This window comes from Erigeron canadensis, chromosome 9 (assembly GCF_010389155.1).
Source record: "Erigeron canadensis isolate Cc75 chromosome 9, C_canadensis_v1, whole genome shotgun sequence".
Classification (NCBI taxonomy): Eukaryota; Viridiplantae; Streptophyta; class Magnoliopsida; order Asterales; family Asteraceae; genus Erigeron; species Erigeron canadensis.
In genome coordinates this window covers 34,159,275-34,277,545 of record NC_057769.1, presented here as the reverse complement: position 1 = coordinate 34,277,545, position 118,271 = coordinate 34,159,275, and the positions used below count along the sequence as shown (strand labels likewise).

The 118,271-nt window shown below is 32.7% G+C and overlaps 12 protein-coding genes, 2 long non-coding RNA genes and 3 pseudogenes across 17 annotated transcripts; 10 read left to right on the top strand and 7 right to left on the bottom strand.

Annotated features, from left to right (window-relative positions):
* Positions 1-5,121: 5,121 nt before the first annotated feature.
* Positions 5,122-7,054, top strand: LOC122583660 (protein NUCLEAR FUSION DEFECTIVE 4-like). Its single transcript, XM_043756041.1, has one exon. The coding sequence runs from the start codon at positions 5,122-5,124 to the stop codon at positions 6,925-6,927; it is 1,806 nt and encodes a 601-aa protein (XP_043611976.1). The 3' UTR covers positions 6,928-7,054.
* A 1,250-nt stretch (positions 7,055-8,304) lies between these two features.
* LOC122583804 (ACT domain-containing protein ACR10-like) lies at positions 8,305-10,998 on the bottom strand. The gene is made up of 6 exons (XM_043756179.1): positions 10,690-10,998; positions 9,949-10,170; positions 9,741-9,846; positions 9,234-9,549; positions 8,873-9,157; positions 8,305-8,787 (listed from the first exon to the last, which is right to left on the bottom strand). Exons 1-6 carry the CDS (start codon positions 10,838-10,840, stop codon positions 8,644-8,646), a joined length of 1,224 nt encoding a protein of 407 aa, XP_043612114.1. The 5' UTR covers positions 10,841-10,998; the 3' UTR covers positions 8,305-8,643.
* Positions 10,999-29,677: 18,679 nt separating this feature from the next.
* LOC122581008 (FAD synthase-like) lies at positions 29,678-36,472 on the top strand. Of its 2 annotated transcripts, XM_043753149.1 has the most exons (17): positions 29,678-29,777; positions 29,890-29,995; positions 31,161-31,206; positions 31,293-31,462; positions 31,578-31,695; positions 32,159-32,241; positions 32,454-32,513; positions 32,666-32,899; positions 33,024-33,120; positions 33,206-33,256; positions 33,337-33,417; positions 33,539-33,610; positions 33,716-33,778; positions 35,578-35,727; positions 35,843-35,900; positions 35,988-36,040; positions 36,139-36,472. In XM_043753149.1, exons 2-17 carry the CDS (start codon positions 29,895-29,897, stop codon positions 36,196-36,198), a joined length of 1,497 nt encoding a protein of 498 aa, XP_043609084.1. In that variant the 5' UTR covers positions 29,678-29,777; positions 29,890-29,894; the 3' UTR covers positions 36,199-36,472. The 2 variants fall into 2 exon arrangements, with proteins under 2 accessions (XP_043609084.1, XP_043609085.1); XM_043753150.1 differs by lacking the exon at positions 35,578-35,727.
* A 1,021-nt stretch (positions 36,473-37,493) lies between these two features.
* On the top strand, positions 37,494-38,303 carry LOC122581010 (thioredoxin-like 3-3). The gene is made up of 3 exons (XM_043753153.1): positions 37,494-37,711; positions 37,808-37,833; positions 37,978-38,303. Exons 1-3 carry the CDS (start codon positions 37,586-37,588, stop codon positions 38,195-38,197), a joined length of 372 nt encoding a protein of 123 aa, XP_043609088.1. The 5' UTR covers positions 37,494-37,585; the 3' UTR covers positions 38,198-38,303.
* A 40-nt stretch (positions 38,304-38,343) lies between these two features.
* On the bottom strand, positions 38,344-40,739 carry LOC122581009 (S-adenosylmethionine synthase 3). Its single transcript, XM_043753151.1, has 2 exons — positions 40,637-40,739; positions 38,344-39,776 (listed from the first exon to the last, which is right to left on the bottom strand). The coding sequence occupies exon 2, from the start codon at positions 39,774-39,776 to the stop codon at positions 38,604-38,606; it is 1,173 nt and encodes a 390-aa protein (XP_043609086.1). The 5' UTR covers positions 40,637-40,739; the 3' UTR covers positions 38,344-38,603.
* A 4,552-nt stretch (positions 40,740-45,291) lies between these two features.
* Positions 45,292-47,853, top strand: LOC122581859 (transcription factor RAX2). The gene is made up of 4 exons (XM_043754168.1): positions 45,292-45,820; positions 46,696-46,840; positions 46,961-47,090; positions 47,338-47,853. Exons 1-4 carry the CDS (start codon positions 45,776-45,778, stop codon positions 47,819-47,821), a joined length of 804 nt encoding a protein of 267 aa, XP_043610103.1. The 5' UTR covers positions 45,292-45,775; the 3' UTR covers positions 47,822-47,853.
* Positions 47,854-50,039: 2,186 nt separating this feature from the next.
* LOC122582362 lies at positions 50,040-54,072 on the bottom strand. Of its 2 annotated transcripts, none has more exons than XM_043754740.1 (5): positions 53,760-54,072; positions 52,485-52,585; positions 50,966-51,082; positions 50,777-50,878; positions 50,040-50,334 (listed from the first exon to the last, which is right to left on the bottom strand). In XM_043754740.1, exons 1-5 carry the CDS (start codon positions 54,040-54,042, stop codon positions 50,164-50,166), a joined length of 774 nt encoding a protein of 257 aa, XP_043610675.1. In that variant the 5' UTR covers positions 54,043-54,072; the 3' UTR covers positions 50,040-50,163. The 2 variants fall into 2 exon arrangements, with proteins under 2 accessions (XP_043610675.1, XP_043610677.1); XM_043754742.1 differs by having other exon boundaries at positions 50,966-51,079.
* A 2,306-nt stretch (positions 54,073-56,378) lies between these two features.
* LOC122580947 (putative ubiquitin-conjugating enzyme E2 38) lies at positions 56,379-57,149 on the bottom strand. The gene is made up of 2 exons (XM_043753096.1): positions 56,899-57,149; positions 56,379-56,790 (listed from the first exon to the last, which is right to left on the bottom strand). The coding sequence occupies exons 1-2, from the start codon at positions 57,103-57,105 to the stop codon at positions 56,560-56,562; spliced, it is 438 nt and encodes a 145-aa protein (XP_043609031.1). The 5' UTR covers positions 57,106-57,149; the 3' UTR covers positions 56,379-56,559.
* Positions 57,150-57,374: 225 nt separating this feature from the next.
* Positions 57,375-57,819, bottom strand: LOC122581047. The gene is made up of 3 exons (XR_006320961.1): positions 57,718-57,819; positions 57,570-57,633; positions 57,375-57,446 (listed from the first exon to the last, which is right to left on the bottom strand). It is a non-coding gene; the product is annotated as an uncharacterized LOC122581047 (long non-coding RNA).
* A 27-nt stretch (positions 57,820-57,846) lies between these two features.
* Positions 57,847-60,776, bottom strand: LOC122583659 (annotated as a pseudogene).
* Positions 60,777-65,522: 4,746 nt separating this feature from the next.
* On the top strand, positions 65,523-66,228 carry LOC122580832. The gene has a single exon (XM_043752987.1). The coding sequence runs from the start codon at positions 65,532-65,534 to the stop codon at positions 66,114-66,116; it is 585 nt and encodes a 194-aa protein (XP_043608922.1). The 5' UTR covers positions 65,523-65,531; the 3' UTR covers positions 66,117-66,228.
* A 1,083-nt stretch (positions 66,229-67,311) lies between these two features.
* LOC122581846 (4-coumarate--CoA ligase-like 7) lies at positions 67,312-71,455 on the top strand. The gene is made up of 6 exons (XM_043754152.1): positions 67,312-68,394; positions 69,386-69,575; positions 69,667-69,812; positions 70,716-70,783; positions 70,926-71,028; positions 71,132-71,455. The coding sequence occupies exons 1-6, from the start codon at positions 67,399-67,401 to the stop codon at positions 71,243-71,245; spliced, it is 1,617 nt and encodes a 538-aa protein (XP_043610087.1). The 5' UTR covers positions 67,312-67,398; the 3' UTR covers positions 71,246-71,455.
* Positions 71,456-71,917: 462 nt separating this feature from the next.
* LOC122583658 lies at positions 71,918-73,505 on the top strand (annotated as a pseudogene).
* A 218-nt stretch (positions 73,506-73,723) lies between these two features.
* Positions 73,724-75,883, top strand: LOC122583657 (annotated as a pseudogene).
* A 1,309-nt stretch (positions 75,884-77,192) lies between these two features.
* On the top strand, positions 77,193-78,044 carry LOC122584026 (probable ubiquitin-conjugating enzyme E2 25). Its single transcript, XM_043756388.1, has 2 exons — positions 77,193-77,492; positions 77,579-78,044. The coding sequence occupies exons 1-2, from the start codon at positions 77,226-77,228 to the stop codon at positions 77,828-77,830; spliced, it is 519 nt and encodes a 172-aa protein (XP_043612323.1). The 5' UTR covers positions 77,193-77,225; the 3' UTR covers positions 77,831-78,044.
* Positions 78,045-79,290: 1,246 nt separating this feature from the next.
* On the top strand, positions 79,291-80,743 carry LOC122583215. 2 transcript variants are annotated; one of them, XR_006321313.1, is made up of 3 exons: positions 79,291-79,537; positions 79,984-80,081; positions 80,315-80,743. It is a non-coding gene; the product is annotated as an uncharacterized LOC122583215 (long non-coding RNA). The 2 variants fall into 2 exon arrangements; XR_006321312.1 differs by having other exon boundaries at positions 79,291-80,081.
* Positions 80,744-88,972: 8,229 nt separating this feature from the next.
* LOC122583656 (ena/VASP-like protein) lies at positions 88,973-89,350 on the bottom strand. Its single transcript, XM_043756040.1, has one exon. It carries the CDS (start codon positions 89,348-89,350, stop codon positions 88,973-88,975), a length of 378 nt encoding a protein of 125 aa, XP_043611975.1.
* Positions 89,351-118,271: the final 28,921 nt, after the last annotated feature.

Genomic DNA, 118,271 nt, shown 5'->3' with positions numbered 1-118,271 from the left:
AAGGACATACTATTTTACGACAAATTATATCTATAATATATCAAAGGATGGAAAATAAAATTACGCTTGTAAATCAAAAACACCCCCTTCACTCCTTCACATGCGATTCCTCTGGTTATATTAGATAGAAAAAAAAAAAACCCTAGAAAATTAATCGCATCCCAAAATCAAAAATGTCAGAATACATAGCTTTTGAAATCCAAGAACAAATCATGAAAAGGCTTCCTGTCAAAACATTGATTCAATTCAAGATGGTGTCAAAGCCATGGAAGGCCCTGATCGAAAGCTCCGAGTTTATGTCCAATTACAACCTCTCCCAAACCGGACCAAATCATCTATTCATAAGGTACGACAATCATTATAACCAATCCGAGGATGTAAAACATGTTTCAATTGTTGATGACGACACATTCCCGCAACAAAGGTTTGTTCCCACTGTTCCTGAATCCTTCAAACTACTTAACAGAAAACCATCTGTAGTAGGTACTTCTTTTGGGCTCTTTTGTCTTCATGGCGAATATACATGTGCTGAGCCATTAGGTGGTTCTTACCCTAACAATGTTAATATGCTGATTGTTATGTGGAATCCGTCGATTAATAAATCTGTTGTTCTTGATGAACTTGTGCACTGTGATATATTTCCTATCATTTTAGGGTTGGACTGTCCCAACTAGCAATCTGCCTCGTAAATCGACTCAGTTTACATTAGATAGTCACGTTGCTGTCAATGGATTTATGTATTGGTATGCTATTAATAAGGTTGTGCGTCTCATTGTTTCATTTGATATGAAAAGTGAAATGTTTGAGGAAGTAACCGTTCCCAAGTGTTTAGCATCTAAAGGTTTTCAAATTTCTAAGCTAAGGGAGTCTCTTGCTCTGCTTGAATACTATAAAGAAACGGAGTCCCAGAAACGAGTTTGTGTTGTATGGATGATGACGGAGGATGGTGGTCAAAAGTTGTTTACAAAGCTATACACCATTAGCACGCAAGATGCGTTATTGAACATAGTACCAGGGTTTAGGAATTGTGGGAAAACTGTCGTGGGAACCAGAACAATAGTGGTCGACCGAGACCATGACCATAAAGAACCAGTGTTATGTTCAGTTTATGAACCACACTTCAACAGCATCGATAGTCTTGGGATCTATGGAGCTCCTGGTTCATTGTTTGTGAGCTCTTACACGGAAATAGATCACCCGGATAATCATGGCAAGCCTGTTCAAACTCGACTCTTTCGTTGAGCTGTGGTTATTCAGTAATCCATCATGCTTTAGTTTTACTTTCCCGAATTTAGAATTTCCTCGAAATGCTTGGCCCATATGTTAATGTAATAAAAACTCAGAATTTTAGACATCAGTTTCTGTATTATGTTTGATGCTTTTTTCTTATCACCTGAGTTTTTAACTTTTTATATGGAACAATTTTGTCTATAGATTTTTTGCTTTGCAAAGTGTCCTTGAATTTTAAGGTAGGCTGCAAAGTTGAAACGATGACTTGAATTTATATTCATATGTTTGAAGTTGGTAAAATTGACTTCTAACTGGTGTGCCAAATCTAATTATACGCAACCCCTAATAATAACTAATCTCTGTTGAATTTGAATCTATTGAACCTATTACTCGTACTACTTTATATTATGTGCGCTTAGGTGAACATGGTTCTTGAGTTGAGTGATAAATACTTTAGCAACTATACATAAAACAACAAACATACAATCAGAATACACTACATGTATCATAAAATGGAATATTAAAAATAAGTATGTGAAACACAAACTACCAACAATAGGTAAGGGTCATAGATATTGAACCCTGCCACAATTATAATTAGAAGCATTATACCAAATGACTATTCCTTTATATATATAACGAGCTTGCAAACTATATAATGATCTTTAGATCTTCATTTTTCGAGTCATCACCACGTAGTTTATTAAGGAGTATTTTGGTGCAAGTAAGGAGAATTTCAGTGCAACTGCAGAATAGTTTTTGTAAACGACGCATTTTATTCTCGTGAAATCCAGTACAATTCGATATTGTCACTAGGGTGTAAGAAATGAACCGGAAAACCGAAAAACCGTTCCGAACCGCGTGATCTGAAACCGAAAAAACCGAAAACATGGTTCGGTTACGGTTTTCTATATTCATTACCCACGGTTAACCGAACCGAATCGAATTTTGATATATACCTACATAATCATATATATGTATATTTACGCAGGGTAACACTCCGGTGAGAACACTTTTAAAATAAGAACGGTGCGAACACTTAAAAACATCATTTTGATGCATTAAAAGTCCATAAATAACATAGTCCAGAACTAATTATCAATATTTAAGTGTTTAACAACACATTGAGCTGTCAAAATCGAAAAAATCAAGTTTTTTGTTAGATGCATCATTTATGCATCCAAGATGGATGCACACAAAAAAACATGATTTTTTTGATATTGACATGCCAATGTGGTGTTAAACACTTAAATAATGATAATTAGTTATATACTATGTTAGTTTATGGACTTTTAACGCATCAAAATATAGTTTTTAAGTGTTCTTATTTGTTCTTATCTTAATTTAGTTCTCATTTGATGATCACCCTATTTACTCATATATGTATTACATGAATAAATCATTTACATATTTATTTAGCTAAGTTTTTGTATTTGTTGCCTAAAATATTAACAATTTTACTAACTTTCTTTCACAATCTATGATTAGTTTTGGATATTGTAAGTAATTTTCTTATATATATCCTCTTTTTAATAAAAGTTGTTAACTTTGTAAAAAATATTTGTCAAAGTATTAGTAATATCATATAAAAGACATTTTAAGCAGTAAATCATGATATTCTTAAATAGAAATTTGCATTGCATAAATATAATGTTAGAAAAAATTAATTTACAATTATATGTAATGTATATTTATTTATAAAACAAAATATTAATATAGTTAAATAACTATTATACATAGAAAAATTAATTGATACAATGTAAATTGACTATTATAATTGAAAACTTAAACTTATATTGACATAACTTTAATAAATGGTTAACCGAAATTAACCGACTTTTTCAGGTAACCGATTTGCGGGTAACCGAAATTAACGGTTCAAAATTTCCAACGAACCGAACCGAAACCCGAAAAACGGTTCAAAATTTCTAGCTAACCGAATCGAACTGAACCGTTTACAACCCTAATTGTCACCACCACTAATAGTCGTCGCCATCAACAACCGTCGTCCTCACCACCATAGCATCATCACTACCAATACAATTGCATTGCACGGGTGTCATGCTAGTTTATCATAGAATCTATAAAAAGACTTTATGATATAAAATGTACATTATTTATGCAAGTTAACGAACTATATTTCATATTTTCTTTATTTTAAAATAATTTACTCTTGAAATGTGGATAGAATGCGATTGCATAAGTTTGTTTATTCTTATAATTACAAACACTATATACACTGATGACTCATAGACAGACTTAATAAACATAAAAAATGCACTAAAAGAGGTGTATTAGACTATGACTGTATACTTTGTATTTTTGTTTGACGTACATTGGCTTTCTAGATCAACGAGAGAATGTACCCCGCGCATTGTGGCGATGAGATAGTAGAGGTGATAGGTCATAGGAGGTGATAGGTGTGATAGGCAAATATCTTAGCCGTACGGGCTCCGCCTTCGGATTAAAAAAATCGTCGAAAGTATATCGAATGACATTTCTAATGAAAGAACATGAAATTTTAAGAACACTCATATAATTTTTATAATTTATGGGTGTACGGTTTTTGAGATAAAAGATTTTGAATGAATTAAAAAAATAAAATGATTTATAGAAGAGAAAAAAAAAATAGTTAAGATTGATATATGGTATACCATACATTTTCATGTATAAATGGTTAGAAATTGAAAAAACTGAAAACTTATTTGATTTAAAATATCTAGATCAATAAAATCATTGTAATTTGTCTCTTCTGTACGGCAAATGGCATACAGCTAAATGAAACCATAGTATATCACTAGATTGTGCTAGGTTGTCCTTTTCAATACTAGAAAAGGGATATTCCATGAACGAGGGTCGGCTTTGAAATAGGTCTAAGACGAGCCGTAAAAGAAATGCTTCTAGGCCCATAACAAATTAAACTATATAACTATTTTTTAAAAACAACAATAAATACTGTATCAATAACATATAGAAAATATAATATTATTATTATTATTATTATTATTATTATTTTTTGCAAAATCATGCTAAACTTACATATCATAATAACTAACAAACTATTCGTAAAATTTTCCAACTATTTTTCATAACAATTTAGTTAGACACACAATTAAAAATGAAGAATAAATAATAACATTAATATAACTTATTTTGTTTATTAAAGTAAATAAGTTTTTATGTTTATATTACAAATAACAATAGGTTGTAAAACATATATTACTACCAGAAAAATGATCAGTGATGTAAATTGATAAATATGATAACAATATATATAATAAAGTTTTTAATATAAGAGTTTTATCTATATTAGGTATCTGAAATATACATTAATTTGTTAAAATTTTTAGTTATTTATGTTATTAAAAGATAAGATTATTGAATATATATATATAAGAGGACACATATTGTTTTAATAAAAAGTGATGTGTACATAAAAAATAATTTAGTTGTGTCTTAATGTATTGTTGATAGATATGCATAATTTAAAATTTTGGGCCAAAATAATTTGAGCGTGGGCAGTCATCCACTTTTACAAGGCTACTGATTCTATTTTCGATGAAAAAGAACCCTCTCATTTCTTTAATAAAACTATTTCCAGTAGTCGTTATTGAAGTTGATATTTGGGAAAAGAAATTTTCTTGGAACAGCGGGAACGAGCGATGTCATCCACATTTTTTAAATTAAATAAACTTCTATATATAGCTGAGCTTTCTTACCTTACTAATTAAATGTGTAACACAACATGTAGTAAATATTATTGTAAGACTCCTTAACATAAACCATACATATACACATATATTATTATGTGTGTATAGATCATTACTTATCTCATACTCTAGATTCACAAACCTGAATTACTTGTAACTCATACGTACATACACAAATAACATGGTTGATGGTCAATCTAGTGATGTTGGTAAGAAAACTATTGGAAGCATAGGCCGCCATGTCATCACCGGGCCGTGGTTCATGGTTTTTGCCTGCCTCCTTATCATGTCAGTCGCCGGAGCGTCCTTCATGTTTGGTTCATACTCGGGGGACGTAAAAACCGCCCTCGGATATGACCAAACAACCCTTAACCTTCTTAGTACATTCAAAGACTTAGGTGGCAATATTGGGGTCATTTCAGGTTTAATAAATGAAATTAACCCACCATGGGTAGTCCTTCTTATAGGTGCCATTATGAACTTCACGGGTTACTTCATGATGTGGCTCGCGGTTACTGGAAAGATTAAAAAACCACGCGTGTGGCAAATGTGTCTGTATATATGTATAGGTGCAAATTCACAAACTTTTGCTAACACGGGTGCACTTGTTACTTGTGTCAAAAACTTTCCTGAAAGTAGAGGGGTTGTTTTAGGGATTTTAAAGGGTTTTGTGGGTTTAAGTGGCGCGATTATTACACAATTGTATCATGCGATTTATGGACATGATTCGAGGTCGTTGATCTTGTTTATAGGGTGGCTTCCTGCTGTGGTGTCTATTGTTTTCCTAAGGATTGTTCGGATTATGAAAGTGGTTCGACAAGTGAATGAGGTTAAGATGTTTTATAAGTTTCTTTTTATCTCACTTGGGTTAGCAGGGTTTCTTATGGTTATAATTATAATCCAAAATAGTTTCAAGTTTTCCAAATTTGGGTATGATGGAAGTGCATCTGTTGTTGTAATATTACTTTTTGCACCACTTTTGGTGGTGTTTAAAGAAGAGTTAAAGTTATGGAAAGCTAAGCAAGAAATGGGAAATAATGTCATGATTTCCCCTGTGAAAATAGTAACCGAGGGTCCAAATACGGTCCACACTGAACCACCGCCGTTACCACCATCAGAAAAGGCGTTTTCATGTTGGAAGACCGTGTTTAGGCCACCTAAGACAGGGGAGGACTTCACCATACTGCAAGCAATTTTCAGCCTTGACATGTTGCTTCTTTTCACCACCACCACATTTGGTTTAGGTGGAAGCTTAACTGCAATCGACAACCTTGGACAAATCGGGCGATCTCTTGGATACCCGAAAACTAGTATCACCACTTTTGTGTCGTTGGTGAGTATCTGGAACTATTTGGGCCGGGTTGGGTCGGGCTTTCTTTCGGAAATCTTACTAACCAAGTACAAGTTTCCTAGACCTTTGATGCTCACTGTTGTCCTTTTTATCTCATGTGTTAGCCATCTTCTAATAGCCTTTGGTGTGCCTAATTCCCTATACATTTCTTCAATTATAATGGGTTTTTGCTTTGGAGCACAATGGACATTACTTTTTACAATGGTATCTGAATTATTCGGGTTAAAATACTATTCCACTCTGTACAATGTGGGAGCAGGAGCAAGCCCGGTCGGGTCATACATCCTCAATGTGGTGGTAGCTGGCCGCCTATATGATAAAGAAGCGACACGGCAACTAAAGGCGCAAGGAATAACCCGAAAAGAAGGGGAGGATTTGACTTGTAGAGGCGTCGAGTGTTATAAAATGTCATTTCTTATAATCACAGGTACAACAATTTTTGCATCTTTAATTTCACTTATTTTGGTAATGCGAACAAAAAGCTTTTACCACGGTGATATCTACAAGAAGTTCCGAGGGGAAGTGGAGGTGGCGCCTAATGATAAAGAAATGTTGAGGCCGTATTCAATTGCCGCTCCACCATTGATGACGCCACCAGAAAGGAAAATGGGGGAAGAAAACAGTACCATAACTTAAGATATATACCTGGCACACAAGTCTTAAAATTGTTGTTACATATGGAAGATAGTCACTCATTTGAAATGGGCCAAATGTTAGATTCCTGATAAATGCAATAAACAGGATTATTAGACATCTTATAAAATAGTACTGTAATATACTTTCTGCTTTCGTGAGACTGAGGCATTTAACATAAGTAACATAAAATCTGTTTTTAGCTCCAACAACTAGTTCAATGGTTAGATTAAAAATTACTTTAATTTGTTCATCATAAAACTAGCATTAATATGTATGTGTATGTGTATGAAAATTCAATCAGAAGGATGCATGATGGTGACATACAGGCGGCGTATAAGGATACTTGTTTGGGAAAAACACATCAAAAAAGAAGAGACCATTCTGATAAGGAGTCCCTGCTCGTCCAACGATAACAGCTCTTAACAGATCCATCCTCCACTCATAAGCCCTCACAAATATATTCTCTATGCCAAATATATAAAAGAAAAGAAACTCGTAATATATGTGTACATGTATATATACATATCCAAAAAAAATCAAAGAATTGTTAATATACCGGGTAAGCATTGCTCAAGAACTTTCCACTCTTGCTTGATAGTGTTAGTCCAGGACGGCTGAAACATACTCGTATATAATTAAAAAATGTAATATGCATATGAAACGCATTATAAAGGTAACAGCAGCTAGCCTCAACAACAACAAAAGCATAATATATACAATTACTTGCATGCTTCATTTCACAAGTGTAGGCTGAAAAAAGATGATCATAATGGTCGCCGACAGTATCAAACTTCTTGAAAGTTTCGTATCTTTGCATAACGTCGTCAGGAATAGTTACCATTCTGTTGCTGCTGCTACCGCTGGTATCTTTAGCAGCAGCATTAGCTTCTAGTTGCTTGTCAACGAACAACGACGACTCTGGCATCAAATATGAATGGTCATCGAGAGCCTTCTTAATCTGTGACTTTTCGGATTCATCAGATAATGACACTGTGATGTAATTTGAAGGGGTTGGAGATATGCTTCGTTTCAACAATTTTGATATTTTAGGTTCATATTTATTATTTGACTCGGTAGGTTTAATTTATCCACCAACATTTTGATTTTTGATGTCATTAAGTAAAATTAGAAAAGAAAACTTAATCAATTACATTTGTTCTCAAATTGTTAAAAGATTTATAAAACATTTTTATTTTTATTTTTTTTGAAAAATATATCATTACTTTTTTTGAAAATTAAGGATGTTACTAATCTACCATTGTATTTAAGCCTACCTTAATCCAAAAGGGTACACAATGCGGTAGACTACTCTTGTTCACAGCTTGTGGAAAATATAGTGATAAGTAGTAACAGAACAATAATACAACAGCAAACGGGTTGTGAAAAATTGCTAATAGTCTCTAACATAAAACAGTAAGTAACAATGCCGTAATTTATAGTTATTTACAGATGTAAAATATGCACAAATAAGTGAATTTCTGTAATCAGTATCTTAAAAAACAGCGGCAGACAGATGTGCTATCCAACCCTGAACTTCCACTCTTTCATCCTCTCTTGTATGTACACTGAAGCTATTTACATTTGGGCTCGATCCTGACTTACTCTGTTGTATTTTTGACATCTAGTCGACGAAGGGAAAATGTTACGCAAAAAGTCAAACCTAATGACTTGCTGCAAATCAAGTATGCAGCACTACTGCATAATCTCTAAGAATCACTACTGTGATCTGTCCCAACCCATCAACATTTTGTGAACTGCTTCTTCAATCTTACCTTCTGGCAGAGAGAATTCTACATCATTCAGTAAAACCCTGTAAACTTCCCATTCCCGGCCTCCAATCAAATGCCGGCTAATTTCAGCCTGTGAAAATGTAAAGCAACATATGACAAAAAAGCACAAATCAGCATATGAAAAACAGGTTTTTGATGAATGAAACAGTAAGTACCGAGAAGATGTCCATATTGAGCAACTTGAGGGAAAGGGTGATATCATAAAACACAAGGGGGCGTCCCTTCCCACATAACTCCACAGGATTGGCAACAACCAACTCTGTATCAGGACCCCGGTTCACCAAAACTACTCTGAGAGGACGATATAACTCCATACGAATGCGAGAAAGGAGTGCCTTCTGTTTGCTAGGGTCTACAATTTTCTTTCCATCGGCTTGCACAATAAAAAAGTCAAGCTCACAAACGCGTTTCTCTTTTCTCATAAATCGCCCGTAAGAAATCTGTTACACAAAAACAATATTTACCAACTCATAAGGTGCTACTAAGATGCAGTGAAAAGTTTGATGACTGTTATACCTGAATATTGTAATCCTTTAAAGTTCTCATTATATCGTAGAGCATTCCTTTGTGATCACGGCAAACAATCTGAACAAGTGAATGAGCAGGACTGAGGGAGTTATCGATCATGACTGACACACCGTTAGAATGGGTGGACTCTAGATTAAACGTTTCCTCTGTAATTTCCGGAGGAATAAATGATGGCGGGCCTTGAGAACAGGCGGTAATTTCAGGTCCAACTTTTTTTATTTCACAACTTATCATAGCATCCCCCAAAACGGCTTTTAAATAATCCTGTGTATCGTCCTTTCTTTTGTCCGTGTGTAATAGTTCCCTGAAAACATAATGAAATAATTCTGATGAACTACACGATGCCATAAAAAAAAGGTTCCAAAATAACATCCTTTAGGATATATGGATTTTGCATATTGGAATTCTTTAAATAAGTTTGATTACATAAAATTTCAAACAACATAAAATCATCCCCAGAACAGAAAAGACACGTTTAAAAGGTACTTATGTAACCTGGTATCGGTAACGAAGAACAAGTCCATGACCGTCCCATCAGGGGTAGTCGATACTTTCACTCTTTGAATAACAAGCTCAAGCTCACAAAGCAGATGTGTAACATCTGAAAGATAAAACTATGGTCAATGACTATAATAACATGTACTCGTAATCAATATTGAATTACATCGATGAATCTAAAACATGAATTTGAATATGGTTGTACCGTGTAATAGTCCTTGTCGGTCATGACAACAGAACTCAAGGAGAAACACATCTGCAGCCTTGGGTGGTTGTGATTCGGGTCGGTAAAATATGAGGGTATTATTAGCTGAAGAAACAGAAGGACAAGCCTCTAATAGTCTCTTCTTCAATAAGCTCCATATTGTACCCGGCCGCCCGATTACCCAAAACACTATGTAACACCATTTTCCATCTGTAGATACATCTGCAAACACTTAAAAACTTCAATAATAAGTCATTTGGTCTAAACTGAAAAACACCTAAGTATCAAAATTTGAAAAAAAACACAAAGTTTGAAAAGGAATCTTCTGTTTTGATACTATTTGGTCTGCCTTAAATAAATCTTTTTTGGGCATATACTATCATCTAATTAATGGTCAACAGTCTACTTACTACACACTTTACATCATAAAATGGCTAATCATCAAACTAGATTTTGAGACCCAGCAGATAAGACATAATGTATAATTGTACGTACTCTAGTATATCAATAACATATATACATTTATCACTATGGATTCGATTTATAAATAATAAACTTTTTCCTCTAGTCGGGTTCATTGACAACAACAACAATAACATGACCCAATTCTTGCGTGTTGTCTTTTTACCCAGAGACTGTTTCCATAAGCAGTTGGGTTCATTGACAAAATAACACAAAATTTAACTGAATTCAAACTATGACATGAAATTTTTTATGACAAACAACTAGAAAAGTACCTACCGCCACGAATAATGGTTAAGCGAAAAAAGAGAATGGTGCGACAAAGATCACAACCAAGGCCTGTTTTATCAGGACAGTTTATAGTTATAACTGTTTCTTCGTCATCTTTTTCGGCTTCTTTTATTATGACAACGTCTTCTTCGAATAACATCTTCTTCTTTATTTCTATGTTTAATTGTGAAATCAATTCGACAAGGGGTACGTACTTATTGATTCCAGAATCTGTGTGGGATAAGTATAGTAGGTTAGTAGTAGTAGTGATTATCAGGAGGAGGATAAAATGTGAGAGTTTGTAATGTTACAAATTAAAACATGTCGCTAGCAACCAGTCTTTTATTTTTGTTTTAGATAATGGTCTTCTACGTCACTCATACAACCCACCTGGCTTTAATATTTTGTATCATTTTTCTTTTTCAATAAATAAAATTAAATTCAGCCTATCAAACAATAATTATATTTTTAAAAGGACTCATGAGTTATGAGAGAAAAAAATAAAATTAATGTGTACGTGTTTAGTTTACCTGTAAACTCTATCTATAAAATATCTTATATTTATATCATCTATCTATTAAATACCTAATATAATTAAAAATCTTATATTTTAAAGCATATTATATTCATTGTTACCATATGTATTAATTTACACTTATAATATATAAAAGTTAAATTTATTTATCTTAATCTATAAAATATGTTAAATAAACTATCTATGTTTTTAACTTATAAATTATTTATTCATATACTAGTATAACAAAACGTCGTTAAAAATTGTAAAGGATATGAATCATGTTTTAACACAATGACTTTGGATTATGCCATTACCAATATCAAGTGTAATATTAGATTTTGGTAAATACATTTATCATACTCCGTACATGTTTCTAATTAACTATTATGTTACTATTGGGATACCAAATGCATATAATAAGGGTATTTTAAAAAAAACTTCTTTATAAAAATTCAATTGAATAATATCTATAGTTAATCATAATATTATGTATATATAATCAATCCGTACATCGTACGAGTTTTATTATTAGTATGTATTTAAACCTAAATTTTCGACCTGTGACAAAAGCTAAAATGAGATTGTGTTGTATCGATATGCCAATACACTAACTCAAGATCCAACTTGTGTCTTGGGTTCTTAGCTAGACCCACAAGCCCGCATACATATTTAAGTGAGTTTGTTTCAAATCTATGCATACTAGATGGGTGTCCGTACATTGCAGCGGTATCATTTAAGAAACGATAGTTAAATGTGGTGATAATGGATACGAAAGGCGATGGTTGGGGTGTCGGTGATGATGGACACTATCACACTGGAAATTGATAGTATGAAAGAAAGAGAAACAAAGAAGTGGTGTGAAGTGAACGTCTGTTACTTTTATTTTAGAATTAGGAGTAATTTAGGGATATTGTAAAAAGTGCTTAAAATTTTAAATCTTATTCTCTTTATAAGGGTTTATAGATATGTCACAAACATTTGGTTAGTATACTCTTTAATTTATACAACTATGATATTATTGTAAATATGTACTTTATACAATCTATTTATATTAATACATTTTATAAACATATGTAGTTTATCACGAGATATAGCCCGTAAACCTACTTCACCAGAAACAAACTCATATGACCCGATCCCGATTCGCTAACCCACCAATTTGTTTAACTCATGCGTTAATCACGTCAGTCAAATTAGGTCCGGGTTAGTAAATCGGAAATTTCTAACCTAAAATCTTTAATAGGTCCAAATTGTGAAGTTTTTGTTCATTAAAAGGTGTAATTCGTTAACAGCCTTAGTTCTAATCGTATGTATGAACGCTTTCATTTTTAAATTAAAGTTGCCATGTCAATGTGGATAGGTATGGAAGATAGCATCAATAATGTACATTGTTTAATGCTAAAAGTTGTTTATGGATGTTGGAACCTTTTGGTATCTTCAGAATATTCAACCTCTAAAAAGTGGATCACCTTGTCCAAAGTTTTTTATTTTTTAAAACATCATTCATGCATATGACGATTAAATATCACGAGAGTAGGTACATGTGCGTTGTGACGGTAAGATGGTGGAGGTGATAGCTTGGTCAGAGAGTGTGATAGTCAAATGCCTACGGTTTCCGCCCTCCGCCCTCGGATTTAAAAATTCGTCGAAAGTATATCGAATGACATCTCTAATGAAAGAGCATGAAATTTTAATAACACCCGTACAATTTTTATAATTTATCGACGTATAATTTTTGAGATAAAAGATTTCGAATGAATTTGAGGAATAAATAATTTATAGAGGAGAGAGAAAAAAGATGATTGGTTAAGATTTGAGGAGAGAGAAAGGGTATTATGGTTACTTTAGATAAATATAGAATATATGATAGAGGTATTTTGGGGATGTACTTAAAATCAATATTGAAAATGAGTTAATTACAAAAATCGTCCCCGTCGTGGTACTCTACTTGCAGTTTTCGTCCTTAACTTTCAAAAATTACAGTTTTTTTAATTTTTTTGACTCCATCAACAGTTTTGGTCCTAACCCATAACGTCCGTTTAAAAAATATGCACGTGCCAAACACGTGATGGGTATTTTTGTCATTTCATTTCCTTTCTCAGATCTTTAATATCAGAGTTCATTCTTATCTTTTTCCCCGTAATAAACCTAGTACCCCACGTAGCCACTTTCTTCAAAATGAATACTAGATTGATTAATCATCAACATTAATAAACAATTAAAATAACAATAAGTCAATTACCAGATAATCAAAGTAAATTGATCAACAAAATCAATATCAGACCATCATTATCATATATCTGAACATCAGATCTGTAAAAAAAATCCCAAAGATTTACTATGTAATTTGATGGATAAGAAAATAAAATAAAAAAACAAGATGTATAGATACTTGTGATACATGGCCAGCAAAGAAAAAAACCGGAGTTTGATTTCCAATCTCATACTATTCTTCTATCTCAATTTATATTTCTTAATTTTTTCTTCAGTACCATTTATCCATTGAAAAGAATTAATAATATTCATTCATAAGAATTATATTTTATAAACAAAAATCAACCCCTAATTTTTATTACAAAATTTACATAAATATACTGTAAAAGAAAGGAAATACACATCACAAAATATATTTTTTATTTTCTAAAAATAATATTAAGAGAAAAAAATAACCACAACTAGAGTTAACCATTTTTAATTTTTTGATAGAAAAAATAAAATGGATTTGTGAAGAAGAAAAATAAGAGAGAGTGAGACAGTACAGATAAGGGAGAAAGAAAATGGGGAAGAAAAAGCCACCAAACTTCATCTATATATTCCTTCAATCGCAAATACAAAAAATTACACAACCGAAAGCTCAATCATATAAATCTTTGTTCGATTTCTGACCAGATGCTAACCAATCCATCGCAATCTATTTTTAGATCTGGCCACCACCCACACCTACTGGTATTTTTTTTTCTTCAACCCATTCAGCCACCACCGGATTAGTTGTCGGCAAAAGAATCTCTGAAGGGTGTATGTGTTGACTAGAGATAGAGTGTGTGGGTGGGGGGGGGGGGATGCTAGATCTGCACATTTTTATGTTACGTTTGGTAGGTTTATGAACATAAATATATCTAAAATCATAGATCTGGGTTGGGTCAAAAATATTGATAAATCTGGGTATTAAACGGTATGTAAGTATGTGACAAGTGAAATGACAAAAATACCCATCACGTGTTTGGCACATGCATACCTTTTAAACGGACGTTATGAGTTAGGTACAAAACTGTCGACGGAGTAAAAAAATTGGACCAACACTGTAATTTTTAAAAGTTAGGGACGAAAGCTGCAAGTAAAGTATCACGACGGGGACGATTTCTGTAATTAACTCTATGAAAATTTCAATTCAATGTTGAAAATCTAGAAAAAATCTGTTTTATAATATAGTATAGATATGGTGTGAATGTAGCATTATGACAAATATTTGCATATAAAAATCAAATGACGTTTAATATTTTGTTTATTTTGTCTGGAAGCAACCATATGTCCTTCTCCTTTCTTTTGTTATGTACCACTCCTTTAACAAAGTGCACAACAATGCAAAGTACTTGTCTTTGTTATAATTGTTTATATTTGATTATGAATCTGATTGGTGACTCATTCGTAACATTTTTGAGTTTGAGATAATAACATTTTTGAGTTTGAGATAATCTATTTGAATTCGAGTGTATTTCTCACATTTATAAATGTGGATTAATAAAGCATTTTTTTTAGAATTTTAAGTTTCATTCAAGACATTCGTATAATGCAAGATTAAGATTAGAATAATATGTCATTTTAAAAAAAAAATTTATATATTTAATTGTTTTTAACTCTCTTTAACATATGATTGGTTTAGTAAAATTCGTCATATGTATTTATTAAACTCATCAGCCTGACTTTTAAATCTGCTCGTTTCTTTGGTATCTACTATAACGAACCAATTAATCTCAATAGAACTAAAACTCATCAATTATCTTTATTTTACGGTAAATATTTATTTGAAAACTAAAATTTGTGTGGAAATTAAAAAATAGACCAAACAAACTGTGATTTGAAACTTAACACGTATAGCTGCCCACCACCACCATCATCTCTGACGATGTCATGGCAGTAAGGGTAGCACCTGTACTGTATCAAACCATCACACTATTTCTTGGATCGCGGCCTATCAAATCCACATCATTCACATATGCATCCGGCTTCCAACCCCTTTATAAAGCCTCCTGAACGGCGCAACTGTTCGATTAAGGGTTTCGCCCGTGAAAAAAAAATATTAGGTTGGAACTTGCTAATTATTTTGACGATCAAATGTAGAAGGGACTATGAAAGCTATATATGTGATCTGACATGGGCATTTTAGTTAGGCTTATATAGATGCCTTGTAAGTTAGTATAAGTCCAAATCAAACTAGATAATAAGCCCATTTAGATCCCGACTATATTTCTAACACGCTTTTTGAGCATTTAACTTTTTGTAGCTTTTGGGAGATGTATCTTTTGAGCAAAATACTACGAGTATATTTCTTCTTTCTCTTACTTTTCAACTTTCTTCCTAATAACAAGATATTGATGAACACTTGCTTTATCTGAGAGAGATTTGTTAGTGTGCGGGAATATATACCCATTGAGTGCTCACTATATATGCCCATCCGACAAACCAAAGAGAAAAAAATGATGAGAGTAAATTCAAAAAATAAAGGAAAACAAACAAACAAAAAGGTGAGAGTAATTTATTCATGTAGTCCTGTCAGCACGCACTCAGATGAATCTTGAATCAATTTCATTTCTTTTTGGAAAAAGATATATAAAAGTTGGTGACAAAAAGTGTTAATAGAAATGAAACATGTTAAACGTGTAATTGCATTTCTCGATGGAAACATCCTTTTTATTTTATCCGGCTCAAGCCTTGGCTAACTTTCCACTTAAATTCATAATGCGTTTTACTTTAATAAAGCATAAGTTATAAAATAAATTCGTTCCAAAATTGGTGCCATCAAGTCTTAATCATCTTTATAGGCTTGGATCACCTCCGAAGTAATATTTCTTTTAATCATGTGTTATCAGGTGGCTAACTTGTTATCGATCGGGACCACATCAATTGACCTCTTCAAAATCCTTTTTACTTGCTATTTCTTTATTTATATGGAGCTTTTTTTTTAATAATAATAATTATTATTATATTTACATGAAAATAGAAGGGAAACGGACAACCCGTTATATCGATTATACTTTTTGTATAGAACATCCAAGATTTCTAAAATCTGGATTGTAAATTATGAAGTTTAGAAGCAAAATATTATGATTTGTCTTTATATAAATAAAAAACGTGTAAATTTATGCATCTTCGACGTGAAGTCCTCACTCACCAAATCCCACTCAATCGAGTAAATCGACGATCAAGACTTATAGATGTGACGCAGTCGATGCCAACATTGCACCAACTTCATGAGTCATGCAAATAAAACATGTTTCATTATTTAAAAGTGATTAGTTTCCTGGAATGTAATTATCTTTGACCGAATGTCTATAGTAGGAAAAAAACTAAAGTTATGTGTATTGTATGTAAGCAACTTAAAAAAATGCTTATTGTATGTAAGAAAACATACGTGGCAACCATATGCAGGTGTCACTTGTCAGATTTTAATTGGTTGAAACGAAATTCTTACATACAATAAACATTATTTCAAAGTTGTTTACATACAATACACACAACTTTAGTTATTTCCTACTATAGACATTCGTTCAAAGTTTCTTACATTCGAGGAAACTAATCCCTATTTAATATTCTTGTATCATCATTATTACACATGTAGAATGAATCTAAAGTAAGGCCAAAAATAATACGAGTATAATGATGATCTAATTGGACTAATTAAACTCCAAATTTATATGTAGCCGGTAGTATGATCAAATATTCTACCATTGCTTCAGTGATCATATATACCATGGCCCATATACAAATGGCCCAGTAGACCAATAACACATGTAAATGTTGTGTATCATCTTAAATCTATAAAGCAAATTGGTCAATGGAGCATTATTTGGACATAACAATCGAATCATGTGAAGCAATAATTACAAGATGATATGGTTTTCATGATTTGTATGGACTTAATAAAATTCGAAGTAGCTTTGTAAAGTTTAGCCATGGTTAACTTAACCTTTTATTACATAGCCATTTGTTTTCTTGTAGTTATACTATGTAACTTGTAGTAGCCCCATTGTTAGTGTTTGGTGCTAATAAATCTCGCCATTGCTATTAAACAAAAAAAGAGCCAATCTATATGGGAAAACGATTTAAAAATAATTGCTAATCATAGCTTTTAAGGTTATTATTAAGCACAAGTAAAAAGTCATGTGTACGTGAGTATTACAAATTATTTTGTAGTGATGATTATTTTTACATATGTATTTATATCCCTTAATTTTATGAATAATAAAATATAAACAATACATTGTAAAGTTTCGTTTATGGTTTAAGTTCTTACTGATCTATCTTTAAATTTTAAAAAAAAAATAGAAAAAAAAAAGAGGTTGGAATGGTGGAGAAATTCTGACCATGTGGTCATTTGAACATTACTAACCATTCTTCAGTAAAAGTCGCATGTAAATCTTTAGGTAACAAATTTGAACTCATGACCAAGTGATCCTACAAAACCTTAATTTGTGGTAGAAAAATGATATCATTAGAGCCAAAGCTATGTAGTTTTCATTTGTTTTAATAAGGAAAAAAAAACATAAATTAAAATGCTTGTAAGGATCTAAACAAATTGAGGACATGTCTGGTAAAGGGTTGGTGGGAAATGGGTAACATAGTCATTGGTTATGCTTGTTTTAAAAAAAGGTAGTTAATGAATAATAAAACTGGGTAATGACCCATTATAAAGTAAATTGGGAGGTATGGTATTCATTACTCTATATTTTTCCCCATGTTCTCCTCTTTATATTTTTATCACTTATCCTCTTATAGTCTCATCTTCCCATCTACACCTCCTTTATCAGGAAAAACAAAAATAAAAGTAAAAATTATCACATATATGACAAATCTATCTTATAGACATATAAAACAGAGAACTGATGGAGTTAAAATTTAAACCTCATTGAAGGTATCTCAAATTATTATTGTATATTATCTCTACCATATTTATTTTTGATGATGTAGTTTTTTGTGGTTTCGCCATTTTTGTTATTTTTTTCTTTCCCTTAATTCATCATATGTCGTATCTTGAAAGGTGTTGTATATTGTTTTTTTAGGGCGTGTTTGGTTCGCGGAATGTTTTGGAAGGAGAGAATTGGAATCTGAAGGAATGGAATTTGACGGAATGTTTTTGATTTTTTAAAGATTTAAGTGAGGGACGGAATGAGATTCCTTCCCCCATCCCCAAGAAATGGAGATTCCATCAAATGAGGGAATGTTAACATTCCAACGGAATGTGATTCCTCCATCTTTAACCAACCAAACACACTAAGGAATGAAATTCAATTCCAATTCCATCAGATTCCATCAAATTCTGTGAACCAAACGCGACCTTAGTTGTTTTGCTTACGTTTTAGAACTCTTGAATAAGTATATTCTTTTATATAAACCAAGCAACACTAATGCAATATTAGTATTAATTAGTATTTCATTGCATTCCTATTCCCATTCTTTTTTCCATTCCTTACTTTGAACCAAGCACACCTGAGTTATTTATGAGCTACTCAATCTCGAGTCGTTAAAAGTTTGATTTGAGTCAAACTTATATGAGATCTGTCAAAGTTCAAAAATCCTAGTTTAGATCTTTAGATAACAAACTCACAAGCCTAAATGATCCTCTTATATCTATACTTGGGTTTAAGTAAGGTAAAAATTTGGATCATTGGAATTGGGTATATCTGATCTAATTGATAAGATGGATGTGTTTATAATTTCGTAAAAACGTTGAATTTTAATGGCATTGGACTTTTCTCTGTTTAAAAATTATGAAAGTCTCGAAAACCAAAAGAGCCCCTCTAGGAAGAAGACGACTTAATTGTTGTTACCATTCGGTGCCAAGGGAGACTAGTAAGTCTAGTATAGGAGAGTCCCATACTCTTTCAAGAAGATTGAAATAGGTGTCTCTAAACCTGCACCACTTAATCGTATCAGGGTTAAATACTCTGAAATGTTGCTAACTATTACCGAATGTTTATAGTGAGAACCAACTATCAGTTCGTTTATCATGTGTATCAACTTATGAAATCTTTAATTTTTGCCCATTTTGGTCCATATTATATCAAATCTTCAATTCTATACGTTTTAATCCACACTAGTTAAGATGCAATATTGAACTTGCCTAATATTTGGAAGTCCTTGCAATTTCGATAATAAGACAAAATCATATGCTACGATGAAGTCGAAACCAAAAGAAACTAAAATGCCTATGATATTCAAGTTAACATTATACATATCAAGCACAAAACCATTTAACATCATGAATATCAAGTACAAAAACCATTCAACGAAGAAACATGACTTACGATTCAACTGATATTTTTTTCGAAAAATAAGGATGCCATTAACTGAACATATGCTTGAGATACTATAACTATTAGACAAAGTTACCCAATGATAGATACGATAACGCACACTTAGTTAAGAACTTGGAATCATCTATACTATCTAATACTCAGTAAAACAAATTATCCTTTTTTCCTTTAAACCTTCAGCCTTTGAAAAACCAAAAATATCCCTCTCCTTTATTTATTAATTTATACATCTCCATCTAATATACCTATAATGCATTTAATGAAATAATTTGCATTATATATCACCTAACCCTTAAAATAACTACATTAATTATCATCTTTATCATCAATTACTTTTACATTCAATACCATCGCCGCCCCCGTTGCATGTCGCCCCCACCACCGTCACCACTACCGCTGCCGCCACCTCCGCCACCTCCGCCACCCATCGCCGTCATCATTATCCTCACTGTCGCCGCATTGTGCGGGCATAAATCTAGTTTATCACAATTCACAAAGTCAAGTTTGTGTTTTTCAAAAGCTTGTGTTTGATTATAGGATGTTAGGATGTCAAAACTAATTTAAAAAAAAAGCTTATATATGCCGTTTGGATAGCCTAATATAATGATAAATGTAAAATATGATGCGATGAAGAAGATTTAAGGAGAACGATCACTTACCAAAATTCCTCTAGAAATTATGGTAAAATTATTCTTTTTTTTCTCGTTAATTTGGAAAGGTTTAGTGAAAAAAGATTTTGATACAAACATTCTTTTCTTCATGTGCGGATCATCTCTCTATTAAGAGATGATAATTTTTTGATTATGTGACAATTATAAAAGAATATCATGTAGGATTTTTGCTTAGTTGTCATATTTACATTAATTTTCTAATTTTAAGCATACCTTTTAAAATTATTTTTTAGCCTAATCATTATTAAGTAATAATAAAAAAAATTAATAAAAAAATTAAAACAAGAAGGCTAAAGTTAACAAGTCATGTATATCTCTTAAAAACTTAATTAATTAATGGATGGAGCTAAAGTTAACAAATCATGTATATCTTAAAACTTATTTAATTTTCAATTTTTTAGTTTAGAATTTAACTACATTTATCAAGTTTTTACTTTACAATTAGAATTAGAATAGTTTTTTATAAAAAAAAAACTCTTTTATTACTCCATTTAAACACCTTTTTTTTTTTCTATAATAAAACTTAATGCTTAAATTTGCATATTCATAAGGCAATCAACATTTTTTATAAGAAACTAAACGTTTGATTTTTACATATTTAAAAATCAATTTCATTTGTTAACAGATGATAACAACAAAAGAATTAATTGATGGATACAAAATATTAAAAGATAAATTCCATTTGTTTCTGAATTATATCATCCAAAGAGTTTGTTAATTTTAAGAGACGGGGCTCTACGTAATGACAGTGATGCTAAAGCAAGAGAAGATATTAATAGATTTATGTGGCATCCTTATTTAGTTGATAAATAAGAATTTTGCTCATATATCAATGTTAGATAAATGATTTTTATTTAACTGTTATTTGTAAGTAAATTCCCCCCTTTTTTTACTTAAGACACTTTTAGATGACAAATTAAAATATTTAAATCTCAGAGAAAATTCTGTGATTTTATTTAGGCTGTAGGCTGTGTGCCAACACGCGTTTTGTATGATTCATACAATTAATGTATAGATGTACATAAGAATTGAATGAAAGATTTTTATGATTTATAAATGTTTATGTTTCATTAGTCATGTTTTTACATATTTGACGTATATTATATATTCATAAATTATAATTTTGTTATTTGTATCAGTCGTAATCTTACAACTAACAGTTTTTTACATTGTCATAAATTATAAATAATAATATAACTATCAAATATTATATTTTTATTTTTGTTCTCATTTATCCCACACAATGTGCGGGTTTAATCTAGTCTACCAATAAACTAAAACAAGATTGTAGCCTTCTTTAAGCAACACGTGGCGTCATATAAAGCGACATGTATCTTTTTAGTCATATTCATTAAATTAAAAACCTATTTAATAATTTATTAATATCTTTTGTTCATATTTAAACTAGGATTCTTACCTGTTAATAAATTTATTATTTAAACTAAATATCCATATTTGATTAAGTTTCCTAAAATTTCATAAGTTGTTAATGTTTCTGTTTGTATCTAGCCTACGTAAATAATTATCAAAGACTAGATTTTTCTATATTTATCTATATATTTTATTGTTGTTGTTATGTAGTAAGACCAGCTCTTTCGTTTTTTAAGAATTTTAGTTTTATGATTTTGTTCTAATCTACAAGGATAACCATGTTTATTACGAGAAAACCATGTTAGATACAAAAACCAACTCGATGGCGATTCAACAAGAGTTTTAACCTTCTATACATTGCAATACTTTTATGTAAATTAAATATAATAATCATAAGGTTTGGCTATTGTTACCATTATTTCAAATTACAATGTTGTCTTCTTAAGCAACATCTTCATCATTCGTTCAATCTTAGTATTATCATTGGCTTTTGTATACTTCAAATTATCACGTTGATAACGGAATAATCATCCGGTACGTTTTATATCTTATTTTTACTGTGTTATTATTAATTTATTTAATGTTTCTTCACTTGAACTAATAATTTTGTAGACATAAATTCGTGTGCATCATAACCATGAGGCTTCGGCGCAGTGGCCAGATGGGACCCCTTAGGGGGACTTGGCGAGATGGGATGTTGGCTTGGAGGTTATGGGATCGAGTCTTGGCTCCCCATTTACCTCGGACATTTACCTTTTGACGTGAAAAAATAGGATCTCTTTGGGATTTTCCAGTAGGTAGTGAGACGTCTCGAACCCTGAGCATACTGCCCGTTTGGATGTCACTGCTCAGCTTGATGGAACGATCTTTCCCACCCACCGTTCAAAAATAATAATTCGTGTGCATCATGTGTAAGTGATCATATATACTTATTTTTATTCAATCTATCAAAAGCCCTAATCATAACAAAAAAAAAAATTGAGTTTAGTTTTTTTTATATATAAAACTCTTTTTTTAGAATATACATAGTATATACATATTGTCAGTCCGTACATCGTACGGGTATTAGTACTAGTTTTTTTTATATAAGTGTATTATGAATATTTTGTATTTTTCATGTACATGATTCTCTTTCAAACTATAGGAGTATAAAATTTGATTTGATGTTATATTGTTTTTATAATAGTAGTTTGTATTTAATTTATTTTTAATTAATTTATAAATCTTGTCAAAAACCATGGAGATGACATGTAGACTAAAATGCCATATGGCAATGTTTGAAGATAGCTTTCAGTTGTAAAGAATTTTAAAAAGCTCGAATAACTACTGTTTCAATAAAAATATATATAGAAAGATAATCGAATAAGTTGTTAGTAAATATCCTGATCTTTGATATCAACAATAACAATGGTACCAACTATCAAGAACAATGATTATATTAATAGTAGATGATGATGAAGTCAGAGAGAAAAGGAAAGAAGTGAATGTCTGTATATTTCACAATTAATAGGGTTTAACCCTTATATATAGTACAGTAGCTCAAGAAGTAAGCTAGGGGTAATATAGTTTTTACACAATATATATTTGTATATGATATAAATAAATAAATATGATTATCTAATCTTTATATCTTTATCTTTACTCTCTTATAAAGGAAATGACACTTTTTATTTTAGGTAATTCTACCTTTCAATTACAAGAATTACCTTTGACTTATTATGTTTTGCCCTTAATTAATTATAATTTACACTTTAAAACTTTATTTTAATAATTACCATTTTAAGCCCTTATGTTCTAAACATTTTCACTATCACAATTACATCAACCTACACCTTGACACCGCCATCACCACCAATAGTATCATCCTCGACACCACTAGACCGCCTTCCCCATCACCGCCGCCGCATTGCGCGGGTACGATGCTCGTAAAATAAATTTGGTTTAATATGCCTAGTCAATATGCTGAGAGATATACTCGAGTTAAATGAGATTATGTAAGAAAATCTTTATAAAGGGTGATAACGAGTTTTTTTCAAAATTAGTGTAGTAGGAAAACTTATTTATCAAAAATTGGTATGGTTTCAAAAATATTTACCATTTTAGTATAAAACCTAATTAAACATTATATTTATAATATATAAAAACAAGATAAAGGATTAGTTATCATTTATTTTTCCATTATCATGTTCTTGTATTGAGCGAACAATGATAACGATAGAGTTAATCTCTAAATCTAATATACGACGTTAAATATGATGATGGGTTGATGGCACATAAAACTAAATTATAGCAGAAAAATCAAATCAAATTTATGGATTTTCAACTTAAGCATATTAACTCGTCTTTCGTTTATATAATGCCATATAAGAATGAATTTAAATAATAAATGTACTTGCTAAGCATAGTACTTGTACCACAAAGTGATGAAAAAATCTGAGCATGCAAAAAGTATTAAAGGTTAGTTTGGTTATATTGAGCAGATTCAAGATTTTATTTAAAAAAAAATAAATTTCATATAAATATATAGAGAAAAATAATTAATTTGTAATAACAATACATACCAAGAATCAAAACTATGACAACTTAAGAAAGTTAGTTTAAAAATACTTTTTACTTGATTAAAAATGATAGTCATCATTCAATGTTGTGATATATTAGTACTTTGATCTGATGATGTTTCAATATACTCTGTACTTGAAATCATATGAGGGAGATGAGGAATTTTATTAAGTTTTAAATATTAAATTGAAAAAAGGAACGTAAATGTTATTTAAAAAGAAAATATAGGTCAACAAAGTGATCCAATGATCATAATTTAATTTTCTTTTTCATGCAAAGGTTGTAACTTTTTAGAAATAAATTTAAGTGGTTGTTTAATAGTTATTGGGAGATATAATGTTTAATAATTAGGTTTATACTAAAATGGTAAATATTTTCAAAACCATACCAATTTGATAAATAAATTTTCCCATTACACCTATTTGGTAAAAATCTCGGGTGATAACAATATTTCTTCAAATTACATGATTTGCAAATCCCGAGTTCTTAGCCAAATTCTCGGACTAACTCTTTATATGTAATTATGTATACGGCTTTTCTCTTGCGCGCGATACACTCACATCTTTTAATTTCAACTTTTGAAACGACCTCTGGACCCCTTTCATCGTATTCAATCATCTATATATAAATATATAGTAGATCAACCATGAATAATATAGAATAGACGGGGATCTGAGTCCATCATTGAAGGTCATTTAGGTGGTATATATAGCATGATCGTCATTAGGTAGAAGGTTTCGAGTTTGATTCGAGATCCTTTGAGTTTGTGTGTCGAGTTCATCACAAATCATTGGAGGTATAATTTGATCAACTTTGTTCCATTAGGATTTAGTACACATATATTAATTTTAACCAGATCTGTCCAACGCCCAAAAACCCAAACAAGTAAAATATTGAAGCATATTACACTTTATTTGTTTTGGCCTGTTTAGATGATTGACATATATATATGTGTGTATATATATATAGAGTGAAAAGTTATTTTGAGAACCTAAAAAAAGCAAGAACTTTTAAGAACTCTTTAAATCAATTTTGACCATTAAATAATTTGATCAATGGCTAAAATACTCCATGGCATTATTGTAATTAAATAGAAGATTATTAATATAAAATGAAAAGAAAAAGGGCATTATTGGAAACTAATTATATTCTGTACAGGTGAAAAAAACCGTCCCTATTGTTTCTCTAACCTGCCTACAAATATGCAAGGAGGTTTTATTTGTTTTCATTTAAAGATTTTGGATCTTAGATGCTTTGACTCCATCAAAACTTATTTATCTAACAATTTTTCAACTCTTTTTTTCCAAACACAGTATTCCCAAACTTTTCACGTATCACCTTAAATTCACTTTCCTTTTCATTCCTATATATCATCATTTTATTCGCATTTATTTATTAGTTTTTTATTCAAACTTTAGTGGGTCATTGTGGTAATTAATTGTTCATCACGATTCTTTCGATTTCGCAATCGGGTCAGTGAGGTAAATAATATATGATTTAATTTTTTCATATCCGTTTTTTATATATAAATATAGCTCTTATCAGATTCATATATGCAAATTTATATATATTTTAATTATGTTATTTGTCTTATTTTAATGTTTTTTCATAGTTTTGAATCAGAATGGTAAAGGAGGCAATGGATATATTTTGTGAATAAAGACAGAGATGATGAAGATAATCAAGTATTTAACATTTGTAAACAATAGAATTACAACGATTTGTATTGTTTTTTATATGAGCATATGTATACAAGTATTTTATAGATTAATGTTTTATGCGATATTTTATGATCATATGTGCATGAACAACCATCTGAGCATATATATGCAATCCCCACATTATATAAATCTCACTTCAAAATTTGTTAGTTATTGCCTATGTGGCATGCTTAAAAACGCAAGAAAGCGCAAAAATCATTACAATATTGCTCCTTGAAAGGTCTACGGATTAGTTACTTTTATAAGAAGTAAATTTTCGAAAACGGATTAGTTATGCTTTCAAGAAGTTCAAATTTTCGAAAATTTGAATATGTAACCGTTCGTGTATTGCTTGTGGCGGTTACTTCCTTGCATGTCTATGTCTATATAAGGCCACTTCCATTCAGTTTTAAGGCATTTCAAAACGTAAACACATAACAGATCAATTTTAGCATGGCTTCACTAAACCATGTTTCAATTAGAAATTTGCGTCCAAATAATAAGTCATGTACGATAACGGTTAGAATTTGCGGCTATGAAAGCAACCTCTATATGGAGATTTTAATAACATAGGTAGTATTGAGATGATCCTGATGGACGAACATGTAAGTATTCATTGTTTGTGAATTTTTCTTTTTTGATTATATTACTTTTTAACATAACTTTCTTTCGAATTTATAACTAGCTTTTTAACATTCTAATGTATAAACATTTTCATTTTGACAGTTTGATAAAATGGTTGTTGTTGCAACAATCAGTTTTATTCCAACCGACCAGTTATGGTATTCAATGGAATGTGTGAACTGTTTTCAAGAAGTTAAGTTGACCGATCTTTACATGGATGCAGTCGACATTATTGATGCTTTAAGGGACAACAAAATGTGGATTTGTTATTCATGTAACAAGGAAGGAGTTCTCATCAATCCTAGGTATATATTTATATTTCATATTAAAACTCTATAATCATTAAGTTGTGTGGTAAAATTGTATCTCTGTTTTTTTTTTTGGTAGGTTTAATGTGCAAGTTAGGATTGTAGATGTCACTGGTGCTATTGGAGTTAAAATGAATGATCAACAAATTTCAAATCTTATACAAAGAATAGCCTATCAAATTTGTGATGAAAATTATGAGGTATACTTGGTTTATTTTAGTGCTAAATAAGACTTTTCTATGCATTTTAAGTCATTAATTTTTTTTTAAAATGGTCATTAGTTGTAATAGGAGTACATTTACTTCGCTACATGCATGCTTGAACTGGTGTTAAAGAAATTATTTAAGGTTATAGCGCATCAAAGTGGGTCTATATATCAAAGTGGGGGAAAATTCATAATACTTATCACATCCAGGTAACCAACATAATTCTTCTTATATGCGCCTACTATGGGCAATCAATTTTATAATTTCTCTCTGGCGTGCAATGTACGCGTTTTAAGCCCTTGTGTATCATTAATAAATCCCAAAGTATATCTAACATTCTTCTTCTTTAAATTAATCAACTCATAAGAATATTTTTATTATGTTCAACTCAGTTATATTTATTCATTGATACAATCTTAAAATAAAGTTTAAAAAAAATTATTTAGGGTTGTCCGTGCATCGCACGGGGTCTAAGCACTAGTTATATTATAAATGAACACATGCATGCTACTATAATATAAACAATATTTCATAAAATTAGTTGGTGATCACATGTGCATAAACAATCATATTGGTGATCACATGTATGTTAGTATATTATATATGAGGATATGTGCATGAATAGCCATATGAGCACATGTATGCTTGTATATTATAAACAATGTTTCATAAAATTAGTTGGTGATAACATGTGCATTACAGCCATATTGGTGATCACATGTGCATGAAAAACTATATCTTTTTAATTTTTTGTTAATTAATTAATTAGTTAATTATAAATGTACAATATTACCCTTTTAAATATTGATGGAAAAAAGGTTCCTAAAGGGTCTTGCTTTTTTAAAGGTTCTCAAAATAACCTTTCCACATATATATATATATATATATTTTAAGTAAAGTTTCTATTAGTCCATACTCTGACAAAACACCAGCGGTAAATATTTACAAGAATTTACACAAAGTAAATTTACACCAATCATCCCAAAATATACTTTTATTTTTTAACCTTGTACTATAGCATAAAAATCCTAACATTTTGATGTTTTGATCGAGATATACTCCACTTGGCCATTTAGCTAAAGTCCGTATGATTTAATTTATTTTTATTTTTTACGTTTACAACCCCATCATTTTTATGTATATATCGACATTGTAACCCATTAAATTAAAATCCATACATATGTTAAAAGTGGTTAATTATATGTCCAATATATATAACCATAACATTTACCTTAATATTTAATTTAATAATTTCATTTGACTATGTTTTTAAGTCCACATTCAAGACCTAACTAGTTAGGCCAATCTATCGCAATATAACAGCAATGTAGAACTTAGCATGTGCAATCATTATTTTCTTTCCATAGGAATAATTTTTGTTTTATTTTTAACTTTCCTCAATTAGTTTGTCAAGATTTTTATCTTATTTATTTTACTTTTAATACTTTTCACAACAATTGCAAAGTGCATAACAAGTATTCATGATGATCTGACCAAATCACTATATATCTTCGTAATTTAGTTGTTAAAAGCATTTCTTTTTTCTTCTTGATCGACTTTTCCTTTATACGAGTATTAGTCTTGGGCTGGACCTGTATTAACGGATTCCTTAGTCCAAACATGTGGCCAAATTGGACACAATTGCCAAGAGGGAAATCTATCAACGTCATCATGTGATAGTGTGATACAATCATACGAGTACAAGTCATACAACTATTACTACTAATTTAGATTTGAGAGACTCATCATACTAAATATATTCGATACTTCGGTAGCATTTTATGACATTTCAAATACATTCCATACTTTTTAAATAAAATACAATTTATTAGAGATGATCAAACCAACATATCAGAGATGCTCTTACTCCACCATATGATATCAACTATTCTTCATTCATGGCAAACTTTATATAAAAGTTCGTATGTCGTTTCCTCTAAATTTGATATCATGAGGTTGTCGGTTTCTCCAATTTGTAGCTCAATTAGTAGCTAGTTAACATAATTGCAATACGAGTCGAATTTGCAAATTGTTAGAGACATTTGGTCATTTGGATGCTTTGGAAGAGATAAACTTATACACAAACATAATCAAGAAAGTATTTATAAAAGTTTTTTTTTTTAATCATGTTAGACCCTAAAGTCCTAAACCTTAAATTAAATACTAGTAAAAGTTGTACATTTTGTCAAAAATAACTTGAAATCTTTTCACTATATATCGTCCGACAACTCATAAATTCCTGTTTGGTTATAGATTCGATCAGATAAATCATCATCTAGCATCATTCATCCATAAAAATAAAAATAAGTATATTAAAAAGGGTTTTGTTAGTGACAGCCCTTAGGGTTGTCAGTAAAAACTAATTAGGTGCATTAAAATTTGTTACTTGTTAATCAGAAGGCAATTTTCTTGTAACTTGTTATTAGAAAAATCAGAAAACAATTTTTAATACCTATTAAAAAACCCCTTTATTAAAAACAAAACCAAAAATATACCCAAATTCCATTTCATTCTCCAAATTCCAAATTTCGTGTTTCAATTCCAAAATTAATCACATAATTATCTAACACGGAATTTGGAAAGGCATATAAACAAACCCCTTTTCCACAGGTTTGAATCTTATACTTATGTATTTGTTTTTTGATATTATTTTTTTTCATTTTTATCAATAACCATTTTCTTGATTTTTGGTTTTGAAGTTAAAGTTTGAATCTTTTTGCAGTAAAAATGGAGATTGATAAAGCAATTCAAGAAAGTAATGATCAAAGTTTGAAAACCAAGTATAATAGTGCCATTTTTGTTATTCAAAGAACTCTGTCTCTTTATCCGTAAGTATCTATATTGCATCTATATCTATATGTATCTATATATTATGTTGAAACTGATTTGGGTTTGAAGTAATTCTTGTTGAACAACATTTTGGTAAAGGATTACATTTGAAAAAATGTGTGATTTTAATGGTTTTAGGTTGTATTTTGGTTATAGTTGTTATACGTTATAGACGATTTTGCTTTATAATGTGTATATGTTATCTTGATGTGTATAAAATCCTTGCATTGTGGTGGGCAATATGTTGTCCACTTGTTTGACTTAGTTTAGTGGCAACGCGTTGACTTTTTGCGTATGTAGGAACTTACAGGAGACGGACATTGTATCATGATATATAAGATATCACACGTTTTATATCGAACAAGCTACTTACTTTCATTAGTAGTGCTCTTTGCGAAATGGTGTTAATATATGTACGGTATGGGTAAATGTTGAAGATTTTGAAATAGTTAAATTCGTATTGATGTTTAAGCTACAATATGACATTCTTAGTGTATTGATTGTTTTCCATTTAAAGAGATTCATAGCCGTGATAGCCGGTTCTCCTTTTAGTTTTGCGTCAATGATATTAAACGTTGTTTCATATGTGGAGGCTGTTCGTCACAGGGTTGATGGGTCAAGTTAACATTCGTGACACCAAGTATGCTATTAGGTTTAGCAGATTGTCCATTTAGGTAATTAAAATATCTTATATATCAAGAATATGTACTTTTACTTCTTCTAACAGGTGGAAATCAAGCCTTAGATTATTAAACCCAAAGTTTACCTAAATGGAAAACCAGCTAAAGCTAATTTCTATGTTAGGGGGATTTCCCATTAGGTTAAAATGATTAATCATATACTATAATATGTATCTGCTGGCTAGATTTACTACATGGATTACATTTTACATGCCACATGTCCACATTTTAAGCCACCTCAGCAAAAAAAAAAAGCTACTAAGCCACGGAACCGGTCAAATATAAACTTACCCACATACATACTAATGGGTCTGCTAGCCGGTTACCCAAAGTTATGTTATGAACAACCTGCTAAAGCTAACTGCTTTTTATGCCATTTAATTTTACGGTTTCCCCATGATTTAAACATATTAAATGCGGTATCATACTTTTATGGCTATGAGGTAGCATTTTTTTGATGTTGTTTCTTTTAAGCGTTTTTCAGCATTGAAGAGGTTGCATTTAGCTTCAATGGAGGAAAGGATTCAACAGTAAGTTTCTTTAGCTTTGGGTGTGATCATAGAAACTAAAGCATTTATTGGTTTAACAATTTCTAACTATTTAGTTATTATTATAGGTTTTGTTACACCTTCTTAGAGCTGGATATTATTTGCATCAAGTCGATTGTGGTCATGTGAACGGGGATCTATCGAATTATGTGTCTAGATTTCCTTTAAGAACAATATATTTTGAGAGCCCTTCCGTTTTCCCTGAAATCAATTCGTTTACATACGAAACAGCCTCTAAGTAAGACATTATTTAATTTCTTTTCAAAGTAAATAAAATATATCATACAATGATGATTTCCTAAGTGCTTGAAGTTATAGCACTTAGCAGATGATGTTAACATTACTTCATTTAGCTATGGTGTGCAATTAGATATCCTTCGCCAAGATTTCAAGTCTGGTTTGGAGGTGCTGCTAAAGAATAAACCAACTAGGGCAATATTCCTTGGTGTTAGAGTCGGTGATCCGACTGCGGTAAGATATAATTATTCGGAAGCTATTGTCGCACTATGATACGACTTTTATTGTTATTATTATTATTATTATTATTATTATTATTATTATTATTATTATTATTATTACTATTATTATTACTACTATAGATACATATATCCTAGGAGATCTTTATTATTATTTAGTTAGCTTGCTAATCAAGCTATAAGATTAGTATTTATATAAATCACCAGGGCTGTAATATATTTATGGATGAATTAAATTGAGGTCTTAAGACTTTTATTAGGAGATCCTTGCTTCTCGAATTGCAAGATCCCTTTTAGTATTTTTCTTGTTTATTGATACGAATCTAATTTTGTTCGTATCACACTACCATATAATTTCTTTGAGGGTAATATAACAGTCGATAATCTGATTGTCACCTTCTCAAATATTTCTCAGTTGCATAAGACCATAAGTAAAAAGTGCTGTGAATTTTGTGCAGGCGGGTCAAGAAATTTTCTCTCCAAGCTCACCTGGATGGCCGGCTTTCATGAGAGTTAATCCAATCTTGGACTGGTCGTACAGGTATGCTATTAGAGTTTTTTGAATCTTTGTTTATGCCCACTTCTCAGAGCTACATAAAAAAAAGTAGTGTTCGCCACATATTATACATTTTAAATGTATACCACTCAGTCCTTTTGTTACAATATCAATAATTATTATCAGTCTTAACTCTTTGTTTAAGCTCACTTGTCTATAGCTCTAATTTTGTCATTTCTGTAATTATCTTTTGGCAGAGACGTTTGGGCTTTTCTGTTGACTTGCAAGGTTCAATACTGTAGTCTCTATGACCAAGGGTAATTCACCATCTACATACTTTGACATACATTTTACTTTCTTTTTTTGTGAAAATTTTTAAACGCCATGCATGGCTCTGACATAGAAATGCATTATCATGCAGTCTTTATGACCAACACTAATTAACTATCCTTTGTTTCTGTATTTATAGATATACTTCAATAGGGAGTGTTAATGACACAACCCCAAACGCATTGTTATGCATCAATGATTCTGTGGGCGGCAAGGAAAAATTTAGGCCTGCATATATGCTTACAGATGGAAGGTTGGAAAGAGCCGGTAGAGCCAGAAAGTTATCTCTTCCAAATGCCATCAGCAACGATGTGAAAAGCAGGGAATCAAACATCATTACAGCCTCCATAGTTGGTGTGGGTGATGAGTTCCTGTAAGTTTCTTCTTTTATCTTTGCATCATGTCCAGTTTCATGTTTATCTATTATTATTTCATGTGTTACATTTATTACATTCTCATTATTATCTCTCATGTTTATAATTTGTTACATAGCTCAGCTCTGGAAGTGTCAAGGACCAATTAGGGCCTTCTTTGTGTAGGAAGCTTCATTCTATAGGTTGGACGGTTTCACGTATTGCCGTCATACAGAGTGATGTAAGATAACTTCAATATAACTAACCTTGATGGTTTAATGTGCGAAGTTATTGTACACTTATGATGCTTTGTTTATTTTTGATAGGTAGATTCTGTAGCCGACGAAGTCAAAAGGCAGAAGTCTACCAGTGACATGGTATACCATTACGTATAAATGTTCATGCTAGTGGTTACATCTTAATATTTTGATACCATTTCCATAAATGGTGATTACAGGTGTTCTTATATGGAGGGGTTGGTCTGTTACATTCAGATGTTTCCATTGCTGGAGTTGCCAAAGCATTTGGTGTTTGTCTGGTGAGTCATATATTTCTAAAAATGAAATTTTTTTATACTCAGAATGTAATGTCAAATATGCTATAAGCATGGCAATAAAAAGTAGGTTTTTAGTTTTCTAATTTGGAATTGAATAATATAGGCTCCAAATGAAGAATTTAAACAACATCTTACGCACCTATATGGTGAAAAGTGCACCAGGGACGTCAATGAGGTAACCCAATGCTAGACTTACAAGCTTTACGAGTATTTCAAGTTTTATATTATGTGGATGTATTGGAAGAGTTGAACCTCTTTTTTATACTATATTATCTTCTAGATGGCTCAGTTGCCCGAAGGTATAACAGAATTGCTGCAACATAAAAAGCTCCACGTTCCATTGGTACGTTTGTGGAGTTTTACTTGCATTTTCTTTAGAGTCAAGTTAATATCTTGGAGATGCACAACTATTGCTATATATATATATGTTACATTATATGTAAGTTATTACACAATTTAGCCCAAATTATATAAATCTAAGTCACATAAGTTAAAACACCCAAGAAAATAAATGAATTCCCTAACCTCATCTTTGATATCTTTCGGTTCATTTACACGGCCATCAAACTTGTTATTCCACAAATACACAGAAATAGAATCACCAGAAACTTCACCATCCAAACTTTGGCTCTGAATCACATAGTCCTTATTAACCAAAATCCTAACAATAAGCCTTTTAGGATTTTCAACAACACGACTAGTTGTAGCAATTGGCCGCACCCCAAACATACGAACCCGGGTATCTAATAACCTCAAACTTTTCAACATAAACAAACTGACCAACCTGGTAACCCGTTACTTTACGTAATAACTAATAAGATCGGTCGTATTCTTTTAAGACAAAGAAACATCAGTGGAGTAAAGTATATGAGAGAGGGTAACATGATATCCTTGGTCTGGCAGTAATAAGTCATCCGACCTGGCGGGAAAAATCTTAGGGAGTTGAAGAAGTGAGAGCGGTGGTCGGTTACCTGGGTCGTGGTGGGTCATTGTTCTTAAAGTTTTTAATAGGATTCCTGGTGTTGGAGAGGCCAAAAATTTGGGGTTTGAGAGAGGTGATTATATTCTAGAATCTAGAGTTGTGTGTTAACAAAGATAAAGAAGATTGAGAGGAGCAAGTTTCAATACATTACGTTACATATATGTGATTACCTACAAGAAAATGTAACTGAAGTGTATCAATGCTTGGGAGGAAATCAAGAGATATGAATTAAAATAAGTAATGAAGTTTCTTTTGACATTGATATATATCTTTAAAATGCTCTTCAAGATATATATTTCAAATTCTAATGCATAGCAATGTAGGAAGAAGCTTCATTACTAATTTAAATTCATATCCCTGATGTTCCTCCCAAGTATTGATACACTTCAGTTATATTTTCTTGTACGCAATCATACATATATACATATTGTATATATATGTATTGTAACTTCTCTCCATCTTTATTTTCGTTAACACACAACAACTTTAGAATAAAACCACCTCTCTCAAACCCCAAAATTTTGTTTCATATCCTCTCCAACACCAGGATTCCTATTAGATTTTTTAAGAACAATGAACACCGAGTCACCGGTGACCACCGCTTCCAACTTCTTTAAGTCCTTGGGATTTTTCCGGCTGGGTCAGATGCCTCATAAGTGTCAGACCAAGGATATCATGTTACCCTCTCTGATTCACTTTTTACTCCACTCATGTTTTTGTGTCTGTAAAGGATACCACTTATCTTATTATGCAAAGTACTGGGTTACAGGTTGGTCAGTTTGTTTATGTTGAAAAGTTTGAGTTATTTGATACCCGGGTTCGTGTGTCTGGGTGTGGCCAATTGCTGGGATTCATTGTGTTGGTGAATATCCTAAATGGCTTATTGTTAGGATTTCGGCTTATAAGGACTATGTGATTCGGAGTCAAAGTTTGGATGGTGATGCTTATGGTGATCCTATTTTTGCATATCTGTGGAAATGGAATGACAAGTTTAATGGCCATGTAAATGAACCGAAAGATATTAAGGATAAGGTTAGAGAATTCATTTATTTTCTTCGGTGTTTTTTAATGTGACTTAGATTTATATATCTTGAAGATGAAGAGCTATTGTTATATACATGCTACATTATATGTAGTTGTGTGACTTTTTGTCTCGACAGATCATGTGTCTGAATGTAATTTTGCTAACTGCAACAAATGATGATGAGTTAGACGAGCAGTGGGATTTTCTGACTGATTGTAGACATAGTAACCATCTACCATTAAGGAAATCTTTTGTATCTAAGTATTTGACAACCTGCCTCTCAGATGTATGTGAATGTCATGCATATTCAGTTAATCTTAGTTCTCTTTTTGAGAATGATATTAATAACTGGATTGCTATCTAATCTCCCATTTTTTGTGTTACCTTGACATGTATTATAGATAGAGGTTTCCCAGCCGCTATCCAAGCTTTCTTTTGAATTTCCAGATATTTACATTGGTAAGCAATTCTTTTCTATTAATGTCATAATGTTGGCTTGTTTCTTCTCTAATTTTTCCTTGTTTGTTGCCTTGTTAAAATATTCAGGTTGTTACCGCATATCACGAACTGGGCCCCTTACAATAACTTTTGAAGGGAAGGTAACAAGTTTTAACGCACATTTTTCAATACTTTTTTGCATTAAGTTAATGAAATACGAACGATACAACTCATGTTATATTATCTACTTGATGTGCAGGATGAAAAGATGGTAGAAGCAGCCATGGAAGCAGTTTCAAAGACATTATCATCTCATTGAGGCTCTTCTTTTGATCAACCATGAATTGGACATCACTAGAGATGGTGCAGGAAAGAAGGGATTTTTGTTTGGAGAATTGGAAAAGTGATTGGTGATGGAAGGAGAAAACAATTGTAAATGGATAACTAGAAATTCTATTAAATAATACTCATAATGGCAAAATTTCAGGATATTATATCATGAATACATCATTTTTGTAATTGAAATTTTAGTCCTGGATTTTGTCATATTAGTTGATATTTTAACCATATAAAATTCTCTCTCCTTTGTTTTTTGGTGTGTATGTAATGATGTGAAATATATACATATACATTTTTTTAATCGAAGATTGTGAGGACGTGCTAACTGCTAATGGGCACATCGGTTGGCTCATTGGTTAAACAACGGCCAAACTGATGCCATTGGCACCACCTCTTCGGTTGAGGCATCGGTGCGTGTAAAGTGATGAAGGAGTTAAAGATGTGGTGTTGATAGAAGGATATTAGTTGGTATGTGAAGGGTTTACGTGTGGTAAATGTGACAAAACTAGTGAAACTAGTGGGGGATGGACTGTAGTCATACCAAGTTTCACAAAATCAGTTGGAACTCATTTTTTTTAAACCGTATGCAACAATTATTCTATCATTTTACTTTTATAATGGTACTTTAGAGCATTACATTTTAGAAATTTATACAAAATATATAAACATAAATTAGTCAACTAGCTATTGTAATTGTTAATAAAGGTTTTTCTAGTTTAGCTCAATGGTTGTAATATCATCCCTCTTTTATGATCTATGTGTTCAAGGTTTGGTGAGGACATATGTATTAAGTCTTTATATGAGGATTTGACTTGGATATAATCAGGTTCAAGTTTGAGGGGTATGACCTATTAATCGTCGTGCCTTCAAACGGATTAGAGACTTTTCCCCCAATCGGGTATTTGAAATAGACATTTCTACTTCGATAGAGCTCTTTGACGCGGACCCGGTTATGACAACGTATGTTAGACCTCGCATTGCCGAATCGCGACACGAAGTTTTCAACGAAATTCACCTTTCAAAAAAAATAAAGGTTTTCCATTATTATTAAAAAAAAAGTGAGTTATCCAGATATCTCGTTAAGGTTTCTAACCCGTTCACTAAGTTTCAAGATTGTATTAAGGGAAGCGATATTCGTACCACACCAATAAATATATTTACTACATATGTGTTTTACTGACTTGTACAATATCTTATTAAAATTGTATAGTGGGGTAAAATATATCATTATTTATGGAACTAATAGTCTAATATCACTTCCCTAGTATTAAGCTTTAAGCATGTTGCCACTTTAAAACCTTCTTTTGAAAGTAGAATCATTGTCAGGTCTCACACTTCACACAAAGGAAATCTATAGCAGCAAATTAATGGATATGGAGAAAAAAGAAATCATAAAACCAGGAAAAACACAAAAACAAAATTCAATCACGAATGCATCCTCAGATGAAAACCTTAGAGACATCTTTCATCAAATCAAAACTTCCAAATCCCCTGTATGTCTATCTGTCTCTTTTATTTATTTTTAATTAATAATCAGTTTAATTTCATAATTTACTTTAATTTTTTTATTTATTTATCTACAATTGCAGACTGTAATCAACTTTGGTGCATCTTGGTAACGCAACTTCTAATTTCTTAAACAAAATAAATTTTTTTTTTTTTTTGAACGCAAGGTGTTTGATGAAATGCCTGAATGAAAAAATAACTTTATGGAATTGCATTTCTAGTGAAGTAATGTTACAAGTTCCTATGTTTGCAGGTGTCGTGTTTGTTCCGAAATCCAACCTGCTTTTAAAAAGTTAAGCAACAAGTTTCCCAAACTTACATTTGTATATGCAGATATCGACGAATGCCCAGAAACAACCCAACATATCCGATACACGCCTACTTTCCATTTCTATAGAGATGGTGAAAGGGTAGATGCTATGTTTGGCGCCGGCGAAGAAAGGCTGCACGATCGTCTGTGGTTACATTCCTAGTTGCAAATCTACTATTATATGTAATGTAATCACAACATTGTCTGTTAACTTTATAACGTTCCGTATTTTAGTATTATGATGGAAGAAAGACGAGTGTTTATATATATATATATATATATATAGAGAGAGAGAGAGAGAGAGAGAGAGATCACGAAGTACTAGTAGTAAAAACATTCGTTTAAAGATTACATTGATATGTGCTTCTCTTCAAGAAAGTATATTTTGCGCGATCCGAATAGACAAAGTAAATAGAACACAAATTGTAATGAAGAAACACAACATAGACAAACTTCCAGCCTTACAAAAACTGCATCCCCAACATATTAGCTTTTGTTTATTCTCTGAGTTCCGGTTTTAGGGGCAAAAGCAAAAGTTTCTTTGTATGATTGGTATTGATACGTTGTGTTCAAGCTTTAGGCTTGAGAACCTTGACAGTCTCCCAGGTGAAGTCAGGGTCGTCACGTCCGAAATGACCATAAGCAGCAGTCTTCTGATACCTGTAGTTGCCGCCCCTCTTTAAGTCAAGATTGATCGACATCATCCCTGGCCTAAAGTCAAAGTTTTCCTTGATTAGAACAAGGATATCCTTATCCGGGATTTTTCCAGTTTTGTAGGTGTCCACAAACACAGAAAGTGGTTCTGCCACACCAATAGCATAAGAAACCTGAACGATGCACCTACGTGCAAGTCCTGAAGCCACGATACTCTTAGCAGCTTGCCTTACAATGTAAGCACCACTCCTGTCCACCTTGGTTGGGTCCTTTCCGGAGAAAGCACCACCTCCGTGAGCTCCCCATCCACCGTAGGTGTCGATGATAATCTTCCGTCCGGTAAGACCTGCGTCACCATGAGGTCCACCGATGACAAACCGGCCAGATGGGTTCAAGTGGAAGATGGTGTTGTTGTCAAGATACTGAGATGGGATCACAGGTTTGATCACGTGTTCCTTAAGATCGGCTGCAATCTGGTCATTGGTCACAGTCTCATCATGTTGGGTTGAGATGAGGACGGTGTGAACCCTAATAGGAACCATAGCACCATTATCGTTACGGTACTCAACCGTCACTTGGGTCTTACCATCGGGCCTGAGCCACGGGCAAGTCTTGTTCTTTCTAACTTCGGTTAGCTTAGCACCAAGCTTAGTTGCTAAGACGTGGGTTAAGGGCATAAGCTCGGGTGTTTCGTCAGTAGCATAACCAAACATATGCCCTTGGTCACCAGCACCGATTTCTTCTGGCTTCTTGCTAAGATGTCCATGAACACCCTGAGCAATGTCCGGGCTTTGTTGCTCGATATTAACCAAAACCTTGCACTTGTCAGCATCAAGACCAACATCAGCAGATACAAATCCAATTTCTCTGCAAGTATCGCGGACTATCTTTTCGTAGTCTACTTTCGCCTTCGTGGTGATCTCGCCAAAAACCATAACCATGTTAGTCTTTGTGCAGGTCTCACAGGCAACTTTACTTTCAGGGTCCTGTTCTAAACAAGCATCAAGGATGGCATCTGAGACTTGGTCACAAAGCTTGTCTGGATGTCCCTCATTCACTGACTCTGATGTAAATAGGAAAGTTTCCATCTGTGTGACAAATAAATATGAATAAGGTTCTTAGATAACATATACATGATCCAGGCTCTTATTTACTTGCATGGAACCAACATAGTTGATTAGTTGTCCATAAACAAAGATTATTATTATTTTTTTTTCTTGTTTACATGTACACATATTAGATATATCGCTAAGCCAAAACTTTGTGGGCGCCTTGGTGACCGTAAAACATAGATAAAACCTGCCCTAAAAGGTTTATCATTTACGAGTATTTTGTAGTTTTAAATAGTTGTAGTTTGAGGTTTAGGGGGGTCGACAAGAACTTATGTTTTAGCCTATCGTTTTGTTGATGGCGAGTTAAGTTTGACAAAACTAATACATAAAATAGTACTAAAATCTAGTATACAGTTTTATGGACATTGTGGTGGGCCGTGGCCACCCTTCAGCTCCATATTGCATAGTTATTTGCTGTTTGTGTTTCTCTTTTGTGTTTATTTTGTTTGGCTGAGTATTTATGTTAGAACATCCAGGCCTTAGTTTCTTTTTACTAATAGACTTAATCGTTAAAAACTTAATCATTTAGTCAAATTACTTATATTTTATTTAATACATACAGACATTTTCTTAATATATTCAATCAGTTAATGCACCCAGCACTTAATAACTTAAAAAAGAGACGGCCCTAAGTCTATTGACACAGAAACTCGAACAAAAAACAATAGGAGTTGCACTCAAAACCGCACATAACAATACATATTGGTTTATACTTTAAACAAGAATAGAGATCAATCATCAATGATCAACGTGTTATTCAATGATCACAGATGTATTATGCATTTCTATATTTATATATGATGTAAAAATGGAATAATAACTGTAAATAAATTTACCTTTTGTTAATTTGGTTGATATGAATATTCTAAAGAGAGATATGGGGAAGAATGAATGAGAGATGGATGGATGAGTTGCAAGTGAGTTGGAAGGAGTTTGTGTTAATTTATAGGTGCGAATGTTAAGGTGGGATGTACTTGTGATTCGGTCTATGAGACTACGATTGTTGTTTGGTGAATATATTTAGATAGCTTTATGATATTGTACATCATGGGACTAAGGTTGTACATTAAACAAGCCAACAACTTTCCTATGGTTGGAGTTGGAGCCATTCCACCAACCCCTTACACCAACCAACCTCTCTTTTGTGGGACCATTTCACCAACCTTTTTGCCAGTTGCCACCATCCAAAGTTCCTTGTATCATCTTTCATCTTTGATGTGGGAAGATCATTGGTCCCGTGAATAAAACGTGCCATGATCAAGTTATCATGATCATTCATGTGATAAACTAATAATCAGCACATTAATCTTTGTTAAGCCGTATATTACCAAATATGTTTTAATGTGCTATATTAACGATAACAAAAAACATTTTGGAAATTTACTACGGACGTACCGTGCATGTGATAAACAGTTTGTGAGGTGTTTGGTAGATATTATGTGTGTTTTTTTGTCAAAAATTTGTGTATGCTCATGTTTATTTAATTTAATACATGATAGAACATTATCATTGTTTCATAGATAGCTCAATATCATTCTTTAGTATGTTTGTTGATAGATGTATACGAGACATGCAATGTATTTTAGACTCTTGTATCTACATATATACGTGGTAGATTGGTAGTTTAAATAATATATTTTTTAATGTGTTATGTTACTATATATATTGGTGTTTATCGAAACAACCACTAACATTTAAATCAAAAAACCTGTTCTTTCTAAATAACTTATAACATTTTTTTTTGCAAAGTAAATAACTTATAACATGAATAAAAGAACATATTCATGTCTTATATTCCATATTTATGGGGTGGATTGTTTGGAGTTTTTTAAAAGTTTTGGGTTCTATTTCAAATACTTTTATAATTTAAAATTTAATGGAAAATGCTAAATAGAGTATTTAGTGTTACATTTAACATGTATAAAGAGATTGTATATTTTTATATTAAAAGTTTACTTAAATTTTATATTAATTAAGTATATCATTATTTAATACACATTAAATAAAGCTTTTTAGGCTGTAATTAACAAACCCAAATATAATATAAGTAAAAGTAAAAAAGTGTGAAATAGAGTAGATTTTTAAGTTTGAATCTCAAAGCTGAATATGTACGTTGAAAATTCAAACATTATGTACATATTTTGATCCTTTTTTTCGTCTTGTTTTCACATGGGTTTTAAATCTCTTGCACCGCACGGGTACACTGTCGCCAATGTTTTGCCGATGGAGAGGGAAGAGGAGAACCGGGGTTGTTCACCGCAAGGGGGAAGAATGGGAGAGAAGGAGAGAGAGAGGAGAGATAGGATAGAGAGAGGAGTGAAGAGTGATTTGATTAGATACAAAAATTAGTAAGGGACTCTACTTTATTAAAATCTATTTTTTTTAATAAATGAAAAAGAAAATGATGAGATGGAGATAGGGGGAAATTTGGAGAAAGTGACGACGGTTATTTGAAAAAGATAGGGAAAGATTGGTGAAGATTGAAGTGAAAGATTTTGATTGGTGATAAACATTGAGGGAGTGGCTACCCCTAAGTAATCCCATAACATTTTTTTACAACGACGGAATTTTATTATATTAGGCAATGTAGAATTACAAGTAACTCTAGAATTAAAACTAATACAACAATTATAAAACCCATCACACGCTAATTAAGAATAACTAATACAAAAAACCTCTCAATCAACAAAGACCGAATCACCAGTGTCTAAGAAATTAAGAATAACATAATTATGTAAAAAGGGAGAAATGGGTATTTTATATATTTACCTTTTAATTATTTATATCAATATCAACCAATCACACGCTAATTATGTCCGTGGGCACTTCTTTTTTTCAAATTACGGTGTACGATCTTTACCCGACTAATTTACCAAGTACGAATCTACTGTCATATAAACTCAAACCGGATCAAAGCTTTATTTTGAAAGGAGTCTGATATAGCTATAGCCTATATATGTTGCTTTCTTTTCCCCGGCCTCATTTTTCAACTAGCCAATGTTTGTAAGATGGACTTTTAATCCTCAAATTATTATTATTTTTTATATCTCAATGTTGTCAGTAATTTGACCCAAAAGCACTTGAACAAAAACACTTTTGTATCATTCTTCTTAAGTCAGATATTGGATATATTTGAGATAGCAATTGCAATCAACAAATACTACAAAGTTCTTATTATGTTACTCGTCTTTTGATCTTGATGGAAGATTGTGGTTACGATCAAACGGGATAAATGACAAGGATCGTACGACCCAAAGCAATAACTATTGTCAATGTAAAGGATTGATAATGCAAAGAATAGGTGCATCAAGCTTCATATATATACTTAACAGGACAAAGATATACCGCATATGAACCATCACCAATGTATATATTTATTTACATACGTAATAGATGCAAATTCTCGAATTGATTTGATTTTAAACTGCTATATACTTGAAGAGTAACAATGTTAAGTTAGTGTAACTACTTATTTCATCTTACATTTTGTGCCTAACTCATCATCTTAATTACATATTTTATATATATATATATATAACACTCCAGTGAGAACAGTCTTAAAATAAGAACGGTGAGAACACTTAAAAAACATCATTTTGATGCATTAAAAGTCCATAAAACTAATATAGTGCTTAACTAATTATCATTATTTAAATGTATAACAACACATTGGCCTGTCAAAATCAAGAAAATCATGTTTTTTGTTTTGTGCATCCATCTTGGATGCATATTCTTCAAAATAATGCATCCACCAAAAAACGTGATTTTTTCGATTTTGACGGATCAATGTGTTGTTAAACACTTAAATATTGATAATTAGTTAAACATTATGTTAGTTTTATAGACTTTTAATGCATCAAAATGATGTTTTTTAAGTGTTCTCACCGTTTTTATTTTAAAACTGTTCTTATTTGATTGTTCCCTTATATATATATATATATATATATATGCAAATCATCACATGTGTCTATAATGATAATTTCTCTCATCTCATCCTACCCTTTCAATTTGTCATATGTCAAATCAGATGACTAAGTAGATCTGTAGGCACAAATTGTAAACTTTTTTTTTTCTTCAAGTTTTCATAAATAAATGGTCATATCAAGCTTCATATTGTAAAGTGTTATATTTGCCTTACCTATGACTTGGGTAAATAAGTCTAATGTTCAAAGGGGGAGGTAGGTATAGATAAGAAAGAAGAACCAAACGGGAAGTGGCCAAACATGAATAGCTTTCCATTATTGAGCAAAGAATTGCAAACTATATATTCATTTGAAAACAAACAAATTAAAGGAGATGCCCCAAGTTAAAAAGGCTATGCTACAAAGTTTATTTGTACGAATTTAGATTCTTTTTTCCATACCTCAAAACCATTTTTGGATGGATGATCACTATGGCTACCCATCAAGTATTCCTTTTTAATCACAAAACTACCAAAAATTTTTAACTTACGCAGTTAGACTATATATACTAGCCCTCAAATATAAACTACTCCCTCCGTCCCATTTTAATTGTTTTATTTTGACTGGTCAAGTCTTTTTCTTCCGATTTTGACCGCAAATATCTTTGATTGTGTTATATATTAGCTAATGAAAGTTATATCAATGAAAAATACATTTAAAACTCAATCAATTCATATATCTTACATCAAATTTTATATAACACTAACACAAATATTTACGGTTAAAGTTGAAAGAAAAAGACTCAAAAAGTCAAAGGTGGACACTTAATATGGGACGGAAGGAGTATATAACAAGAGATTCAAACATATAAAATACTTAAATCGATTATGTACAAACATACAAAATATATATCACTTGTATTAGTACTAACTCTTGTGTATATACGTACATATATCAATTTTCTTTAACTATATTTGGCAATGATCATTTTGATGTCGCAAAGACATACCACGTACGATAGCGATTTGGATATGATATTACTTATGTGACACACTTTTGCCTTAAGTATAGTATAGTACTAGTCCATATATAGAGTAGTCATGTACAATTATTAGTAATAATTTATTACTAATAGTATTCAAACTTTGAGTAGTCTACAACATTTATCCATAAACTATACATCTAATAGGACTAAAACTTAAATGCTACTATACTTGATTCAACGGAAGCAAATTTGGAGTTGAAATAAACCCCTCAACAATTTCTTCTAATATGCATGAAAAGTCCTTTTCTAATATAGTATATTTAGAGTAAACGGCCGATATCGTCCTTGTGCTTAACCCTAATAATCAAGTTTCATCCTTAACTATTCGAAATGACATTGACAGTTTTTTTGGCGAGGATAAAGATCACATCTAGTCCTTTATGCAAATAGACGTTTGCTACATTCCGTTAGCCTGCGCATGTGGGTAACTCGTGAGGGTATTTCTGACTTTTTGACACTCTTTATTTTGTCTGTTCCTTCTTTTCTCTTAATGTTTTTGGCTATAATCAAACACATACATACATATATATTCATCTAGATTTTTTTGACATTCAAGATAATCCAACCTCAAACATCCGGCCACCACCACTAACATCCGACCACCACCATCAAGATCCGTTCACCACAAGATCCAGTCACCACCTCCGATATCCGGCCACCACAAGATCCAGTCACCACTGCGGATATCCAGCCACCGCCATCAAGGTACAGCCACCACAAGAGCCGGCAACCACCCTCCATCAAGATTTAGTCACCAGCATCAAGATCTAGTCACCACCGCCAATAACCGGCCACCGCCATCAAGTTCTGGCCACCAATTCCAAGATCCAGCCACCATAGATCTATACACGCACATAAATCGAGCCATCCTCCCTTTCACATCTGGTGAACCACCACCGTGCCATCACCGTCGCGGCTGCTCGTTTTCCACCATCATCATCGATTTCATCTTGTTAAAGTGTGTTTATATACGATTTCATAGTCTTATTTGTTGGTAACTACTGCTGGTGGTGACAAAATTGGTATGAATGAATGAATGGAAAAAGGGTTTTATGAAACCAAAATTTGAAGTGGTATGAATTTGTCTTCCAAGTCCCAATGTTACTGTTGTTGTGCTTTTTTTTTTATATCATCCCCACACAAACACATATAACACAAATGGTGGGTGGCATTTTGTGGGATGAGATGGCTTTTTGTTTCTCGCCGTCTTCCGCTGCTTCTTTCCTTGTATATATATATATAGATTATTATGATAGACATATAGATGTAGATATGTAAATATGAATATGAATGTATGGGTTCCACTGCTTCTTTTCTTTTTTTCTTTTTTAAAAAAAAAAAAATCAAATAGATGTAGATATAAATATGATTTGGTATTGAATTCTTATTAGTGTATATGTATACACTTTATATGTATCATGTATGTATGGATTTTAGTGTTCATCAAATTATATATGTATTTGTTAGAATAAGTGTATGGAGTTTGATTGGATTAATTGATGAAAGATTTGGATAAAGGATTTGTGGTGTTAGATGATAATGTTGGTTGTTTGGGGTTAGTTGATAAAGATGATAGAATATCAAATTTGGTCCTTTAGAGTGGGAAAAGACACAAATACCCCTCATGTGCTGGGAGTTAACGGATCAGAGAAAACGTCCGTTTGTATAAAGGACTAGATGTGATCCTTATCTTCCCAAAAGGACTGTCAGTGTAATTTCAGATAATTAAGGATGAAACTTGATTATTAGAGTTAACCACAAGGACGATTTAGGCCGTTTACTCGTATATTTATATATATACACACTTGTAATTGTTTTTCAAGATCTATGAATTGAAATTACATTGTGTGTGTCACTTGACTTTTCTCTCTCTCAATTAGAATAGAAGCAATTGGTTAATTTCTATACATCCACAATTAGTTCTTCTTAATTTCTTTCTTAATCACAGAAGAAGAAAATGGGAAGAAGTCCATGTTGTGACAAAGCAAAAGTGAAGAAAGGACCATGGTCACCTGAAGAAGATACTAAGTTAAAAGACTACATCAACCTAAATGGCACTGGTGGCAATTGGATTGCTCTTCCTCATAAAGCAGGTACCTAGCTATCTATATGTTTTGTCAATTTCTCTAAACTTTTCAACTTCACTTTGCTACTTTTGTTTTGCACACTTATCAATATCTTGATGTCAAAAATTTATATAAAAAAAAAAACAGGGCTTAAAAGATGTGGTAAAAGCTGTAGACTAAGATGGCTGAACTACCTTAGACCAAATATTAAGCATGGTGAATTCTCTGATGATGAAGATAGACTCATATGTTCCCTCTTTGCTAGTATCGGTAGCAGGTACGTTTGATTATTAATTCTCTTTCTCTTGACACATATACATATTTATTCAACCAACCAAGATTTCTGGGTCTCAACGTCAGGCAGCAAGGTCGCTAGCTTGAGAGGAAAAATTCCTCTAAGGGATTAAGGATTCCTGGGCATTTACCTTTTTTTTTTTTTTTCATATATACATATATATATATATATATCTACATGTATGTAGGCGTGTTAATATTGATCGATGTGTATATAAAAACGACTTCAGGTGGTCACTAATAGCAGCACAGCTACCTGGAAGAACCGATAACGATATCAAAAACTACTGGAATACAAAGCTCAAAAAGAAGCTCATCATGAACTGGAAACCAGAATCATCTTACAACAACAACAACAACTTTTCTTCTTCAAACTGGCCATTAAGTTCTCCTACAACTACTACTGCTTATAATAGTAATAATAATCATCAAATACTGCCATTATTAGATGATAACAGATACATGATCAATGTGGACGACCCCGTTGAAACGTACCTAGTGATGAAAGACAGTTCTACCCTTTTTATGTATGAAGGTCGTTGTGGCGATCAAGCTGCTGGTACCAGTTCTGATGGGAATTCGACATTAGAGTTTAATCTTGAGGAATTTAAGAAACTAATCAGCTCTAATCTTTGTAGCAGTGATAATATTAATAGTAATGTCAATGTTTTTGTTGATGAAATTAAGACAGAAGAGAACATTATGTACTACTAATTAATAATTTAAGTTATTTTGGTTTGATTTAATTTGTTGCAACAAATATTATTGTTTTGTTTCATAAATCATGATCTTTTAAGTTCACTTGATGTAATTACAGTAATATATTATCACTATTGTAAGAAACTGGCTTGGCCTTTTTCTTAAAGTGTTACTATAATCACATGATCTTTGATGTGATAAATGTCAGTGTTCTAGCCAATTAATTGACCTCTTTTTTGATCATATATTACTCAAATAAGCTCAAAAGTTTAAGCTACAAAAGTTACTTTTTGTGGTAACCATACCAACAAGTTAGTTTATTTTTATTTTTTTGAATAGTTACCAACAAGTATTAATCATAAACTATTATTTATACTTCTGAGGGAAGTGTATGTCAAAACTTATAATTATTTTTATTAAAGTCATGTGCTGATTGTTAAAACGCAAAATGTAGCTTCATGTTAAGAAAAACCTCATTAAATCTTTATGAGTTTGAACCCCAGACCTTACGAGTAAAATGGATTGTACCACCAGTCCATCCGTGGTAATAAAAGTAACTATAAGTTGCCACGTCATGTACAACAATAGCATGTCAGCAATCTACAAGGTGAATTACATAATTTACAAATAGCAAAAGTCTAATTACACATACAATAAAGGTTTTGATAAAGAGATAAATACATATAATAACAAAACGTTACAATAAATATATTTGCGTGCTCTCTCCCTAGATGTAAATGAACTGTCATCTCACCCGTGAAAAATGTGAATATGTGGGACATAAATAGCAATTTTGATTGACAGATATAGATGTAATAGTTTTATGTGTTATTAACCATTTATGTATGATAATTTGATTAAAGCCAAATGAAAATGATATGGTTCCCAGAGATTACTTATATCAAATTAGACAATCTATGTAAAAGATATGAGGATCCAAAAGAATCAATTAATTATACATGTGGATTAGGCATCTTTCATTGACTAACACTTCAATTCATTAGAATAGTCAGATAAATTCAACTTGGACAACCAAAATATGGATGTTTGACAAAATGAAAATAACCTTTCCAGCAAGTAACTCCAAACGTTTAACAAAGTACAAATGCATAGCTGTTACTGAAAAGATGTAGAAAGGAACATTATTGTTTATTAAAACGAATGCCTTTTAGATATGAATAATATAATAAAAAAATATATGAATTTTGAAGATCGTTGTACTCCATATTATAGTCCAAAACTTCTCGTCTATTATTAATATATCTTCTGTTTCAAAATCTATCTTCATTAAAAAGTAATAATTGTCCAACGAATAAGACTTATCTTTGCTTGTTATAAAAGTATTTTGAGATGTTAAAGCTTTAATCTAGGGGGAGGTATCTACAACAACTTTTAGCCATTCACAACAATCAATGCTTTATACAGTTGTACACTGTATAGTATAACATGTACATTTATTGTGAATGATAAAAAATTGTTGTTGATATATCACTCCCCTTAATCTAGACACTTAGTTTAAGACAAATATAAATAGTAATATAGACATTTTACTTTTAAATGAAGAGCATTATAGTAAGTTTTGGAGACCCTTAAACGGATAGGATTGTGCTTTTGACAATTTGTCATGTTAGAAATTTCTTAGAAGTACAAGATGTATATCTTTAATATGCATGGACAAAACAGTTTTTGGCCTAAAGTCTACCATATGCTTGCACATATACACATGACTTTCACACTTTCATTCCCTATATGGTAGTTTGTAATCTCATCAAAATATAGTTACCTAAACCGTCTAGATTGTAATCTTCCACACATCACCAAATCACTTCCATCGCTACACTGCCCATCACCACCATGGCAACTATAACATACACTAACAAAAATAACCGATCGATTTATCAAATTAAACTCTTTTTAATTGAGGGTTTAAAGAGGGCATTGCTTTCTCAGAAGATAAAGCCATCATAGACTAAGATCACCCGCAGGACTATGAGAAGGTTGGGATTTGCCATGCAATTTGGATATATTTACTTCCTTTAATCGTTGACAAAGACGTGTACGTCCTGACCTATAGCAGGGTAAGAGTTTCTATACTTCTCGCCACAATTTAGTAAGTCAGAAACACTGATCCATGCATTTGCAAAATAAGAACTATATGGGAAGGAAGATATACAGCAGAAAGAAGCTGAGTGATATACGAGAACAGCTAGATCATGGAGCATCATGCCCCAGATAAAAAAAATATATCAGAATTATATTCACATGAATGATTAGATATACACTTAAATGTTAATGATATGATACAACGTAGGTTTTATACAATAATTTATTTACATAACATTGGAATTGAAGTTAATTTACCAGAAGTTCCATTGCCAGAATACCTTGTCCACAATTCCTCCACCACTACGAACAGCAATCTGGAGGGAGTCGGATGCAGGAGGAACCCCCCAAAGTAGTGGTACAGCGACGGTCATTGATAACTTCTCATTCAAACCTCCCTTGCTTGCTTTCTCCGCTACAACAACCTGGCATCAATAAAGAAAAACAGCTAAAGAATGAACCAGTTTGGACTGTATTTTATCTCAAACAGAACATATCCAAAAATTCTGTTAAAAGAAAAAGAACATATCCAAAATTAACTATAGGAGCAATGGGTCAAAACAATCACCTGCAGTCTATCACTAATGCATACAACCTCCTAAATCATTTTAATCATAAATTTAGGTTAGAACTATAATCATCTAGCTTTTTGAATCCCAAAAAACCTGTTAATAATTTTTTTTTTTAATTGGTCAGTGTTTCTCGGTTGGGTTGAATAATCCATTCCGTTCTATGTGTACTAAAGAATCACTCTATTTGACTTTTTATCCAACCCGGACCGTTTCAACCAATGCCTAGAATCATCCGTTTTCACCCATTACTTCACCTGCCCATCTTGCAACCACAACCTAGGGCCAAATTACCTACCTCTCCACCGTGCTCCAAAACAGTGTCCTCAACTACATCACTTAACATTTCAATAGAACGGCAGAACCCAATGATGCAAAGTCTTCTGCCCATATCAAGTCCCTGCAACCAACATTTCCAACTCATTTAGGTAACTCTGTAATAAACTAATAATTCAGCTAGTTGTTGATAGATAGATTGCAAATTTACATTGGTAGCTGCAATATCAAAGAGTGCGCCTAAACATAGGCCTTGAGCTGGATCCATGTAATTGCTCTCCTTAAACTGATGTAATCTCGGGGAAGTCTTCACCTTGGGTTGATTCTTCTGAGCCCATGAAACATGTTTTTACAATATAGCCCAAAATAGCAAAGTTGGCAATTAATTTACCATCTAGACACGAATTTCACAATATTCAAGCGGCAGATAACATATGGGTATCACAGTACACCGTAAACAAGGACTGGTTCCAGTTCCAACAGTTTCAAGAACTCAGAAGAAGACTGATTTATAGAGATGGCCATATAACCCTTTTACCAACGGGGCAACCCAAGTTATGTTAAATTCTAATGAATCAAATGAGCGAATTATAAAATAGCTAAAAAATGAATGAATCGAAAGTTACCATAACTCTACAAGGTCCATTCTCAATGCATACAAGTTGTCAACCTCTTAAATTGTTCTATGGTCATCTATATATATCTTGTAGGTCTCTCACAATTCTAAGACAGTTGTCTAGGGGATATCAGCACTAGGATAATTCCTTGTCGAGTTAAATTCTTCAATTTCTTATCCATGTATCCAATCCCCAACTCCCCACTAATTTATCACGGAATAAGCAGAAACAAGTCAACATAGTTTGGTTTAAGTTACCAGTGGTGGACATCAAACAGCTATTATTGAATTTACAGAAAACCACAACCAGCCAAAAAGAAAGCAGTTTTTCCAGTTTCTGTCTGAGGTTGGTAGCGGGAATTTGACGACCTGAAGGGTTCATTTTGGCCTCGGTAATTTTTCCATACATCTAGCACAAATGTTTTCAGAAACTTACAGCCTCTATGAGCAAAACCCAACGCTAAAATAGCATGCATGATTCAAGTGCAAAATGAAACAAAATGATCTATAAGTTATAGGCTGAAATGCTGAATAATAGAAAGCAAGACAAAATGATTTTACTTTGGACAATGGGTGATGCTCAAATGAGGCTGTTGCCTGTTGGTGTTGGCCCTGTAAAGTGTCTGGAACTAGAAGAGACAAAATAGCAGATATGCCGTGTACTCCTTATTATCTATTCAAGTTTTATAACTTCTCGTCCAATTTCCATACGCTACGCCTGGTAAAGTTGATAGAATACAAAATAATAGAGCTGCATCGCCTATTACACTCATGTTCAAGCAGATTATAAGAGGGTGATTCGATTTGGCTTTCTAGTTTATTGATTCCTGATTCTTTTTCTACCCTTATTGTTATTGTGCCAAGACCCCAACCACTGGTGTCAGGATTGACTCGGAACGGAGGGTAAATCCCGTCTCAGGTCATAGTGTTCAAGTTTAATGATGTGTTTTATAAAAAATCTAGCAACACCAAGATATCAGTAATAGTGAAATCAAACCAGCAGATTGCTAAATGGCGCAATACTGTAGAAGAATGCAAGACTTGTACAACTGATCTATATAATACTATCACTGTCAGCAAGAACAAGATGGCAAAGAACCGATTTTGAACATACCTGTGCTGAAGAGACACGTTTAGGGACCATCAACCCTCCAATCTGAACGAGCCCATCAGCAGTAAACAACGTAATGGTTTCCTGCTGCTCCCATTCGATGCCTGTAAATGCATGTAAGCAAGTTGATTAAGTACCTTTTCAACACCTAGGGAAATAATGCGAAACACATAAAGATGCCTGGCTAAATCTCCTTAATCAAGATGAAGTGTAAGCAAAAAGATTTCAACTTTATGCAAGATTAGGACAGAGGATATAAGAATATGTTCTAGAGGATCATTGTATCTTTCATCATCATCATCATCTGTGGCTCTATGCAACATTCTCATTTCCTTTTCGCGTTATAGCAAGCAATGAATAACAACTTACTTTTTGGCCACCAGTAAAAGTTTGCTCAGGTTAAACTTTGGGCATTTTTTTAACGGAATGACCATAAAAATTTGCCGGCTGTGCAAGTTTAACGCTAACTGTTCGATGACATGGCACAAGATACACACCGTTTTCCAAAGATCAAATAAGACTCAATACTTAACACGACACACTCAACAAGATTCTGGTCATCCTATCCACAAAACTTTAATCGGAGAACTTTTAATCTCCCGGGCCCAAAAATTATTACAGTATTACTTTATGAGGAATAAAAAAATCCTTTGATTTAGTTGTACTAATATCAATAATTTTTTTTTTGTTTATTATCTAACAGCCTTTCCACCAGAAACATAATTTAAACCCATATCTTAGAGATCATCCAGCTACAATATCTATATTTATATTCATACAATATTATAAAACAAATACACTTTTCAACTTTCAACATTCAATTTCAACAATATACACATATTAATGCATGATGTACCATACATCAATGCATACAACTTTCTGTCTCCTCCATAAATCATTTTATTCCACCAATTCATTCAAAATCTTTTATCTCAAAAACCTTACATCGATAAATTATAAAAATTATATGGGTGTTCTTAAAATTTCATGTTCTTTTACTAGAGATGTCATTCGATATACTTTCGACGAATTTTTAAATCCGAGGGTTGAGCCCATACGAAGGCATTTGGCTATGACGCTATATGACATATAACCTCATGTGACCTATCACACTTTATGACCTATTATGCTCTCGTTAAATAATAAACTAAATTCCAGCATAATAACTAACCTTGTCCTAAAATCAATAATCCATGTAGAAATATCTCAAAAAAAGGTCCCCAAACTTTCAATATCAAAATAAAAATTATACAACAACATATAGATATACAAACATACATGCATATATACATATTGTACCATTATTATGTTGAGTGTTGTTAGAGTCCCAAGGATAGAATCCACCGAATGGATCATCACCTCCTCCTCCTGAATTATTATTTGAATACGATGCTTTAGCGGTTAATGAAATTGAGCGATTTATTCGTAGATACGATGATTTATTATTATTATTATAATTATTATTATGAGTAGGTAGTAGTGTGGATGGAACGACGTCGTTTAAACGAGAAGTGGATGGGAATGATAAAGCTGCTGCTGCTGATGATGAACAAGAGGCCATTTTTATAAAAAGAAATAAAAGGAAAATTTGGAATCTTGATTTTTGATGGTGGAAATATATATATATATTTTTTTGAAAATGAAAAGAAAAGGAGAAGAATAAAGTTAAGTTAGCTCGTCGTGTACCACACAATACTCGACACGTGGAATTAGTTTGGGAATCTATCTAAACAAACCAATATGGATCATGGTGGTTGACGTTTAAAATTAAAGTCTTCCGATTATCATCATTTGACTTTTAAATACATGCCACAAGTTTTTTTTTTTTTTCTCGAGCTTCATTAAAGAAAGTGTAAAAAATATTGGTTAAAAATTTATATGGAGAAGGTGAAAAAAGTTGGGTAAATGATTATATTCACGTGAACGGAGACACGTAAATTTTTTCTTTTTTAATATGTTACTTATATATTACGAGAAGTTGTATGAATGTATGATTATATTTGAAGGTGAAATGTTAAATAGGAAAAGAAGAAGGTAATGATGGTGTAAAGGCGAAGAATTAAAAGGGAAAAACGTAAGTGAAAAAAATGAGGAGTCACTTCTCAATTTAATCTAAACGAGATACGTTATTCGGGCGTTGCTCCGGGAGATATTATATTTATTGTATTTTGTATTATTTAAAAAATTATTACATGCTTTTAGAAACATTATATAGCTTAAAACTTGAGTTGATATTGATTTTTAAATAAGTAAGCAATTATAAATTAAAAAAAATCAACAATATAAATTTATAACAAATTAACATATTATATAAATTCTAAAAGATAATAAGTATGAAAGTAAAATATTTAAAATAATAATACAAACATAATTAAAGCTAATTTCCTAAATCATCGAAAATAGAAAGTGAAAAAAAATCCATAATAATAAAACATCAACAGAAATAATATTGAAACTAATAAGTATTGCAAACAAATTTTTCGAATATGGTTAGATGTATATATATTCAAAACATATATTTTACTGTTATGTGTATATATACTATGTAATAGTTCACTTGTAATAAGATGAGATAATCTTAAACATGTTACAAACTTAATAAATAATAATATGCAATTAAAATAAGTGATCTTTGTAAACAAATTGGAAGCAATTTAAAAGATCAAAACATAATTTATCAAGCCCAAAATTTAGAATATAAGATGAGTCAAAAAGTAAATGAAGTTGGCCCATTAAGAAAATAAAAACATACTCAAAGAAATAAAATGACCCGTTATTATTCTTTGCACGTATTTCTGTACCTTTGTTTTTAATATATATATTAATGTAACTCTCTAAACTCTAAAAGGTTTCTTTAACTTGTTACGGTTGGTTCTAGCCATTTTCTAAAATTATGTTTCCTTAGGGTAAGATTTTAAACATCAGATATCTTGTAAATAAAGAACACTTTTTGTCACTATACTTGATTGTTATTCATGCTATCATCTCAAAATAAATGGACCATTATTAAATACGAGTAACAATTAATAGAAAAAAATTTACGGTTACATCTTATAAACTCGTGCCCACAAGCATAGTTGGTTACCATTGCTAATAGTTTTCCGTAAGCTCTAAAATCATAAGCTAATTGTCCTGGTTTTTGTGTTAATGTTGTAGCTTGGGCTTATAGAATAAAATAAATTTAAGGAGCCTTAATGGTTCGATTTAAAGTCAGCAGCAGTAAGCACCGATAGATGGACTCGGTCATTTCAATTACATATGCTTGTTACACTCTAGCTATCTATATCTATACTACTACATAATGATTATACACTTTCGTTGAAAAGTTAGAAAAATGAGAGATGCAAAATAATCATTATACCCTTAAAGAATTACATTTATATCAACCTACATCACTCAACACCGCCACCACCACCACTAATAGTCGCGCCATCACCACCTGTTGCCGACACCACCAGACCACCGTAACCATCACCGCCGCATTGTGCGGGTACCATGCTAGTTTTATTAAACACGTATATCTATACTATATTATAAAGCAGATTCCTTCCAGATTTTCAACATTGAGTTGAAATTTTCAATATTAATTTTAAGTACATCCCCAAAATAGCCCTATCATCTATTCTATATTTATCTAAAATAACCATAATACTCTTTCTCTCTCCTCAAATCTCAACCAATCATCTTTTTTCCCTCTCCTCCATAAATCATTTATTCCTCCGATTCATTCAAAATCTTTTATCTCAAAAATCATACGTCGATAAATTATAAAAATTGTATGGGTGTTCTTAAAATTTCATGCTCTTTCATTAGAGATGTCATTCGATATACTTTCGACGAATTTTTAAATCTGAGGGCGGAGGACGGAGGCCGTACGCATTTGACTATCACACTCTCTGACCTAGCTATTACCTCCACCATCTCACCGCCGCAACGCGCGGGTACTTAATCTCGTACAAGTAATAGACTAGATTTAAATATCTAGAAAAAACAGGAAAGAAGGTCTTCCAAGACTAGCGCCCGGGCAGCCAGCGCTTATATATGGTTTGGAAAGCACCACCTACCAAGGGTACATTACCTATTTATACACAACATAGTTTTTCAGCTCAAGGTGTACTTCATGTTTCTTCAATCCAATCATTACGACTCTCCGATCCAATGCCCCTGTTTGCTTGAATGCAGAGGTAACAAACTTCACGCACAAAACCAAATCCTCAATGAACGCGGCTGAACAGCCCTTCTTGCTACATGCCAATATAATATCAGATGCACGATTGCGAAAATGCCCCACCACAAAATCCTCAAAGTTCTGCAATGAGTCATTCAACAATCAACATGATCATCAACTATATACGAGTATATCTATGTACTAAACAAGTACTGCAAGTAGCTTAGATATAAAAAAAATCAACCTCACCTTGGGTGGTTTGTTCAGGATATACAACATTGTTTTGAGAGATTTTATTAAGATTTTCTCATTGTATGCGAACGAAGCCTGTTCTCCATTAGGAGAGCCTCTCATAACTGCATACGTAGGTTCGTTGAATATAGGATTGCTGTTCAAAAACTTTTTCTGTATGGAGACCAGCAGTTGGAGAATGTTCGTTTTTCCAGGTACCCACATCGGTTCCAAGCCACCGCTTTTTTTGGGAAGGCTCAAGCAAACCTTATCACACTCGGGCATATTGTGATTAATACCAAGACCACCAGAGTGATAGTGCACAAACTGTAACAAAAAAATAAAATATATTCATTGAACAAGCTAAAACAAACTAGAATATATTTTTTCTATATAAACATCAAGAAGAAGGCAGAGATGACATACAGGCGGACTATCAGGATAGTTGCGTGGGAAACACACATCAAAGAAGAAGAGACCACCATGATAAGGAGTCCCCTTTGGCCCGATAATTACAGCTCTTAAAAGATCTTTCCTTGATTGATAAACCCTCACAAAAATGGTCTCTGTAACCAAAACCAAAATACTGGTGTTTAAATACAACACCAACATCGATGATTAATCTTAAACTACAAGCTTAAATATAGATCAAACAAAAAGTTAATATCTTTTCTAATGAATTGGCATACCGGGCAACTGTTCCTCAAGAATCCTCCACTCTTCCTTTATTGCGTTGACCCAGTCTTTTGGTGGCTGAAAATGTATACATATGGAAGTGATCATAAAAGGTAACATAACATCAACGAATTATGTACAAACACACAGACACACTATTACCTGGTACATAGAATAATTACGCGCTGAAAAGAAGTGATCCGAGTGGTCAACAACAGAGTCAAACTTCTTGAAATTTTTATACCTTTCCAAAACTTCATTAGTATTAACATGTGAACCGTGGTTAATCTTCTACCTTGCTGATTCTGGTTGTCTTGCAGTACTAGTGATGTGCCCATTTTCCTGGAGGACCACAGAACAAGACAAAAATATACATGTGTGAAGATAACTTTTATCAAATGAAAGCAGAGAATACTAGAAATATATGGTTGATATCGAACCCTGATGTAATTTACATTTTCAACATACAATGGTTGCCCAATTTCAACTTTCATTCCATCCTTGACCAGAACCTTAGTCACCAAACAAGCACATGAGGCACTGAAATTCCATGACACGTAAGTATGGTCTGAGCCATGAGATACTTCAGCGTCCTGCAACTTGAAACAAGAAAAAACCTCAGTTAAAAGGCTTGTACTGAATTTGTTTCCCCTTTTGAAGGAGCATAAATATCTTTTTATCTTTCATCTACAGCTCATCTCTCAAACACCACATAAACGTAGTTTATGTAAACACTTTTTGAATGCCAAGGTGAAAAACGAGTGAAAGGATGCAAAGAAACTCAAGGTGTAGCCACTGGACCATACTAACTAGAGCTCACAGAATGGAAGGTTGGATGGATCGATCATGGATTCGTGTCTCGGACAAAGAGTATTCTTTTAATAGAACAATTCGTATGCACTAATAATACCTTTTGGTAGACTCAAGACCTGTTTGACCTCATTTGTTTGGCATCAGAATCTGCCAAAGGTTGTGTTGTAGTGAGTTATACATGAACATTTAGGTGACAGGGTAACAATCTCAATCGTTCACAATCAAGCGAACAAAACAAAGGTTGAAAACCAATCCATCAGAATAAAAAGGTTGGGTATGGATTGATTTGCAAGCCGTGCATTCATACTGTAGAAAAAGATACAGATAACACACAGAATACGAATCTGCAAGTACACTGACAAAATAGCGATACACGCAACTACCAAAAAGAACTTGCTTCTAGTGTTTGTAAAACTGAGACATGGAAGGAAATGAGAAAAAGAAAAACTTTTCGGCTTCTCAATAATGCATTATTGAGGTTTTCATGAACCAGAAGCTTTTTCCGTGATTAGAGACCCATACAATTATTCAAGAGGACACAATCCAAGCACTTCTTTAAACATGATGCAGAAACACATTTTGTGTATGTAGTATATATAGAAAAGAAAAAAAAAGAACAGAATAAGCACTTTAGTTAATCTGAAACATGGAAGGGAAAGAAAGGAAATTATACTACCTTCTTGTTCGTCACAACATTGATGTCTTGATCAACGACAACCTTGCGCTTTTTGTTCGCTGCATCATTGATGTCTTGAACAATGACAGCCTGCATTTTATTAACTAAAAAAGGCAATTTCTTAGCTTCCTTTGCTCCAATTTTTTTAAAAGCTTCTTTAAGGGGCTTGATGCATGATGCCACATCATTCTTGAACTCGATTGAGCATGTCACATTGACATCACTAACAAGACACCTGATTTTCAGACCTTCCATATAAGCTTTACATGCCACTAGGATATCACGCGCATGTGTACGAAAATGACCAGCCACGAAATCCTCAAAATTCTTCATGCAGGCATATTATCCACCCCAAAAACATTAGATTATTATCCATCCAAAGAAAGTATCTAGCGACAAAAGAAATAAACACAACTCTTTTACCTTGAGTGGTTTGTTCATGGTATAGGCCATGGTTTTGAGTGATTTTACAACGGTATTCTCGTTATATAGAAAGGAAAGATACTCCCCAGATACAGAGCCTCTCACACTTGTATTTTGAAGTCAGTTATAGTAAGGCTGCGTGTTAAAGATCAGATCCTGGATAGCGACCAAAAGATTGCGAATATTCATGCCAGGTACCCACAAATTTTCCTTTGTGGGGCTCGTATTGAGAAGCTTCAAACAAACTTCACCACAAGTATTGAGATTTGGATTGATGCCAAGGCCGCCAGAGTGATAGCGAACAAGCTGCATGAAAATCAAATTACTCGTTACTTAAGATAGGCTAAGCAACATATATGTATGTGTATGTAAACACGATCAAAGAGGAAGAGGTCGGATAACATACAGGTGGAATATAAGGATACTTGTTTGGGAGAAACAGATCAAAGAAGAAGAGACCATTATGATAAGGAGTCCCTGCTCGTCCAACGATCACGGCTCTTAACAGATCCATCCTCGATTTATAAACCCTCACAAATATGTTTTCTGTACCAAATTAAAAAAAAAATGCAAAAACATGAGTTCACATATGAGAAGTCTAAGAAGTGAATATCTTAGCCTTACATATATAGTTGCACACAATATTTATGTACACATACAACAACAAAAACGACCTTTTTTTGTGTCAATAATTGGCATTATACATACCGGGTAAGTGTTGCTCAAGAATTCTCCACTCTTTCTTGACAGTGTTACTCCAGTCCGGCTGAAACATTAAATAGAATGTAGTAATATGAAACACAATTAGTTAAGGTTAAAAGCAGTATCATATCATATAACAAAAGTGTGTATTAATTAATTAATTACTTACATGCTTCATTACACAAGTGTGGGCTGAAAAAAGATGATCAGAATGGTCCGCGACAGTATCAAACTTCTTGAAGGTTTCGTATCTTTCCATAACAGCATCATGATTCATTACCCTTTCGCGGCGTCGGCTGCATTTGCTACTGCAGCCGATATCTTTAGCATCAGCCTCAGCAGCATTAGTAGTTAGTTGGTTGTCAACTGAGGACGACGACACTGGCAGATTTGAAAGGCCATCTAAAGACTTCTTATACCGCGACTTTTGGGATTGGTCGGATAATGGCATTGGGACGTAACTTGAAGGGGTTGGAGTCCTCATGATAAACATGGTTTGGCCTTTTTCGACATGCATTCCATCTCTTATTAGTACCTTTTCCACCTCACAACTAACCGGAGACCGAAATGTTCCAATAGGATAATCTAGAAGATCTTTATTTTCCATGGAATGTCCTAGCTAATGAAAGTAAATATTAGGTGGTTTAAGATAAGGATTTTTACCAGATCAACAAACAGCTTAATTTTGAGGGGGGGTTTCTTAATTAATTAATCGCGGTGATGGTGGTGGTTGTTGCTTCATTTCCATTTCCATGCATATGTATATTCATTATTGGTACTTGTATTATTTTGTGTTTCCGGTTTAACCATATTTTATATTTAGGGTCCGTGTCGAATTATACGGGTTATAAGAGTTATTTGGACTTTGGAGCCAACATGAAATGGTTTTAAGATGACATTTTTGTGACTATGAACCTACTTAATTTGATTTGGTCTTTACAATTCTATAGCAAGATCTATTGCCATTAGCCCATATTGCCATTACACAGTTGATGCTACAATAAGATTTTTGGTTATCTTATAGATCATAATTCATTTGTTAAATTGTATCTAATCATGTGAAATAATTACTCTAAAAAATTTGGATTTAATAATAAAACTGATTTGTTATCTTATGGTTTGTGTGTCTGACTGAAACAAATCTGCTTTAATTTGGTCTCATTTGACATGTTTATCTCATTTAGGAATGTTGTTCTGAACTCTCATCAATCATCTACGATTATCTGGTACAACCCAATGGTCAAAGTCTTCCATTATCGTGGGCCGAAGCCCACTTCTGAGCCATAAAAATTTCACTAACGCTTCAAATGACGTTATTTTTTCCTTTGGACCGGACACATTAACACCGACGTGGTTCAGAGATTTTAATGGGGGAGGGAGTGGAACACGAGGAACAAATTCGGGGACCTTCACAGTGTGGGGGGAAATGAGGAGAGAGAGAGGAGGTGATTGGTGGATGAAGATAGTGGGGGTCCCACTAATAGTTTTAATTTAGAGAAAATATCACAAATGATACATGTGGTTTGTCATATTAGCATTTTGCTTTATGTGTTTTTTTTTCGTTGTAAATGGTCACTTAGTTTTTCATTTTTGTTGCCAATAATCCCCAACACTAACTTCTGTTAGATTTGACCATTTAAACCCCTCACGTGCAAACCACGTGAGGGTATAATCGTCCTTTTGTCAATCACAGGGACTATTAGTAATAATAAATCATTTTAATATCTATATATTTATATATATACCCATCTATCTCAATCTCTGTATATTTTACACTAGATCTATATATATATAAAAATAGGATGGGGAACAATCAAATAATAACAGTCTTAAAATAAGAATGGTGAGAACATTTAAAAAACATCATTTTGATGCATTAAAAGTCCATAAAACTAACATAGTGCATAACTAATTATCATTATTTAAGTGTATAGCAACACATTGGCCTGTCAAAATCAAAAAAATCATGTTTTTTATTTTGTGCATCCATCTTGGATGCATATTCTTCAAAATGATGCATCCACCAAAAAACATGATTTTTTCGATTTTGACGGATCAATGTGTTGTTAAACAACTAAATGATGATAGTTAGTTCTGCACTATGTTAGTTTTATGTACTTTTAATGCATCAAAATGATGTTTTTTAAGTGTTCTCACCGTTCTTATTTTAAGATTGTTTTCACCGGAGTGTTATATATATATATATATATCAAATCTTAATCTACATCTATCAACACAAAAAAGCTATGATTCCTGAATCGTTCAAAAAACCAATATCATTCTTCTATAATCACTTAGCAATTAAAACCTAATTGGATTAATCAAGTTTCTCATCATAAATCAAAATCCATTTGTATAAGTTCATCGAATCTTGATTCTTGAAGTTATGTCTGGGTTTTAATCAAAAATATTTAGGCAATACAGATAGATATAAACAAAACTGATCGAGTATATATATTCGCTAGAAAAAGAGGAAGTTGCAGGTGGCGGTGTTGGATGGTTGATTGGACCGGCAGTTCATGGGATTGAGTCGAAAAACTAGAACAACTTAATATACTGAAAGTTGTAGTTTGTTGGAGTTCTTAGCTAACAAAACAAATCAGCAGAAAAAAGAATATGAAATAATGGGAATATAGATATTCAGTGGCTAGGAATTCGGTCAAAAAGGGGAGTCAACCAAAAGAAAAAGCAATTCATTGAAGATATTGGGGGCATAGGTGCTTGTTGTGTGTTCGTAAAGTGCAGAAAGTCTAATGTGTTTGTTTCATCTTCACTAAGCAATGAATTATTTGGTATGTTCGATATGTTTAATTATTATAATTTCAGATGACATTATTTTTGTTTAGATATTTTGTAATCAGATAGTTGTGTTAGATATAAACAGTAGATACAAATCTAGATAGAGATGTATGTATCATTGTATTTTATTTGGAAGTGGTGATAGAGAAAAAGATTTGTATATATCTGGAAAGGGAATATTGAAAATTTACAAAAAAGATATCAAGCTGAGTCTTGGAGCAGATCTGTTATGGGAGTTTTGAATGACAATTATTAAGGAAGATGATAGAGGGTTATGAATTGTATTAAAAGATCATAGATGGTATCAACTATAAAAAAAAAAAAAAAGATTGTGTAAACCTTTTTTATGTGGCCATATTTTCATATAGAATTTTGTTGCTCGATTTTAGGGGTGGTGGGTTTGGCCGGAATAAAGAGAGGAAGAAAAATGGTTTTTTTTTAAATGGACGATTATGCCCTCACTAACGACCAAAAACTAACGATTGTTAGTGTCAGGGACTGCTGCTGACAACGAAAATGGAAAACCAAGGGACCATTTGCAACAAAAAAAAGCATAGGGGGCAAAATGCTAATATGACAAACCACATGGACAATTTGTGACATTTTCTCTTTAATTTATATAGGTTTTGAAATTATATAGAACAAGACAAAATGCCCGTGCGTTGCGGCGGTAAGATGGTGGGGTGATAAGTTATAGAGTGTGATAGGTCATATGAGGTGATATGTCATAAAGTGTGATAGCTAATGCTTAATTAGTCGTACGGGTTCCGCCCTCGGATTTAAAAATTCGTCGAAAGTATATCAAATGACATCTCTAATGAAAGAGCATGAAATTTTAAGAACATCCATATAATTTTTATAATTTATCAATATACGGTTTTTGATATAAAAGATTTTGAATGAATTACAGTAATAAAATGATTTATGGAGGAGAGAGAAAAATGAGTGGTTGAGATTTGAGGAGAGAGAAAAATGAGTAATTGAGATTTGAGAAGAGAGAAAAATGAGTGATTGAGATGTATATAGATGTATTGTATATTATGCATTAGTAGGTGTACATTGTTGAAAAGCTAAAAAAATTTAGAGGGAACAAATGCTTTGTAATGTAGTAGAGATAGAGATTAAAATTAAATGAAAAATAAATGATAAGATGGAGATTAAGGGAAGTGGGAGAAAAGTGGCGCCAGTGATCCAGAAAAGATTGAGAAAAGTTAAGGATGAAAGTTTTTTATTTATGGTAAAATTTGAAGGGGTTGACCACTCACTCCTCTAGAGAAGTTATTAAGTTAGTAAAAATTGAATAGTTTCAAATTTTCTATGTAGATTCAAGAAAGAAATTTTATTTTTTGTTTTTCATTAAATAAAAAAAAGTTTAAAATCTTTAAACCAAACAATCCATAACTTTTAGGTAACTGAGTTTTTGGTTGATTAAATGAAAAATTAAATATATAATCATTTTTTATATTTATATATCTATATCTATATTAATCCAATAAAATAAATCACTCTTTTTTAACCTTTGAAAAACAAAAAAAAATGAGCTCTCTTTTATTCACTAATTTAAACAATCCTACCTAGTATACAAATAATACCCTTAATGAAATAATTTACAATATAGATCACTCAAACCTTAAAATATCTACATTACCACTTTTAACATTAATTGTTTTTACATTCACCACCATTGTCGTCCCCCACCGCCGTGCCCCCTGCCGCCCCACCATAGTTACCACCAGAGGCGGTACCAGAAAAAGATCTCGGAGGGGGAAAAATTAAAAAAATAATGAAATATAGATCTAAAAAGGGGCAAAATGTTGAAAACCTATAAGAAATTTTTAGAAATACATAACAAAATTTATATTTTGAAAGGAGCATTAGCCCCCCTTGCCCCTCCCCTTTGGGCACGCCCCTTGTCACCACCACCACCTTCGCAACCCGTCGCCGTCATTGCTACCCTTGTCGCCACCGCATTGCGATGTCTATTTTATATAAATAAAGCTTAAATTTGTTGTACACTTTTGAATCTTCATGCATGTTGTTTAAAGAGCAATGCTAATAAACAAAAATTTACCGACATATGTGACTTGTGACATTGACCTATTAATGGAAAAAGAGAGAAAAAAAAATTGATTTAATAGGGAAAATATGTGTTTATATTTTTTTTGTGAAAGTTATATATAAGTCTAGCATTTGTCCACCCTGTATAAAATAAGTTAACTTATGGTTCGTTGAAGTAGCAGATGATCAATATGTCGATTAAATTAAAGTTGTTATTGTCAAAGTTATAATTGTTTCCGAAATAGAATTTAAAAGAATGTAGTTTGAGCCTGTTGTGCCTATACACTGAAAATAAAATTATCGTCAACAAAATGCGTCTAAATAAATACAACATTTACCATCCATTTGTGAAAGTGTGAAACAAACAAAACAACATTCGATCCCAATTTCCATTTATAAGCAAAAATACTAGCACTAATGAAATAATTCTCATACACACACACACAAATTAAAGCGCTTTTAATCAAATCAAATTCATCTATATATACCTCAAAAAATCACAACTATGGACACAACAAATAAAGGAAGATCATCGCGAAAATGTCTCAAAATATGTTGTGGTGTGACAGCAGCTGTAATTGTCATTTTTATAGTTGTTTCTATAATCTTATATTTCACCGTCTTTAAGTTAAAAGACCCACAAATCATAGCACACCCAACAAACCTTGAAAACCTTCAAGTCCAAATGTACCCAAATATAAGCATAAACGCGACAATAGTTCTAACCTTGACCATAGATAACCGAAACTATGGAGGCTTTATTTTCAAGGACTCGATTGCAAACGTGTATTATCGTGAAATGTTAATAGCCGAGATCCCAGTTGAGCATGCTGAGGTTCCGGCCCGTGGTAGTTTAACCATGACAAGTCGTGCAAACATTACTGGTGGTAAAATGGCAACTGATCCTAATTTTTATATCGATATCGGAACAGGTTTTCTTAATTTTACCTCAACTTCGGTAATGCATGGGAAAGTTAAAGTTTTGAAGATTGTGAAAGTGGGAGCAAAGGTTGATAGTTTTTGTGATATCTCGGTCGACATTTTGAAGCAACAAGTCGACCCGAAGTGCCATTCCAAAGTCCAGTTTTAAAAGTATGCATGCCACTTGATAATTAATCATTTTCAAAAACATAAATTTGGCTTCAATTCTTTCGGTATATTTTTACATATGTATCGTTTTTTAAAAGAATACTACTATGTTTTGTGACTCTTAAAATCTCATGAGCAATTGAACATAGTTATATTTGCTTTTAGGTTGTAGCATAATTTAGTCTACTTATTTTAGTCTATGTATTATTTTCATTACTTGACAGTTAGAAAGTTAAACATATTCTTATATGTTCATATTTTATTTGCATATGTTTAAAAAAAATGCTTGAATCATTAGTTTATTACTCACAAATGAATTTTTTATGCATTTAGTTTAGACATGTAAAACACCCAATTAAAAAAATGTAAAGTGATACAAAACCGACAAATGAGTGGTAGTTATACAATTTCTTTCTCTTTTGACAAAAAGGTTACATTAACTTTTAAATCATTGAATGGAACTTTCTATAGACTCTAAAATAATCGAGTACTTAACTTAAAGATTGATACTTTTATATTGATCATAAAAATGAAAATGTAACATGATGTGACATTGTGATATAATTACCAACAAACTTTTCTTTATTACGAGTATTTTAGAATCATCATGTTAATATAAAATATCATACTGTTGATTTTGAAGAAGAATAACATCCATTTGTTCAGTGTCTCTTCTTTTTATTTACATAACAGAACTTATTTACACTATCTAAAAAAAACCTTATTTTTTGAAATATTGAAAATATGTATATTTTTATTTTCATCTAGTTTATTTTAAAATGTTTTTACATAAATTTTCCCTTAACACTAATGATTAAATTATACGATCAGTCTTTTATAATTTAAAATATTTATATGAACCCTTTATATTAATTATTTACATCACTCGACGCCTACAACACCAATAGTCGCACTCAGTACCACATCGTCTTTGGCTCTTAACCATAACCACCGTCATATTGCGCGTTTGTCCTTTTATTTCAATTAAACGAGATACGTGCTGAAGTCACGGCAACATGTACATTATTTATACACCATAAATTATAGTCGTATTATAAAATGACTCAAAACACGACAAAGTAAACACTTGCATTTTGACTTCCAATCTCTTTCATGATTTCATATTCATCTCAAAAGACAATAAAGAAAACCTTGACATCCGATCCAATCTCATTTCCATTTTCATTTTCATTTTCATCTTCTTTTTTATCTTCATCTCCATCTTCTTTCTTTCCTATGCTAGCTTCTTCTTCTTCTTCTAACAATCTCCATATCCAATAACAATGGCTACACCTCAAAAACAACTCAATTTCTACAACCCGAAAACCGGTATCTACACATCTACAAGACCACCAATACTCTCCCTTCCACAATCACACCAAACTTCCATAGTTGACTTCCTTTTTCGCGATATCAAAACTCACTCAAACTCTCCAGCTTTAATAGACCCTCACACAAACACCATCATCACTTTCAGCCAACTTAAACAAAAAATCGAACAATTCGCAAACATGCTACACAACATGTTCCACATATCCAAAAACAATGTTGTACTTATATATTCTCCAAACTCCATTATGTTCCCTATCGCCTTTTTCGCGGTCACTTCACTTGGCGGGATAGTCACAACTGCCAATCCGTTATATACCGTTAACGAACTTTCCCACCAAATAAATGACTCAAATCCAAAACTCATTATTTCCGTTACAGAGCTTTTAAATAAAGTCAACGGGTTTAAAATTCCGTTACTAGATTTAAATGACTATGATAAATTAAGTGTAACTCTTTTGAAAAAGCAACATCCGTTTGAAAAAAATATTGTTTTTCAAACGGATGTTGCTGCCATCTTGTACTCATCCGGGACAACCGGGCTGAGTAAAGGAGTGGTACTGACACATAAAGGTATAATTGCGGCGTCATTAATGGTGACGGCGGATCAAGAAATGTATAAAGAAGGGAAAAGTGTGTTTTTGTGTGTGGTCCCTTTGTTTCATATAATGGGACTTGTGACGTTTACGTATTCACAGCTGCAACGAGGGAACGCAATGGTTGTTATGACGAGGTTTGAAATTGAGAAAGCGTTGGAAGCTATTGAGAAATATAAGGTGACTCATTTGTATACTGCACCGCCTGTTGTCGTGGCGTTGGTGAAACAACCCGCGGTTGTCAAGAGGTTTGATACTTCGTCGTTGGTTGAAATTGGGTCGGGTGCTGCTCCTTTAGGAAAAGATGTTATGGATGAATGTTCTAAAGTTTTTCCTCAAGCTAAGGTTTTACAAGTGAGTTATCTATATCTATACTCTATACTATATTATAAAGCAGATCTCCCCTGTTTACATTTTAAGTTTCAACATTTACTTTCCCAAAATGCCCATATTTCAATTCTCTATTTACCTAACACCCTTTCTCTCTCCTCAAATCTCAACCAATCATTTGTTTCCTCTCTCCTCCATAAATCATTTATTTCTCCAATTGATTCAAAATCTTTTATCTCAAAAACCGTACAATCATAAATTATAAAAGTTATATGGGTGTTCTTAAAATTCCATGCTCTTTCATTAGAGATGTCATTCGATATACTTTTGACGAATTTTTAAATCCGAGGGCGGAGCCCATACGGCTAAGGTATTTGGCTATCACACTCTATGACTTATCAACCCTACCATCTCACCGCCGCAACGCGCGGGTACTTGCTCTCGTAATACTAACTTTTAAGTATAATTGATTGATTAAATGGTTTGATTTTGATATAGCAGTTAAGTACTTAACATTATAGTTGATTTTTTAGGGGATCATTTGATATCATAAGCAGAGGTTGGTTAACCAAAACACTAGATACTAGTTATTGCAGCAATCACTTTTAAAATGCACATCCAAACATGTGTAAAACGCCCGGAAATGAATAAGTAGGTCACCGCTATATGTTGGGACTTATATGAGTTTCTTTCAGTGTTTAGGCATGGCAAGATCATGGCTAAGGGTGGGTATAATTATGTCTGTTAGGTATTAGGTAATCACTATACTTAGGGAGCTCGACAGGCGATTTTGAAGCCTTTAGGTGTGATCATGGCCAAAGTTAGGCAGGTTGAGTATATTTTTATGTGTAGGTATGAAAAAGGCTGTTACAGTTTTTCCTAGTCAACTTTTTACTTGGTTTTCCTTAGCACAATATAAGAATCGACGTGTAAAATTCTTTAATGTGTTTGCTATTGTCAATATAATATTTATAAGATTTCAAAAGTAATTAAAATGGGTATCATATTTTGGTAGGGGTATGGGATGACAGAAACTGGTGGAATTATATCAATCGAGGATCCAAAGATAGGATCTCGCCATTCAGGTTCATCAGGAGCTCTTTCCCCTGGAATGGAAGCTCAAATCATACATATAGAAACATTAAAACCTCTCCCTCCTAACCAATTAGGAGAAATATGGGTTCGTGGGCCGAATTTGATGAAAGGTAATTCACCAGCATTACTTGAGTAACTTCACAAACACCCAACCTTCTTGATTACGAACTCATCCATATTATCATGAATATGTGTATATAGAGTATTTTCATAACAAAGAAGCTACAGAGCAGACCTTAGACAAACAAGGCTGGTTGCACACGGGTGATCTTGGTTATTTTGATGAAGAAGGGAGAATATATGTAGTGGATCGACTGAAAGAGCTTATCAAGTATAAAGCGTATCAGGTAACTTCATCTTTTACATTAGTAAACATGCAGCCTGATCATATAGTTTTAATAAATATAGATAACTGAATATATATATATCTGAGTTGGTGAATCCATTAACTTTGATACAGGCTAATCTAAATTGACTTTTATACGTTGAACTTTGTAACTTCAATTATGGATTGTTAAAACTTAAAAGGTGCCTAAATTGACCTTCATAAATTGGTTGCTGTCATAAAACAATTTTATCTCGGATTCAAATTATATTATTAGTTGCAATTTATCAATCTGCCAATCTCAAATAACAATATATTATAATCATTATTTTTAAGGAGGCAAATTGGGTGGGTGGGTATTTCAGATAATGAGTCAAGACAAATTCATGCTGACACGGGTCATAGCTTAACACGGGTCATAACATGTTGAACTATCTGCTTGTAAACTTTAAAACTTAAGTTATCCCATGTTCAGAGGAGTATGATATGCTAAACATAATACCTCGTAAAATGGTAAACATAAGACATCTGCATTTCAGAATCATATTATATGGTTACCCGCAATCTGTTCTTCTGACAATCTCAAACAAGATAATCACAATTATGAGGAAGCAATATAGGCAGGTGAGTGAATCAGATAATGTGTTTAGAGGAGTTCAGGTTTTGTTGGTACGGGTCAAAACAAGTTTAACGTTTCTGCCAATCCTAACATAGTCACTATATCAGTGAGGCCAGTTGTTGCAAGTTGACTAGATAATGGTCAAGATGGGGTTGGGTTGACTTTCAACTCATTTGCCTCATTCCCTTTGTAGGTATTTCTTTTAGTTGAATAATTTGACCCGTTTGGGATAAAAGAATACAGATATTGATCCATTCATGTATACACGGTCAGAAATGGCATCTCTAACTATCAACTTCTTCTTAGGTGGCACCTGCAGAGCTTGAAGGGCTGCTAGTTACTCACCCTGAAATAATGGACGCTGCAGTTATCCCGTAAGTTAATTAGCTACTTCTTTTAATTAAAACATCCAAACTGTTTGGATGCCTAATGTAGGTCCCTAGGTTAATTAATAGATTAATGACTTTAAGCAATCATATTTTACCCAACTTATAAAAAAATCTTCAAAATTTGTAGATATCCAGACGAGGAAGCAGGTGAAATCCCAATGGCATATGTTGTTCGTAAAGTTGGAAGCTCACTTACTGGTGAAGAGGTTCAAAACTTCATTGCAAAACAGGTAATAAAAACTAAAAAAAAAAACTGTTAGCTAAAAACTATGAAGATATAAACGAACATAATATCTCTTACTTCTCAATAATAATCTGCTCTCATTTTTTCAGGTTGCACCATTTAAAAGAATACGAAAAGTAGCATTCATCGACATAATTCCAAAAGCAGCTTCAGGGAAGATTTTGAGAAGGGAACTTAGGCAAAAAGTTCAATCTAAAATCTGAGGCTTACTACAAGCTCGTTCTAATACAATCTTTTTCTACGCAAGCCCATGAATGAATAATCTTTCGGGAGTTTAAGGACATAACGATTTATATTTGTTAAATTTTTATGAAATACGTATAGAATAGAATAAGCTTGGGTTACACTGAAAGCTTTGGATGTATCGTTACTTTAGACGACTACAGAATTTTTACATCTTGTTTACCTCTTTATTGAACATCTAATTAAGCATTGATTGCTTGTTATCAAGGTTTTACTGATATTTGATACCAGGTTAGATACTTAGACCTGACTCAAAAGTTCAGGATCAGACTGGGATAAGGCTTGAATTTCTTTTATTTGGGTAAAGAGAATGAAAAAAAATATACAAACAAGCACACTTGGGCCCGAAACTATATAATGGTTACCCAAGTTGCACAAAAAGAAATAAACCATATAGGGATTCCAGACAGTCCCCAAAATACCCTGTTAGATCAATATACAACTAGAACTAGCAATCTAAAATGATGATATGCCAATTTTTTAAATAAACCATATAAGGGTTAGGGTTTGGGTGGGGAAGAACATTATCAAATTTGACCTTTTTATTAATTATATATATATAAAAAATTATATAAATAAGTTTTATTTAATTAATCATAATATATATAGTATCTACGATTATAAAATTGCCCATGGAACAGAAAGATCTTCTTGATTATCCTTTAGGGACATTCCGGTCCCCGGTTTGTTGTGAGGTGGACAAAGTACTGATAAGCGATGGAATGAATATCTTAAGAGGCCAACCTATGTTTATTATGAAGACTTCATCCCCTTCCAGTTACGTCCCAATGTCTTTATCTGATGAATCCCAAAAGTCACGGTTTAAGAAGTCTTTAGATGGTCTTTCAAATCTGCCACCAGTATCGTCGTCGTTAGTTGACAAGCTACTAGAAGCTATTGCTGCTGCTACTGCTAAAGATACCGGCGGTAGCAGCAGCAGAATGGTAACTATTCCTGACGACGTTATGAAAAGATACGAAACCTTCAAGAAGTTTGATACTGTCTTGGACCATTCTGACCATCTTTTTTCGGCTTACACTTGTGAAATGAAGCATGTAAGTAATTATATACTCGTATGTATTATGCTTTTGTTGTTGTTGATGCTAGCTAGCTTCTGTTACTTTATAATGAGTTTCACATGCATACATTTTTAATTATATGTTTCAGCCGGCCTGGACTAACACTATCGAACAAGAGTGGGGAATTCTTAAGCAACACTTACCCGGTATATATAATACCAACTCGTTGATTTGTTTGGATATATATATATATATGTGCACATATATTACAAGTTTCTTTTTTTTATATATATATTTGGAATAGAGACTATATTTGTGAGGGCTTATGAGTCGAGGATGGATCTTTTTAAGAGCTGTAATTATCGGAAGAGAGGGGACTCCTTATCATAATGGTCTCTTCTTCTTTGATCTGTTTCTCCCAAACAAGTATCCTTATACGCCGCCTGTATGTCACCATCATGCATCCTTCTGATTGTATTTTCATACACATACACATACATATTAATGCTGGTTAGTCTGAATGAATAATTTGACTTTATCTTTTTTGTCTTCAGCGTATTCGCTATCACTCTCGCGGCCTTGGTATCAATCCAAATTTCAATACGTTTGGTGAAGTTTGTTTAAGCCTCCTCAAGGAAAATTTGTGGGTACCTGGCATGAATATGCGCAATCTTCTTGTCTCTATTCAGGGTCAGATTTTTAACACAAAGCCTTACTTCAATGGACTTGAAAACACAACTGCTAGAGGCTCTGTATCTGGGGAGTACCTTTCCTTTCTATACAACGAGAACACCATTGTGAAATCACTGAAAACAATGGTCTATACCATGAAAGAACCACCCAAGGTAAGATGTCTTTATTTTTGAGCTACTTGTTTTATATGGTTAACTACTAATTTGGTGTTGTTGGACGGATGATATGCATGTATGTGCGTGATATCCTAGTGCCATGTATAGCTTATATGGAAGGTCTGCAAGTCGGGTGTCTTGTTAGTGATGCCAATTTGACATGCTCAATTGAGTTCAAGAATGACGTGGCATCATGCATCAAGTCCCTGGCAGACACTTTTAACAAAATTGGAGCAAAGGAAGCTCAGGATTTTGTTCCTCTAGTTAGAAAGCGGAAGGCGTTTATAGATCAAGACATCAACAATGCAGTGAGCAAAAAGAGGATGGTACAAGTTTCTTTCTTTGCTTGTTAAATTAGGAGTGTAATAGACTAGTATGCCCATCTCTACATCTCTAACATACCCAAATGTGTCTCTACGTACAAGCCTTTTAACCGAGATTACTTTCTTGTTACAAGTTGCAGGACTATGAAGTATGTCATGGCTTAGACCACAATAATTTTGTGTCATGGAGTTGGAATGTCAGCGCCTCCAGGGATTGTTTGGTGACTAAGGTTCTGGTCAAGGATGGAATGAAAGTTGAAATCGGGCAACCATTGTATGTTGAAGATGTAACATATTTCAAGGTTCGGAATCAACCATGGATCTCTGTTGGCTGTTGCTTTCTTAATAGTGAATGTTATCTTGTCACATGTCTATTATTATTCATGTCTTGTTCTATGGTTTCCAGGATGGTGCACAGATTAACAAGGGTCCACATATAATATCAGGGGTTCCTAATAAAGAGGTTTTGGAAAGGTATAAAAACTTCAAGAAGTTTGACTCTGTTGTGGACCACTCTGATCACTTCTTTTCAGCGCATAATTTTCCTATGAACCAGGTATGTGCTTGTCTTTCAGCGTTTATACATAATACGTTGTTGTAACCTTTCATCACTTCCATATGTATGAATATTCAGCCGCCAAAAGACTGGGCCAACGTGATAAAGAAAGAGTGGAGGATTCTTTAGGAACAATTGCCTGGTATGCCAGTTAGTTAGATATATCTAAGCTTTTATTTCAAGCTTAATCATCGATGTTGGGGTTATGTTTAAATGAGTTCCTTTGATTTGGTTACAGAGACCATTTTTGTGAGGGTTTATCAATCAAGGATGGATCTTTTAAGAGCTATGATTATCGGGCCGAAGGGGACTCCTTATCATGGTGGTCTCTTCTTCTTTGATGTGTGTTTCCCTAGCAACTATCCTGACAGCCCACCTGTATGTCGTCGATCTCTGCCTTCTTCTTGATGCTAATCATGTATAGAACATACTCACACAAACACGCCTACATAATGCTAGTTAGTTTAAACCTGTCCAATGAATTGGTGATTTTTTGTTACAGTTTGTGAACTATTACTCTCGTGGCATTGACATCAATCCTAATATGTACGAGTGTGGTACGGTTCGTTTGAGCCTTCCAAAAACAAATGGTGGCCTGGAGCCAATGTGGTTGCCTGGCAGTACGACATTGCTTCAACTGCTCGTCTCCATACAGAATGACTTTTTGAACACAAAGCCTTTATTCAATGACCCTACATATGCACTTATGAGAAACACGCAATGTGGAGAACAGGCTTCATTCCAGTACAACGAAATGACTCTTATAAAATCACTCAAAACAATGTTGTATACCATGATCAAGCCACCCAAGGTGTGAGGTTTTTTTCATTCTTCTATCTCCCTACTTGTTTAGTATGTTTATCTGATGAAATAGTGTTGGATGACATATGCAGAACTTTGAGGATTTTGTGGTTGGACATTTTCACAAGCATGGACGTGATATATTAATGACAACATGTAACAAGAAGCCATGCTCAGTCGCGTTCAAGAATGGATTGGTCACCGATTTGAGATCTGTTGTAGTTGCATTTGGGCAAGTCGGGGCATTTGTCCGGACGATCTTAGAGGTGAAATTGATGGAAAATGATGTAATCCTATGACACAATTTCTTTAGTCCAAATCTCAACGTGCGTGGTGAAGTATTTTTGGACCTTCTCAATGCAATTTGGGTACCTGGCATGAATATGCGCAATCTTCTGGTCGCTATCCAGGATCTGATGTTTAACACGAATCCTTACTTTGATGCACATGGAAATCTATTTGCTAGAGGCTATGTATCCGGGGAGTATCTTTCCTTTCTATATAACGAAAACACCATTGTGAAATCACTGAAAACAATGGTTTATACCATGAAGAAACCACCGAAAGTAAGATTTTTTTTAATATTTCAGAGCTACTTAATTTGTTTGGTCAACTACTAATTAATCTGGTGTTTGGATCGATGATATGCATGCATGTAGAACTTTGAGGATTTGGTGGTTGGTCATTTTCGAATGCATGTGCGTGATATCCTAGTGCTATGTATAGCTTATATGGAAGGTCTGCAAGTTGGTTGTCTTGTTAGTGATGTCGATGTGACATGCTCAATTGAGTTCAAGAATGATGTGGCGATATGCATCAAGTCCCTTGTAGACGCTTTTAACAAAATTGGGGCAAAGGAAGCTCAAAATTTCGTTTCTCTAGTTCGAAAGAGGAAGGTGTTTATAGATCAAGACATCAACAATGCAGTGAGCAAAAAGAGGATGGTACAAGTTTTTTTCTTTCCTTGTCAAATTAGGAGTGTAGTATACTAGTATGCCCATCTCTAGTAGTTCAATACTGTTATAAAGGCATGTTTTGTGTGTGTCTTCAATCACCCAAAAAGATTCAGTAATGCAGTGAACAGAAATAGTTTCTTTTTCAGTCTTGTCTATGTCTCAAATTTACAATCATGAGTACTAAGTTCATTTGTATTGTACATGTGTGTTTCGGTATCTTTGTTCAGTTCACTTGGAAAATAGTATTTGTTTTTTCTTTTTGTTACGTGTATCTTTGTCTACATGTGGACTTGTGGCTATCCCATGAGTTTCTTTACTTCATTGCATATTGGTTTTTCACTTTGGCATTCGAAAGTGTTCACAAAAAAAAATACATTTATATAGGTACACCTTTTTAAAGGGGAACAGCTTTCTCTACAAGCCTTTTAAGTGAGATAGTTTCTTATTACAAATTGCAGGACTATGAAGTATGTCATGGCTTGGACGATAATTATGTGTCATGGAGTTGGAAGGTCAGCGCCTCCAAGGATTGTTTTGTGACTAAGGTTCTGGTCAAGGATGGAATGAAAGTTGAAATTGGGTAACCTTTGTATGTTGAAGATGTAACATATGTCATGGTTCGATATCCAATCATAGATCTCTGTTACTTAGTCTGTATATGCTTTCTATTTCATGAAAGTTATCTTCTCACATGTATATTTGTGTCCTGTTCTATGGTCTTCCAGGATGTTAGCCAGATTCACAAGGGTTCACATGTAATAGCAGCCGTTGCTAATAAAGATGTTTTGGGAAGATATAAAAACTTCAAGAAGTTTGACTATGTTGTGGACCACTCTGATCACTTATTTTCAGCGCATAATTTTTCAATGAACCAGGTATGTGTTTGTCTTTCGGTGTTCATACATAATATGTTGATTTTACCTTTCATCACTTCCATATGTACGCATTTTCAGCCACCAAAAGACTGGGTCAACTTGATAAAGGAAGAGTGGAGGATTCTTGAGGAACAATTGCCTGGTATGCCAGTTAATTAGATATAGCAATGAATGGATATCAGCTTTTTGTTTATACTTGCCTAAGCTTTTATGTCAAGCTTAATCATCGATGCTGGGGTTATGTTTAAATGAGTTCCTTTATTTTGGTTATAGAGACCATTTTTGTGAGGGTTTATCAATCAAGGATGGATCTTTTAAGAGCTGTAATTATCGGGCCGAAGGGAACTCCTTATCATGGCGGTCTCTTCTTCTTTGATATGTGTTTCCCTAGCAACTATCCTGACAGCCCGCCTGTATGTCAACTCTGCTCTCTTCTTGATGCTTATATAGAAAACATACTCACACAGACACACCTACATAGTCTTAACCTGCCCAATAAATTGGTGATTTTTTGTTACAGTTTGTGAACTACTATTCTCGTGGCATTGGCATCAATCCTAATATGTACGAGTGTGGTACAGTTTGTTTGAGCCTTCCCAAAACGAATGGTGGCCTGGAGCCGATGTGGTCGCCTGGCAGTTCGACTATGCTTCAACTGCTCGTCGCCATACAGAATCGCTTTTTGAACGCGAAGCCCTTATTCAATGACCCTACATATGCACTTATGAGAGACACACAATATGGCGAACAGGCTTCATTCCAATACAACGAAATGACTCTTATAAAATCACTTAAAACAATGTTGTATACCATGATCCGGCCACCCAAGGTGAGGCTGAGTTTTTTCTCTTTTTCTTCTACTTCACTACTTGTTTAGTATGATTATCTGATCGGATGTTGTTGGATGACATGCAGAACTTTGAGGATTTTGTGGCTGGACATTTTCACAATCATGGACGTGGTATTTTAGTGACGACATGTAACAAGAAGCCCTGCTCAGTCACATTCAAGAATGAATTGGCCAGAAATTTTAGACCCGTTGCAGCTGCATTTGCACAAATCGGGGCAGTTGGCCGGACAATCTTAATTTTGAAATTGAAGGAAGATGAAGTAATCCTTGAGATGACGGAGGGAACGATCTGTCCTAACACCCCATCTCGGAACTAAAGAAATTGTGTCACATCTAAACGTAAGCAATAATGCAAGGAGGGGCGTACGGATCTAATGTATTAGTAGCTATGTCATAGGACCTATCTTAGATTTTTCTTTAAAAAAAAATAGAGCTTATATGATATGTGTTTTTATGACGCATGCTATTATTTTGTGAAGACCTACCTTATACGAGAAATATAAATGAATATGGATTAAGTTCTATGATGAACAAAGTAGTTTTCAATCTAACCATTGAACTGGTTGTTGAATTCTAAAAATCAGATTTTATGTTTTAATGCAACTCTTGGTTAAAATCTTCGTGAAGGAGATGATAGAGGGGAACCTCTTTAGCTTAGCCAAGATGTCAGCCATGTGAGGAGGGGCACTGTAGCTTAGCTTTTCTAATCATAGCCTTGCACATTTTTTTTCTTTTTTATCCTTACAGGTATGAAACTCGGGTTTCTCTTAACCCCCTTCATCATCTCCTTGCTTCTCCTTTTCTTCCAACACCAAAGTCAGTTTTCACCTACTTATTAATCAACATTCGGGTATGATCAATCGCTATGTTTTTCTTATACTTATGTGAATGTGTATTTGAGTTAATTGGTGGAATCATCTTCCCCTTGCAAAGATTTGTATTTGATTATTTTTTCTTATGTATGTTATAACTCTGTGAACGTAGCGTTTTTGGGTGAAGAAAAGCAATTACTGTAAGTTCCGTGTGTACTCTTGCTTGCATCTACGACAACCCCCACCATATACATAATGGCAGTGGCTCAACATATTTTTACTTAATTTTATGGTCTTGAAGATGTTGTAATTATGTTGACATGTATAAATTATTAAATTATGAGAGACTTTTATATTTTATATGTAAGTGACAATTTGCCTAAGAGAAAGTTGTAGTTCAAAAAGCCAAGATTTACTGTCCCTCGATATAGAAAATTATTGTGTGTCAGAATTATAATTTGCTTATGCACTTGTAGTACTGAGAAGAAGCTGACGGCGAAGTCGAACAGCTCGACTGGTTTGAATCAGACACTTGAAGCCCAATGTTGGAGTGGCTTGAGGGAAGCTTCTTTCTTAGGTAGGTCTGTTAGTTGGAATGTCACGGTGTTAACGTAGTTGGGCAGGGATCGTTAACCGTGGTTATGTTTTAGATTGTTTGGTATGTTTGCTATTAGTCCAAATGGTTTCTACATTAATTAGGCTTCCTTTGTTGGTTATTGTTGTCTACGGCCCAGCCCATTAAAATGCTACAAAGGCTACTAGAAGTTAGAATTAAGGTTGCCGGCCTAAATTGATTGTGAAAGCAGAAGGCAGCAGGCCTTATTGCTTATTGCTGAGCAGGCCCCTTCAATCAGTTAAGCCCAGCTTTAGGAAACTTGGAGACTAAGTTTAATTAACCCTAATTGTAGCCTATATATACTCTTGTTTTCTTGTACATGTATTGTGTGGAAAATCAATAAGAAAACCTCTTTCCCCCAGTGGATTGGTTCACACAGTTTAGTGTGAGATACCACGTTAAATCTCGTGTCCTTCCTTCTTGTTACTTTCTGGTTCTTGAGTTTGTGTGTGTGTGCAGTTTATTCCTAACATCCTTTAGTACTCATTTGGCTTCATGTGTCTTTTTTTGTCTGGATAGAGCACTATACTTGGTTGGCTAGCGGATGTTTATGAAAATTTTATTGGAATGTCAAAATGATACATGGAGGCTAATGGGTATAACTACTGCTACAGTGTCACTGTTGCATTCTGAAGAATTATATCCCATCTTCTTATGGAAATCTTAGATTATTCATTAATTTGTTGTCATGTTCTGTTAGGAATACAGTATTATTAATTTAGAGCAGGTGCTGAGTAATAGAGATTTCATAGTTTTTGCTAAACACCCGTGGAGTATATTTAAGGAGGCATTAGTGATTGGTGTAGGCTTTCTCACTAGCATAGAGACTCGGATATATATTTTTGGTTTACAATTTGTCTAGATTCTTCGAAAGCACAAATACTGCTGTCGGTGATACAGCTATACTGATTGAGTTTTTCTTTATCCTTTGCCCTCAATTTGTTATGCATTTATTTACATCGTACCGTCCTAATTTCACTTGAAGATAGTACTGTACATGGTGTCAAATGATATTTCTCATTGTTTTGTATACTGATTGTAGGATATGCACAGTTCATTACACTATCTTTCACAAGTGCTACTGCTATATGGCATGACAACGATCATTAGGACTTTGGTTTGGAATTTATAATTCACTTGGTAAGATACTTTATATTCACACTTGGTCATAATTTATTCTGTTACCATTCCTTGCATTTCATTGGTTTATTAGTATGATGAAAATACATATTTGATTATATGGTATTGTTAGAACCTATTTGCATTATATGGTATTGTTAGAACCTATTTGCGTTTAGTTACTTGACATTCGCAATCAATCTGGGATTGATTTTACCTGGCTATGCTGACTTGCTAATGACTATGCATTAAAGCCGTAGGTTTATGGGTGGTAGAAAGCTCTGAACTAGAGAAGTTGTCGGATAATATATATATAGGGCGGGAGATCAGAGATATAATGATGGTTGTGGTGGTGGATGAAGGACAGAGGAATGATCACATTGAGTATTTTGTGCGAAAGTACCACCACCATATTTTTATCTTTACGACCACGGTGGCATGGTCCACCATTTCCCTTTGCCGTCAAACTACCACCGCCGTCGGAGCTGTTGTTGTTGCGGCTATACTATATCATAATATGTACTCTCTAATAGATTAGATATCTTTGATTTATGTTGAACTTCATTTTGTTGAATGATTGTGTTTCACCTGTGTGTTGAATTTTTGTGGCAACACACATTTGATTTGGATGGTATTGTGATGGAAATGAATGAATGGAAATGAGGAACACCGATCTTTATTCATGTGTGATGAATTTTATTTATTTATTTATTTTATGTTTATATATATTGCAAAAATGGTCATTTTGTGTATAAAGACAATATTGCCCCTCCCGAAAGGTAGAAAATAGACGAATCCTTCAATTTGGACTGAGGTCGCCAGTAAGTCGATATCACTAAGGATCCACAACGCCGCTTTGCATAGGTATGGACCATTCTTGCAAACGAGGTGATATCACAAGGACGAAATATGTAATCCGTTCTAAATCTAATTGATGTAGAGAGAGGTATGTAGTTATTTTAGGGGTTTTAAAGTGATAAATCTTGTAAATTAACTCATTCATCGTATTTTTTCCCAAAACAATGAAGTTTCGGGTTTCACAAATCACACATAATAAAAGTAAGGTGTTTTCCGAATTATAAAAAAGAATTCAAACACATTGTATTTTGAAGCTTATATCATATTCATCCTAATTACATTGTATTTTGAAAGCTTATATCATATTCATCCCGATTTTTCAAGTACGGTGATTTAATAAGTTACCATTGAATGTTGTAAGTTGTAACTACACGTACGTATCATTTTCCCGAAAAAAGATGCCTATACAATACAACATTTCTCATCTAGCTATGTTTTTTTTGTGGTAGCCAACTAGCTACCCATTAAATAAGTTGCAAAATAAACAAATAAATAAATTATAATTCTTCTATATATGTCTTAAGAAGTGAAGATATATGTTAATGCATATACTATATACATATAATAAAAGGGAATAACTTAGATGATGTTAACATTATCTTGGTTAGATGATGTTGCTCTCACAAACCATAAAAATCATGAGGGGCTTTTTGACATGTGTAGAAAATGATTTAAGTGAGTTTGTGAGAGCAACATCATCTAAGATTTATAAAGTTAACATCATCTAACATTTTCCCATAATAAAATTATGATGTGTATATACCACAAAATTGTAAATGACTTTGATTGCCATGTGACGGTGTCAATTTACATTTTAGCCCATATTGCCCATCCATAACATGTTTCACATAATTATACTCGTACTTTACAATACATTAATATATATTTAGTGATGTATTAGTGATGTATGGTTAAAAATTGTTAGTACAAATTACCACCCATATTATAGTTTGCACTTTCAAATCAAAAACACTTGCATATGGGGTGTCATTATACTTGACACGTACTTGTAAACTTATAACTTTTCAAAAAGAATTAAGAAACTAAATAATATAACTAAAACGGCACTAAAATCTCCAACCTTGCTATTTTACAAATTGCATGTAGCTTGATATTGCTATCCTAGAAGTTCATCTCTTTATATAACTAAAAGATGATATTTTTTTACTTATGTGGCTACATAATTTAGTTGACAAGTAAGTTTTTTGTTTAGTTGTCATTTTCTCATAAAATTTAATGTTTTCAAGTAATTACGAATATCTTATTATTATTATTATTTTTATTGTTGTTGTTGTTATTATTATTATTATTATTATTATTATTATTATTATTATTAATTTTTATTGAAATTTTAAAAATTTACAAAACATTAGTGGGGAGCTGTGATACTATCTGGGTCCGACCCCTCTAGCTATAGCAAAACCAATCCTACTAAATATATAAGCAGCCGAACATGCTCCAAGTCTTGAGTCGCAGAAAACTTTCGGATCCGCTTCAGGATAATCACGGCATCATTTTCAAGTTCCCCCATAGAAGAGAATGAGAAGGGAAGAAATCCATAACTAATTCTTACTATTATTATTATTATTATCATTATTATTTGATCTTTCAAATTTAAAAACTAATTCTTACATATGCTACAGTAGTTATTCGTTTCATATAATTTAAAAAACTTTATAAGTCTTCGTTATAGATAAAGACAACGTTGTCGAATCTACTAAATATGAAAATTAAGATGAATTTAATTAGTGAAGAAATATATATTTAATTTATTTATTATTTATTTGTCATCTATCTACCAATAAACTAAAACAGGATTGAAGATTTTTTTTTATTAACAATTAGCACATTCTCTAAACAACACGTGTAATTTTTAAGCTAATTAAAAAAGTTTCCTATTTTAAAAATTAATTATAATCATAATATATAGGACTTATAGAATTAAAAATTACCTATATCGATCTTATCACGAAGATGATTTCTTTTAAAACTCTAATTTTCATTCTTTAAGTTATGAAGTATGTTTTTAAAATTTATTGATATTTTCATGATAAATGTTTCTTAATATCAGGCTATGAAGACCAAATATTTAATATCATGAATATCTACCGATATAAACAAAATTGATCGAGAGACCTCTAATCGATGCTTATCATATTAGTCATTTATATTATCTTTTTATTTTCTCCTAAATATTTTCTTCTTTTTTTGTTGACTTAGGATTCATATTTCTCTACGTAACATGACCCTATAAAGTTTTTATGTTATTTAATATATGGTCATGGTTTTTTGTTATGTATCAGTATTATCTCGATCTCTTTATTTATTTGCTAGAAATTTTGCTTCCATCATAAACCATTGCTAGATTTCACATCAAAGGATTCTTTATTCAGTTTTAATTTGTTCTTTATTGATTTCATCATGATATATATCACTACATTGTTGGAATAGATTCACATTGCATGAAGTCTACGTCATGAAGTCCATGTCAGCATACGTGGAGGTGTTGGAAGTTTTAGCACGTTTTTATGTTTCTAATAAGTTCATTTGAATAAGTCTTTATGAGTCTAGTAGTGGTAGTCCGGTTCTTTAGGTCAGTTGAAGTCTTTCCTATTTTCTAGTTTGAGCAGTTACTTTCATGACTTGTACTTTGCCTATATAAGGCTATTTGACGTTAATGAAGTTTATCAGTTTTGAATCACAAATACCAGTGTTCACTTTAACATTTGGTATCAGAGCAAAGCTACGATCATTGTGAGGTTTGTGAGAGCAATCATGAGTGAAGCGAAAATGAAGGTTCCCGTGTTCGATGGCCATTACGAGCATTGGAGAGAAATGATGGAGAATTTGCTGCGTGCAAAAGAATTGTGGAACTTGATCGATCCAGGGATCAGAGAACCAACGGTTGGTGTCGCTCAGAGTGATGCTCAGAAAAAGAAACTGGAAGAATTGAAGATGAAGGATCTGCAGGTGAAACACTATCTTTACAGGGCTATTGATAGAGTCACTTTTGAACAGATTTTGGATAGATCAACATCCAAATCTATATGGGATTCAATGAAGAGGAGATTTGAAGGTAATGCCCGGGTGAAGAAATCTATGTTGCAGAAGCTTCGAAGAGATTTTGAAGTTCTTGAAATGAAGACCGAGGAAACCATTCCTGAGTATTATGGGAGAGTTGTAGCCGTTGCTAATCAAATGAGAAGCAATGGTGAAGAAATGCCTGATGTTAAGATTGTGGAAAAAATCTTAAGAACTCTCACTGATAAGTACATGTACATCGTTGTCTCCATTGAGGAGTCAAATGATATTGACCAAATGACAATTGATGAACTCCAAAGCACATTAATTGTTCATGAACAGAAGTTTAGAAAACCAAAAAAGGAAGAACAAGTTCTCAAAGTTGAGCAAGCTGATAGTCCAGGAACAAGAGGGCGAGGAAGAGGGCGTAGCAGCCCACGTGGAAGAGGACGTGGACGTGATAGGCTCTCTTTCAACCGAGAAACGGTGGAGTGTTATAGGTGCCATAAGCTTGGACATTTTTCTTATGAATGTCCAGATTCAAAGGAAGCAAATTATGCTGGATTCGATGAGGAAGAAGAAGTGATGCTGATGGCACAAATAGATCCAGTCAAATTTACTCCAGAAAAAGAGGTTAGTGTGTTTATGGCTCAAACTAGTGAAGAAAGAAATACAAGTTTATGGTTTTTGGATTCTGGTTGTTCAAACCATATGTGTGGGGATAAAGGGAAGTTTTTTTATTTAGATGAAACATATTCTCACTCTGTGAGATTGGGAAATAATGCACGAATGGTAGTGGGTGGAAAAGGACAGGTCAAACTTTTATTTGATGGGGTAGGCTATGTTATCAATGATGTTTACTATGTGCCAGAACTAAAAAATAATCTCCTTAGTATAGGACAATTGCAAGAAAAAGATTTGACTTTTATTATAAAGAGTGGTGTTTGTAAGATCTACCATCCACATAGAGGTCTCCTATTTGAAAGCTGCATGACAAACAATAGGATGTTTCCCCTTCTTGCACAAGCAAGCACCATAAGGCCCTACCCACATGATTTCCCCAACAAAAGTAAAAGTAGTAACCCACTTTCTCAAAATGACAAAATAGTGGAGACAGAAAGTGACAAAAGTTTCTACACAAGTGATGAAGACATTTCTAAACTTTGGCATGAGAGGTATGGTCATCTCAGTGCTACTAGTATGGGAATTCTCCAACAGAAGGCTATGGTGACAGGTATGCCAACTTTTTCAGTTAATGAAACTTTATGTGTTGATTGTTGTGTTGGAAAGCAAACTAGGAAACCAATTCCAAGATCTAGCAATTGGAGAGCCAAAGAAGTTCTAGAGCTTGTGCACTCTGATATATGTGGGCCAATCAAACCTATATCTCATCGTGGAAAAAGATACATACTTAGTTTTATAGATGACTACAGTCGTAAGGGATGGGTCTATTTGTTGAAAGAAAAATTTGAGGCTTTTGAAAACTTCAAAATTTTCAAAAGCAAGGTGGAAACTGAGAGTGGTAAGAAGATCAAAGGGTTGAGGACAGATAGAGGGGGAGAATACTTGTCTCAAGAATTCAAGAATTTTTGCTTAGCTCATGGGATCAAGAGGCAGCTGACCACAAGTTTCACTCCTCAACAAAATGGTGTGGCAGAGAGAAAGAATCGTACAGTGATGAACATGGTGGTGACTCTATTAGCTGCAAAAAGCATGCCTAAGTTTTTTTGGGCAGAGGCAGTTGTTTGGAGTTACTATATTTTGAACAGATTTCCAACTAAAGCTCTCAAGGATATAACTCCACAAGAAGCCTGGAGTGGAGAGAAACCAAATGTTGAAGATCTAAGGGTTTGGGGATGCCTAGCACATGTTCATATTCCAAAAGAAAAGCGTACCAAACTCGACAGTAAGAGCAAGCTATGTATTCTTGTTGGTAGGAGTGAAGAGTCCAAGACATACAGGTTGATTAATCCTGAAAATTTGACTGTGGAAGATAGTAGGGATGTTTTGTTTGAAGAAAATAAATCTTGGGATTGGAGTAATGATAAAAGAAAGGAAGATGGTGATGTTTTGACTTGGGAAGACAGTGTGGAGTTTCAAAACGCTGCTGATGATGAAGGTATTGAGCTTGCTGACCAAAACTCTCCAACTGAGGCAAGAGGTGTGAGTGATGTAGCTGAATCATGCAATGCAAGACTAGGGGAGGGTAGGCAGAGAAGGCCACCTTTTTATCTGAGTGATTACTACACTGGAGATGAATTAAACGCAGTAGAGGTAACAGATCTAGAACTTGCTACTTTTGAAGAAGTTGTACGAGAAAGTAAGTGGAGAAAGGCCATGGATGTTGAGATAGAAGCAATTGAGAGAAACGACACATGGGATCTAGTTGAACTTCCGAAAGAAGCAAAGTGCATAGGTGTGAAGTGGGTTTTCCAAACAAAGATCAATGAACGAGGTAAAGTGGAGAAATACAAAGCTCGGTTGGTAGCCAAGGGTTATGGTCAGGTGTATGGCATTGACTATACAGAAGTGTATGTGCCTGTGGCGAGAATGGATACCATTCGACTCATGATTGCTATGGCTGCACAACGGGATTGGGTTCTACTGCAGATGGATGTTAAGTCTGCGTTCTTACATGGCACGCTGGATGAAGATGTTTACGTGCAACAACCGAAAGGATATGTGATAAAGAATGAGGAACATAAAGTCTACAAACTTCGAAAGGCTCTGTATGGACTAAAACAAGCCCCGCGGGCCTGGTTTAGTCGAATTGAAAGTTACTTCATCAAAGATGGTTTCGAGAGAAGTATTGCAGAACATACCTTGTTTGTCAAAAGAAATGGAAAAGGTAATATTTTGCTTGTTAATGTGTATGTGGATGACCTTATTTACACAGGAGACAGCATGATCATGCTAGAAGAATTCAAAAGCTCAATGATGAAGGAGTTTGAGATGACTGATTTGGGAAAAATGAGGTTTTTTTTGGGGATCGAGGTGCTGCAAGGTGCTGATGGAATACACATTTCGCAAAGGAAGTATGCAGTTGAGCTATTAAAAAGGTTTAAAATGGAAAGCTGTAACCCGGTAATCTGCCCAATTATTCCAGGTAGCAAGTTGAAAGCTGGTGAAGGAAGAAAGGTGGATGACACTCTCTTTAAACAGGTGGTGGGCAGTCTAATGTACATCACTACAACTCGGCCCGATATTCAGTTTGTGGTGAGCTTGATCAGCCGTTACATGTCCAATCCCACTGATGTTCATTTTGAAGCTGCCAAAAAGGTGTTAAGGTATTTGCGGGGTACGCTGGACCATGGGATTTGGTATCCTCGTGGTGGTAATGGTGTGATGGAAGTGTACACAGATAGCGATTTTGCTGGTGATGTTGATGATAGGAAGAGCACGTCTGGCTATGTTGTTTTATGGGATGGGAGTGCAATTGCGTGGTCGTCAAAGAAACAGAAGATAGTGACATTGTCTTCAACCGAGGCTGAGTATGTAGCAGCTACAACTTGTGCCAGTCACATCATTTGGATGAGAGGTATACTTAAAGATTTCGGGGTGAATCTTGAAGATGGGTCAGTTATCAAATGTGACAACAGTTCTACAATTAAGTTGTTGAAGAATCCAGTGTTCTATGGGAGGTGCAAACATATTGGGGTACGTTTTCATTTTCTTCGAGATCTTGTGAAGGATGGTACAATTATAATGGAGCATTGTGGTTCTAGTGATCAAATAGCAGATGTTTTCACTAAGCCTTTGAAACGTGATCAGTTTGTGTCAATGAGGGAAAGACTTGGAGTGTATTCTGTTAAAGACAAACTAGGTGAAGATCCTCACTCTAGTTTGAGGGAGGGATTGTTGGAATAGATTCACATTGCATGAAGTCTACGTCATGAAGTCCATGTCAGCATACGTGGAGGTGTTGGAAGTTTTAGCACGTTTTTATGTTTCTAATAAGTTCATTTGAATAAGTCTTTATGAGTCTAGTAGTGGTAGTCCGGTTCTGTAGGTCAGTTGAAGTCTTTCCTATTTTCTAGTTTGAACAGTTACTTTCATGACTTGTACTTTGCCTATATAAGGCTATTTGACGTTAATGAAGTTTATCAGTTTTGAATCACAAATACCAGTGTTCACTTTAACATACATGTACATTTTGGTTAAGCCTAAAGTCTAACTTTTATTATTAATTGGTTTACGAAATTCACTACTTAGTTATTAACAAATGATATCTATCTGTTATCTTTTGAACATATATAATCAATTAACTCATTATACGGTTTGTCTTTAGTTGTCAGCATATGATATACCTATTCTTAGCTTATTAGTAAAAATACTCGTATTTTATATATATCTATGTGTGATTGATCAATCACTTCATACTCGATATCTTTTGTGTTGACTCTCTTTAATTTGTTTGGACTCGATCAATTGGCCTTTTTCTTTAAATGGATATATTCTTTTCTCTTGTGTCTTCCCATGAAGACATATAAGAATGGTAATTTGAAAAGAGGTGTTCACTATATATGTATTTTCGAACACTACTACATGCAGTTTACTCATTTGTTTTATCTATTTTAATTTCATATAGATATGGGTAAAGTTAAAAGTTAATTAACTACTACTACTACTACTGTCATATGGTTTCCAGAAAAAAACTTGTATACTTTTGAAGAATATATAATCTTTACGCTTAATTAATACGTACGGATTAAAATTAAACAACAAGTAATTAAAAAGAATTACACTGTTGTAATTAATACTACAAATTAAAAGAGTGGAAGTCTTTTCATTTGATGAGCAAAAGAATTACATAATTGGTAGCTCTTCCATCTATATATAGTACGTACTTAAACATACATAATATATATCATGTGTTGATTGATTGAAAGCTAGCTAGCTGAGATGATGACGTACACATGATGATGAAAAGTAATGGAACAAAAGAAGAATATCAATAAGCACGTACAGCATGCAACTATAACATCTATATATCAATCTAGCCAGCCTACTAGCTAGCTTGAATATATATTTAATTAGATAGCATCAACGTCGGAACCCCCAGACGCATAGGCACCACCACCGGCGACGGAAGAGGCTGAAGAATCTCCACCATTGGCCGCAGCCACAGCCATACGGCTGCTGGACCCCGACGACTGGTTGGAATGATAGCCCTCTCCGTCACCCTCCGGCGGCGGCGGGACCACAGCAGCAGGTGGGGGAGAAGGAGGAGGAGGTTGTTGAATTGCAGCAAGTTGAGGGGGTTGATCAGGGGCGGCCATGATGGTTACTGAAGTATGACGTAAGTCTGGCGAAAGAGTACTGAAACGCGCTCGTTTGTCACGGTGGTCTTCGAGTGGTGGTGGGTTTGGGCTTAGCAGCAGATGATGATGATACATGTGGCAAAGATGCATGGTAACGGTAGACGTGGTAGTCGCCGTTCGTATCCCTCAAATTCACATAAAACTGGATATTGTTTGGGTCTAGAGGTGGGTGGGAGTAATTTTGCATCTTTCTTTCTCTCTTTCTTACTTTGTACTGTTGTTTTTAATTTGGTTGCTTTTTTTTTACTTCTTCTCTACCACAAACGTCAAAGGAAAAGAACACGGGGCCCTATTTATAGGAGTCCACAACTGCAATTTTTTGTTTCACCCCCTTTAACTTTAACTTTTCTTCTAACTTAAAATAAACCTATATATTTAAGACATCTAAAATTTAGTTATTTAAGGGGGTGTTTGGTACAATGAAATAAAAATTGTGTAAATGGAATGAGAAAAACTTCTCATGTTTGGTTGCAATGGAGAATGAGAAAGAGAATGGAGAAGTGGGAATCGATTCCATTCCCTCAATTATCTATAAAATGTAGAGAATTGATGGGAATGTAAAAAATATATATATTTTTTTTTAGTTTAGTAATTTTATATGTATTAAATTCAATTATTATTTAAAATTTTGTATTTTTAATATATGCATTCTCTGTTTGTACCAAACGACGGAATTCATTCTCTCACCCACTATATTCATTCTCTATTACACTTCCATTCTCTTTGATTCACTCCTACCAAACACCCCCTTAGTGTTTAACTCCTCCCGAGAATCGTCCTAAGCGATCTATCCCACTTTGAACGAGAGTTTCATTTTTTCTTTTTTTTTTCTTTCAACGACAGGTGACCAGGTGTCACCAAATTTTATTTTATTTTATTTTTTTTAAAAAAAACAACTCAAAAAATCTACAATTCTATGGGCCATAATTCAAAACTTAAAAAATTCAATCATTTTACATTTCAAACAAATTAAAAAGCAAAACGCACATTTTCTATGTATACAAATCATCATAATTTTGTCTGGCATTTTTTGTTGCGATTTTCATTTTTTATTGCGATTTTCGTGGCTATTGCAACGAAATCTGACTACTAACGTAATTTCTTTAATATTGAAACGCCTTTAACTAGCTAGCTAGATTAATAAAGCTATTATTTGTCTTTTTAAAAATAAAATTGAGTGCGAAGATTATTCTGATAGTATCAAATTTAATGTATTAAGTATTAACTGCTTAAGATGAATACATAGAATTTCTTTTGTATTTATCATTTTCCTTTAAATAAATCTATAGATAGATGTTAAAAAAATTCTAAAGTATAATTTATTTTGTAAAAAAAAGGGTTGTAAATGTATAAGGCTATCTCCAATGGGGTGTCTTTAGGCGCCTTTGGATATCCTTTGCCGTTGAAACTTGTCTAAAACTAAGGATTTTTTGAAGGGTGCCCTTATCTAAGAACATGCTCTTACTTGTCCTTACCTAATATATTTTTGTTTTTAGTGGAGGTAAAATGATATGTAAGGATGTTTGTATGGTTGAAGATAAAATTATAAGATTGGAAGAATTCGTAAGGATATGTAAGGATTTGTAAGGATATGATGTGTCAGCTCAAGGACGCCTAAAAACATCCTTGGCATTGGAGATAGCCTAATCTATACCCCCTTAATAAGCAAACTACCTACTCCTTTAAACACTTCTACCTTTAAAATGTCTATTATATTTGAATGGAGATAGCCTAGTTGTTTTTTGTCAGAAACAAGTCAAACAACCTATATTTGAATGGACCTGAACTTGATCAATATCATGATATCTGATTGCATAAAACATTATGATATTAAAATTGGACTAAAGAATAAGAAGATAATAATTATAATATCGACTGGCAATGAATATATAAATCAAGGACACACATAAGCAGATTTGGTCTATATATATGCTTAATTCTGACTTATATATTTAGGAAATGGTCATCATTTGATCTGCTTAAATATTTATGTGGTGATACGAAAAAGTTTAATTGGTCATATGTTACCAAAAGTTTGGTTAACTTAATAATATTGTAATGTGGTGGTACCAAATTTGTTACCTCAAAAGGAAGTTGTAGCAATTCTTAAGCCTATATATGCTGATGGAATTAATTATTATGATTAAAAATCTATAGCTATTGTCTTTTTGAAGAAGAATAGGAGTCAATATTATTCACCAAAAGACAACCCTTAGCAAGGAGCTAAAGAGAAATCACACTAAAATATTACATACAGAGTATGTCAACACCATTAACAAGCCAACTATTACAATCAATGGTATCTACCTTAGCTCTATGTTTTAACCACAAGTATGATATTTCCTTTATTTCGCTTAACTTGAGACCATATAGTTGTTAAAGACTTTCTGTTGGGTTTTATAACTAATTATCACAACAAATCACAAAGCATGCAGCGGAAGACAAGATCTATGTAGTTTAAATAATTAACCAAGGAATAGAATTTGTACCTTAATATGGAGAGATTGAAGACAAAATAAGGTTTAACTTAACCTCTCTACGATTGCACACTCAACGGTGGAACGTTGTATGCTAGTACTTGATCACGAACAACCCTTTGCTTTAACCCGAAAACCTAGCTAACCCGAAAACACCTTTTCCTAGCTATGTAAACCGAAAACCCAAAACCCTTGGGGTTTGGAGTTCGGCCGAGAGAGAGGGAGAGGAAAAGAGGAGAGAAAACCCTATGAATTTAATTGTGTGAAAAACCAAATAACATAGGTTTGTATTTATAGGTTTAGGAAACTTAATCACCAAGTCTTTGAGGGTTTTGAAGCCCCTAGTCGACCGGTCCCATAGAACACAAACAAGGGAAGTTTCCTAATTGTTTCCTAATTCCAACTCTTCTCCGTTAAGTCCGTTAATTAAGTACCATTAACTTTTAACTCTTTTAACGAACCCCCGTTAGATTTTCGTGATCAAATTAATCAATAAATTACATTTAATATATTAATTAATTTATATTAACATTCACGATGAGGTGTGACCCCGTAGGCTTAAATACTTTTCGGACATACGTTCATTTTACGTGATCATATTCCAACAGCTCCCACTTGAGCTCGTAATGAATGAAGGTAATAACATTGCTAAGCGTCTAGCAACACCGCAATGCTCCCGAAAACATTTAAGTACTTGTTTAAATGATTAAGGCATTTATTATCCCTTTGTTCAGATACCTTTTTAAATATGAATATGGATCGAGATCATTTCATCATTTAACGATTATGTTTCTCATTTCATAACTAATTAATGATTACCAAATATAATCGAGAACAATCTGGATTTATTTGGGCACGGTCATGCAAACATCTTTAATCAGTCCTAATGAGGGCGCCAATGGTATCATACTTCAATTTTCAAATCGAAGGAACAAATCCTATATTGACTACACGTGTCAGTCATCATATTTCACGACGCTTTCTGAAAATAGCCCTTTATGTACCCCCTTATACAGGTGAGTTAGAACTATATCTAGTAAGTTCGATTCATATATGCTGACCTACTTGTGTCTCAAGTCAAAGGATCAATAAAAGTAACCATTTACGAATTTCACTTAATGACGATGATCCATAAAGCGATAATTCGTTAGTGGGGTAGTCCAATATGCATCCGCTATGGATATCATGTGCGTTTGGTGGGATCCATCCATTACATATTCCAAGAATATAACCAATCACTCACATTTGTCTTTACTTAATTATATTCCCATATAATTAATCGACAATGGACAATTTAGAATGTTCGATAATATATAAGATATTAAACGAACTATTCAAGGATTAAACATGCAAATATAGGACACAATTTAATATTGAATGAAATCAAACATATCAAGTACTTTATTTCATTATAGAAAATATAAATTGTTTAACATCCCTTATCCAAATACTGAAACTACAGATTTACATGAAATAACTAGCTAATTTAAGACCTATGCCATCGGCATGCCTTTCAAGCTTGGGCCTAGACAAAGCTTTCGTGAAAGGATCAGCTAAGTTAAAATCTGTGTGAACTTTGAGTAGATTGATCTCTCCTAGTTCGATTTGCTCTCGAACATAGTGATATCGTCTAGCATAATGTCTGGCACCTTTCTGAACTCCGGGTTCGTTGGCAATGATTAATGCACCGGAATTATCACAGTACAAATCAGTGGGTAATTCATTTGAGGGGATCACGTTGAGCCCGCTAATGAACTTCCTTATCCAGACTGCTTCCATTGCGGCTTCTGAGGCGGCAATGTACTCAGACTCTGTTGCAGACATGGCAACTGTGGTTTGCTTCTTGCTTTTCCAGTCCACAGCACCTCCGTTTAAAACGAAGACGAATCCTGATTGAGACTTCGTGTGATCTTTATCAGTTTGAAATCCAGCATCACAGTATCCGGTCACTTTGAGCTCTAAGTCTGGATTTCCTCCATACACCAAGAATATATCTTTAGTAGCTCGTAGGTACTTCAGAATATTTTTAACAGCAATCCAATGGCTTTCACCAGGATTCTGTTGATATTGGCTTACGATGTTTTGCGCGAACGCCACATCGGGTCTAGTGCATCTAACCGCATACATAATAGATCCTACAGCCGAAGCATAAGGGATTCTACTCATACGCTCTACCTCACTAGGCGTAAAAGCACCTTGTTTGACAGATAAACTAAGTTTTTCTTGCATAGGTATAGACCCACGCTTAGAGTTCTCCATCTTGAATCGCTTCAAGATCTTATCAATATAAGCACTCTGACTTAGTCCAATTAATCGCCTTGATCTATCTCGATAGATTTTGATTCCAAGAATGAATGCCGCTTCTCCTAGATCTTTCATGGCGAAACACTTTCCAAGATGAGATTTAACATCTTGCAACATTGGAACGTGTTTTCCTATGATTAATATGTCATCGACATACAAGACAAGGAAAGTAACATTACTCCCACTAGCTTTACGATATACACATGGCTCATCGGGATTTTGAATGAAACCAAACTTTTTGATTTTTTCATCAAACCGTTTATTCCAACTTCTCGATGCTTGCTTAAGTCCATAAATGGATCTTTGAAGCTTGCATACTTTGTTGGGATGTTTCGGATCAATAAAACCTTCCGGTTGATCCATATAGACTTCTTCATCCAAGTAACCATTTAAGAAGGCAGTCTTAACATCCATTTGCCATATCTCAAAGTCATAGTACGCAGCTATGGCTAAGAGAATCCTAATAGCTCTAATGTCCGCGACTGGAGAAAAGGTTTCCTCATAATCAACGCCGAAACGTTGAGTATAACCTTTCGCCACGAGACGAGCTTTATAGGTGTGTACATTTCCATCCATGTCAGTCTTCTTCTTGAAGATCCACTTACACCCAACGGTCTGAGCATTTTGTAGAAGATCAACCAAGCACCAGACTTAATTGTCTTTCATGGATTTCATTTCCACATTCGTAGCTTCAAGCCATTTGTCAGATTTCGGATCTGATAATGCAGCTTGGAGATTCGGAGGCTCATCGAGATCTCCAACAACGTCTTCTTCTACCATCAGACATAGTCTTTCGGTAGGACGTTTTGTCCTTTCGGACCTACGAAGTGGAATCGCTTCATTATCATCGACTTGAGGTTCATCACATTGAACATTTTCCCCCCCAAGTTGATGATTGCTAGTATCTTCAGAAGGTGACACATCTTTCTCTTGAATCTCATCAAGTTCTACAACCCTCCCACTGTTCTCTTGAACTAATTTCTTTTCAAATAACTCAGCATAACGAGCAACACGAACAGTGTTTTTGGCGGGATCATAGAAGTCTTAACCCATCGTTTCCTTAGGGTATCCAACAAAGATGCACTTAGTAGTTCTGGGTTCAAGTTTGTCAGGTGTATCACGCTTCACAAGTGCCTCACATCCCCAGACTCTTAAGTAAGACAAATTAGGGACATCACCATGCCATAATTTGTACGGTGTCTTGTCAACCTTCTTGGTTGGAACCATATTGAGAATGCGTACCGCAGTCTCTAGAGCATAATACCAAAACGAAAATGGGAGAGTTGTACGGGTCATCATCGATCTTACCATTTCTAGCAAGGTTCGATTTCTCCTTTCAGACACTCCATTATGCTGAGAAGTGTATGGAGGAGTAAGCTGTTGGACAATGCCACATGCTTTAAGATAATACTTAAACTCTTGGCGTAAGTATTCACCACCTCGATCCGAACGAAGAATCTTGATGGTTTTACCGAGTTGATTTTCAACTTCATTCTTAAACTCTTTGAATGTTTCAAAGACTTCATGTTTATGTTTAAGCAAGTAAACATAACCATAACGACTGAAATCATCCGTAAAAGTAATGAAGTAGCTAGCTCCTTTTCTTGACACATGTCTAAATGGGCCACAAACATCGGTATGAATAAGTCCAAGAAGATCTTTAGCCCTTTCTGGCATATGCTTAAAGGGTTTTCGTGTCATCTTGCCGGAAACACATGACTCGCATATATCAAATGATTCATCATTCAATTTCAAGATCACTTCACGTTGAAGTCTTTCAATGCGATTTTTGCCAATGTGTGCAAGACGACAGTGCCAAAGATAGGTAAAGTCCAAGTCAGTCTTGGCCCTTTTGCTAACATTATACATTGAATTATTTGAAACACAATCACGCATATCAATTTCATAAATACCATTAAAAGCAATAGCATCAAAATAATGAACATTATTTTTAGAAACTAAAATACCAATATCATTAAAAACATTAATGAATCCGTTGTCTTTCAACAAAGAAACTGAAATAACACCTCTAGTAATAGAAGGTGCATAATGACAATTGTCTAATACAATAATTAAACCGGAAGGAAGAACTAAATGAAATTCTCCGATTGCTTCAACAACTGCTGGTAGACCATTGCCCACCATCAACTGCAAAGCTCTGGGCTTCAGTTTCCTCCTTTTCCTAAGCCCCTGTAATTCATTACAGATGTGAGTGCCACAGCCAGTGTCATAAACCCACGATTTACGCTCAGTTAAGGAAAATAATTCAATTGTGAAGAAACCTGAAGTACTAGCGCCGCTAGTATTCTTCTTCTTCGAGTTCAACTCGGCAAGATACTTAGGACAGTTCCTCTTCCAGTGCCCGACTTTATTACAATGATGACAGCTCTGGTCTTTAGCCGGATGCTCTTTCTTAGCTGGAGGAGTCTTCTTTGGCTTGGGAGGGTTTGCAATTTGCTTGCCCTTTCCATTGCCATCAGCCTTGCCTCTAGCTCTTCGCGATCTTTTAGCTTTTTGGATCCGACCCCCTTTGATCATAAGAACATTAGATTCGTTGGCCCTTTTAGGAATCTTCTTCTCAAATTCAATGAGCATAGCATGGAGTTCATTGACACTCTTTTTCATAGAGTGCATGTTATAGTTTTGCACAAAACTCTCAAATTCATTAGGAAGAGATTTGAGGATCATGCAAACTTTAACATCTTTATGATAAGCATACTCCCATCTTTATGAAGAGATTTGGATTCCATTTTGTCAAAAATGCTCTTCATCTTGAGCACATGACTGCTGACCGGCTTCCCAGATTCAAGTTTCATGTCATGGAGTTCCACGACGTTGTCGAAAAGTTCCACTCCTGCTTGTTTCTCATATAGAGATTTTAGCTCGCTGATCATATCATATGGAGTGTAAAGTTCGAATTGTTTCTGTAGCTTAGGAGACATGCTCGCAAGCATCAAACAACAAACTTCATTGAATCTAGTGTATTGAATTCTATACTCAGCTCTTTGAGCTGCTGTAGCATTCTCAGCTGGTTCAGTAGGCCATTGTTTTTCAATGACATCCATACGTTCTTCAACTCGCAGAACAATTCGTAGTTGACGAAACCAGTCATTGAAATTTGATCCAATAAGTTTTTCTCTTTCAAACATTTGCCGAAAAGTATTGGTGTTTGTGGAGGGATTCATCGCCATCTACAAAACAGATTAAGTTCAAAAATCAGTATTTTCGATAATCTATCCTTGAGAAATTAATTACCCAAATGTTTATTAAATAAACAATTAATCTCATCAAGGCTAGGATCCAATTGACATGCAACCATTTCATCAGTTGATCTGCTAGAAACGATTGCACTCAAAAGGTAAGTGACGATCAGTAATTGCATTACAAATGCAATTTCTAGAAAGTATGGGACCCACATAAGATGCTCGATTCATCAAGCGATCTATCGTAGTCATGTTTTGTCCCATTTTTTGCCACGGGTCAAGGTCTCACCGCTTAACTCGCTTTAAGTCGTCCAACTAAGAACGTGCAAAATTGACCATATAGTTGTTAAAGACTTTCTGTTGGGTTTTATAACTAATTATCACAACAAATCACAAAGCATGCAGCGGAAGACAAGATCTATGTAGTTTAAATAATTAACCAAGGAATAGAATTTGTACCTTAATATGGAGAGATTGAAGACAAAATAAGGTTTAACTTAACCTCTCTACGATTGCACACTCAACGGTGGAACGTTGTATGCTAGTACTTGATCACGAACAACCCTTTGCTTTAACCCGAAAACCTAGCTAACCCGAAAACACCTTTCCTAGCTATGTAAACCGAAAACCCAAAACCCTTGGGGTTTGGAGTTCGGCCGAGAGAGAGGGAGAGGAAAAGAGGAGAGAAAACCCTATGAATTTAATTGTGTGAAAAACCAAATAACATAGGTTGTATTTAGGTTTAGGAAACTTAATCACCAAGTCTTTGAGGGTTTTGAAGCCCCTAGTCGACCGGCCCCATAGAACACAAACAAGGGAAGTTTCCTAATTGTTTCCTAATTCCAACTCTTCTCCGTTAAGTCCGTGAATTAAGTACCGTTAACTTTTAACTCTTTTAACGAACCCCCGTTAGATTTTCGTGATCAAATTAATCAATAAATTACATTTAATATATTAATTAATTTATATTAACATTCACGTTGAGGTGTGACTCCGTAGGCTTAAATACTTTTCAGACATACGTTCATTTTACGTGATCATATTCCAACACTTTCTTATTTCTCCTTTTCCATATTGCCCATATAGTGGTCATAGCAATGCACATAACACCTTTCTGCTTACTTTTGTTCCCTTGTACACTTCCAACAATGCTTTGCAACTCCATGACAGAACTGCATGCTTCCATGGCTTCTAATCTTGTCCATTGCCCGACTATTACCCATATACCGATCACCGATTCACAAGTGAATAAAGCATGGCTAACTGATTCCGGTAGGTTCCCGCAACACGGACAAATGTCTCCACCATAATTAACTCCACGTTTTAATAGTTCCATCCTATTCGACGCGGCTCGCCAAACAAAAATATTAACTTTAGGGGGTATCCATTTGCACCATTTCATCATTGGTTGTTGATCGGTTGAATTACACATCGACATTAAGTCTTCCTTCACTATCCTAGTAGTGAACTCCAATCCTTTTTCAGTTTTCCAGCCCCATATATCTTCTCCGATGTGCAGTTTAACATCCCTAAGTAATCCAATGAGCTGTAAAAATTCAGACCATCCTTCAAGAGTAACAGGCCGACAGCGCCAAGGCCATTGCCAAACCACATTAGAGCCAAACCGGGTGTAATTATCTCCCACAAGCGCTTTTCGATTAGTAGCAAACTGATACAAATTGGGGAAAGCTTCTCGTAAAGAATAAGGTAGTAACCAACAATCGTTCCAAAAACTAACTTTATTTCACTATCCTATAGTTATTAATTGTCACCCTTGTTATAATGAGATCGATAACAGTCGGTCCAATATATAGGAAAAAAATGTTCTTCATTTACGTTTATATTAATAATTTTTGGGGACTATATTTATGTATTAGTACTTTAGTAGTATAAAAAACATAAAAGGAACTTCGAATGGAGCATTAATTGCATTGCTTAATGCAACTCAAAAGAGATTTAGGTCTACACATTTACATTGCTTAATTTGCTTAAGTGAGTCTTATATGCTTTTATTCTTTATATATACGGTTCAAGTGAGAAAGTTATATATATGGAATTAACAAATGGGATATATATCAGGTTATTTATAGCTCGATCATAAAAAGGATGCGTCAAGATTTTTTGGAATGAAAAAATAAAATGCAAAACATTCATATGAAATGCCATATGAATAGTAGTAATGTACTGGTATTATATTGTCATTTCTCATTTGTCATTTGACACTTTCTTAGAGGTTCAAATTGATGAATCATGTCAAGAAAAGAGCTTCCAAAAATAGTGGTATGTTACTCTTGACACTCACTCTCTATTAATATTGTTGCTTGATATCCTAATTTTCTATTAACTGTCACTTATGAAATTTTATTTATGAGATCAATTGTCTTTTTCAAGTTTGACCATGTGTTTACCCAATGCTTCCTTATAAGAGGTAAAAAGCAACAAAATATTGAGAAAGAAAAAAGTAATGAAATAGACAAAACAGTTCCATCAGTTAGTTTGCCTAATGGATGTAAGATACCATATGCACCTTTTTGACATCATTTATCTATTCTAAACATGTTTTTAGCAACTCTCTTTTCCTCTCTTTCAATTTCACCTTTTCTCACTTTCATTTTCACCTTTCAAGTTTCAACACAAAAATATTACATGGTTTTTATCTCTTAGGCTGATTAATTAATAGTATTTTTTTTTTAACAGCAAAAAATCAATTAATTAACAGTATTTTTCAACACAAAAATAGATTAATTAATAGTATTACTACATGCTTATATATAAATTAGAAAAATCAAGCCAAAAAGATTGGGATTTGGCTTACTGGGTAGTAATAGATTAGTATTACATAATCAAGGAAGTATTAATCTCTATTACATTATAAAGTATTTGTTTCTTTTTATTTTTTCAATTAAGTAGTTGATAACCATATAATGCCTCTTTTGTTGTTGACTAATTTAAAAATCTTCACTTAAAATACCTATAATAGTATTAATGAAATTATGTACGACATACATCGTTTAACCTTTAAAATAACTAACCACTCGCTTTTACAGATCAATCCCTTTTACATTAATAACCAGACCGCTAACACCACCGCCGCCACCGCCGCACCACCACTCGTTGTTGCCGTCGTCACACCGCCGCATTTCATGGACATTTGTCTAGTGTATGTTATATAAAAAGGGTTCCGTTTCTTTAATTTTATAAATCGTCCATAAAAGGGTTTAATTAATATACACAATAGTTGATTACTATGGATTTTGCGGTACATGTCTTCTTAACAAGAGTTAATTACAAAGGATAATCGTCGTATTCTATTATTGCACAAGCCCAAAGGTAAGTCCATTTTGGTTTCTCTAGAGACTAGGCCTCTATCCTCCTTAGCATTATTAGTATTATTGCATAAGCCCAAAGGTGAGTCCATTTTAACTAGCTAGCTAGATTAATTAAGCTATTATATGTTTTTTAGATATAAAACTGAGTGCAAAGATTATTCTGATAGTATCAAATTCGATGTATTGAATGTTTAAGATGAATACATAGAATTTTTTTTATATACATTTAAATAAATCTACAGATAGATGTTAAAAAATTCTAAAGTACAATTTATTTTGAAAAAAAGAAAATGAGTTGTAAATGATCAATATATGCTAGGGGGTCTTAGTTGTGTGTGTGTGTGTTTTTTTTTTTTTTGTGTGTCAGAAACAAGTATATTTGCAAAACAAATCCATTTTTGCAAAGAATTTAGAACTTTGACCCAGTTTTGCAAAAACCTCGCTAATATGAGCGTTGTACATTATAACTTATAACCTAGCTAAACGTACATTATGTGAAAATTGCAAGCAAGTACATATATAGAGTTTGCATTGTTTTAATATGAAGGACAAAATCAATACCTCATTAGTTAATGGATTCATAACATTCATTTTCCAGATGTTACAAAGATACAAAGGAATGGACCCAAGCTTGATCAATATCATGATATCTGAATGATGGCTTAAGGTTTTTAGAGGCCTTAAACGAGGTTAGTTTTGGAGGCCTAGTTCATTAGCATATAGATCAAAGTAAACCAAAAAAAATAGATCGACTTATGTTAAAGCATCTCCAATGAGCAAAAACTTTTAAAAGCTTTTTATTTTCCCAACCAACCAATCTATAATTTAAAATAAGTAAAAGTCATTGTCTACAATGGAAAAAGCTTTTTCTAAAGCTTCTTTTGTGTGGGACTTCCAAAAAAAGCTTTCCTTCAAAGGCTTGAAGATTGTCAAGCTTTTGATAAAAAAAAGTCATTGACTCCAATGGTATCAAATCATTGAAAGACTTTTTTTTTTTTCAAAAAAAGCTTTTCATCAAACACCATTAGAGGTGATCTTAGTGAGCTACTACTAATGAAAAGATATAAATTTTGATGCAAAAGCTAGTAAAAGTGTTAATGTAATGCAAATTATATAATGGTACTTCATCCAAAATTTAAACATTAAGTTTAGTATATACAAAATATTGAGGCCTCTATATTTTTTGGGGCCTAAAGCGATCGCCTAGTCCTATAATACTGTTGGGCCACCCATAATGTGATTGCATAAAAGTTACATTAGGATATTAGAATTGGACAGAATAAGAAGATAATAGTTATAATAAAATTGAACAAATTTGTTGTTTGTACGCACTTTTTTAAGCATTCTTTAAAAATGCGTAAAATTTTTATAAGTTGTTCGCACTTAAAAATGTGTACAAATAGTCTACATTAAAAAGTGCGAAAAAGCTTACAAGTTACACAATTAAAAGTGTGAAGAAAAATGTTTATACACTAATAAGTGTGTACAATATTAGATTTGTACACACTTTTAAATGTATAAATCATTTTTTCATGGGTAATTTCTACACACTAAAAAATCATTCCTTCGCGGGTTATTTTTTCGCAAGTGCGTAGAAATCACTCTCGAATAAATGATCTTCACACTTATAAGTGAATAAAGTATAAAATTTGTACACTTATTAGTGCGTATATTTTTTCTTCACACTTTCAGTGAAGCTTGTAGTTTTTTTCGCACTTTTTAATGTAGACTGTTTATAAACATTTTTAAGTGCGAACAATTTAACCAAATTTCACGCACTTTATAAAATTGCGTAGAATAGAATTTGTAGAATTGACTAATTTGTTGTAGTGATTAGATACAAAATACACAACAAATGAATCTGATTTCAACAATTCATTGCAAAAGTATATATTACCTCACAAACTGGGTGAGAATATATAAATCAAGGATGACACGCATTAGCATAATTGCTCTATATGCTTTATTCTGACTTATATATTACGGGAATGGTCATCATTTTATCAACATAATTTATGTAATGATACGAAAAAGTTTAATTGGTCATATGTTACCAAAAGTTTGGTTAGCTTAATAATATCGTAATGTGGTGACACCAAATTTGTTACCTCAAAAGGAATTATTGAAGCAATTCTTAAGCCTATAAATGCTGATGGAATTAATAAGATGTATTATGATTTAAAATCTATAGCTATTAATTGTCACCCTTGTTATAATGAGATAGGTAGCAGTCGGTCCAATATATGGGAAATAAAGGTTCTTCATTACGTTTATAATAATGTTTGGGACTATATATATGTATACGAGATTACGAGTAGTCTAGTATGAAAAACATAAAAGGAACTCAAATGAAAACATTAATTACATTGCTTAATGTAACTCAAAAGCGATAACTACGACTATGGTCTACACATTTACATTGCTTAATTTGCTTGAGTGAGTCTTATATGCTTTTATTCTTTATATACGGTTCAAATGAGAAAGTCATATCTATGGAATTAACAAACGGGATATCAGGTTATTTCGCTCGATCATAAAAAAGATTCGTCAAGATCTTTTGGAATGAAAAAATAAAATGCAAAACATTCGTATGAATGCCATATGAATAGTAGTAATGTAGTATATTGTCATTTTTCCATTTGACACTTTCTTATAGGTTCAAATTGATGAATCATGTCAAGAAAAGATCAAATGAAAATGCTTTCAAAAATAATGATAACAATGTAATTACTCTTGACACTTACTCTCTGGTAATATTGTTGCTTGATATCCTAGTTTTATATTAATTATCACTTATGAAATTTAAAGATCAATTTTTTTTTCTAAGTTTGACCATGTGCTTACCCAATGCTTCCTTTATAAAAAGGTAAAAAGCAACAAAATATTCAGAAAGAAAAATAGTAATAAAATAGACAAAACAGGTTCCATCAGTTAGTTGCCTAATGGATGTAAAATACCATAGGCACCTATGACATCATTTCTTTATTCTAAACATGTTTTTAGCAACCTCTTTTCCTCTTTTTCATTTTCACCTTTCAACACTAAAGATTACATGGTTTTTATCTCTTAGGCAGATTAACTAATAGTATTACTACATACTTATATATAAATGAGAAAAATCAAGTCAAAAAGATTGGGATTTGGCTTATTGGGTAGTAAAAGATTAGTACTACATAATCAAAGAAGTATTAACCTCTACTACATTATAAAGTGTCTATTTTGTTTTAAAATTTTTCAATTAATTAGTAGTTGATAACTATAAAATGACCTTTTTTTGTTGACTTGTTTAAAAATCTTCGTTCAAGATCTATAAGACCTCTTAATAAATTTATGTACAACGTATATCGTTCAACCTTTAAAATAACTACCAATCCCTTTACAGATCAATCACTTTTCATTAATAACCACACCGCTAATTAATGACGATGGTTTTTTTTTTTCCTCCATACATTTAAACAAACGCATGGTAGGCTACTACTTTGGGTTTTATTATCATGGGCTACTATTGGGCTAATTATTTTTTTAAAAGTTATGGTAGGCTACTACTTTGGGTTTTATTATCATGGGCTACTATTGGGCTAATTATCAATCTAAAATTGTCAATCTTCTCTATCTCTAATATACACAGTAATATAGAGTATTACAAAAATCGTCCTTGTGATTTGCTAAAAAACTGCAGTTTTCATCCATGAGATTTATCAATTACGGTTTTCGTCCCTGGGTATTGAGCCCCGTCAACACTACTTTTGATCCACGACAGCAACGTTCGTTTATTAACTTGTCACGTGACACACACACTAATGGAATAATTTTAACACCAACTATACGATAAAGAAATTAGGTCATATAAAAGATAACTGACCTCCTAGTATTGTTTGTATAATCAATTATCTACATTTTAATTACATATAGACATTAGATATGTATTCAGCCATTTAATATACTTAATATTTAATGATTAAAAAAAAACAAACCTAAGTAAAAACTTAATCACATATGGCAAATGTGATGAGAACGATTACGGTGATCTCCGTAACCTGTAATAACAATAAAGAGATTGAACTTAATTTTATATTTTTATAAACGTATCTAGTATATATACTAGATTTTAGACCCGTGTTCAACACTGGACACGAGATTTACGACATTAACAATAATAGATCTTCATACATTTAAGTCATAAAAGATTATAATTTAAAAAAAACACGGTTTTAAGTGTTATATTTTGCAAGTTGTAGTGCAATAATCATAGGTTCGTCACTATCATTATTAGCCTAGACATATTAATGGAATTGTTTTTCGTAGTCATTCCACAATGCACATGCTATATATAATAATTTCTCCATTATATAATATTTTGAAACCGGGTGTACTTATAGTGTGATATTATTATGAAAAATAATTAAGAATTAAAATATAAACATATTTGTGATCATGTACTTGACATTCAAGTATATGTTTTTAATCATGATGCGCGTTCATAACACGCATATGTTTATTTTCAATAACTTGTTCTATGATAATATGATAGCAATTAGGATTGTGTTTATATCCTTCGATAACAATTAGGACTCTTCTAATATTTGTTAATAAGTCATTAAGTTTTCAAATAATTTTTTGTAGAAAATATTTCATATGTTAAATTTTTTTATTTAATTAAATGATTGTAAATTTTAAAAAATTCTCTCAAGTTGATGGCTAAAAATAAATATAAATTAAGTATTCAGAGCTAAAAAATGTAAAATATTGATGGAAAACAAAAAAGTGTAAATTAATGAGACTTTTTTTACAAATTAATATAAATATTAATATAATAATATATTTTGATAATGATTATTAGGATTTTTAATTTGTAAGTTATCTTAATGATGACATCATCAAAAGTCAATTTGATGAAATCGAATGATGTGATTGGTTAATTAGTAATTAGTTCAATTGTCTTATAGTATATACTAGATTTTAGACCCGTGTACAACACTGAACACGGGGTTTACTATATTATTAATATTAGATCTTTATACATATAATTAAAAAAAGCTTTTAATTTTGAAGATATATAGTTCTAGGTGTTATACTTTGCAAGTTGTAGTACAATAATCACAAGTTCGTCACTGTCATTATTAGCTGAGACATATTGATAGAATTATTTGTCGTAGTCATTCTACAATAATTTCTCTATTATAGAAATTTTTTGAAACCATTTGTACTTATAATGTGATATTATTATGAAAAATAACTAAGAATTAAAATATAAACATACTTGTGATCCTCTACTTGACTTTTAAGTATATGTATTTGATCATGATATAATTAGATAACAATTAGGATTGGTTTCATATTATTTGATAACAATTAGGACTCTTGATTTGAGTGACAATTGTCACTTTAAAAAAAATATGAATATAAATTAAATATTCAGGACTAAAAAGGGTAAATTATTGATTGAAAATAAAAAAATATAAATTAATGAGACATTTTCTATAAATTAATAATATAATAATATATTTGGATAATGATTTTTATGATTTTTAATTTATAGCTAATCTAAATGATGACATAAGATAAAGTCAATTTGTTGAAATTGAACGATTTGATTGGTTAATAAGTCATGAGGTCAACTGTCTTATAGTATATATTAAGAATTAAGATTAAGATCTTCAATTCTTAAGACATATTTATACAAAATTATAACTTGTTTATTTAATTAATTATTTTTCAACTTATTTAATAGGTAATTGGTTGCCACGAAATAAACATACAACAAAAGATGGATGAGAAATGTTATACATGCATCGTTTTAAGGAAAAATGATAATTTATGTGTAACCACATGCAACATTAATCTATATTTATAACACCTTATAATACAAACTAGATCTTTCATTTCAAGTAATTAAGAACTTAAAAAAACTATATTGCTTCATTTTTTTTTACATCTTTTATATATTACAAACTTAATTAGACTTAAATACCCTTAATATATATATATATTACCTTTATTGAAATTTTTTACAACGTACATCCATCAATACTTAAAATAACTATAATATTCCATTAAATTAATTATTTTTACATTAATAATGCATCTCTAACCTACCGATGCCACCGCCACCGGCGTCATTTATCGTTGCACCCGCCACCACTGACCACTGGTAACTTATTAAATCACCATACTTCAAAATTCGGGATGAATATGATAAAGCTTACGAAATACAATGTTTTTGCATTCTTTTTTATAACTAAAAAAGAAAAATGTTAAACGCAACGTTTAAGGCCTTAAAGTGCATAAAAAAATTGTATCTTTTATATCAAAAGTCTATCTTTGAATTTTATAGTAAGCGTACAACTATTTAATGCATTTTAACTGCAACTTTAAGGGTTGCGTTTAGTAAAACCCATTTAAAAACACCTTGTTTTTTAATTTATATGTGTGAAAACGCAAAACTACTTTATTTGGCTTTTGGGCGTCTTTTGTTGGGTTGGTCATGTTAGGAAGAAAAAAAAAAGCAAAGATTATACTATGCATGTAAAACAGTTTAAATTCATAGTTTTTGTTCTTTCGAAATAATGATAATAGTCTTGAAATGTGAATTTAAAGATGTATCTAATTCATTCGATGATTAATGTATATACATGACATGCTTTTCTCTCATTATATCTTCTTAACATTAAGTTCATTTTAGATAACTTTTCTTATACCTATCCATCATTTTCCTTTGCAATTTTATATAAAAATAAATGTATAAACAAATATTTAGACAGCTAGAATCAAATAAAACTATTATCCTCTTTAAGAAGGAAATGGAGGAGATGACTAGTAACTAATCAACTTGAATAGTTGAAAGCAAATTGTGTGGACAATGACAAAGTGTTAAGTTTCCATCAATGTTTCCTCTAATATTTCACTATCACTTTCTGATGATGTGCCCCTCGCCTAGTTTTTAATAACTTGGTGTACCAATTATCCGAGTTTTTTCTCCTTATAACTAGTTGTGTTAGTTAATACTGAATAATTTACTACCGTAACTCTTTCCCTCCTGTGTTAATATCAGTTTGAAATTAGAAGTAGCTTCTTTGACATTAAGTCAAAAAGTTATGGCTATTAAAAATGTGAAAGTTGTGAGTACATACAAGGTCATGAATAAGTGTGTGGGCATTTTCAAACTAGTGTATTTTTTTTATTTTTTTTTTGAAATGGCATTTGTAAAAATGCATGTTCATCCTATTTTTTTTAAACTGTGTTGATTATATATATATATATATATATATAATTAGATAATCACTTAGGATTAAAGCACTCGAAGGTCATTATACTTCACTAGAAATTCCAACTCTATTTTTATAGCTCTTATTTGGCCTTTCCTTATAAGGACTTCGTTCTCAAGACTTCTTCACTGTCACGTCAGCAGGACTCTTCTCAAGACTCTCCCTGCCTATAAGACAAACTTCTACCTCACATCTACCCCACATGCTACCCCAGATTAGTTCTCTCTACCTCACATTAGTGGCCCACAAGGAGCGTCTGCAGGAGTCCTGGGGAGGACTGGAGGAAAGGACGTACACGTTTAGACGCTGGCTGGCTATAACGTTTTGCGTCTTGACATGGTGGGACGCACGGTGGGACGGTTTACAAGGAAAGGCCTTAAGCTACTTGTGCTATAGCCTATAGTCTACAAATGATACATGTTAAACTAATGATTAAATTGAATGTTTTATGTAGATTACAATTACAATGATTTCAAATGCTTTGACCCGCCATTAGATGATGTATCCAAAATGTAAGTTTCTATGAATAGTAAATTTATGAAACACGAGTAGCTTAATATTAATAAATGATCACTATGAGTTACACTCAATAAAATTTGATCAATCTTTAAAGTTGTATGACTCAATTGAAATTTTTATTGAAGTACATAGACTCTCGAGTATTTTAATCCTAATCATTTATTATGTCAAATATTTTTTTCTGGCCAAGTGCCATTTCCATTCTGTAAACTTAATAATAGCACAAGCTTCTCAAAAGGCAATCTCAAACTATCTTCAAGTATAGCTCTTATATTCTGTGATTTTAGCAACTTAATTAGACAAGTAGGTAAAGTTTGCAACGTATACATAGTTTTTAGAAATCGTAATCTTTACAACAACGATCATTTTACTATATCTAATGAATAAAGTAGTTGATGCTAGTTATATGTAGCTGTAAGGTTTGCTATGTATACTTTCTTCATATAGAACTTATGCATTACTAGTTATAGAAATTCTTTTTTTTTAAAATTAAAATTGTAACTTTAAATTTATTCAATTCCGTATTTTGAAAATTGGGTCCTTTTAAATGTATAACTTCGATATAAAAAATCATTGACATGAGCGAACATGTTTTTGGCACATGACATGGGCCCAAGTTTAGTTTCCATAGTGAAAGTTTAGGTTGACCTTTGTGGCATCTTCCTAACTTCCAACAAGGGCCCATGCCCAGTTTTTCAACAATGCAATGCTTGTGGATCATTACTCTATTGTTGTGACTTGTGAGTTTGTGACATTTCACATTTCATATGCCTTTTTAAAAGTTAAACCTTTCTTTTTTTAATATTACGAGAGTAAGTACCCGCGTGTTGTGGCGGTGAGATGGTGGGGGTGATAGCTAGGTCAGAGAGTGTGATAGTCAAATGCTTACGGCCTCCGCCCTCGGATTTAAAAATTCGTCGAAAGTATATCGAATGACATCTCTAATGAAAGAGCATGAAATTTTAATAATACCCATACAATTTTTATAATTTATCGACGTATAATTTTTGAGATAAAAGATTTTGAATGAATTGGAGGAATAAATGATTTATGGAGGAGAGAGAAAAAAGATGATTGGTTGAGATTTGAGGAGAGAGAAAGGGTATTATGGTTATTTTAGATAAATATAGAAATGATGATAGGGGTATTTTGGGGATGTACTTAGAATCAATATTGAAAATTCCGAAGGAATCTGCTTTATAATATAGTATAGATTAAATAGGCTACACCGCGGTAAATAAACAAGAGCCTTCACTACAACAAATTTGTTGTTTGTACGCGCTTTTTCTATGCACTTATTAACAATGCGTAAAATTTTGTAAAGTTGTTCGCATTTAGAAATATGTATAAATAGTCTACATTAAAAAGTGCGAAAAAAAGTTACAAGTTTCACAATTAAAAGTGTGAAGAAAAATGTTTACACATTAATAAGTGTGTACAATATTAGATTTGTATGTGCTTTTAAATGTATAAATCATTTTCTTCGCAGGTGATATCAACACACTGAAAAATCATTTCTTCGCGGGTTATCTCTACGAGAGTGCGTAGAAATCACTTGCGAAAAAATAATCTCCACTTAAAAGTGTATTAAGTGGAGTATATAATTTGTCCACACTTATTAGTGTGAACATTTTTTCTTCACGCTTTTAAGTGTGGAGTTTTTAGCTTTCTTCGCACTTTTTAATTTATTATTTGAACCCATTTTTAAGTGTAAATGATTTAACAAAATTTTACGCACTACTTGAAATTGTATAAAATAAAATGTGTGAAAATGACTAATTTATTGTAGTGCTAATACTGTGATGATATATTGTTTTCACACATTATGCCACCAAGAGCAAATAATATGAACACTTTGTCCGTGTGGTGTTATGCGTGTGCGCAAGTGCCGAGCCACGAGTGATACATACCATATATAATGCGAGCGATAGCCTCGTGTGAGATACTGACATTGGTCATATGTGAGTGTGGGAAAGATGGAAATTAAGCCAAGTGAGGGGTGTGATCAATATAGAGTAGGAATGAGAGTAGTTTTATTAATGTGTGAGAACACGAGATCAATCCATACTAGATATTCTTATCTAATATACATAAAGAAAAGTTATTTATTGTTAAAAGGTATTTAAGTAAGATGACAAACTTAATCAACTCTAATATGCATGTCTTATACAAATAAATTAATGGATCGGTATGAAAAAACTACAACCTAGCTTTAATTAACGGATTCTTCCAACTTAATGAAGTTATCTATTTATGTTTGCTTATTAGTTATATAAGCTTATAAAATAATAATAATCCATTGCTGATCCAAAGTTTCATAACGAAAATGTTTTCAAGTCCATATCTACACCGTAGTACCGTACGTACGCTTCAGTGGTGTGTCGTGTGAAGCTTTGACAAAGTGAATAACATACACAAATATGGTACGGGTATATTATGGCACCGCCCTCTAAAAATAGCGTACACTATTACGGTTACATTAATGAGACCGTTATAATTTTGATAATTAAAATCTTTATGTGAATAAGAGACCGTTTGTCCAAAATTTAAATTGATTAATCACAATCTTTAATTTGGTAAAATCAGGTTTAGCCCTAAACAATATATTCAAAAAAGAAAATAAATTACAACGATAACATTGGTTAATGGTTACCCATACGTGATAAAACCAAAAAGTACTAGCTACTTTTTCAACCAAAAATAGTTTATGTTTTGATAATAACTTTTAAGCATAAAGTCATCTATATCTATATATTCATAAAAGGAAATGATAATTAATATATTCATAAAAGGAAATGATAATTAATAGCCTAAAAATTTTACAAACTATTAGATGAAGACATGTAAAAAAATCAAGGACAATATTAGAAAAGAGTATTAGTGAATAGCGCATGTTACTTTCTTATAATTTTAGAAGGATTTTAAGCTAATCTTTAAAAGAATTGATCATTTTCTATCTATATATACTATTTTTATAAAACAAATTACATACTTCATTTCTTAAATAATGATAAAGTATATCTAGAATATCTATATCCTTTATTCATAAATTTAAACATTTTTATTTAATATACGCCCTTAATAAAACTATCTACAATACACATCCTTAACACTTAAAATAACTACAAATCTCTTTTGCATTAATTATTTTTACCTAAACCACATGTTAATACCCATAATATTATAATAAGGAAGTATCAAACTATCAATGATGTTCTTATGCAAGCAGAGGTGGGTGGGTGTATTAATGTTCTGGCTTTACCATTGATCTACGAATGTGAATTTAAGAGCAATAAAATAAAGAAATATATATAACATGCTTGACATTAACAAAAAGTGATTAAAATAAGCTGTATGGAGTAAATTATAGGATTGACTGTCTTAGTGACAAATTGACGTTTAGCTATAGTACATGAATCGAAAACTATGTTTTACACAAATATTCACAATAAATCATGCATATGTAATATGTTCACATACAAGATTTCTAACAATTTAAATAATGTCAAAAGTCTAAATTTCATCTTTAGATGTTGTGTGATAAATTACCATCAAGGCATCAACCTATCAATCCATGAACCACGAATGCAGTGTAATGCTTTGCCCGTATAATTCTTTCATAGTAAAATAAAAAAATAAAAAATGTGTATCTATATCTATATCTATATCTCTATATAACTGAGAGAGAATAAGTTTTTATTATGTGGCACATTAGCCAACTCAGTAAAAATATGAGGTGTCGATTCCTGACCATCTTTTCTTCTTTTCTTTTTTTAAAAAAAAATTTATTTATTTTTCTAATAACAACCTTTAATAATATTATCTATCGTTAAGTCTTAGATAAAACCCTAAACCTAAATATGTTCTCTTCTAATTCTTCCCTTTATCTAAACCGATCTATATCTTGTGGTATTATATTATATTGGATGATTGTGTCTTGAGTTTATGTTTTATTATATCTACTCTTTTGTTAACAATACAGTTTCGTTATGAAGATTTCTGCCATGGAATTGAAGGCAATATGATTCTATGTTATTCAATTTTATTTTTCCTTAAATCTTTATTTTTCTTTGAACCTTTATTTGTATAATTTGATGTTTAATACGTAGCTAAGTCTAAGTTAAAAGGAAATTATGGATGTTCCTCTACATAAGGTATATGTAACGATTTCTGTTTTCACTTCAATGTAATTAAATCGTCTTAGAACTACTAATTAATATACGTTTATCTATCAAATTAACGATTATGTTTTGAATTTATGTTTCATTATATTATATCTAGCACTGCCGTTTCGATCTTATGTTTTCAATACAGTTTCGTTTTGAAGATTTATACCATGGAATTGAAGGTAATATGATCCTATGCTATTCAATTTTATTTTTCTAGCTTTGAATCCTTATTTTCCTGTAATCCGATGTTTAATATGGAACCAAGTCTTAGTTAGTTAAAAGAAAACTATGGTTGTTCATATACGTAAGGTATATTAGTCATCTACATAAGGTATATATTAGTCCTTGCTGCTCATTACATGTGTGGAGGAGTTCGAGTCGTTGCTCTTCAAGGGGTGACCATTAATATTGGTGGACTTTGTGTGGCAGGTGATGAGATTTTTTGTTTTCTCTGTTTCAGACTTTTGATGTTTAGGTTTACTATTTTTTGATGCTTTTAATTCGGTAAGTTTGTTTACATCTTCCTAGCTTTTATTAAACATCTTCCTAGCTTTTGTAGAAGCCTAGCTTTTTGTTTAACACGTCGGTATTTATGGAATACAATACTCATTTGGTACATTAGACAACGAATATATAATAGATGTGACTTTTTCTCATAGTTTAATTATGACTACTGAAAGCCATTTTTGTTGCGATAATATGATTCTAATTAAGATGTCGTTTAAATCTAGTTCGTTTTTTATGTTAGTAATTGTTTATAAGCATGCTTTGTATCTCATTTTGTTATTTAGACTAGATAACATCGATTTCTTTGTGCATTCTTAATGTTATTATGCTCTATAAGGAACATGTATGAAGGTGTTGTTACCTCGCAGGTACTTCTCTTATCACTATGATTATTAAGTCTATCAATCATTTAGATATTTCATTAAGGATTTGGGATTAATTGATAACATTAAATGAGCTGGTTATGTTCTTGTGATTAAAATCTAAAGCTATCATTTGTGTGTCAATTAAAAGAGATTATTTAACTGCCACTTTTAAAAGATATTGTCGCAACGTGCGGGTACCTTTCTATAGTTGTAGATAACATAGATCGTTTAGTTAGTTAACTTATACGAGTAATATGTTAAATATGCTTAACATAAATACCTTTACATAGAGGGACTGACTTTAGCTTGATAACGCTACAAGTTCGCTCAAAATGTTCTTAGAACTTTTAATTCGTCAAATACTTTTACATAGATCAAAGATCCAACTATTTAGGCTTTGGTTTTTACTAGCTAAACCTATCAAACAAATACAGAAAGATCACATTTCTATGAACCAAAGGGTTGTCGATTTTGATCTCATTAGTCCTAGGTTTGCTACATGATTTATACATTTTGATCATATAATTTAGTTTTCTTGACAATATATAAGAACTTCCACTTTTTTGACATATTAATTACTCTTTAGAGCTTGCAAGATCATAAAATAAACTAGTAAGTTTGCAAGAATTTATCATTCAAACAAGTTACATATACGATTTTCCTATATGCTTTATTTTAATAAAGTAATTAATTGAAGTTTTGCTCCCCTTAAGGATATCCTAATTAAAGAGACTTAATTAGCTTGTTAATATTCTCTTTTAAGTATTTAATAACTAAAACGAAAATGGGAAGCATTTGGTTGGTTCGATCTTGAGAAATGGATTCCAACTAGCCAAACTTCTTTTCTATCAAATAATGCATATACTTTATATCAACCACTACATGCATTTTTGTCACACACACGCACGCATATATACACGCATACATTATACACATAAATATATATTTGCCAGAGTTGCATTTGCCAACTAATAAAAGGGTTCAAAAGTTTGGATTTTTTTGCTCTTTATTGCTTCAATCATTTAATTTGATGCTAATAAATCTTGTAAATGAGTTGGTAATGATGCAAGCCAGATTTCCGTACATTTTCCCTTTGTATCATCATGGGGACTAGATTATTAAATTGAAAGTGGGATTAGATAAAAACTAACACGTTAAAAATGACAACGGGTCGTATAGTAGTGTTATTTGATTGTTAAGTATTTGTAAGAAACAAGGCAATCGAGAAGCTTTGGATTAATTTGCTCGATCGTATTTTGGTTCGTTGTATATATTTTGATTAATTAGATTAAAAAATTAAAGAGATTAGATTAAGGACTAACACATTAAAAGTCAACGAAGACTAATATTATTACATTGATTGATAAATCACCTATTTTACCACATTTTGTAAACCACCTATCAGAAAACACAACACACTCTATTTTGGGCCATTCCTAAACCTTCAATTTTGACTTTGTGATAGGACACTCCTCCATCACTTATAGTCTTTCTACTCTTAATTATTGATGTTCTTTAACCAAATTAATATTAGTCATCAATTTCACCATCCAATAAAATGTGCAATCTATCCCTTTCCGACCCCAAAATGCTTTCAAATTATAATATTTTAACTTATAGTCATTTAACATGTAATGTTCATCTAATCCATGTAAATATAAAGTCATAACAAAAAATCAATGTTAATAATGTTTCTAATATAATGTTTTGTGTCTAGCCATGTGTATATACAAGTCTAAAATCTAGTATAACTACTACAAATGTTATACAATCATCGAGCTTGTAATCTTGTATCATATGCTTTAAATTTGAAGAGTTGCATAACATCAAAACATATATCAATGAGACTAGGTGTAATATTATTTGTTTTGAATTTTCATAGTAAATTAACCGAGTTGATTAACGTGTTTATATATAGTTGTAAATTGTGGTACTTTATCATTACTATGTTAATTAAAATTTTAAATTATAAACTATAAACAAAATTATGTAATGTTTTTCTTAAAACATTATAACTTAATATAAATCTAATAATTCAACTAACACAATAATGATATAGTTAATAAATCAACTAAATAAAAAAACATTTTATTTTGTAATATTGTATAAGAGATATTTTTTATTCTTTAAATAAATGATTAATATATTTATAAAACATGTAAAAAGCTATTTCTATTTTATTTATATATGACATCATAATTAAAAAAAAACTTTTTTAAGATGAAATATGAATTTTCCACATCAAAAACTTTCTAAGAATACTTGTAAAAACAATCTTGTTTTATTATATATATATATATATATATATATATTATAAAGCAGATTCCTTTCAGATTTTCAACATTGAGTTGAAATTTTCAATATTGATTTTAATTACATCCCTAAAATACCCTCTCATCTATTCTATATTTATCTAAAATAACCATAATACCCTTTCTCTCTCCTCAAATCTCAACCAATCATCTTTTTTCTCTCTCCTCCATAAATCATTTATTATTTCAATTCATTCAAAATCTTTTATCTCAAAAACCGTACATCGATAAATTATAAAAATTGTATGGGTGTTCTTAAAATTTCACGTCTTTTCATTAGAGATGTCATTCGAAATACTTTCGACAAAATTTTAAATCTGAGGGCGGAGCTCGTACGGCTAAGACATTTGACTATCATACTCTATGACATATCCCTATTACCTACGTATCACCCCACCATCTCACCGTCGCAACGCGCGGATACTTGCTCTCGTTATATATAGTGATAGAGATTGAAGGTTTTGAGTGATATATGTTGGTATTTATATTTGTAGTACCACCATTTAACTTTTTAATACTATATATATCCCAAAGCGTTTTTTCCATTTCGTGTAACTGTGTGAGTTCTAAAGACGATTGTATATGCTAAATATACAAACTTATGAGGTGTTAAACATGTGAATACATTAAAGCAAAGTTTCCAAATGTATAAAAATAGGATTATGTTTTATTGCATCCGTTTCTCACAAATACGTAACAACTTAATATTTACTGTACTTACTTAGACTCTTGTAGGGAAAAAAAAATCAGCTTTTGTTATGATCAAAATAATATAAGTTGGAAACAAAATGAAGTGGAAAATTGGTAAGAAAAAACATAATAATTAAAGCGTTTTAACATTGTAGCTATATATTTCACTTTTACCATAGATTTTGTCTAGCAAATATCTTTCTTTTTCCCTTCTTGCAAGGCTAACAATTAACACACATAATTACATGTTCACCCCACTTTGTTGCTTTTTTTTTTCCTTTTCTTTTTTCTTTTTTGGTCCAATAAGCCATGAGCCCATGATGTGCCCAAATATTGATTATATTTTCTTTTTACAGTGACTTCATTTTGTCATCATAATAGTTACATTTATAAGTTATTTAATTTAATGGTTGAGGTCGATCGTGAACTAGCTAGCATTTGCTCTTATGTAAAAGTTATTTAAGTTGGAAAGTCAGATTTTATTTTTTTGAGAAATAATTTAGTGATTAAAAGTTACAAAGGATATACAAATTTAGTCAAACTTTTTTGAGTTTTCACAAAATACAAACATTAAAATTATAACCCAAAACTAAAAATTACAACCCAGAACTAAAATAGCAACACATAACTGAAAAGTTGCAACAAAACTGAAAATCACAACACAAAAAAAGCTGCATTACTTGATACAGTTTAAGCTCTACTGAAATCATCTTATCTTGGAATATTTAAAAAGACAGATATATATAAATATAAAATATATATACCATGATTAGAAAAACAAAAGCCAAAATACAAAACAACAAAATCCCCTATTATCATAAGTCACTTTCGCTGTTCCCTTCGAGTGTGTCTTGCAAGAAGCACCCAAAACCGTTGCAGTTAAAAAAACGAAAAAGGTAAATAAATTAGACCACAAAAACACTTGTGTGTTTTTCCACAAACACAACTCATTTTTGCATTAAATTCAATAAAAGATCTGACACACTCAGATAGTCTGCCACTAATACACTTGAACAACCAACTCCTATAAATTTCTACTACAAAAAGTCTTCCCCAAGTTTCAAATATCAACCTCTCAACATTATTTTTTTTTAATATCTATTTATATTCAAATTTTTTTAAGGGTTAAGTATGCTGCTAGAAGCATATTTCTACCATGATTTTCAGGAGTGGGGGAGATTTATATTCACACATGTGAAAAACAGGGGGGGTTGGTTTTTCCTTTTTTTTTTTAATGGCATTTGTTTTTAACTTAAATTGGATCAAAAATTTATCAACATAAATTGTAAAAATAGACATCATTATTCTTTATTTTCTGTTGATTTGTATTAGTTTCTTGAAAGGCAAAACCATAAGTTTATCATTTCATTTTAGATTTAGGTAACAGAATGTTTCCAACATACATTTCTAAATGTACTCAAATGTACAATGTTATTTTTCAATTTATCTAATACCAATCAAATTTTTGAGAGTATACGTATCACGCTTTCAAATGTTATTTTAGTGTAGTACTCGTATATTCAGATACGGTACCAGGAAAAAATTTTAAAGGGGGCAAAATGTTAAAAAACCTATAGAAAATTTTTAAAATTTTATGAAAAATTTAAAAATACATGACAAAATTTAAATTTGGAGGGAGACATTGGACCCCCTTGCCCCCTTTAGTACCGCCCATGCGTATATTATAACAATGAGTAGATGATCATATTTAAACAACATTTGAAATAAGTAGTTTTTTTATGAGGGCTTGATTTAGGTATACCCATGTTCATGTCTGAAAGAGCAGAATTTACCCATGTTAATCGTTGTGATATCGGATGGATTAGTAGGAGGTTTTTCACTCATTGGGTATTTCAAATAGGCAATTCTAC

Excerpts from the sequence above, each read along its gene's own strand:
- LOC122581009 (XM_043753151.1), bottom strand. The coding sequence starts at position 39,776 with ATGGAAACTTTCCTATTTACATCAGAGTCAGTGAATGAGGGACATCCA.
- LOC122582362 (XM_043754740.1), bottom strand. The coding sequence starts at position 54,042 with ATGGCCTCTTGTTCATCATCAGCAGCAGCAGCTTTATCATTCCCATCC. Across the intron at positions 50,879-50,965 it reads TTGATATTGCAGCTACCAAT|GGACTTGATATGGGCAGAAG; the intron begins GTAAATTTGCAA and ends TGTTGGTTGCAG. Across the intron at positions 50,335-50,776 it reads TTTTGGAGCACGGTGGAGAG|GTTGTTGTAGCGGAGAAAGC; the intron begins GTAGGTAATTTG and ends TATTGATGCCAG.
- LOC122583804 (XM_043756179.1), bottom strand. The coding sequence starts at position 10,840 with ATGTTATTCGAAGAAGACGTTGTCATAATAAAAGAAGCCGAAAAAGAT. Across the intron at positions 9,847-9,948 it reads CCGACAAGGACTATTACACG|ATGTTACACATCTGCTTTGT; the intron begins GTACAACCATAT and ends TTTATCTTTCAG. Across the intron at positions 8,788-8,872 it reads TCAATATGGACATCTTCTCG|GCTGAAATTAGCCGGCATTT; the intron begins GTACTTACTGTT and ends ACATTTTCACAG.
- LOC122580832 (XM_043752987.1), top strand. The coding sequence starts at position 65,532 with ATGGACACAACAAATAAAGGAAGATCATCGCGAAAATGTCTCAAAATA.
- LOC122580947 (XM_043753096.1), bottom strand. The coding sequence starts at position 57,105 with ATGTGGGTACCTGGAAAAACGAACATTCTCCAACTGCTGGTCTCCATA. Across the intron at positions 56,791-56,898 it reads TCCTGAACAAACCACCCAAG|AACTTTGAGGATTTTGTGGT; the intron begins GTGAGGTTGATT and ends GACTCATTGCAG.
- LOC122583660 (XM_043756041.1), top strand. The coding sequence starts at position 5,122 with ATGGTTGATGGTCAATCTAGTGATGTTGGTAAGAAAACTATTGGAAGC.
- LOC122584026 (XM_043756388.1), top strand. The coding sequence starts at position 77,226 with ATGTACGAGTGTGGTACAGTTTGTTTGAGCCTTCCCAAAACGAATGGT. Across the intron at positions 77,493-77,578 it reads CCATGATCCGGCCACCCAAG|AACTTTGAGGATTTTGTGGC; the intron begins GTGAGGCTGAGT and ends GATGACATGCAG.
- LOC122581008 (XM_043753149.1), top strand. The coding sequence starts at position 29,895 with ATGGAGATTGATAAAGCAATTCAAGAAAGTAATGATCAAAGTTTGAAA. Across the intron at positions 33,257-33,336 it reads AGAAGTCTACCAGTGACATG|GTGTTCTTATATGGAGGGGT; the intron begins GTATACCATTAC and ends TGGTGATTACAG. Across the intron at positions 33,611-33,715 it reads GCACCAGGGACGTCAATGAG|ATGGCTCAGTTGCCCGAAGG; the intron begins GTAACCCAATGC and ends ATTATCTTCTAG.
- LOC122581846 (XM_043754152.1), top strand. The coding sequence starts at position 67,399 with ATGGCTACACCTCAAAAACAACTCAATTTCTACAACCCGAAAACCGGT. Across the intron at positions 68,395-69,385 it reads CTCAAGCTAAGGTTTTACAA|GGGTATGGGATGACAGAAAC; the intron begins GTGAGTTATCTA and ends ATATTTTGGTAG. Across the intron at positions 71,029-71,131 it reads AAAACTTCATTGCAAAACAG|GTTGCACCATTTAAAAGAAT; the intron begins GTAATAAAAACT and ends TCATTTTTTCAG.
- LOC122581010 (XM_043753153.1), top strand. The coding sequence starts at position 37,586 with ATGGATATGGAGAAAAAAGAAATCATAAAACCAGGAAAAACACAAAAA. Across the intron at positions 37,712-37,807 it reads TCAAAACTTCCAAATCCCCT|ACTGTAATCAACTTTGGTGC; the intron begins GTATGTCTATCT and ends CTACAATTGCAG. Across the intron at positions 37,834-37,977 it reads ATCAACTTTGGTGCATCTTG|GTGTCGTGTTTGTTCCGAAA; the intron begins GTAACGCAACTT and ends CTATGTTTGCAG.
- LOC122583656 (XM_043756040.1), bottom strand. The coding sequence starts at position 89,350 with ATGCATCTTTGCCACATGTATCATCATCATCTGCTGCTAAGCCCAAAC.
- LOC122581859 (XM_043754168.1), top strand. The coding sequence starts at position 45,776 with ATGAATGAATGGAAAAAGGGTTTTATGAAACCAAAATTTGAAGTG. Across the intron at positions 45,821-46,695 it reads TGAAACCAAAATTTGAAGTG|AAGAAGAAAATGGGAAGAAG; the intron begins GTATGAATTTGT and ends TCTTAATCACAG. Across the intron at positions 47,091-47,337 it reads TTTGCTAGTATCGGTAGCAG|GTGGTCACTAATAGCAGCAC; the intron begins GTACGTTTGATT and ends AAACGACTTCAG.